The sequence below is a fragment of the Marmota flaviventris genome, chromosome 17, assembly GCF_047511675.1.
Source record: "Marmota flaviventris isolate mMarFla1 chromosome 17, mMarFla1.hap1, whole genome shotgun sequence".
NCBI lineage: Eukaryota > Metazoa > Chordata > Mammalia > Rodentia > Sciuridae > Marmota > Marmota flaviventris.
This window is the reverse complement of record NC_092514.1, coordinates 60,986,037-61,125,378: the sequence shown is the minus strand read 5'-3', so window position 1 is coordinate 61,125,378 and position 139,342 is coordinate 60,986,037. Positions and strand designations below refer to the sequence as shown.

The following is a 139,342-nucleotide window of genomic DNA, read 5'->3' as shown; positions in this document are numbered from 1 at the left end:
AAGGTGCTAAATTAAGACTAAACATGATTGATTGCTCGTTCTTATTGAGACCCACTCTTAGGTAAGGGCCTCAGGGGTGTGTCACCTGGACCCAAACACTCCACCACTCAGGACAAAGAGCAGAGTCACAGCTGAGAGGAGGAGTGGGTGCGACAGCCTCTGACCCTACCCAAGATTCCTAGGACAGAAGTCCTGATGCCTCCCAAGCAAATCAGTCCTGGCTCTATGGACAGTGGCCCACAGGTGGGGTTCTGGGGATGAGAGACATTGGAGGCAGAGTGACTAGATTCTCACTTAAGCTTCCTCCACCCCCCGGGGCTTGAGACTGTGATCACTCCTGCACCAGAGCTCAGCACCGGGATGGGCTGAGCTAAGCAGTCATCCACTACACATGTGGATTTCTCAGCAAGCCACTGTGATTCAGAGAGTTCCCAGAGCAGAGGGAAGACACGAACCCGCTCCTACAGTGGGTTTGGTGGCTCCACTTGAACACTAGAGGTTTCACTGATAAATAATAAGGCCTAGAATGTGGGGAGTCACAGACCGTGGCGGCTGGAAGGCCTCGGCTCCCATCACATCCCACCCCATCCAATGCCTGAGTGGCCTCCTCGACATCCCCACCAGCTAGTTACAAAGCCTCTACTTGAACGTCTCCCATGATAGGGAACTGGCTGCTTCTCATCTTTGGTCAGCTGTGATTTTGAATTCTGGAGATGTGCTGGGTCTCAGCCATAACTGCCTAAATAGAGTTTCTGGTGTGTATCTATTGCCTGCAAATTCCAAGCCAGGCGGTTGCCAGAAAGACTCCCCAGTGGACTTTGGTGAGGAGCTTGGTGGATCAGCCTATCTGAGCCTTTCTCTACGGATAGCCTGGCAGGCTCAGCAATTATTATCACTGAATGTTCTCAAAGTTTCCAAATGTGCAGAAGAGAGGCACAGTCTTGACACAGGAGGGACTCCTGACCCATGGGACACCTCACAAGAGCAAGACCAGTCCTTTCTGGCCACACAGGAACTTACTCCCCAGATATACCCCCTCACCCATTGGTACATCAGGACCATCTGGAAGACTTGATAGAACAGACGGCCAACTCAGGAAGCCTGGGTGGGGCTCAAGGATGAACCAACGGCTCCTGGCATCATGTGCTGCTAGCTGGAGATCCACACTTTTGGAACTGGCACCCTAAGTCTTCTCCTCTGTCCTTTTTCCCCTTCAAAGCTTCTAAGGAATGGGCTTTGGCCTACTTCAAAGAGTCTAGGGTTGAAGTCCTGACTGAGCCACCAGCTGAGAAAAACAAAAGCCACTCCCTCTGTAGAGGGTTGTGTCACATTGTCTAGAGACTCCACACAGGGCCTTGTAACTGCAAGTAGGGCGTCCTGGGGCCCAGGGAAGCCCTCTGTCCTAAGCTTTTTTTTTTTTTTTTTTTTTTTTTTTTTTTGCACGAGAACAAAGTGGCTTCCATCCATGTAAAAAAGGGTACTTTACTTAACATCTATAATTTGAAAGCTGTTTCTATGACTCTGACTCCAAATAGGCTTAGCCAGTTCCTCAGGGGCTGAGGACCTCTCATCAAGGCCCTTTTGCTGCAGTCCTATTTTTAACTCCCAGTCTCTGGTGTTAGCATCTCCCAGAACCACCCTCGTGAGCGAGCTTCATCCCCACTTCTATAGGAGCAGGAGCTGCAGAGGCCCAGGAAGACCATCAGCATGGGATTTAAAAAAAAGACTGAGACCAATAGGCTCCAACTCATTATGCTGCAGAAGTTTATTTGCAAAATTAAAATGAGATTGTCTGCCACATCTCTGAGCAGTCAGGAGGCAATAAAAGAGAGGAAAATGGAGCACTCTAGATACCCTAGAGAGAGGAGCCCAGATCTAGGTACAGCACCTGAGCCGCTAGGCTCAAAAGCCTGTCCACAGGCTCTGGCCTCCCTTCAGCCTCCTGCCCAGCTGGTGGGGGAAGGGAGGCGTCTTTAGCAGGACTGTTCAGCAGAGCCAGAGAAGCTGAGGTGGCTCCCATTTCCAGCCTGGCCAGCTGAGGAGGCACGGAAAGTGGGAGAAGTGGAAGAGCAGAGGTGGGCAGCAGGGGCTGGACCGCGGGGGCTGGAGGCTGGAGGCTGTAATCACCCACTGGTTGCAGGGAAGTCTATGGAGAGGAAAAACATATATATTTGAAACATTGGCATGAGACGTGAACAAAAGACAAAGGTAGGTAGACACTTTAGAATTTGAGAGCAAAAGAGAATTTTAGACCTGAGAGATGGCTCAAAACCTGGAAGGGGCATTGGCTTGCCTGGAGTCCCCAGGGGACCAGAAGCCAGAGCTCAGAGAATCTGAGAGCAGGACCAGGGTTGCCTCTCAGGCAGAGAGAAGGCAAGAAGCAGGCCAGATGTCAGCCACTCTCTTAACTTAAATAAGCTCCTAATTGTATTCCTTGTTGTTTACAGAGTGAGTTATCCATTACCCTTCCCGCGGGGCCACTGAAGAATTAAAACAGAAAAACAGGTGCACAGCCCTTAGAAACACTTTAAAATCCCTGTTACTTTAATATTTCTTCCAGAGAGAATGTATCTCAACCTAAGTGCCCTGAGCTCTGCCCTCTGTGGGAGTGACCAGCAGTGGGAGCCTGACGTGGTCAGCTTGACAGCTCTGGCACACCTTCCTGAAGGGCCAGGCAGGTGTGCACTCACCAGGCCTGCTGGGAGCACGTTGGTTCCCAAAGATGGGATCAGCAGTGCCACCCCAGCTGGCTTCCAGGGATGCCTTTAGGTAATTCCCAAGAAGAGGACTCTGTTACCACATCTGGTGTTGACACAGGCATCAGGGAGTGTACTTATAGTCCCCGTCTCCAGAAGGTACCAATACTTGTTGAGCTTGCCCTGAACCTGGGCCTGACATCCAGCAGCACCTGGTACTCCTAGTTCTGCACTCCAGGCCAGCCCAGGGCTCAGCCGCTGCTCCTTCATAATGCTGGAGAGGCTTTGCTCAGGGGCCAGCTCAGGGCCACAGGGGCCTCAGCTTCACACAGGAATTTGGCACATAGTCCTTCTGTGATACCAAAAAAAAAAGGAAGGGAAGCAGGTTTAAAGCCATGAATCCTGCCTTCAATTTCTGCAATAAGAGTATATCCCCCCCAAGACATTGACAGGACCAGAGAATAATCCAAGCCCTTCAGTTGTCTTTGGCTGTGAGAACTAACACCATGCCGTTGGTCTTCATCATAGAACTTTAAGGCAAGTTGGCAGAGCCTCCCTCGTCTGACTTAATATTTACTCATCTACTATCTACATCAATTAGAAAGTTCTCCCAAAGAGGATGAAGTCAAGGTACAAGCTGTGTCCCTGCTTGGGATTTCAGTGAGGCTTGTACTGAGTCCAGGGAACTGCTCAAGGGAAGTGGGAGCCGAGCCAAGTCTTTCCACACCACAAGGAACTCACCAGAATGTGCTGGGCCCCAAGCTCCACCCCAGGGTGCTCAGCATGCGTCTCAGCTCCAAGACCAACAACTGCAGGACTGCAGGCTCTACCTTCAGACTGAAGCACAGTGGGTCAAACAACCAGTCGGCTCAGTGGCCCAGAGTAGAAGCCAGGGTCCCGCCCTGCTCTGCAGCGTGGTCCTCACCAAGGCTTAGAACCACAGCTTCGCCTCCTTGCAGCTGGTCTCCACCATGGCTTCCTACTGGCACCACATCTGCCCAGCAGGTGGTACCTCGTCAGGTCCACAGTGGGCTCAGTGTGCCATTCAACCTGGAGCTTGTCCTCCAACTGACACCTCACCTGTGGGTGCAGGAGGTTGACCCACTCAGGGGCCCCACTGCCCTCTGCCCAAAGCCTCAGCTCCCACTCCCCGTCCACCCCAGCAATTGCTCTGTGCTCTCTGAGGAGGGGGCACTAACCACCCCAGTCCAGCAGCCTCCAGAATGCACCTTCATAGCTTCCATGGCTTACCCAGGAGGCCAGGCCCACTGAGCTCATATCCCAAGCAAAGGGAACCCTCATTGCTGCCCCCAACTCCTGTGGATTTCTCAACACATCACACAACAGTCTCACACCTGCCCCTGGTTCCTCTTGAGGCAAAGCAGCTCTTCCTCCAGGGACTCCAGTTGCTCCTCCAGGTCACACCGGCCAAGGGTGAGGTTGTCTAACTCCTTGCACAGCCCCAGATGGCAGCCTCCACTGGCTGGCACAGCGACTGCTCCATCTCATACTGTAAAAAGGCAGCTGCAGGGGTTAGAGTCAGAGAGTAGAAAGAGGCACCAGAATGCGGTACACAGCCATGATCCCTCCAGCCTTCCTTTTGCAATGTAATTGTGAGTTGGTTTTGCCCATGGAGTGTGCTCATAGCACAGAGAGCAACGGAATGTTCCTCACTCAACACTGAACACCTAAGTTGAACCAGGCAGAGTGGCCAGTACTGAGGATGGCATGATGGACACACAGCCAACACCTACCCTCCAGCTCACAGCCCAAAAGGGAGGCAGCAAAGGAACCAGGCAATTGCAATACTATGTGGCCACTGGAGACCCTCTTCTTCAAAGTCCCCTGATGAAAAGAGATGCCATCCCTGCCCTCCCTGCTTCACATTCTTAGAACAGAATGGAGAAGATGGTGCATTCTAAAGCACATCATAGACTCCAAAATCAGACAATTAGAGGGTGGCTTGGGCCGGGGGGTGCTTAATGCCCTTTGTTCTCTCCTGCTGTTGTTGGGTCTGGGTTTATTTCATCCTGATGCCAACTGCACCCCAAGAGAGAGAAAGCCAAGGTAGGCACCTGGCTCCTCACCGTCCCTGGCCTACCCCAACTCATTCAGTCCTGGAGTCATCTGCAGCCAACTTGGTATCATCTGTGTGCATGACCAGCCTTTGTTCTACTATTTGGGACACAGGATCTGGGGAAAGAAAGTAGACTCAGTTGTAATTCCCTGTTCCTTGAGCCATCTATGGCCAAGGTTCAAACTCCAACATCCCCTTGGACCACACAAACTCATAGCCATGTAAGAGAGAAACATTTGTGGTTCAGGAGGGAGAATATGCAGGAGGGTTCTTGACAAAAGATGAAGAAATAGAGTCAAGGGAACCAGGAGATGGAAGGTAGCAGCAAACTAAGCATAACCAAGACTTGATTTTATTTTGCTAGATGCTTAACCTGATATAAACAAGAACACCTGGAATCTAAGCCCAGAATAATGCACTGGCTTTGGAAGTTTTAGATAAAGTGAATCCATTTTTTAAAAATTTTTTATGCTAATTTGTAATATATAATAGCAGAATGCATTGCAATTCATATTACACATATAGAGCACAATTTTTCATATCTCTGGTCGTATACAAACTATATTCACATCATTCGTGTCTTCATACATGTTCTTAGATGGACCCATTTCTAAACAAGTTTCTTTCTTCCATTGCCCAACCTTCCTAAAGTTCTTCTCTGAATCTAGCCAGGTTTCTATGGCCCCTATTTTAGCATTCTTTGTCTTCCTGTCTCCAAAACTAAGATGTAGGCTCTCAGAAAGCACTGACTTGCTAATCAAAGGGAACAGCAGGTGTGCATGAGAGGCCTGTGCTCCTGAATGAATAAGATACCAGCTCAGAAGGACATTAGAAAGTATTCCTGAAGGCAGGTTGCTTTCATAAATTAGCACTGTCTTGTTAACTGTGGCTTAGGAATTGCACACCCTGAAACCAAGGCAAGTGTTTGGGCACCGAGCAGACAAACCCTGCATCCCATCCTTTGCACATTACCATTCGCCTTCACTCAAGAGGTGCTCTCAAGAGAGGCTCTTCCCACAATCCAAACACTTTCCAGCGGCAGCTACTTCTACTGCTGACCCAGGCCCTGAATACCCTGAACATCAAGTGCAAGGGACACAAAGATTTTTCTGTAAAAGATCATTGGATAAATATATTAGGCTTTGACCGAGACCCTTTGACAGTCTCTGTCACAGTGGCCCAACTCTACTGTCATAGCACAAAAGCAGCTATGAATGGTATATGCATGAATGACCATGGGTGCGTACCAATAAAACTCTACTTACAAAATCAGGTGGGAGGCTGGATTTGGCCCAGGTGGTCAGTCAGTCCAGTAGCTTGCTGATGCCGAATCTGCTACACAGCAAACCTCCCCTTCGACTGGAGCTCCTTCCGGTCTGGAGACAGGAGTAGTCCAGCATTTGCTTGACTCTTGGATCTTGCTCTCCAGCTCCACATCCTCCCCTGTGTGCCTTCTCAGGGAGCTGGCCAGGCAGTCGTTCAGGGACAGCATGGCTTCACCCTTGACCATTCAGGTTGCCTTCACAATAGTCCCACAGATTCCAAGGGTGCCTTGAGTGTTACAGATCCCCTGACAAGGGACAAGCAGGGTGGCAACTGTAGGGGCAGACAGAGGTTAGGAGAGTCCAGAGGACTGGACCCCACATGGATTCAGTTAGTGTGTGCCAGAGTGGCCTGAATGGGAGAGGCAGCCTTGACCTCTGAATCCTACCCACTGAGGAGGGAGCTGCAGCAGTCAGAAGTCATGGCGGTAAAGGCTGGACTCCTGCTTTGCCCATGATTGGGTTTGCTTGAAGATGAAGCCCTCTGTCTCCCATAGACCTTCAGTGGGTGTTAATGCAAAAATTAGCCTTTTTCCCATTAATATTCATGTCCATTATTATACAATCACTCTATTAGTAATTTCTGTCTCCTGTAGAGTTAATGATCTCACGAAAGAGATCTTAATCCAAACATGATGCTTCCTGTCACTGCAGGGTGCTAGAAAACAGAGGAAACAAGGTCTTCTCCCAGCTGCCTGTTTTCTGTGGTTAGGAATTCTTTCCCCTTCCATCAGCTTATGTCTCTAAAATTATCAAGAAGCAGAGACTCCGAGAATTTGCTAAGTCTCTCTCACGGCTGTGTTCTTTTTTTCTACCTCAGAATGTTCCCCATATGTGGAATCTGAAAAGTCTCCCTCATAGAAGTTGAGAGTAGAATAGTGGTTACCAGAGTCTGGGGGGACATGGGCCAGGGGTGGATGGGGAAAGGTTGATCAATGGGTACCAAGTGACAGACAGAAATAAGAAGCTGGGGTCTGCTGTCGCACAGGGAGGTGACTATAGATCACAAATGATGAACTGTGTATTTTAAAGACCTAGAAGAAAGGACTGTGAATGTTTCACCATAAAGAAAGGAGAAATGTCTGAGGAGATAGATAAGTTTACCCTGACTGAAGCATGACGGAATGTCTACATGTCTCAAAATATCACATAGCACCCCACAGATATGTGTAATTTTTTATGTTTTAATGTATCCACTTAAAATAAATTTAATTTAAATTTTAAAAATATATATTCCCATCATGGCAAAGTCTAAAATATGAGCCGATCAGGAACCTTGAAGAAAAGGGCGAGAATCATAATTAGTTTTTTTCAGTAGATATTTATGGAATGCCCAGTATGAGACAGACACCAAGGCCACCGCTGCTTGGTGGGGAGCAAGAAGTTAGATTTCAATAAGATGGAAAAGAAAGGAAATTATCTTGATCGTATAAAGGGAAGAAAAGAGGGTATATTTTTAAATGAGACTGAAGATTTCAATATGAAAGACAGCACATTGAGAGACTAGAAAAAAAAATTCATGGAGTAGGAAATTTTTTTAATGATGTCTTCCCTGAGGGATCGGAGGAAAGGATATCTCTCACAGAAAACAAAATGAGCAGAACCAAACATGTTTAGGAAATGGAAAGAGTCCAGTGTGTTGGTGTTCGCAGTGAAGACATATATCTATGTGAGCACTGGAAAGTTGCGCTATAGCCCAGGATGTGGGAAGATTTGGCCAGGGCCACCCCATAGATAGTCTTCAGGTAAAGCAGAGTCGGAAAAAGGGATCTGGCCCCAGAAGGAAAAAACAAAGCTAGGCAATGTAAAAGAAATAAAATTCCCCATTGACTGTGGTGCTTGAAAATTAAAACACTTTCCAATAACTCATGAGTCAAAGATGAAATCTAGTGAGGAAAAAAAATATTTTAGACGGAATTAAAAATGAAAATACCAACTTCAGCAATGGTAAAACAGAAAAGAATTTTGGAATTAGAGGGGAAAAAACTCGTTAATAAAACTAAAATAATTTGTGATTCCCAAGAAATACAATTCTGGTGCTGTGTATTGGTACCTATAAGCTAATTAAGGTGCCCTCTCTTCCCACTGACCTTGTCACCAGATTGGGGCCCTCCTCGCCTTGTTTACAGAAGACAACCTAGTTTTTGACATGTTCTTGCCTTTTCTTTGAAGTACACCTTCCTGAATTGCCCATTTCTTCAAAGACTATAGAACTAATTTTTTATTTTCTTAATCTTCAGGTGCATTCAGAGCCTCAGAAGCTTTATAGCCTCTATTTCTGAAATAAGCAGCCAATAGTCAGCTGTTCAATAAACCCTGAGAAAGAGCAGCTAGCTGGCTTCCAGTCTACACTAACAAAGATGCCACACTGACCCCATTCCTAGGCTGAATGAATTTATCAGAAGGGCCCTTGGGACATGTGGCCCTAAAACAGAATCTCCAAGCTGAAAAAGATCTCAATGTCCTCTCAAGTCTAGGACCTGTTGGGATTAAATCCCCTCTGATAACTGCCCTCCTGCTAATTGTCCACTCTGTCATTTTCCATGGTGGTCTATGCCCTCATTAGCCAACCCAGCCCCTGCGGTTCAGTTTCCCAGGCTTTGCACAAGACACTAAAATCCAGAGATAAACAACAGCCAGCTCTGCCTTAAGGGGCTCAGAACATAGGGCACTGTTAGAAAGTCCTTCACGCAGACACAAACCTACCTCCTTGTCACCTCTGTCTGCAAAAGTGATACAGTCAGTGAGGCCCATGTGGACACTTCCCGTAACTATTCTGTGTACAGATGCAGATGATATTTGCAAGGTGGGGTTTACCTTTTCCTGGTGATCTACTCCAAATGTCCTGTTTTCAAGAGCTGCTATGGCAAAACCCTTCTCAAGGCACAAGGATGGGAAGAGGGCACAGTGATGAATGAGGGTGAGTCTTGTCTTTCAAAAAGCTGAGATCAGGAGAGCTAGGCCACGTAACTCAGGGGAAGGAGAGTACACTGGTCCTTAGAGATGTAGGGGAGGCATCAAAGACACTAACTCGAAGATAGGGAAGAGTTAAATAGACAGAGACAGGGAGAGAGGTTTTTCTAGGGAAAAAAAAAATATGAGTACAAGCAAAAATTAAAAAGCAGAAAAGTGAGGTGCAGCCTCAGGAATGCAAGAATACAGCTGACTAGAGAGGACTCCCAAAGAAATGGGTTTGAATGACACAAAAAGGTAGGCTCAAAGAAGCCAAAGCCACATTTTTAACCCCTATAAAATTCAAATTTATGTTCATCTGTGCTAAAGACGTAGTAGTCTGCTTCCATTTTCATTAGTGTCTCCCCTGGCAACTCTCAAAGGGTAGCCTGCACTGAAATCACCTGGAGGACTTGCAAAAATGCAGTCTACCAGGCCCTGTGCCGAGTTCCTGATGCAAAAGGGTCAGGCCCAAGAGCCTGCATTTCTAACAATCTCCCAGATCACGCTGATGCTTCAGGATTTGGGGTCACACCTGGAGGACAGAACCCCCACTCCATAACAACAGATGAGCTCTACGGCAACTGTCATCCTGTGCAAATGAACTCCAGGTGGCAACACAGATCCAACGAGGCCGAGAGCAGCCTAAAGTTGAATTGCCGCATTTAAGATCAGCGTGCATGGCCCTCGGGATGGCAAGAAATAAGCAAGTCCTGCTTGTTTTCCTAGTTCCCTTTTCATCACTCAGATTTGTTTTATAAGAATATCTAAGAGGGAAGAAGAAAGGAGGGACAAGAAGGAAAACCCACACACTGTGTTTGTCAAGCTTGTGGGGACAGGCCAGTCAGGATCAGGAGCAATGTTTGTTTGTGGAGGACAGATAAAGGCCAAGTGAAGTAATATGTGACATCCATTGTGTGGTGGCTTCAGGTTTGGCACTCAACACACAGTGTTTCATCTAATTCTCTCTCTCTCTCTCTCTCTCTCTCTCTCTCTCTCTCTCTCTCTCTCACACACACACACACACACACGCACACACACACATGAAACTATGTACTCAAAGTAGATATACACAACCATATCTATCTACCTTCTATTCATCAACTTTTGCACCATGTAGTTTACACACAATTGTGTGTTTTGATTGCTAACAACCTTACTTGCAGGTTTCCACAAAGTGGTTGCAAATGTCCCATTGTGAAATAAGACAAAGCTCAGAGCAGCTAAGCAACCTATCTGAGCTCACAAAGCTGGAAAGAAAGTACAGTCCTTGAAACCTTAGCCCAGATCTGCCTTGTTCTTTTGGCTCTTCCAAGTGACCCCGAAGGGGACAGAGCATGGAGGTTGCTCTGAAAACCAAGCTAAGCTAGATACTAGCCATCCTGTGATATCCACTCAGTTCATTCAGCAAATCGACACTGAGTTCCTTCTCTGGGCCACATACTCATTAGAAGAGCCAAAATACAGTAGGGAACAACATTCCCTAAAGGTGTTTGGGAAGACAGGGAGGTCATCAAAGGAAAAGTTTAGGAAAATCACTCCAGCACGCACTCTGAACCCTGGGGTGGGAAGGCTGACGCCCCACTCTGCGGGCTCTCCAGCACACAACGGGGTGCCTTGGATTAATGTACTGGTGGGTGCGCAGGATGACCTTGGCACAGAACAGGAGAAAGCACCTTCAAGAATCCCAGAGGATGGGATGGAAACCAAAACCAGCCACCAGCAGTACTGCAAGAAAAAAGGGCAGGGAAGACAGGTGGTCCAAAAGAACTCCATGGGGCGAGGCAATTACTTGCATGGGGTTAAAAGAGAGAGAAACTAAAGGTGCCCTGAAGTCCCTTTGGGATCCTGGAACAACCATGTGCTTCAAGGGAGCTGGGAGGTCCAGGGAAAGATCTGCCGGGAGGGGAGATGCTGTGTTTGGAGGGTTGGAGATGAAGACCCGGGGCCAGGAGGGAGCAGCTGGGTTGCCTGGCCTCCAACTCCTGGAAGACAGGTCATGCTGGTTGGTTTGGCCCAAGGGCTCACACCTGAGCAGCAACAGTGATTCTCAATAGGACAGTCCATGCCCCAGAGGGGAGGTAATGTTTGGCATCTCCAAAACAGGTGGCAGGAAAGATATTTTAGTTAGAGGGAGTGTCACTTGAAAACAAGCATAACCTATATTCTAAATGAGCTGTCTTTTAGTCATGATAGGACTTTGGCCTTTATATTTTTTAAAGTTAAAACAACATTAAGCAAGACGATGACACATTTTTTTGTTGTTGTTGTTTTATTCCATGGGAAGACACAGTTGAGAATCACTGAATTCAATGAAAATGAGAAGATTAAAAAATGGTTCACCAATTTGAGCTCCTAGGATTCTTATAAGTGGCCGTGAGAGAGGACAAATTGGTCAGCACAAAGAAGGGAGGATGCTGGGAGGAGAAAGAGGAAGAGGAGGACCCAGTCTGCACTAGGTGTGAAGCATCATCATAGGAAACACACACAAAAAAAAAAAGAAAAAAAAAAAACCCTAAATGCAAAATTTTCCTCTTTGTGTAGGTCCAGAATTGTACCTGGGTTTTCCCAGAGTTCTCTGTGACTTCAGTGTCTACTCTCAGGGGCCTATAGCTAGCCACCTATCCTACTCACTGGGCTTTGTGGGGAATGACATTTGGAGCCCCCCCCCTCAAAAAAAAATGAGCATAAGGACCTGGTGAGGCCTGCCTCATGTTACCATGTGAAACCTGGAAAAAGACAGTACCAGCCCAGCTGCTGGTGGTACAGTACTGGTAAACTGAAGCTTCATGGGCTCAGCACTCAGTGGTCCCTAACTGGATCTAGTTCTCAGCCAAGGGTGCAAAAGTCTCAGAAGGAAAATGAATGTCACCTGAAAACAACCTGGATGCAGTTGTGGCCAAAGCAAAAACAGATGGCATACCTAGGGCTTTGCCGATCCAGGTCGTAAGGATAGGGTGGTGCTGGGAAGCCAGAGGGAGGAACATAATGTGCAGGTGGGAGAATCAGCCTGTGGGAAGAAAGAGACTTGGGATTGTTAACCAGGAGGGACCCTGAGCCCCCATGGCCCCATCACTTGGTGGGACCTGGCCACTCCTTAAGACGTGACTCCTGCGGTTTATTTGTTAGAAGGAAACCCACAGGAGCACCCTGGACATTCCTGTCCTCTGACAACTCAAAGAATGCTTTTTTAGTTTCAGGTAGACCACCTGGAGTGAGAACAGCCCCAATAATAATATCCAATGGGCACCTTCTGTATGCTGGGAATACTGTGTGCATTATCCCTCAACTATACTGAGAGAAAATGCAATTATTCTACTTTTAGAAGTGATAGAGGTCTCAAGAGAGTATAGTGACCTGGCCAACTTTACTCAGATAGTGTCACCAAGGCAGGATTTGAACCCAGTTCTGACTGAGTGTAGAGAACATTCTTTTCACCATGTACTTCTACCACAAAGAAGGACTCATTTTGCCTTGGCCTTGACACTGGGTGCATAGGTGAAGTGAGATCTGTGTTTCATTCCTCTGGACACACTCAGTGCTCCTGGACTAGCACAGAGTAGACGGCAGAACAGGCTCCCAGAAGTTGTTCCTCCATCTGCTCTTCGGTCATATCCTGCTGGGAACCACCTTGGCGTGTGCCAGAGCCACATCCCAGAGGCAGGAAGGTGCTCTCATGGTGACCGTGATTTTCACCACCAGCCCTTGCCAGGCAGCAGTCACCGATAGTGTACACATTGGTGTTAGCATCTCTGTAAGAAAATGACATCCAGAAAGTGAGCTGGGACCAAGACAACTGTCCTCAGGACCCAAGCTGGGCCTCCATGCCTATGAGACTGGGCAGGAATTCCATGCTTCTGTGAAAAGAGCCAACCGGAGTGAGAGAAAACTTGGCAAGTTGGCCCCGGCAGTTCTCAACATGACCTCCCTTTGACTAGATTGGAACTTTAAGTGGTGTGATTTTGCTCTTGGACAAAATACCAAGAGGCCTAAGATGCCAAAAGCATGGTAGGGACATGTTCGTTCTGAGCTGTTCTGAAAGAATGCAAGCTTGGCAATCAGCAGCACCTCCTTTCACCGGTCTGTAGAGATTCATGGGCAAAGTAAGTACACATCCAATGTCAGGGAAGGGCCAGAGGCTAAGACCCCTGCACCCAGAGAGTTCCTGGCAGTGACATGTCAGGGCCAGCAAGGAGGACCCAAGAACTTGAGGACCAGGATTCTGTATCTCACCACACATGCGGCCAGCACCAGGATAGCACTTAGTACAGGAAGGTGGCTTGTTGGGCACTTAATACAGGGACCCAGTTACATTTTAGGAGACCTGAAACACTAGAGTAGAACCAAAGTCCCAGAAGAGACACTGGGAAAAGCAATAGCTTTTATATATGTGTATGAAGTTTAAGGCTATAAGGATAAAGCAGGAAGTTGCTACTTGGAAGTATCTGCTATTCTTCGATTTAACAAAAATGCCTCCAGTAGGTCTGGTCTTTCTGGAAGAAAGACTAAGAAATGAGGGTGAGAGAACTCCTCCTACACTGGAGCTCAGACCTTCAGAATCAGCTCCCAGAGCTGGTTCCCCAGACCTGGGGAGGCCCATGCGTGGTAAGGCACAACTTGGACAAAGGGCACAGGAGACAGATATAGAGCAGGGGTGATAGGGGAGTCCACATGGAAGAGATAAAAGGAAGAGTTAAACAAAGGAAATCAAAAGATGCTTCAGAGATGGACAGGGCAAAAGGACAAAGGGCAGGTCTCTCACCAACCAGGCCCAGAGACCAAAGGATTCAATCCCAACAGTTCTACTTTTCTTCTCACCTGTATCTTTCCACATCCAGGAGCCCCAGCTCAGGGACCTGGCTATCATTTATGTAACATTCTGTCAACACAGGAGAGGTGAATGAGTTACCATGTGAGGATGCACAGGGAAGCTTATTCCCCATGCCAAGATCTGCAAGCATTTCAGTTATCTCTGAGGAATCGCCTGATAGCCAAGTCTGTGGCTCAGCCACGAGTTGCCTAGATCACATATGTACAGTCCCCACTCTCGGGAAGGTTCTGGTACATGTGGATCTCACCCTGCATCCAGGTATTGACATCCAGCAGTCCCTGGTACTCCAGATCAGCCGTGGTCTCGGCAAACAGCTCCCCCACAGGATGAGGCTCTTCTTCTGGGCCAGCTCAAGGCTGAAGAGAGTTGGCATCACACAGTTCTGCACACTGTCCTTCTGTAACAAGAAATGATGGAGTAAGAGACCCAAGAGCATCAAAATTCAGCAGTGAAAATCATAGCCAAACTCACCAGGCATGGGGACATTGAAAGAGGTCTCCGGAAAGCACTGTCCATACATCTGTAACTTTTCAAAACAAAACAAAACAAAAAAAATCTGGGCTGGGGATGTGGCTCAAGTGGTAGCGCGTTCGCCTAGCATGTGTGAGGCACTGGGTTCGAATCTCAGCACCACATAAAAATAAAATAAAGACATTGTGTCCACCTTAAAAAAAAAGAACATAAAAAAATCTAACTTAGGAAACCCATATCTGCAATATCTGGCAAAAAAGTGGCAGCTCGTAACATCTCATTGAGTGAGTGCCTGAACTTCACACTTTGTTCTAGAGGAAATGGGAAGTTGACTTCATAAGAACTGTTTCTGTGGGTCACACTGAAATCTCCACCAAGGAGAAAGAGAGCAGATCACTGAATTAATGTTGAAAGAACTCATGAATGAGACTTCTAATAGATGCTACCACCAGGCCTTGGTATGCTGAGGGTATGCCATGTGCTGAGGGTCATGGAGGACTTGTAGCAGGCTATGTTGGGCTTGGTGCTCCACCTCCAGAGCATTCCACATGCCTCTCAGCTCCAGGATCTCCGACTGGCAACACCACAGTTCCTCAGAGCAGGACACGGCCCCGCAGGCTGTTGCCCTCAGACTAAAGCCTGGGGGATCAAACAACAGATCAGCTTGTTGCCCCAGAACAGAGCCAGGGGCCTTCCCTGCTCTGCATCACCACCCGATATTGGAATCACTGCTCCACTTCCTGGCAGTTGGTCTCAACCCTAGCCTCATATTGGCACCACAGTATGCTGCTGTGATCCACAGTGGTCCTCCAACACCCTGCTCAGGTCCACAGAGAACTTGGTATCTAGTTCTATCTGGAACTTATCCTCCAGGTGACACCTCAGAGTATAAGCTTCCTGTAGGGACAGAAGGGACAAACACCCGAAGTGAGAAAGGGCTTTCGCAGGGCAGAGAGCCCCCAGGTTCCTCTACCAAGCTGAAGGAGGGGGACCCACACACATGCCAATGTCTTGCTCAGGGTCCAATGGAAGCACCCACTGGAGACCTTCTAATCCACAAGACAAGTTTGCCACATTGCAAAGAGGCCGTCTGGACGCTCGGAGCCACAACAACCTTTCTTTGTTTGTTTGCTTTTCTTGATGCCAACTGAGCCAGGCTCTAGTCTGAGAGCCACAGGACAGGGGATCTCCTTGCCTGCCCAGCTCCCTCCCCAGGCCATGGATGCACATTCACAGAGTGGCACCTGCTTGTGGTTGCTCTTGAGGCAGAACTGCTCCTCCTTCAGAGACTCCTGCTGGGCATCCTGCACATGCCCACCTCCCCCTACTGGTACGGGGAGCTCTCATTCTCCTGCCTTCTGTCTGTCACAGGAGATACGGGGTCAATGAGAATGCCTATGGGATCCCCTCTCCATTGCTTCTACCTTCACCACCTTGGATCTTCATTTGTCGACTTGATCAACATTCACTCTATTTGACCCTGCCGTTCAAGAGTTCATGGCCAGGACCAATATCATTGTGGCCTTTGACTAGGAGGGAAAGTGAGGCTCAGAAAGAGTAAGTGGTTGTCCCAAATTATATGCCTGGACAATAGTAAATGCACAGACTCAACCTTAGTGTTCTGACTTTAAATGCAGTATTTATTCTGCCAGATGAGAGACAGGAAAAAAAGTGACTCACAAGTCAGCTTCTGGACCTTCAAGTTGCTGCTTTGCCACTTGGAACATATCCCATTGATTTTTTTCCCCCTTTCTCATTCACTCTTTACAACTTATTTCCCCCTTTCTCATTCACTCATTTACACCAAGGAGCTCCTGTGAGTATTCTTCCCACTGATGGATTCGGCCAGAGATCAGTGACTTTGTCAACAACCTGTGTGCTGACAGTTTATTCTTTCTCTTTTTTAAATTTTTTATTGATTTTTTAATAAATGATAGTAGAATGCACTGAAATTAATATTACACATATAGAGCACAATTTTTGAGGTCTCTGGTTGTATATAAAGTATATTCATACCAATTCATGTCTTCATACATGTACTTTGGATAATGATGTCCATCACATTCCAACATCATTGCTAACCCCCTGCCCCCTCCCTTCCCCTCTCACCCCTCTGCCCTATCTAGAATTCATCTATTCCTCCCATGCTCCCCCTCCCTACCCCACTATGAGTCAGCCTCCTTATATCAGAGAAAAAATTCTGCATTTGTTTTTTTGAGATTAGCTAACTTCACTTAGCATTATATTCTCCAACTCCATCCATTTACCTGCAAATGCCATGATTTTATTCTCTTTTATTGCTGAGTAATATTCTATTGTATATATAGGCCACATTTTTCTTATCCATTCATCTACTGAAGGGCATCTAAGTTGGTTCCACAGTTCAGCTATTGTGAATTGTGCTGCTATAAACATTGAAATGGCTGTGTCCCTGTAGTATGCTATTTTTAAGTCCTTTGGGTATAGACCGAGAAGACGGATACCTGGGTCAAATGATGGTTCCATTCCCAGATTTCCAAGGAATCTCCATACTGCTTTCCATATTGACTGCACCAATTTGCAGTCTCACCAGCAATGTATGAGTGTGCTTTTTTCCCCACATCCTCGCCAAAATTTATTGTTGTTTGTCTTCATAATAGCTGCCATTCTGACAGGAGATGAAATCTTAGAGTAGTTTTGATTTGCATTTCTCTAATTGCTAGAGATGATGAACATTTTTTCATATATTTGTTGATTGATTGCATATCCTTTTCTGAGAAGTGTCTGTTCAGGTCCTTGGCTCATTTATTGATTGAGTTATTTGGGGGTTTTGGTGTTTAGCTTTTTGATTTCTTTATATACCCTATAGAGTAGTGCTCTGTTTGATGTGTGAGGGGTAAAAATTTGCTCCCAAGATGTAGGCTCTCTGTTCACATCACAGATTGCCAAAACAGACTGGTAGACCAATGGTACAGAATAGAGGACACAGAGACTAACCCACAAAATTACAATTATATTATATTAGACAAAGGTGCCAAAAAAATACATTGAAGAAAAGATAGTCTCTTCAACAAATGGTGCTGGGAAAACTGGAAATCCATATGCAACAAAATTAAATTAAACCTCTATTTCTCACCATGCACAAAACTCAACTCAAAGTGGATCAAGGACCTAGGAATTAAACCAGAGATCTTGTGTCTAATAGAAGAAAAAGTAGGCCCTAATCTTCATCATGTCAGATTAGTTCCCACCTTCCTTAATAAGACGCCTATAGCTCAAGAATTAAAATCAAGATTCAATAAATGGGCAAGAGAGAGAAATGAACTATAGTAGATGGGGTAGAGAGAGAAGATGGAAGGGGAGGGGAGGAGAAGGGGGATAGTAGAGGATAGGAAAGGCAGAATACAACATACACTAGTATGGCAGTATGTAAAAATGTGGATGTGTAACCGATGTGATTCTGCAATCTGTATACGGGGTAAAAATGGGAGTACATAATCTACTTGAATCAAATGTATGAAATATGATATGTCAAGAGCTTTGTAATGTTTTGAACAACTAATAATAAAAAATGCACAAAAAAAGAATCAATAAATGGGATGGATTCTGACAGTTTATTCTTTCACTGATTTGATTTCACTTCTTGTTAGAAAACAAAACTGCTTTATCTTCTAGATACAGGGGAGGAGGGGGTGATACAGGATTTAACCAATCTAGACTACGGCCTCCTCCTTTTGTTTTAATGCTTTCTTCTCTTCCATGCAATATAATGATCATTTCTAGGAACACGCTAAATTAAGTTGGGAAAGTAAGGAAGTTGACACTTAAATATTGACTCATTCATTCATCTAGTCAAAAACTATTTTTGAACACCTAGTGTAGACCAAGTACTATGACAGGCACTTGGAAATAGAGTGGAAGAGAGGAGTCACTTTGGGCTCCCTTCTTACTTGATTCTAAAACCATTGACAGCACGTCATTGTTAGTTTGTATAATCATGCTGACATCCTCTGCTTCTCTGCATAGGATCTAAGGGAAACCAAGAAGACAGTTTACATATAACATATGCTCTGGGCTCCAGATCTACCTGCGATGTCTACACTCATATCTCAAAAGAATCCTAAGTTTGTTGGGCTTTAAATGGCTTTTGCCTGCCGTGCCCTTGTATCTTCCTCAGACCCAGCACATCCCAGACTATTCCAAATCTCACCTTCAGCTGGATCTCTTCCTGGTCTGGAGGTAGGACTGGTACTCTAGGCACACACTAGACTCATGGTATTTGCTCAACTCTTGGATGTTGGTCCACACTCCGCTTTCTTCCTCTCCAGCTGGTACACCTTCTCCAGGAACCTGACTAAATGGTCATTCAGGAACTGCATGGTCTCCTCCTCATGGCCACTCGGGATCTTTCACTGTAGGTCCTATAGATTCTGATACCACTGGGAATGTTGCAGGACTCTGGGAAGGTCCATTAGTGTGGCAGCTGTGTGGCAGATAAGGCTGAGTAGGTCCATAGGGATCAGCCCCATAGGAACTCTGGTGACATGTGCCAGGGTGGCCAAGAGGCCCAGGGAAGCAGCCTCAGCATCTGCTCCAGGCTGGTCTCCCAACACCAGTGAAGGAGACAGTTCTTGCTCCAAGCATCATGGTGCTGCCCAAAGGAGAGGATGAGCTGATGCGGGAGGAAGTTATAGACTGGGCTGAGTCCGCACCAGAGCATCAGATCAGCTGGGAAGGTCAAGCCACCGAGTCTGAAAACCTCCTCCTTTCCCAGCCCTCTTGTATCCCACACCAAGTGGGTGTTGGCTCAAACCTTTGACCTCACTACCCTGATTATCTACTTACTATTGCACCTACATCCTGTCATTCAGCTACTAAGTTCTCTGTCAATAGTTCCTCGACTCATTAAAGGAATGCTGATGAATCTGAGGTGCCTCTTGGCTCTTTGAATATCAGGTTGGCTGTTGGTGGGGATGTCAGAAACTTTTTTATCACTTTCCAAGGGAGGAAAGCTCTTTTATCCATCAGATACTTTTTCCTTGACTGGGTATTCGCCTTGTTTGCTCTCTGTAGTTGTCTTTCAGACTCACATTGAGGAGAAATGCATCTTCGAAACCCATTCACTCAACACATATCTGGTAACATCCTACACACCAGGCTCTGTGCTAGGACTTGACCTATATAGTTGGCAAATCGTGACACAACTGATGCCACCAGGAAACGGGCATCACTTGGGTAGACACGGAGGGTTTCAAGAGTGTCTGAGATGCTCATCCGTGTGAGAGAGACTCTTTTCAGATGCCCATAGCTGGTCTGGACAAAGAAAGAGAAGCCCAAGAAGCCAGAAACAAACAAAATGAACAGTAATCTTTTTGGAATCTCTAGAAGAATGAGGCCCTCAAAGTCAAGGAGCACCAAATTATCAGCATCACTGTGGGCCCTCTTTATCCCTTGCTTCCTTAGTTCTAAAGTCAGTTATTAAGCACCCACCATATGCATTCAGGAATTGATCCATATTATTTGGTTCTTACTATCAGCCTGTAAGGTAGGCATTCTGATCTTAATTTTACCAAAAAAAAAAAAAAAAGTAAGCCATTGAGGACAGAGACTGTTAAGGTCTGTAAACAAGTCAGGATGGCGCCTGGCAAATGTTAGAGTCTGTAAACAAATGTGGATGGCGCCTGGCATTTTGCCAGAGGGAGTGGTTTGTGAGGTGGCGCCAGTGAGCCATTAAGTGTGGAGATTCCTTATTGGTTGACTGCTGTATCTAGTTTATGTTAATTAAGATAAGCTGTGTGGAATGTATAAATACCTCTGTTGTCCTACAATAAACGGCTCCCACTCTTGCTGTATCAATGTACACAAGTTGCTCGTCACCCCCCGGTTATTTTGCTGCAGCCAGACTGCAGCAAGAGACATGAGGTCATTTTCTAAAATCAACCCCATGATAAAGAGGCAATGCCTGTTCTCAGTATCAGCCTCTCTCAACTCCAAGACCTAGTCTTATTCTCTTTACCTTTGGTCACCACACTTCCTGCCCCCAAGGAGAACAACCAGAAGAATGAGAAGTTATGCAGCCAGAGATGTGATTGTAAATTAGCTCTCCTGTAAAGAAAAAAAAAATCCCCAACTTGTAGCATGTGCCAAATTCTGTGATGTAAATATCCCCACAATAGCCAAGTCACCAATATGATGTCTGTGGACCAGGAGTTGGGAAGAGGCGCATTAAATCAGTTCTCGTGAGTCAGTAGGAGCCAGCTCCCACATTCCACTTGATCCCACTTTCCAAATCCAAATTCATGACCCTGTGTTTCTTGCATGTTAATTTCTTTATCAAGTCTTCAGAAAAATCAAAGGTTGGTCACACTTCATGTCACATGCAATAGATGGATCCCTAGAAAAGAAGAAAAAAGTGTGGTCAGGGTGCGGTGCACCAAAGGGCACCATCTCACCGCTCACCCAGCTGCTCGGCTCCCCTTCCAGCCCCAAGGCCCCAGCTGGATCCCAGCTCTAAGGAAACTCAGGCAACCTCTGGACAGGGCCAAGCCTGCTGATTTGCTTGCACATCACTGGGATCAGCCCCTCTGTGCTAATGATGTGCCCTCCCCTCCATCACCTTCCATCCCTTCTCACTTATTGACATTGACCCTGAAAAGGTACAGACCCACATGAGACATTTAGCAAGACATTGGCACGGATAAGCCAGCCTGGGAGAGATGATTTTTGATAAGAAAAATGGTACTGGTTTGTGTTTCTTTTATACTGTGCTGGAATATTTCCCTACACTAGCTTTGTCAGCCTCTAGGGCAACATTTCTCAAAGTTGGGTTCTCTGGCCAGCAATAGCAACATCTGGGAACTTGTTAGAAATACACATTCTCAGATTCCCACCCCCAAACCTACTGAATCAAAAACTCGGAGGTTGAAGCCCAGCGAATCATGTTTGAAAAAGCTGTCCAGGAGATTCTGATGAATATGTTCAAATTTGGCAATCACTGCTCCACGAACAGGGAATGGTCCCAAACACATTGATTAGAAATATCTAGAGAAAACAGCATCCCCTCTTCTTCCCTCCCTGAAGAACTCACTGAGAAGAGCTTCTAACATTGGAATCCCCTGAGGAACTTCTAGAACTCTGATGCCCAGGCTATTCCCAGACCAACGACATCAGAAGCCCTATAGGTGGGTGAGACCCAGATATCAGTCTTTTCAAAGCTCTCTGGGTGGCTCCACGTGCAGCTGAGGTTGAGGAGCAGTGACTTCGAAGGGAAGAAAAGAGAGGATGGAAAGGGCCGTCCCTCCCTAATTCTTGCTAAACAGTGAGAAGCAGCACTTCATGAGCAGATTCTGGCTCAGTGGGTTTTATTTAAAGCATGGAGCTTTTATTTTTCTCTTGTGGCAAATGAAGATTATAAAATCTGCCCTGAGAGTTAGTTATTTGGAAAGAGTCCCATCCCAGAAAGCCATCATCAGTTGCTAATTAAACTCCTTTTAAGAAAACAGTAGAAGGCCACACAAGGTCTTATCTGCAGTTCTCAAATCCAAAATATTCTGAAAACCAAGTTTTCTCATTATTTGTTTGTCTTCAGATAATATTTATTTATCCCATTTAGTATACATAGCAATTCTTCAAGGTGGAATTAGTAACATGTTTGTTTGCAAGGTCTTCCCCACACCCATCTGAGGTCTGGATGGGAGCCCAGACATTGGGGCTCAGCAGGGAATCAGCCCTCTCACTACTGTTTGAGTGTGTTTTGCATGAATGCCAGGATCAGACTGTTGATTCTGGTGGGTGGTTGAGGTCTGTGAGGGGAGAGTCACACCCCTGTGGTATGTGAGGGCCCATCTAATATGTCAATCACTAGCAGAGGATGGGCATTCTCAGAGAGGAAAGAAAGAGGTCAAGAGCTCAACTCCTCGTTGGTGTAGACATCCAGGAGTCTAGCGTCTGGTTTGGGGCTCTTGGGAGCACAGAGGCTGGATGTGGTGCCCAGCATGCAGAGGGAAGCAGGAGCTAGGAGGAGAGGTTCTCAGACAAGGTCATTTTCCTCCCAGAACCATGAGTTAGGACAGGTCTGTGAGTCCCACAAGTCAAATCATCTAGACCCATGAGCTATACACCCCCTTTATCAGTTCTCAACCTGGAGTTGAGTTGCCTCCAAAGCACTACCCTCCATCTAGTGACAGGGAACCTGGGGTCCTTTGTCACCCTTGACCACTGGTGAGTGAGAGAAGACTCCCCAGCCCTGGCCATGGAACTTAATGACAGCCCCCAAGCCCAGGAGACCAGGCAGTAAGTCTGAATAATTTTGTCCCTTCTCCCCACCAGGAGTTATCTCCTTTCAGGGCTGACAAGGTATGACTAGGGCTTTGTTTTCATTAAAGCAGGCATTGCTATAAATGCTCTGCTCTGAGCACTACCATCACTAGCTGCATGTCCCAAAACAAGTAAGCTTGCTCTCTGTGCCCTAGCTCCCTATCTGAAGATGCAAGTTCTGGAACATGCACTTGAACATGGTGACACAACCCAAGTAAGAATTACACTGTATATTGCAACCCAGGGTATGCGTCTTTCCAGGGCAAGACCCAACTTCCACATAAAAATGCTTCTCCATTTTCCATTCTGTTTTGATACCCTCTCCCTGTCCCTCTCTTCCTCTCTTCAAAAGTCCGCTACAACGATTTCACAGACCAATACTGAGTCACAGCCATAATTTAAAGTGAGATGGACCAGATTCTCACTGCAACACAATGAAATGACCTGACGTCAGTAGACTCACACTCAAAATGCAACTTCATTTCATTTCTTGTCCAGGAACCAGAAGAAACGTGCAGTTTCCTAAGCACCAAAGGAAAGTGGCCCCACTGAGAAAATCCTTTGAAGATCCAAAAGTGAGAGTAGAAGTTGTGAGAAGCTGCGTCCTACATGAGTGATGAGCCATTTGTAAGGCGAGCTCCAGCTGCAGGTAAGTCTCCCACTCACCTGTGGTTGGTGATAGGACAGGTCTCCTGGCCATGTGCTCAGGATCTGCTGCTCCAGCCTCTGGGGGGTTTACAGAGCGGGCTCAAGGAAGAGCTGCTGCTTGGGGCGAGGGGTGCAGGCTACACAAGCACCGATGTTGGGGGCCAGGGAATGGCACAAGGTTGCAGGGCATGGCCTTGTGCAACACAGAAAGAGGCAGAGGCTGTCCAGCTGCTACCCTATGAGGTGGAAGCCCAGTTGCTGCAAGGAAGTAGACCTGGCCTCAATCTCAGTCCCCCAAGCCTCTTCCACAGCTGTCTGGCCAGAGGCAAATTTAAGTTCTCTGAGTCCCATATCTTCATCTGCAGTAATGGAGATGGTAATGTCAACCTCACAGATTGTCCAAGGGCTTAGGGGAAATAATACATGTGGGGCAGGTAACTTTTTGCAACAAGTGCTTGTTGGCACTGTCATTCTCTCTGTGCCTCAATTTCCTCACCTATACAATGGGACTGCTGGGGCAACATTGGTCTGGACTCACACGTATCCTTTCGGGTAGGACACGACACAAAACTGACTGGGACTGGTTGGAGCGCAGCGGAACCAAGTCAGAATTGTTGTTTTGTTTAACTTAAAACAATTCTAAAAATTTTAAAGTTAAAGAAAAGCGAAATTGCTCTCTATCATGTAGCAAGGATACAACGTGGGAATACCAAGTGCCCGGCACACCATCCATGTTCCAGTCACCCATATGCCTGCTTCCCCTCGCCCTGTTCCTGGTGCACCTCACTAGCTAAAGGAAAAGAACTAAAATTAAGGGTCAGGCATAGGGAGAACAGTGAGGCGCTGGGAGGGAGCCACCTCTCTGCTGCTACAGCTGGGCATCCCATGGCAGAGAGAGAAGGAGGAACTCAGTCCTGGGCAGAGCTCGGTGGATGCCTGACAGGACACGTGCAGGAGTCTTCTTCCTGAGACCCTGCTAACTGGGGAAGTTGGTTAGAGACCCCTGTGCAGCCTTTGCTAGGAGCAGGGACAAGGTCAACTGAGGGAGAAAAGGTTCTGCCTGGTGAGGAAAAGCACCCAAGCAAAAGCCCAAGAAGATCTGCCCTCTTCTTGGTCAACCCAACCTCCTTAAAGTGGCTTCTGCCACTGCCTGCTCAGTGTTCTTTTCCAAACACAGCAGCTCTTCCTTTAGGGACACGACTGAGCCTACCGCTCTTCCTGGTACAGAATTGCATCCTCCGGGACCTGGGTAGGCTGCTTCTATCAACGTCCACCAGCCAGCAGCACAGCCCCGGCTCACAATAGAGCTGCCAAAGCAGATGAGCAGCCAGCAGCTCTTGCTCTTCCCTGATCCGGGACACCTAGACATCAGCTTTGACTGGGGGGTTGCACAGGCTTGGGGACAGGGCTGCTCTATTGGCTCCTGTCTTTCAGATGGGTCCTAGTGCCAGGGCCAAAGGCTGGTAGCCACTGGGTACAGAATTCCTGTTTGCCCCAGGCTGCCTGGAGTGAGAAGCCCTCAAACAGATCTTCACAGAGGAGGGATTTTACAAGACCTAGAGCCTTGATCCTAGAAAGGTGGTTTGCAGATTTGATTCCAAGAGCCAAACACCCAGGTGTGAGAGTATTTCCACGCCCAGAGCTGTTACTCACCTGCTGCCACAGCAGGTACAGTACACAAGCTCCCCCCGTGAATCCTCACTTCTGCTGCCATAAAAACAACCCACTGGCAGTTACTCAGTTCCCCAAAGTAGTTCCCTGCCTCATAAAAGAGAGGGGTAAGTATCCTTAGACCCCCTGTTACTGGCCTCCATTGCTATAAGAAATGTCCCACCTTCTGTCCTTAACTATCTCTCATCAGGGAGCTCAGCTCTCTCCCTGAGACACCACCTGGAATCTCTCTAGTGGTATTGACTTTAAGGCAAGAGAGGCCCCTCTGCTGGCCCTCCATCAGAGGTAGAGTTCCCTGAGCACAGTGGCCTCTGGTCTTAGGTCAGGAATCCCTAGAGTCAGAACAATAAATAGGGGGAGGGTAGGTTATCAGAACTCAAGGACACTTAAAGAACCCACTCAGCCCCTCTGTGCTTCACAGACAAGAGAAGGGCTATGAATTTCTCAGGGGCACAGAGCATGTTAGTACAGAGCCAGGCCTGGAATCTGGGCTCCTAACTCTAGCACATTCTGTTGTGCCAGATAGTAACATTTTCAGCTTTGTAGGCCATGTGGCTTCTCTGTACTAGAGCAACTCAATTCCGCCATCATGGCACTGTGCAGACAAAGACAATTTAGAAACAAGGGGATGTGGATATATTCCAATAAAACTTGATTTATCAGAACAGGGAGCAGCTGGATTTGAACAGTGAGCTGTCATTTGATGTCCCCTGTGCTACACAGCACAATAAATGATAGCTAAAAATAGGATCCCTCACAGCACATGGGAGATGGTCAGCCTGCTCCAGAGCTGGAGGACAGGGCCAGAGGGAGGGTACCAGGAATCATCCAGGAGGCCTCCAGAATAGACACCAGGCCTCAGACACAGGGCCTACACTCTTCTAGGACATTTAGACCAAGACTGGAAGTCCCTCAGATGCCCTGAAGCAAAGCCAAGCTCCCCATGTGCCATTCCTGCTGCTATCGTTTCTGGAACTTGAGCTTCAGGGTGGCTACGAAAAGTGGTTCGGTTGCCACTGTCACTGAGAGAAATGAGAAGGGGGGGGGGGGGTGTCTGTCACCAAAGCGGATTTTCTTTAATCAACATTTATTGAGCATTTACAATAAACAGGGATCATATCCTAACAACTCGATGGAGCAGGTAGGATTCTCCCCATTTCTGCAGGGGAGAAAGCCAAGATACACAGAGACTCAGAGATCTGCCAAAACTCACACAGTGTGTGTGAGCAGCACAACCGGAATTCTAGCCAACGGTTTCTGAAGCCAAAGCCACTGATCTTTTCCATTGTGCCAAAGACGCTCATTCATGTGTTTGCTTACTTGTTATGGCCAAGGGAGACCACTATATATAGAGAAAAACCTCAACCGATTGTTCACGAAGATAGACATCTAATGATGCCGGGGACTTTCTATTTAGACAAATTGAGATCATTGCACTTAAATGTTAAAATTGATAGAACCCAAAAGGACAATTGTTTTATTATTAATAATCTTTCCAGTTATAGCCTGGAAGAGGCCTACTTTTTTAATCACACTGCAAACGTTTTTCTTAATATATAGTGGAGGAAAAACTTCATTTCATTCAATCCAGGGTCCATGAAACCACCCCGTCTTCCAGCCACTGTGCACGACTCCTGGGTCTTTCTCTCAGGAAGCATCACCCTCCTGCCAGACTTCCCTGATGGGTGATTCTGATCATAGCCCCTCACTGCCACCCCCAGAAAAGGGGACTTGCCCTAGGGTAGTGAGTGGCAGGGGCCAGGCCCAGACTCTTTAATGACCTTAAGGAAAGTTGTGTCTTTTAAGAGTACATCCTATCTTTCCCAGTCCCACAGGAAGATCCCTGATCCCTGTGGGAGTTTCTCCCAAACATCAAATATGCCAGAGTTTTCATTACCATGGCCCTGCCTACATTTCCCTATAAACCAGCCTTCATTAAATCCAAATGCTTTCATATGAGGACAGAGTTCCTCTGAGAATCCCCATTGGAACACTCCAGGAGGTCCTGGTAATAGTGGGGTATAAATATTTCCCAAAGTCTACACTCATAAGTTCTTTTCTCATTGGTAAGAGACAGCCTAGGCAGGAAGATGGCTCACTTGGAAGTGCCACCCAGGCATGGAGGGTGCTGGCCAGCCACTTCCAGCAGGGGGCACACTCCTGGCCTGGGGCTGTGGGGCTTAGTTTCACATAAAAAGGCTTAACAGGCATTTGGGGGGTGAGACAGGTCTTGGCAAGTTGTAGTAACACACAGGGGTGGAAACAGAAGCCAGTAGGATTGGACAATATATGCTAGGGAAAAAGGAACCTGAACAGGTTCCCCCAAAGGGTCCGGGGCCTGGACTCTTGGCCTATAACTCCTGTGCAGTTGTTCCTACTTAGCTCTTGGCCACAGCCTAAGGTCTGTGCTTCCACTGAGCCAAATGTACAAAGGATGCAGAGATTCTGAGTTTGGTGGTAGCTAGCTATTTTTTAAAGAGGACTACATTTCCAGGAATGAGTTTCAGCATCTAAAAATGTCTCCATTCTTAGGGAAATGAAGAAGGAAAAAGGGGAAATAATTATTAACCTGAAATCACAAATAACTACAGATACTTGGAGAAAGTATAAAGAGCCTAGAGAGACCTGCTAGGCCTGGCTTCCAAACACTTGGCTTCCATTTGCACCTGTTGGTTGTATATATGTGAGCACATCTTTCCTTCCCTCTGGGTCTCACACTCATTGTCTGTAAAATAGGAGAGGGTAGGCCAAATCATCTGGACGGCTCCTTCTGGTCTGACAGTCTAGACCAGCTCTATCCAACAGAACTTTCTGTGATGCCAGCAATATTCTATGCCCACATTGTCTTGCTTCCTTCCTCTTAGAACAATGCAGATTAGCCATGTGAGGCTAGTACAACTGAGGGACTGATCTTTTCCATTTTATTCAATTAAAATCAAATAGCTAAGTGTAGTTAGTGGCTACCATATTAGACGAACAGATGTAGGATTCTAGAATCCAACATTTAGCCTGTTCTATCTAATACACTTATCAAGCTAAGCACATTGTGGAAAAGGACTGTCGGTTTGCACGCAGTGATGAGGAGCCCCTCTTCCTTGGCATTGCATTGCATTGAAATTTTACCCACCCACCAGGAGCCACAGTTTGCTGAGCATTATATTAGTGTCTCCGCTGTGGGGTTAATGGCCTTGTCTGCCAGGCAGGCATGCGGGATCATGTCCAGAGGACCCCCAGGCAACTTGGGGATCCTACCCACTTTTCATCATTTCTTGGCAAGGCCAGAGGGCAGGTACATCTCAGCTCATTAGGAAGAGCTGTGTGTTTGGAAAGAAAGGTTCAGAAAGGTACTCATCGCTCTCCTTTCTCTGCCACGGCCAGTCCATTGCCAAGGCAGGTCCTTCACCACATCTCTCAAATTGAGCCCTTAATTTTCCACGGCCACCACCACTGCCTTAGCTGAGGGCCTGTTGGCTTCTCCTGTCGACCATCCATCAGCTCCCTGCCTGCCTCTCAGCCAGCCTGTCTCCACTCCATGCAAGACTTTCAAAGATCCTTCTCTGATCATGTCACCCCTGGGCTCAACCTCCCACTGCCTCCTGGAGGGTCAGGCTCTTCATGGGGTTCCTGAGCCCCACCCGCCAAAGTCCAATGCCTTCCTCTATTGGAGCTTTATCCCCATCAGTCTCTCACGCAGGAACCTGCTGCTGCAGCCCCTAGGCCACTCCAGGGACCCAGAGATGAAGGTCGCTCCCCTGCAGACCCCTCAAGCACCCCCTTGTCTTGTGTGTGTAGATCCCCTTCCCCCTCCACAGCCCATCTCAAACACTACCAGCTACAAGAAGCCCTTTGGGATCCCCACAGCCAATACTTTCTCCTAAACTTCGTTCGTGTTTCTTCTTTCTGGATAGGAATTTGGCACGTATCTCAGTAATTTAAAAAAAAAAAAAAAAGTACTACTGTGCAATTAGGCTGGGGTTTAAATCTTTGTCCCTGCATGTAGTCCTGTATATTATTATTCTCTTGGCCTCATTTCCCACCTCTAAAATAGATACGATGCTGACTTTACACGGCAGTCATGAAAATTACACAGTAATTTTTGTAGGATGCTCAACATGGTATTTGGAGACTTTTCTTAAGAGCTCAATAAGTGGTAGTGATCATTGTACCTGTTGTTGTTACTATTACTATGTGGCCCTTATTGAGGAATGCACTGGTCTTGGCGCCCCTTCTAATTATAAGTTGTCTGGATGGTAGGGATCATTTCATATTTGGGGATCCCTTGTACCCAGCTGTAGTTTGCAAATAGTGAGGACTCTGAATATGAATTGATTGAGCATCTCCGGAGCCTGCAGCTTTCAATTTGAGTCCTAGTTCTACCACTTAGCGTGACTTGGGGCAAGTCTCTTAACCTGTCTGGGTCTCTGGTTCCACATTTATAAAGTGGAGGAAATAATGGTACTTTATTCATAGATTGTTACCATTGATTAAAAGGACACTATTAACTAGGTATCTGGGGACCCATCACCTGGGTTAGCCAGCCTCTAATGCAGAATCTTCACCGAGTAGGCACTCATTGAAGATCCCGCAAATGAGTGAATGACCCCATTGTACCAGCTATAATGAGATTTAGGGGTGGGTTTATTACAATATTATTCTCAATTACAGTAGTTTGGCCTAGGTTCCTGGCATAATTTCTCCCTCTTCTCTTTATTCTTTTATTATTTGGCTCCGGACCGATTGCTTGATTTTAACAGATTCATGGCATGTGAGCCCTTTTAGCCAACACCTCTCAAGCCTCTATGGAAACAGTGAGGGCACAAAAATAAACACAGAATTTGGGCACATTCCTCTTGAGCCCAATTGAGCAGAAGTGGCTGTGAGTGACAAAGAGAAAAAGATGCACTTGCAGAGCCACTAAATGAGGCTTTATTTGCCAGTTAACTAAGATCGCATGCTCTTTGCAGCGACTTAGACAACCAGAAGCGTCACCAAACGGTACAGCTTGCCCCCAGAAATGGAGGAGGCAGTTTTGAAGCGTCGAGGGCAAGGGCGCCCCCTGTGGTATCAGGACACGTTGCGGATGGTCCGCTTTCAGGTCCTGCTCTGGGTCGTCCTCGCCTGCGGAGGCTGGCCCTGCTCCTCTGATGGCCACGAAATGGTGGTCCGGCTCAGCCTGAGAGGCACCAGGCCCCCCAGCTCCGGTCCTTCCAGGATCCACCGCGCTGAGAAACTTTAGTAGCGGCCTGGGGAGCAGGGCGAGCAGGGCACGCAGAAGGTGCGGGGCACCCCGACCGGGCGGGGCACACAGGGCGAGGGCGTGCAAGACTGGCCGGAGGGAGTGGAGCCCGGGTTACAGGGCAGCCTGCGGGAGAAAGCCACAGGAGATCAGGCTTAGCGGAGGGGCCAGCTCAGGAGCGAATCTTGTCGAATCTAGGCTACAGATGCTTCTCAAATGGGTCCACTGTACACCTTCTCCACCCAGCTTCCCTTGTCCCACCTCTGTCAACTTTTTCTCTGTTACCTCAATAACCTCCTAATTGATCCCCTCCACCCACTCTTGTTTCTGCTGACTGCTGTCAACTTAGTGGCCAGACGATCTCCTACAGACACCCACCTAATAATGCCCCTCCCCTGCCTAAGACCTTCAGTAGCTCCCATTTGTGCTTGGGGTGAATTCAGCTCTTTAATAGGACCTACCTGGTCCTGCTTCTGCCTCTCTCCCCAGCCTCACCTCATGACCCCCGTGCTCTCTAATCTGCAATGCTCTTACCTTCTGCCAGTTTCTTTGTGGTCCAGGCTGCTCAGGCCACAGGACTTTTGTGTCTTGTTGGCTCTTTCTGAAACACTCCTCCCTCTTCTCTCATCTAATCAACTTCTTCTGTTTCTTAAGAGCTCAACTCAACTGCCACGTCCTCGAAGCCTTCCGGCATCTCTCTGTGTCAAATCCCACAGGGGTACCCATACCTCCTTCCACGGTGATCAGTAACTATTCCATTATGGACTCCCCCACACACAAACCCCACACTAGGCAGTGAGGTCAGAAGCTGTGTACGTGTGCCCACCCTGCATACCTGGCATAGAGTCGGCCCTTAATGTGTTGAATAAGAAGAAATAATAAGTGAGTCTGGGATGAATACATGGCAAAAGGAAAGAGAATGATCTCAGAGACTGACAGGCTGGGGCTCAAAACCAAAAACAACACCCTGGATGTTGGGCAGAGACCAAACAGCTCAGAGGCCCAACAGGCAGCCTGAGGGCCACAGACAGCCTGAAGTTTTATAATTTGACTGGCATTCTACTTTTTCAATTTGTTGAAAAAATTTTAAATGTGGATATAACTTAGCATTTTAAAACACCCAAATTGTCAGCTTCCCTTGATGAATCAGAAAATCCATCAATACTAGGTTTGTTGAATTGACCCTGAGGGGACAGCACTGCTTTCCTTCGATGAGACAAGAGCTCCCTGGTTCCCACAATCCCAAATGACCTACATCACACATGTATGTGAATGGTCTCATCCTTGAAAATATCTGACTGTGCAACACTTGCCCAAAAGGAGAAGATTCTAGATGACAGGGCTGGAGGTATAGCTCAGTGACAGCGTTACCTAGCAGGCACTAAGTCCTGGATTTGATCACCCATACCACAAAAGAGGAGGAGGAGGAGGAGGAACAGATTCTGAATGACAGAGAGCAAGGCTAAATGTAAAGGAAAATGCTGCAATAGGAATCAGCCCACCAGGTGTTCAGAGCCCAGCTGACTCCTGCATCCAGACAGCCACCAAGTCCTGCTGATCCTGATTGCGCAGCATCTGGAATTAATGCCTCCGCTGCCCTGATCAGGCCCTCTCCATTGCTTACCTAGGCCACGGCCAGTGTCCCTGCCTGGTTCCTCATCAGTTCCTCCACAGCTCTCAGGGTGACTTTCCTGAAGAGCAGCTTTGAGCTCTCGTTGACTTGGCCAAGAAACATTTATTGAGCATCTACCATGAGCCAAGTTCAGGAAATGAAGATGCATCTTATTGTCTCTGCATTCTAGATGTTTGCCTTCTACTGGGGGAGATGAGCAGGTAAGCAAATTCCATATTAGGAAGGAAAGAAGGAAGGAAGGGAGAGAGGGAGAGAGAGAGACTGGCCTCCTGCTGAGCTATAAAATAACATCCCACACATACCAGCGTGGTCTTGTGGTTGTCCATGAATGGGCCCCAACTGCCATTAATCAATCAATTTCTGTCTGATTCCAGTCCTGATTCCCACTATAGCTCAATCATGTTAAGGGGACCTGTTGTCCCCTAACATCCTAAAATCTTCTCCCCACTGAGCTCTCCAGGGACTGTCTGCCTGTCCCTTTATCAGATGCAAACAATTTGAGAACAGATGCCTTGTCATCTATACAGCATCCTTCCTAGTACCTGGCACCTGGAAGTAGTTCGTCAACTTGGCATAGAGCAGAATGGTCCCATGAGCCGATTTCAAGACGGCAGCAGGAACACCATTGCCTGGCTCTCTTGGGAGCATGCCAGCTTCCCAATGTCTTCTTACACCTGACAGGGTTCTAAGCTGATGGTCTCTTAAGGATGGGTCTGGTTGCTTCCTATAACCTCTGCTGACCCTCACCCACATCCCTGTGGAGCCTCTCCAGGGCCTACGTACTTGCTGTCCTCGCTTTCCAGCAGGCCCCGGTAGGTGTTGATCTCACACTCCAGCCGAGCCTTGACATCCAGCAGCACCTTGTACTCCTGGTTCTGCCGCTCCAGGTCACAGCGGATGTCAGCCAGCTGGGACTCCACATTGGTGATCATACACTGCATCTGGCCCAGCTGCGAACTGTAGCGGGCCTCCGTCTCAGCCAGCGTATTTTCCAGAGAGCCCCTCTAAGGCAAAAGAAAAGATGTCATCATGAGGGGTGAGCTATTTTACGTGGCCTGGTTCAGAAAGAACCAAGAAGAACCAGGTTTCCCTTGGGTGTTGGTAATGATACCCCCCATCCAGGGAAGCCACTGCCAAAACTGAAGCCCAGAAAGGTCAAGTGAGGTTAGGTGACTGGTAAGTGATGGAACCCAAGTCATAAATCTGATTCTAAATCCCTTTTCCATCTAAAACTCCAGGCTGGCTTCAGGTTTTAGATTGGAGGTTCACCAAGTACCTCTCCTCTGCCATCAGTTAGGACAGTAGTTTTCAACCCTGGCTGCACTTAGAGTCACACGGGAGCCCTTTAGAAATATCTATGTGCAGGCTCTGTCTCCATCAATTCTCATGTTGGTCCAGAGAAGAACTAGATATGAGGACTATTGAAATCCCTGTGGTGATATTGAGAACCAGGGGTTTAAAAGAACATACTAAGCGGGAACAGGCCTTCCTAAGAAACAGTGTCAGACAGGGTCCGCCTAACCCAGATCTGATCTGGGACATGCCCCTTCTGTCTCTGAGCTGGATCTTGGAAGAAACCTTAGAAGTCAGCTGGGGGAGTGTCCGTGGTGGCTGAAATCTGGGTCTCCCCTTCCTCCTTCCTGCAAATCTGTACCTGTCTTTCTCAGCACTGCCCCCATCCAGGGCTGGCAGAGAAGCCCCCAGCAGCAGCACTCACCAGGCTGTGCTGGGCCTGCAGCTCAATCTCCAGCGTGTTCACTGTTCGTCTCAGATCAATGATGTCCGACTGGTAGTTCTGAAGCTGCTCTGAGCTCGTGGCCACCTGCTGGTTAAGCTCCTCCATCTGCAGGGGAGAGAGGAGCAAGCTAGGAGGAGCTTCCCGACACTGAGGAGCCCGGACGCCTGGGAGAGGTGCACCCACCTGCAGGTTGAACCACTCCTCCACGTCCCTGTGGTTGCTCTCCACCATGGTCTCGTACTGGCACCTCATCTCCTCCAGCATCCTGGTCAGGTCCACAGGGGGTGCAGCATCCACCTCGATGTTAAGACGGTCTCCAAGCTGGCATCGGAGGGTATTGACTTCCTGAAAAGGCACAAGACCCGGGGCAAGTGTGAAAAATCTCACAACCCAGGGAGACACGAACAGATCCAACAAAAGATGCCGAAGATCTCAGAGTTAGAGGGGCCCTCAGAGGACTGCCGTCCACCCTGCAGTATCTCAATGATCTTCCAGCTCCAGCTGTGCCCTTCCATGACACTTTCTGTCACTTTGGCAGAAGCCAAAAGCAGCAAAAGGGTTCATTTGATCCATTTTCCTAAAATGGGGAACCCAACCCATCCCTCTCCCATCACCCTCCCAGCCCTGTTCAGTTGGGATGGAGGGCAGCAGGAGCCAGACTCCACTTGGTTTAAGGCCCAAGTTAGGATGGGTACCTCCCCAGGCTTGGTTACCAATGAGAGAAAGTTGTCACTGAGGCTGCTGGAGTGAGTGATCTTGCCTCATTAGTGGCTTCTTGGTGTGGTTCCCAGCTGTCTGATTTAAGTGGAATGAGTCAGGCGCCCAAGGGTGCTCAGTGAGTACGTGGTGAGGGATTGTTACTTTACACTTAAGCCAAAGGAAACCCAGCCAGGACCCAGAGACACTCGTTCATTCAAATCTCAAGTCAAGAGGTTTCGAGTCAACCCAGGGAAGGAGGCATAAAGCACCCCAGCTCAGGTGGGCTTCGCAACACACAGGTGCCCAGGGCACACAGGTGCTTGCCCTCCGAGGGCCACCAAAGAGGAAGAAAGAGATTGTAGAGGGTTTTCCTACGGCTTGGGCTTAAGTATATTATATGAAAACAGAAGAGAAAAGAGGGAACAGGGTGGGGACAGGGAAAATAAGAAAACCATTGTAGTTCGACTCTCTCTCAGAAGAAATAGGGGCATCCCCAGGGGTCTAGCCTGGCAGAGAAAGAAAAGCCATTGATGTGAGTTCCAGAATATAACCTGACCCTGGCCAAACTACATCACTCTCCCTCTGGGATGTGGCTCTAAGGACATTCAGTAGTCACACTGTCCCAAGAATTGCAGCAAAATCGAGCTACGTTTCTGAGCAGCTACCAAGAGGCTGGTCTTTCATGTCCATGACCTGGGTCATATCTATGATCCATGTCATATCCATTAACTCCTCACAATAACCTTGTATGATCGTGTTAGCCCCGTTTTACTCATGAGGGAGCTCAGAAAGATGACATCATCTGTTAAAGTCACAGAAACAATGTGTGTCAGGCCTGGCAATTTCAACTCACATCTACCCAACCCAAACACCACGTTCTTCCCACTCTTCCTCCCCACCTCAGCTCGACTCTGGCCTCACCTCCTCGTGGTTCTTCTTGAGGCAGAGCAGCTCCTCCTTCAGGGACTCCACCTGGGCCTCCAGGTCAGCCTTGCACAGGGTCAGCTCGTCCAGGATTCTGCGCAGGCCGTTGATGTCAGCCTCCACCAGCTGCCGCAGGGACAGCTCCGTCTCGTACCTGCACACAGTTGGGGGGTCAGCAGCTGAAGGGTGGAACTGCATACAGAACTCGGGCCAGGCCTCGAACAGCTAGCACTTTCCAGCCTTCTGTGAAGCTAATAGAAAGCCACCCCGAGAGGGCTCAGGAAGAGGGGCAGCACTCCCCGGGCCAAACTCACTTGGTCCTGAAGTCATCAGCAGCCAGCTTGGCATTGTCGATGTGCACAACCATCCTGGCGTTCTCCGCCTTGGTGCACAGAACCTGTGGGCCACACAGAGGGGTTAGTGCAGGATGAGAAGAAAGAAAAAGAACCCAAAGAGCAGAAGCAGAGACAAGACTCAGCAGCCCTTGGCCATCCCCGAGGAAGTCCCTCTACTCTGGAACTCTGGGGAAAATTTAGTGAGTTTCTTGTCCTTGAGATTTACTTTTTAAATAAATCATCTGGATCTTTATTAACCCAAATGCCCCATTTCAGATGGGAAATATGGAAGGAAAGAATCTCATTCTGTAGGAGCTCATTCTCCTGAGAGTTAGAAGGATCCTTGATATTTACTGAAAGACCAATCTGTGCCAGGGACTATTGCAAGCATTTGACCTGCATTGTCTCATTGAATCCTCTTCACAACCCCATTAGATAAGGAGCACTGTTATCCCCATCTTACAGATGAGGAAACTGAGTCCTGGAGAAAGGAAGAGACCTCTCAAAGTCATGCAATGAGTCAATGGTAAAGCTAAGACTAGATTCCAGTCTCTTCCCACATTAAGGGCTCTGTCTGAGTGCATAAATGATGAGATAATCTTATGCCCTAGGGAGGTCTCTTTTCCCCCGAACATAGCTTGCTAAATTAAAGCGATTGAAATCTGGAGTGCCGGCTATTCAGGACGCCTCCCCAGCGAGTCTGTTCGCCACTTGACCTCACCTTCTGCTGGAGTTCCTCGATGATCTTGAAATAAGACTGATAGTCAGGACACAGGGTGAGCACCTGGGACTGGCAGGCCTCTTGGATCTTGCTCTCGAGGCTGGCGTTCTCCCTCTCCAGCTGACGCACCTTCTCCAGGTAGCTGGCCAGGCGGTCATTCAGGGCCTGCATGATCTCCTTCTCATTGCTGTTGAAGGAGCCCTCATAGTACCAGCCATAGGTACCCATGGAGCTGGAGATGCCACTGGCCGGCCAGCAGCTGCTGGGCCTGCAGGAGCTGGGCAGGAAGGACTTGGAGAGGCAGCTGGCTGGCCGGTAGTTGGGAGGCATGCAGATGGAAGGCAGGCTCTGCATGGGCTGGCACACATACCCCAGGCACAGCTCGGGCCTGCAGCTCATGCTGTTGGAGCAGACGGAGGAAGGCCGAGGGCAGCCCTTGACAGAAGCTGGCGAGGTATTGGTGACACAGCAGTTGGATGTCATGTTGGGGAGGCCCTTCCTCCTCGGCTGCAGCTGCCCTGATGTCTACAGGAGAACCTCCTACTCGAACCTCTTTTATACCCTTGGAGTGAGGGGGCTCACGCTAGAAAGTCGTCCTGGGGGATGTTGATGTTACACTCGGCCCCAGAGGAAGCTGCTAATTAATTTGTAATCTGGTTTCCAATAAGGACTTCCTGTCCTCATAAAAGACACCAAACTTGTCATTTGGCTAAAGCAGGACTCTGGGCTCCTATCATTGATAACCAGGGGAAAGCTTCAGGACACAATCTTCAAAGAATCCGCTCCAGGCCTGGGCCCTCATTAACAGGGTGTGGCAGCCAGGGACAGCCAGAGCCAGGCCCTGTGTCACCATTGGCCTTGCCCGGTGCGCCCCCACCTGTACCTGCCCTGAGGAAGTCTGCAGGGCTGTGGAGAGGCAGCTGCCCCTTCTAATGAGAGCATTCCCTGTGGGAAGAGGCCTGGCCCCTTAATGAGGAAATGTGTGGGTGACAGAAGTTGCACCGATACCGGCAGAGGCATAAGTCCAGGGACACAGGAAAGTGTGTGACCCTCTGAGGCTTTCAAACATGTATCAGCTCCCACTAAGGGGAAGAAAATACTATCAAGGAAGGAGAGAATGAACTTCAGACTCATTAAGAAAGCCTAAGAATCCAGGACATCTTTTCACTGGAGACAGGGAGGGGTGGGGAAAAGCAGGTCAATATTATGACCAGGAGGCAGATGCTCTCCCCTGACCATGTCCCTCTACTCAGTGATCACGGTGCCCTGTACAGAGTTACCAAGCATTTGAATCCAGACTGTTGAACAGACTGAGGTCAAACAGGTTGGAACCAGCTCTGCTTTTACTTTCTTCGAGGGCTCCCTTCAGGACCCCAGAGAACAGAAGCAGTGGGAATCAGCCCCTTTGAGAAGGGACACTCTGCAGCCCTGAGATGAGCCAAGCCAGAAGACCAGGAGCAGGTGTCCCAGTTAACAGGGACCTTGGGCATCCCTGTAAGGCAACTTGCTGTACCAGCGGTTTTCCATCTTCTGTAGACCCCAGGAGCTCACAGAACACATGTTTAATATGTGTGTGTTGTAGAGCTGCAGCTTTTATCCACTCTCTTCCCGATATCGTGTTGGGGTATGAGTATTCTTTTTCATATATTCCAGACATGTTGGTCAAAGGGCCAGACAGCCCTTTCATTGCTGAAGAAAAGTCAAAATAGAGAAGCCGCCTTCTAGCTTGTTCTGTGGCTTTGAGAAAGTCAATGTGCCTCCCTGGGCCTCAGTTTCTTTATGCAAATGGAGACGGTTTGATTGAATAATCTCAGCTTAATTTCCTATAACAAGCATAACCCCACTACCCTTGTCTGAATGAACTGTTTAGAGAAGCCAGTGGTGTCAGACAGAAGGAGGTGGGATGGCAATGTCAAGTACATGGGATGAGACCTCAGGCCACGCTTCCAAATCATAACCAGTGATATTGAATGTATACCACTGCCAGGCTCTGTGCTGGGTTCTTGACATTCATGTGCCCTCAAAAAAATAATATAAATATTCCTATAATTAAGTGTAACAGTAGTTCTCAAAGTAAAGTCCTCAGGTTAGCAGTATCTACATCACTCAGGAACATACTAGAAATGCAATTTTTCAAGATCACTCTAGACCTCTTGAATCAGAAACTTGAAGAATAAGATCCAGCAACCTCTACCCAACAAGACCTCTATGTAGTTTTGGTAATCACTGAGGTAGTGAAGCATATGTATCTTAACAGCAGCCACCAGAATTCCTCTTGCAGAAGCAAAGAGTCTTTACTTTAAAAAATACCTTTATGTTGATAATTTCTTGGGGTAGGTGGAACCCCCACATGCCATGATTTGGCAGCAAGATATCAGATGGAGAAAGGAGAGAAGAATTTGAAGTTCCTGGGGGGCAATCATGGAAGGGAAGGATGAGGAGAAGAGAAAAACAGGAGTTAGGTGTAGAGAGAGCCATCAGGGAGGGAGAGAGAAAATGTCACCGTTTGACCTCACAGTCCCCAGGAAATCTTCAGCAAACTCCACTCCGTTCAAATGCTTGGCATTATGAAGGATGGACCAAAAAAAAAAAAAAAAAAAAGCAAACAATTGAAACAGTAAAAGAGAGAAATGAGACAGAAACAACACAGAATCCAAAACTATATTTTTAAAAATAATTATCTCAGAGATGGGTGTAACAGTTATATACAGGAAACCAGAACTGGATGCTATAAAAGAAGAATAGAGAACAAAAAGTTTCTTTGGAAATAAAAATATGATAACTTAAACTTATAATTCATTTTAAATATTTGTTATTAGAGGAAAAAAATAATTGAGGAATACCCCCAAACTGTCTTAGAGATCAGAACTGATAGTGCTAAGGTCTAGGTCAAGCCTATACTCCAAGTTGAATTGCTAAAATCCCTTCCTCCTGAAGGAGCTCTGTACATTATCATCACCTGGAGAACCTTCAAAAATTCCAATATTGGGCCGTATGATAGAACAACTAAGTCAAAATTTCTGGGGAACAGAGCAGGTATGGGTTTTGTTTTGTTTTGTCTTGTCAGGCTTTCTAGGTCATCCCAGTGTGCAGACAAGGCTGAGAACATCTGGATAAATAGAAACAGTATTATAATTAAAAAGCACAAGCAAATAAAGTAAGTAATAATTAGAGGCAGGATTACATGTAATCTGGTTAACGCCATCTGGAAGGGAACTATTATAAGCTTGGAAGGGACTTGTGCCATGAAGAGTGCTATAAAGAGGAGGAATGGAACATACAAAACAGAATTCACTAGAGCCATGTGCTCAAGAGAGCATCTGATACTGCTGACCATGACTTCCCCACGACTGGTCAGAGTTGGAATTAAATAATAAATTATATAACCATATATTCACTTTAGCTAGCCTGCTTTGTCCTGGGCATCACTGCCTTGAAGGAAACCTAAGAAATGAAATCCCAGATAGGGGAAAGTATATGTCACTCTCAGAGAAATCCAGGCATCCAAGAGTCAATGTTAACTAGTTTGCAGGTGCCCATCACATGCTCAGCAAAGTATTAGGGACTTTACAACACAGTAAGTGTCACCTTTGCACTTTTCCCAAGAGGAAACTGGTACTCAGAAAAGGGACTGTGACCTGCTAGCATTCCTTTATGCAGTTAGTGGTAGGGCTGAGATTTGAACCCACATCAACCTGACTCCATGTTCTTGGCCCAGATTTTCTTTATGCTTATTTCACGGCCTCCTCCTACCACTGAGGTGGAAAGGAAAGAAGTAGTAAGCAGGTGTCCTTCTTGTCCCATCTCAACCTCTCTCCCACATAGACCAACCCTGCCCCTGGTCCTAACCAATGCCTGGCACACATTAGTGGTCTGTAAGGGTTTGTTGGCTGAAGTGAACGATTCTGAGACCACCACTCGCCATGGGCACCTGACCCTCAGCAAAATCTGCTGAAGGGTTCCAAGGTGACTGGAACTTGAGTGGAGGTTCAGGTTGCCATGAGCTACGTGGTGGAGACCAAAGGCCCAGGCCCTCCTGTACACCGGGATAGGAAGGGACAGAATCTACGGTGAAATCAGGTTGAAACATACAGACATCCTGACCTGGCAGGCCTGGGCCTGCATGGGTCAGGCAGCATTTACCAACTTGTCAGAGCCCTCCTAACATCACTGAAGTCCCCCAGCAAGAGCCTTTGGCATCTTGGAGAGCAGAGGGCTGACTCAGGACAACCTTCCCTCCTTTCTAGCTTAGAAAGTGCTGCCTTGACCCTGTCCCTTTCCCTCTGGGACTGCTAGAACTCAGTACTTGCTTGATCTGTTTGGGGAGGACATTCTGAACACAGTAAGAGCACTCCGTCTTAGATGCCTGGTGTTAGCACAAAGAGACCAGGCCCAACACAAATTTCACAAATCAGCTGAAAGTCTTTATTCAGGAATGGAGTCATGGTTCTGGTGGACCCACTCCCCTGGTGGAAAATGAGCCACTGAACAAAGAAGGGGACTGGGCTTATATAGGTTATACTGAGAGGTGACTTAATTAATGACAGAGCGTGTCTAACGGAGGGTCCAGGGTCAGCAGTCAGTGGGCCAGATGAAGGGTCTGTCATCAGCAGTCAGTGGACCAGATAGAGGGTCTGGGGTCAGTGGTCAGTACTTATCTCTTTCCCTCTGGGGTCTCATTGCACTGTCATTGAGAAAGGATTTGCTCTGGGAAGGGTCAATACGTTGGCTCCTTCCTAGAGACTGCCAGTCTAGGCTTGGATGGTTATTTCCTCCCCAGGGCTTGTCTTGTCACTGGGAAAGAGTGCATTGGGAAAGGATCAGTGCTATCAAGGTATGGCTGTCTTTTTCACTCCCTTTTCTGAGGCCTCCATATTTGAGGGTTTGACATTTTCCATATCTAATACCTGGAGCTCTCTTGCCCATGCACCTGGTCACAGGACTTGTCAGATGCTGAGATCCCACAAGAGGAAGCATGAGTCTCCCAAGGGCAAGAACTTCTGAGCTGTAGCAGGCTCTGAGACACTGGCAGGCCCACTCTCTGTCTTCTGAACATGATGGGAAGTAGAATATTAAGGAGGTTTACCCATCTAGAAAGGCTTTATGAAAGGCTGCAAGGAAAGAAGGTGTTTGTACCCTTTAAAGTACCACGAGTGTGTGGTACTATATCATTGCTTTTATGAGGAGCCACAGACATGAGGCTAATTAAGTGGCCTGAAATGCTTTCTATCTCACTGATCTCTTAGCTTACAGGGTGGCCACGGATGCTAAGAGGCATAGCAGGCGAGGTCTGGTAAACCTGTCACCGCACTGGAATCTTGGGAAAAGGTCTTCATCAGAGAAGTCAAGCGGAACATCTCACCATGGCCTCTACCCTTCCTGATCAGGGGCCCAAGGACCCTGTCATCCCCAGGGTCACTCTTGGTCAAGCATTCTGGTATTCATCTACCTAGTGGTTATCCCTGGATTCAGCAGGAACACAAACGAACACAGAAATGATATGAATCGGGAATCCACAGCCAGAGCAAAGGAGCTTTATTGTTCCACCAATAGAAACCTTGTATTGCATTTCAGAACCTACTGGAACACACCAGAAAGAAAGCCCAACCCAATACACCAGAAAGAAAGTCTCTGTTCCCTGAGAACAGAGATGCTGGCGCCCATTGAAATGATGAGGAGTTAAGGCCTTGGGGGCAGCCAGCCTTACTGGCAGGCTCTGAGAAACTCGAAGGCATGTATTTGCAGTGAGCCCTCTCAGGGCCTGGACCTGGGCTCTGTGTGCAGAGAGGGGATTGGGCTGTAAGAGTTAGGATTGAATAAGGGCCATGTCCAAGTGACAATGACCTTGGCCTTCTGGGTCAGAAGTTCTCAGAACCGACCCCCTGGGCAGGGCACGCAAACAGGGCGGGGGCTGCAGGTCGTGCGGGCTATGCCTGGACCACAGGAGGCTGCAGGAAGGCAGGGGAAGCTTGACTTGGAGGATGAGCAGTCAGAGGCACACGGGTTGCAGGGGAGCCTAGGAGACAGAAAGAGTCAGGTAACTTGGATCTTCCAGTTGCTGTTTTCAGGGTCTCCTAGCTAATCCCAGAATATGCAAACTGGAAGGCATCTTAAAAACCACCTAATCCTGTCCTCTCATCTTACCAAAGGGGAAATGAGACCCAGAGAGGAAAGGGGCCCAGCTACAATCATATGGTGACATTGTAGCGTGACCAGAGGTAAAACCCAGGACTCCCGACTCTGAGTGTTGTGCTCCTCCCAGGCACCATGTTATCTCCCCAAAACTTTGGAGACGGCATTCAGAAGACAAGAGAACACACGGTGGCACTCACTTGCTGTCCTCGCTCTCCAGCAGGCCCCGGTACGTGTTGATCTCGCACTCCAGCCGGGCCCGGACGTCCAGCAGCACCTGGTACTCCTGGTTCTGACGCTCCAGGTCAGCCCGGATCTCGGCCAGCTGGGACTCCACGTTGCTGATCATGCACTGCATCTGGGACAGCTGGGAGCTGTAGCGGGCCTCTGTCTCTGCCAAGGTGGAGTCCAAAGCATCTCTCTGGGAGGTCAAGGGTTATGGAAGGAGGAACAAATTTAGAGGCCAGAGAAAGTACAAGTGAGACCTCAAAATCCAAGAGTGGAAGCTGAGAGAATTATTTGAGCCAGGATGAACCACCATCAGACATCTCATTTGAGATGAGCCAACCAGTCCCCGTAGCCTGCAGATCCAGATTATCTCCTGATTAATAGCATCTCTGAGTAACTGATAATATGTCAAGATGGATGTGATTACACAAATAGAGGAGCTACTGCCTGGACCTACGGCTTGCTCCAGGCCTCTTGTCCCATACCACTGGGGCATTTATGATTGGCGCCTGGCCCTCATTCTTCTCCTCTGCAAGAGAAGCCTGTTGCTCAATAACTTGAACCCCTGGAGCCTGCCAATGTGATCAGAGCATGGAGCAGCAGGGCTATGGGCTTCCAGGCCTCATCCAGAATCCCTCCCCCACCTGCAGGCTCACCATGCTCTGCTGGGCCTGCAGTTCGATCTCCAAGGAGTTGACCGTGCGTCTCAGCTCAATGATCTCTGCCTGACAGGACTGCAGCTGCTCTGAGCTGGACACCACCTGCTGGTTCAGCTCCTCTGTCTGAAACATACATACACACAGGACCTGGTTAGGAGCCTTTTGGGGACTCAGCTTCAAAGGTCTCCAGAGGCCACATAGAATCATCAGTCAAGAAGGACCTTCCAAATCACCCAGTCCGACACATTCCTTTTATCCATGCTATTTAGAGGACAGCCGCATGCCCAAGGTCGCACAGTGAGGTTAGAACAGAACTGAGACACCCACATTCAGGTTTCTTGACTCCCAACCTCACAGCCACTTCTGTGTGGCCTGTTGCACTGATTGTTTCCAGGTACCTACCTGGGTGTCAAACCAGTCTTCAGCATCCCGGCGGTTATTCTCCACCAGAGTCTCATACTGGCACCTCATCTCATCCAGAACACGGTTCAGGTCCACAGGTGGAGCAGCATCCACCTCGACATTGAGCCGGTCGCCAAGCTGGCAGCGCAGTGAGTTCACTTCCTGTGGCACAGACAAGAGTCAGCACTAACTTTCCCAGTTGGCTGCCTCCCCCATGCTCACTCCTCCCCCATGCTCAACTTCTCCCCCACACCCAGATGTCCCCCCATGCTCATCTCCTTCCCATGCTCACCTCCTCCCCATGCTCACCTCCTCCCCCATGCTCACCTTCCCCCCATGCTTGCCTCTTCCCCATGCTCACCTCCTCGTGGTTCTTCTTGAGGCAGAGCAGTTCCTCTTTCAGGGACTCCACCTGTGCCTCCAGGTCAGCCTTGCACAAGGTCAGATCATCCAAGATCCTGCGCAGGCCATTGATGTCAGCCTCCACCAGTTGCCGAAGGGACACTTCTGTCTCATACCTGCAGGCATAGAACAGGGCATCTGTAGCTCCAATTTTTTTTTGCTTTCAAAGTCAGGCGCCACCATACACTGCCCTGGTGCTATGAGACCTGCTTTTGTGTCTTGGTGACTGAATGCAGTTAAAACCCTGAGTCTAGGCATCACCCAGGTCCAAGTCTACCAGCGCCTATCAAGGGTGGGCAGGTCCACTTACTTGGTCCTGAAGTCGTCAGCAGCCAGCTTGGCGTTGTCAATCTGCACCACCAGCCGGGCATTCTCTGCCTTGCTGCAAAGAGTCTGGGGATAGAAAGGAGCAACTTCAGTACAAGAAAGGACCTTCTGCTAGTGGGACCCCCCAAGGCAGGCAGAGGGGTGGGGAGGGGTCCTCTGGACAGAAACAGTTGTCCATCCTGGACTCCTAGCAGCGGAGCTCCTTGAGGGTTCGTGGAAGGCAATAGGGACTGGACTGTGGACCTCCCAATGCAGCGGGTCTGTGGTATGTAGCCCAGGGCTAGAGAGAAGGGCAGGGGCGTGCTTAACGAGGCTCTTCCCTGCCTTCCTGTCTTCCTGTCTCCCAGGCCTGCTGGGGACCCAAAGCAGGCCATTGCCCACAGTGTACCCGTGATTCTCTGGCCATAGATTGTCCCTCTCAGAATCCAGCTGTGACTCTCAAGGGATGAAGACAAGGCAAGAAGGAAACTTTTCTGACAGGTATTTTCTTCCCTGAGTTACTTATGGGAAACCTGATCTACACTCAACGCATCAGGTTCAATCCCTTCATCTTAAAATGAATGAAGAAATTAAAAATCAGAGAAATGGACAATGGTGCCAAAGGTCACACATCAGTTAATTCATACACTCTGTGTTCATCATGACCCAGAGAGCACTAATGGCCATCTGGGTCAATTAACCAGCCAAAGCCTGGTTAATTGACAGTGTTCTCCTCTGTATAATGGGCTAATGATACCTCCCTCTGTAATTACTGGTAGAAACATGCTTCTTAACCTCCTAGGTGCCCTAGGGCCACCATCACACATGTTCTGGCTGCCAGTCTGAGTCTAATGCCACCAGGCTCCTGGGTAGCCACTGCCACACGGAACCTCTCACCTTCTTCTGGAGCTCCTCGATGGTCCGGAAGTAGGACTGGTAGTCGGGGCACATGTAGGGAACCTGCTGCTCACACCACTCCCGAATGCGGCTCTCCAGGCTGGCGTTCTCCTGCTCCAACTGGCGCACCTTCTCCAGGTAGCTGGCCAGCCGGTCGTTCAGGGACTGCATGGTCTCCTTCTCGTTGCCAGTGAGGATTCCCTCCCCAAACCAGCCCCCACCCATGCTGTAGCTGGCGGCAAAGCCTCCAGTGGTGAGGCAGAGAGCAGGGAGGCCACCAGAAGCCCTGGAGCTGCTTCTGCCCAGCCCAGCTGTGCACACAGAGAAACTTCGGGCCCCCCGGGAGAGACTCGGGAGTTTGCAAGAGCTGCTGGAATAGATCGTGGATACACGACTGGAGCCCCCTCCGGTCCCTCCTGGGCTCTTGAGGGATCCCGAGGAGAAACTGGCCTTGAGGCATTTGGAAGCCATGGCCACAGGAGCCCGGATGCAAGTGGTAGATCCCTAAGACCAGACACCCCGATGTGAAGAAGCAGCTCCGCAGCCGGGATTTATACCTCCGCCCCAGTGGGTGTTGGTTGGCCCTTACAAAGTGTTTTCTCCTCATTAAAGTTAATACCACTTTCTATTGAAACCCCTCATTAACCTGTTATTTAGCCTTCCGTGAATATTTCCCGGCCTTGTAAAATAGGAGTCCCGTTGAACTGGTGGCTACACGGAGACTCACCCCCACCATCCCATGTCCCTGGGAAGACCAAGGCTCCGTCAGTTCTTCAAAGGGACCTGTCATCAGAGCCCAGACCTCAGCCTCCTCGTTAAACAGGCGTGGGAGTCCAGCCACCGCCTTCACCTCTATAGCTTTGTCTCCTTTTATGGGCTGGCTCCGATGAAGAGCAGGCCTGCAAACTGCAGGAAGATAAGGGAGAAATAGAGGGCTCTTAAACTGGCCCAGAATATCTGGCCAGGGTCACCAACTCCTGTTTCCCCAGGGCTCTTCTGGTTTTCATTTAATGTAAGGACAACTGGTCACCCTCCATTCAGTAGAACCTTGGTGGATGCAGCCCTACTCCCTCCCTGGCCAGGCTACATAGCTCAGTTCCAGACTAGAATACAAGCCATCAGGCATCTGTCCATGACGCCAACCAGAGCCTTGGCTAGAAGGGCTTGTCTTCCTTGGTCCTAGGTAGAAAATGAAGGTTTTACTTCTGGTTGCCTGAATGGAGGGAATTCAGCTCCTTGAATTCCAGACCCCCATAGCAAGCACCAAGAACCTGGCCTTGCCGTTTTCTCTCTCTGTACGACTTGGCTGAGCCAATACCTAAAAAGCTTGACAAAGGATCTAGTAAGGCCAGCCTCCCGAGCCAGTGAGGCCTGAAAGAGAGGAGAGGGGCAGCAGATCTGGGGATGAGGCCTCGTCAGATGACCCTGTGGGACTTGTCTTCTGAACTGCACTGAGGATTGGGGCCTGCTTACTCTTCTAGGGACACTGATCATGTTCCCATCAAGAAAACAACCATGGCTGAGCACCAGCGGTGAGCCAGGCACCAGCACTTCCCTGCACAGGGTCTCACGGAAGCCCCAGAATTGCTCTGCAAGCCCGAGCTTCTCATCCCCACCCTGAAGCTGAAGAAATCAAGACTCAGGGATGGTAAGAGCTTGCTTTGTGCCCCTGGATGCTCATTGGAACCCCATCCTGGGCTGGAGGTGATGGAGTCTGTGGAGAACAGGAAGGAGACAATTGGGGTGGGTTCCACATGGGGAAGCTGCTCACCCTGAGCTGTCCCAGAGAAGCAGCTCATGATGGTTACATCTGAATTTGTGGGTTCAACTAACTTCACTTCTTTGGATGTCCTTCTGTTTTCTCTTTTGGAAACTGGGGAGAGAATAACAGAACCTGCTCCCTAGCGTTGCCGGGAGGAGTAAATGAGTTTGAAGCATCTTCAAGAGCACCTGCCTGTGATCAGTGCTCATTAGTGACAGCTGCTATGATGGCCGGTCCCCACCTAAATACAGTCTTGCACTGAGACCAGTGATGCCAAGCAGCTGTCACTAGGGAACATGGACAGGCTCTGAGCACACAGGCCACTCTCCTATGGCCTAGGTACCTAGGTTTGGGGCCCTCAGATATGGACTTCCCATGAGTCACCATGCCTTTCCCACACTCAGACACAATCCTGGGGTCCCATTAGCTGCCTCAGCCTGTCCCCACTGGAGGGCCATGCCTCGGGGCAAATGACAGAGCTGACCTGAGAGCCTGGCTGAGCCTCCTCAGATGTTGGGGTTCCCCAGCTAAGTGGGAATAGGACTTACCCACCCTGCTAAGCCACAGCCTCCTGCTCTGGGTGGCAGGCTCTGAGCTGGCACTAGCCATCCTGGAGCCACAAAGCCCAGAGAAGTCACAGCACAGCCTCAGGGATCACATGGGTCCCCAGGCAGGGGTCCATAACTGTCCTCCCAGAGGGTGATCTCAAGTGCTCTTCAGCACAGCACTGTTAATAACAAAGCTGATGGGACCAGCCATGGTGTGCTGAGTGCTCAGAACCTACCAGGCCCTGTGCTCAGCTCTCTCCATACATTCTCTCTCTCAGTCCTCACAACGTCATGAGGTCAGCATAGCCCATGGCCCCATTTAATAGATGAGTAAACTGAGGCTTGGAATGTTTCCGGAACCTGCCCAAGCTCACACAGCTGATGAGCAACAGAGTCGGCAGAACCAGCATTTGTTGGAGGTGTGCTATCTCCTTGAAGCCCACACACATCTTTCAACACAGCTGTGGATAGAGGGACGCCAACTTCCACAGGAGAACCCAATGGTCAGAACAGTGACTGGTTTACCCAAAATCTACACAGGCTTTCCAGGAAGACTAAAGCCCAGGCTTTCTGACTCCAGGCCTCAGACCTGCCCCACGCCTCTGGGGGCTCAGCCCCAGTCATCCCTTCTCCCTGGGGCCCGCTGCCTGCTCCAGCCTTGCAGCACCCCGCCACCCTCAATGCTGAGCTCCCCTGGCAGTGGCTGGTGTAGTTCCCTTGGCTGTCCATTAACTGCCATCCTCTGTTTGTGTTTCAGCCCCAGCTGCCCAGGGACACTGGGAAGGGAAGGACCTGGGGACTGACCTTGTACTTTTTTTGAAGCCTCTGATATGTCAAGCCCAGAGCTAGACTCCTAGGTGTCTCAGAAAGAATGAGCAAACAAATGAATGATTTGCCCAGGGGGAATTGTGTCTGGAGAGGAAAGGAGTGGAGAAAGGAGGTGACAGAAGAGGGAAAGAGAAGATTCAAATAGGGAGCGGGTAGAAAAACACAGGTGGTCTTATTACTCCTACTCTCACACCCAGGAGGCTGAGACTCCAAGCCAGAGAGGGACCCGGCATCTGTGTCATCAGCAGATTGTACAAAAATGACCAATTGTATGGCAGAGAGCAAAAGCCATCGGCCCCAGGGAGACAATTTAATGCTAAAGACTTGGCTAAAAATTCTTGATAAGATTTTTTTTTTAGATAATTTTGTTAAAAACATGTAAGGAATATTTCTAAAGATATGACATATTCTGTATATTCTGGTCTACTTCCATTCTTTGTTAGCATTTCTTTTTCCCCCTCCTCTTTTTTATTTAGTTAAGTGCTGACATGTAAAAAGCTTTAAGTGAATTGAACATCCACTTTCGTATCACTGCTCATTACAAACCCTCAAACCCCAAAATAGTCATAGTTTTTAGAAATAGCAAAATCCATGAGAATTCTGGAGTTGACAATGTGACAGATGAATCCATCACATAAGATGCTCACTGCCTCACAGGACCTGAGGTCCTGGGGACTTTTCTTGCCATTTGGGAGACAGTCAACATGAACAACAATACCAACTACCATTGGCCATGTATTACAACTCATGGAATTGCCTCTTGTACAGTTTCCAGTGGTGTTCCAGAACTACTTCCTTTAAGAAGTAAATCCAGAAACAGAGAAGTCTGCAGCTATGCACCAAATGCATTCAGGTTTTCCTAAAGCTGTCCTCTACCACAGACGTACCCCCATGCACTTAAGAACTGTGCCCAGGGCTGGCAACTAGAGCAGGAGCCTCATCATGCTGCCCCAGGGGACCTGAGGGACACCTGATAAGTCACTTCTTCCTTTTGGGCCTGATCTTCTCATCCACACATAGATCATAACCTGCATAGGTTAAGGTTTACTTGTTCAACAAACATTTCTGAACCTTACTATTTACCAGGCATATGTGACTCTCAAAAGGAGCCCCTGTGTTCTCAAGGTGAGAACTGCCCTGTGATTATCAACCTTATGCTGCAAAATATTCACACGTTCATGGCTGTCTAATATGGAAGATGCTGTGCTTTCCAGCTTTCTGTTGAGTTCCCAGGTGAGTTATCCCAGGCAGGTTCCTATCTTCCTTTATTCATTCAGCAAACATTCAGCCATATTCACTTTGCAGGCCCAGGGTATGCAAAGATCCGTGAGATAAATACCTGCTCCCTTAGATGTCACAGTGTAACTAGTTATGAAATAAACCATGTGGTGTGATCATCTCTGATGATAGAGATGTGAGAAATGTGTCCCAGGTTGAAACTACTGAGATTTGGACAATGAATTTTGTCCAGAGGGGAACAGACAAAATTGAAGAATGTATTGGAGACCATCAGATGGGCACAGTGAAGAAGGTAACTCCTGTCGTCCCAGGCTCAGGCAGGCACAGAGCCTCATGGGGGTTGAGGGGGCACAGTTCATAGAAGTTCAGTTCATAGATGGCCCACTCCACAGCTCTGTGCCTGTGAGGCAGAGCCTGGTAGCTGGAGGGCGTGGCAGGGGAAAGCCACTCAGTTCTTGAACATCAAGGAAGAAGAGCGCCCTTGGCCTTCTTTTTGAAAGCACAAAATAATCATCTAGAACCTTTTATCAACAAGAACTAATGTTGTTTAGCAAGTATCCTAATACGTTTCCCTCCAGGATCTTTGCACTCTGCTTGAATGGGCTCATGCTGTCCCAGAACATGCTGTAGGGACATAGGAATAACTATGTCCTAAAATACCCTTTAGGCCTCCTTCTTCCTTTTTCTACACATCCTTGAATCTAATTCAGCCTTCCCCAGGTACCCCATTCTCAGCGGTGTCTCCCTATCTGGAGAACTTGAAACCTGCCCCGCTCCAGCTCCTGCCATCCCTGGTGCTGATTCTGGGAGGGTAGGGTGGGGGTCCCCACATCGGCATGGAACCCCATGGGAAATGTGCCTGTCGTCCACTATTGGTCCAGCTGCTACCACCACCCACTTCTGCCTCGCTGAGCCCTGACATCCATCAGCACGGATGTCTGTGAGTGAGGCGCTCCATGTATTGCCTCCCAATCGATTCGCTGAAGCATGAGTGTGTGTGAACAAGGAAGATGACCAGACATTGTATCTAGAACATCCAAAAAAAAAAAAATCAACCACCTGAAAATCAAGGTGAAATTTCATAAAATGTAATATGGATATTATCTCTCTCTTGATGTCCTGGAAAAGCTATGATAGAAGAGTCAAAAGACCTAAAAAGGACTGCCAATCACTATGTGACTTTGGATGGGTCAGTGCCTATTCAGCCACCGTGGTGAAATCTCGTCTGCACATTGGTAGTGACGTCAGTGAGAACTCAGTTAAAGGTGTGCGTGAAGTTGAGAGTAAGAGCAGTTCCTTAGTTGATGCAGGTGGCTCTGGAGAATTTAATAAAACTCTAGGCAATGGGGCATCAGTAAAGCTCCCACAAACTCACAGAGCCGTTTGTGTGTGTGTGATGAGCCTGTGAATATTCTCTATAAACTGTAGAGTGCTCATAAAAAGAAAAGCTTTGTATGGTACAAGATGTTTGCAGCATGATTGCCTGTCAGGTCATAACCCCATGTGGTCTGTCTGCTCCAACATGGTAGCAAAGCAGTGTGATCTGTTTTCTAAACAGAAGACTCAGTCCATCTCCTGAGACTCAGGCCAGAGCCTAGAATGCAGACCTCAAGCCCCAAAGCAAGGATGGAGCAGAGAGGGAGGCAAGACAGGAGTGAAAACCATGTGGATAGGTCGTCTGCCCAAAGCTGAGTGGGGCCTCTAAAGCAGAGGCCTTCAAGTTCACTGTCCAGCTCTGAGGATGCTACTGACAGCACCGCCCACCCCTGCATCCTGCCACATGCCCAGCAATAAGCTTGGCACACCCTGTTCCCCACTAAGCCCAGAACTCTTCATTTTTATTGACACCAACACGGGTAGCTACCACATTGGGGCACTGTACATACAATATCCCACCAGAGCCTCTCAACAGATCCATTTCACTCTGAGATCCTAGAGAAGTCACAGGATGTGACTGGGCACACGCTGCAGGGCAGTACAGCCAGGAGCAGTGCACGGGACTTTCTGTACATCTCCCGACATTTTTGCCATACCTCTGGCTTGTCCAGCAAGAGGGTTTGTGTTTAGCACCAAAGACCTGGTGACACAGGCACAGCCAGTTCTTCTCATGGACATCTCAGCCCCAAGTAAGAGCTCAGAAGCAGAGTCAGTGTTGCTGGGTAATGACCAGGTCTCTGACAAACTGTGTGACCTGGAGCAGGTCACTGCCCTCTATAGGTCTGTATTCTCAATTGAAGAATGAGGCAGGGGACAAAGGGACAGCATGGGACCCTCAGACTTCTCACAGACCATGCTACTCCGATCCACAGGATGTCCAGGGCCTGGCCTGCTCGGGCCCACACCAGACCCACACAGCTTAGCCTGTAGAATCCAGGCACTCTGTTCCATCTCAAGGTCTGCCTGTCCCCTCCCCACACTCCGTATCTGAGCACCTGCACCCCACTGTCCCCACCACCCTTCCCTCCCCATGCCACGTGTGCCCTCTGCCTTCACCTCCCAGCTCCTCCTCGTTCCCTTTCCTGGTGTGGTTGACTCAGCCTGGCCGCCTGGAGTTTGGTCCTTTCTGGTTGGTCCTAGCACTTCCCTCTCCTGAACTGTCCCCAGCGTGGGGCAGCAGGATGGTAGGATCTGGGCAAGGCGGGAGAACTGGAAAAGAAGTGAGGAAGTCTCACCCGATCCAGGCAGAGCTTCCAAGAGAACTGATCTGGGAGCCTTTGCCTTTCCCCAGACTGCCCTCAAGGGCATGCCAATGGGCAGAGCCGAGCAGGGAGCTGTGGCCAGCACCTGTCCACATGGGATCAGTGCCTGTTCTCGTGGACCAGGCCTGAGGATCCCTGTTATCAAGTATTTTGAATCACTGTCACTTCCAACCCCTCAGAGCCAGAGTAGACAGATCTGAAACCAAACCCCACAACTTTCCTGCAATCCCTGCTCGAATACCCCTGCTATCCAACCACAGGAGAATCAACAGAAGCAGCCAGGGTCAAGTGTGCTGAGTAAGAGACCACACTTTATTAGGGATGCTTCCAGGGGAACCTGGTTACACATGATGCCAAAAGCACAGTTAAGACCAGACGCACGACACAAGAAGAATTTTGGTAGAAAAGCCTGCTAAGCAGAGTAGCCCCCCATCTAGGGGACTGAGGGGTCATTTAGCAGCCAGGAGCCAGAGGGGGCTTCCTGGGGGGCCGAGCCTGATCACAGCGGGCGGGGCAGCATATGCTCCCTGGAGGAGATGACTTTCCCATCCCTTATCTCCTCGGTGATGGTGCGGATCTGGGTGCTGATCTGAGGACCCGCCGGGGTGCAGGGTATGGTTGGGGCGCAGGGAACACAAGGAACTCTCATGGCAGGCTTGCAATCCGTGGCACAAGGGTGAGGAGGAAGCCTGTGGAAATAACGTCATGCAGGGTTCACTTGATATTGGGGCTTTGGGCTGAGAATGCTGTGAAACAAATTTAGGGGATCAAGTGAGATGGGTGGGTAATAACAAAGATAGGTCTCAGACTATTTCAGTTCCTCTGAAATCCCTAAGCGTGGAAAGATAAAACTGCAGGAAAGACTAGAAATTCCCAAGCAAAAACAATGGTTCGAGAAGCAGGGTGAGTGCTGGGTTGGTGCATCCTCTGGGCATTACCAAAGCCCAGGGCAAGAAGGACCCTCCAGTGGATTTGGTTCCATCCCCTTCATCTTTGCAACAACCACTTCAGGGTCTGATGCCTCCCACTTGGCCCTTTCCCCACCCCAGCCCTTGGGACCCATGGGCCACTCACTTGCAGTCTTCTCCCTCCAGCAGGCCCCGGTAGGTATTGATCTCACACTCCAGCCGAGCCTTGACATCCAGCAGCACCTTGTACTCCTGGTTCTGCCGCTCCAGGTCACAGCGGATGTCGGCCAGCTGGGACTCCACATTGGTGATCATACACTGCATCTGGCCCAGCTGCGAACTGTAGCGGGCCTCTGTCTCCGCCAGGGTGGATTCCAAGGAATTTCGCTGCATTGGGAAAGAGGAAGAGCTACCAAGGGGAAGGTATCCCACCCAGACACCCACAGCCCTGGGATATCTGCACATGGTTTGTGATCAGGCCCCAGGATAGCCCACATGCTGAGGCTGGTGGGCCAGGGAGCCTGCCATGAACTGTGACGTCACTCAGGCAGATGCCACCCACCATGCTATGCTGGGCCTGCAGCTCAATCTCCAGGGCGTTGACCATGCGTCTCAGCTCAATGATCTCGGTCTGACAGGTCTGAAGCTGCTCTGAGCTGGACACCACCTGCTGGTTCAGCTCCTCAGTCTGCAACACACGAGAAGATGCAGGCATGGTCAGACGAGGTAAAGCTAATTTAAAGAGGGCCCACATCCCAGGAGCTGCCCCAGGCGCACCTGGGTGTTGAACCAGGCCTCTACATCTCTGTGGTTATTCTCCACCAGGGCCTCATATTGGCATCTCATATCATCCAGTATCTTGTTGAGATCCACAGGTGGGGCGGCATCCACCTCCACGTTCAGTCGGTCCCCAAGTTGGCAACGGAGTGCATTGACTTCCTGCAGAGAGAAAGCAAGACGTCTCAGGCCGTAAGAAGGATGCTGGCTTAGCGATTCAACTGACCTCCCCTCTCTGCCAGCTGTGTAGCATTGGACAGGATGCTTAACTGGGTCTCCCTGTGGACATACACCTACTTCCTCCTGGGGATTTGGGAGATTTAGGTGAGATGGTATAAACGCCAGGCAAATAGAATTGTCATCAGGCACCATAACCTAATTGGAGATTAGTGTCATGGGCAGAGTAAGGACTTTGTGACTTAACCTCTTTGTGCCTCAGTCTTCTCACATGTAAAGTGGAGCTTGTATTGCTGAGTCACTCTTGGGATTACTATGAGGATGATGTGTTAGTGTTTCATCTAGTTTCTGACACACAATAAGCTCAAGGGCTGGCAGAGATTCCCTCAGCTGGATGGGACACTTTGGGGATGAGGTGGCACCAGCCTCACCTCCTCGTGGTTCTTCTTGAGGCAGAGCAGCTCTTCCTTCAGGGACTCCACCTGAATCTCCAGGTCAGCCTTGCACAGGGTCAGCTCGTCCAGGAGCCTGCGCAGGCCGTTGATGTCAGCCTCCACCAGCTGCCGCAGGGACAGCTCGGTCTCGTACCTGCAGACATAACCCTGCTGAGCATGCTGCAAGGGAAGTCACACATAGGCAGGGGACCATGCCCTGCTGCCCAGCTGCAGTGACTGATTTGGGGTCAGTAGCATGGTGGTCCTTTGCCTCAGGAGATATTAGTGCCACCTTTTCCCATTTTCTACTCCAGCTGGTGTTATTCCACCCTACAAGTTCCCAAAAGCAGGGGACAGAGATGAGGCGGCAGCAGCAGAGCAAACCTCCCCTGGTCAAGCCACTCACTTGGTCCGGAAGTCATCAGCAGCCAGCTTGGCATTGTCGATCTGCATGACTAGCTGGGCATTCTCCACCTTGGTCAGCAGGATCTGGGGAACAGAAGGCTTCCCATGAACTGGGGAAGGCCCAGCAGTGGGGAGGCAGGTAACCTGGCTCACAGAGGCCATGCCTCTAAGTATGGGCAGCACCTCATGCTTCCTGAGCCCGGACCCCAGGCATGAAGGAACCATTGGCCCCAGGAGGGGCATTATAAGGACATCAGTCCTGGCATCTATAGCCTCTTGGTGGCACAGTGTGATATACCAGGGTGAGGCAGACTTGAGTTCAAGTTCTGTACCAACATGCTCAGGCTGTATGATGCTGGGCAAGTTACTAAACCCTTCAAAATTCAACCTCCTTATCTATTCAATGAGTCAAGTAATACTCATCTCTCCAAGATCAGGAATAAATAAATCAGCGGATATGAAATTGTCAGGCACAGTTCTATACCCAGTAGGGGCTCAGTACGTGCTCCTTCTCTCCCTGTAACTGAGCCACTGAGGAATGGCTGGCAACAGGGTACAAACCAGAGACCTGTGGAGAATCCTGGGTCCTCCAGGAAACCAGGGTCCTAGAGAGATAAGCTTGTCTGTCTTTCCAGGAAAATTCCCTGTTTATTCCCTAAGCGAAAGTCCCACCTGGGAAGGTCTTGGAATGAGACAGGACCCTCCCAGCAGCAGGGCTGCTCAGCTGGAGGGAGATCAGGTCCCCAGTACCTTCTGCTGGAGATCCTCAATGGTCTTGAAGTAGGACTGGTAGTCCGGGCAGATGTACGGGATCTGACACTCGTACCACTCGCGGATGCGGCTCTCCAGCTCCGCGTTCTCCCTCTCCAGCTGGCGCACCTTCTCCAGGTAGTTGGCCAGGCGGTCGTTCAGGAACTGCATGGTCTCCTTCTCGCTGCCGTTGAAGGAGCCCTCACAGAACCAGCCCCCGGTCCCAGCAAAGCCAGAGGACAGGTAGGAGCCAGGCAAACAGCTCCCCAGGCCAGGGAGGCCCATTCTGAAGGAAGAGATGGATCCCGAAGCACCAGGAAGACCGGGGACCCGGCAGGACCCCAGGGAGCGGATGGAGGACACCCGAGAAAGGCCACCTGCTGTGCCACAGAGGCCCTTCACAGACCCAGAGGAAAAGGTCGGGGTGCAGATCTGGGCAGCCATTGGTGCCAGCAGAGAAAGGTTGCAGTTTAGCGCTGAGCTCGGGTTCTGGACTCCCGAGGCCTGTCTGGCTGTTTATATACACTCTCTATGGGGTGTTGGCATGTTACACTTCTTTTGCTCTTGGGAAAGCCTTTTCCTAACCCAGAAAGCTAATTGCATTAGAATGTGATTTTCACGACCCATCCAGAATTCCTTGCCTTGTAAAAAAAAAAAAAAAAAAAAATTGTTCATTTGGTTTGCTAAGTCAGGACTCTCCTCCGTTGTCATTTCCTAGCCGATTGAATTTTATTGCCTCTTCAAAGAGTCGTTGCACCAGATCCCATAAACTGGGAGTGGCCTCAGACATGACATTGGAGACCTGACTTCCCTATCTGCCTTCCCCTGAGGAGCCCCATATGTCACCACTCATGCTCCCACCCTGCTCATCTGGGTCTGGGCCACCAGGAATGAAAAGGGAGGGAAGGGACTAAAATCCATGGCACCTCCCGTCATATGCAAGCTGAGAGCTCCTTCTTTATACCTCATCACAATCCTGGGGGGCGGCTGATGTTTTCTTCATTTTACCAGTGTGGAAACCGAGGCTCACAAATGTTTAAAAAAGCTTGCTCAGGGGGAGTCGGGATGTGAGTGGCAGAGCTTGGATCTGAAACCAAGACTCCTGACACCCAATCCTGTGCCCCATCCCCTACTGCCCCACAACTCAGATCCAGTCTGGATACACAGAATTTAGAGACAGGAGACTGAGGTTCAAATCCTGGCTCCATTTGATTATTTGCCCTGTGACAGCGGGTATGCCACTTCTCTGGGATCCTTAATGTCCTCATAAGAATAATAGAGATCACTGTCCTGTCTGCCCACTTCACATAAATGCAAGGAGGATCAAACAACACAGAAGTAAAAGTATTTCAATGAGCATGAAGTTTCCTCAAAGACTAGGAATGGAACTTCCATGGGATCTGGCTATACCTCTCCTCAGTACTTATCCCAAAGAATTAAAATCAGCATACTGCAGTCACATAGGCATACCCCTGTTTATAGTAGCCCAATTCACAATAGCCAAGATATTAAACCAGCCTAAATGTCCATCAACCTATGAAGGATAAAGGAAATGTGGTCTATATTTACAATGGAGTCTTTTTCTGCCATAAAGAATAATGAAATTATGTCATTTGCTGGGAAATGAATGGAACTTGAGAGCATTTTGTTAAACGAGATAAGACAAACTCAGAAAGTCAAGGGTCATCTGTTTTCTCTTATATGTGGAAACTGGAAAGAAAAAAAGATGGGAAAGGAGGAGGGGAGTTTATGAAAACCAAAGGGAGACCAATGGAGCAGAAGAAGGGGACCAGCCATAGGGAGGGGAAGAGGGAAAAGGAAATACTGGGGAACGAAACCGACCAAATTATATTGTCATATTGGGTGCAGAGACAAATATGTAACAACAAATCCCAATGTAAAAACAATTAGCCAACAAAAAATAACAAATGAATAAACAGGAGTAAAAGTTTTTAAAAAGCCATTGGTACTTTGGAAGCGTTGGTCCAGCTGGGACGGTCTTTGATGACACTCTATGGCATGGCAGCAAAGAGCCCAGGTACGAACACTCTGAGGGTCCTGCTAGGGGCTGCGGAGGTCTGCCTGCCTGCCAGGTAGCATTGTGGCTGTGAGGGAAGGGTGAACCCCACAATCAAGCCCTTCGACAGTCCATAAACTCATCATCATAGAGTCTCTGCACTGTGGGGTCCTCATGTTTGGATCCATGGGTGGGACTTGAACCACCAGAGGCCAGTTTCCTTTGTGGCCCTCAGTTCTCTGAACCCAGTCAACTCAGACCCTCCCGGCCTCTGAACAGGTTGTGGAGATGGTCAGGGGCAAGTTCTGTGAACAGAGAAGGAATAAAAAGAATAAAGACCAGATATTGCCAGAGTTCCAACACGCCAAAAGAGAAGACTCTGAGAATGAAGCACCAAAGATAAACCCCGTCCTTCCATCTGGAAAGGTGGACTTTCCCAGGGTGTAGGGAACCTGCTTGTTCTTCACAGACTCGGTTTGCAAGGCTGGCGTTTATGGAAGCATTTATGTGCTTCTGAAGTTGTAATTTGCCAACCTCTTAAAGTGCTTTATAAGCTTCTCTCTGAAATTACTCAAGGAGGATTGACTATGGTGAACATGCCTCGCCCGGTGAAGTGGACACTACCACAAGATGCCCAAGAGTAGCTGGTGGTGGTCGCCCCAGGGAGACCTGCAGCTCCTCCTGGGAGCGGGAGCAGAGACACCAGCCCCCCAGAGCCCCAGCTGCCTCAGCAACTGCTTCCTGGCAGCTGCCCCATCTCCCCAGCTCTCCCAGCAGAGCCTAGGATGACCCTGTCACATCCTCAACATTGTCAACTCTGTTCTCCGGATGACTCCATGTTGTATAGTGCTGTAAGCATCGTCAGCTGGATGGCAGTATTCCTGGCCCCCACCACCCAATACCAGCAGCAACTCTTTGCCCCACTTATGACAGCCAAAAATTTCTACAGACATTGCCAATATCCCCTGGGAAGTACAGGGTGGCAAAATGGCCCCCAGTTGAGAACCACTGGACTCTCAGAACAGAGTTTGGTCTGCCCCAAACTCCTCTAATCCCCCCGCCCCGGCTTTGTTTTCTAGAACAACTAGCACAGATTCTGCTGTCTCCTTGGGCCCACCCAGACTGCTCCTGAATACTCTGGAGCCCCAATCTGTCTCATTTGTGATACAGAGCACTTGTCCCGCAAAATGGACCTCGAGGGCAGCCCTTACAGTTCTTACAGTTCTTCTCTCTTGGGGTCTCCGGCTGGTGGGCCTCTGAAATTAACATTTCATTTTCTACATTTTTCTAATCCGTGCACTATGATTCAGACTTCCTCTTAGGGCAACTGAATAAGCAGGTACTTCATGCCCCAATTTCTTGTCATTCTTACCTGTGTGTCAGGTGGGCCACCAGGGGCAAAAGAGATGTCCCCAGGGATGTGGGGAGAGCAAGCCACTCTCCCGGAACAGGTGTCAAGCAAATCAAAAGAAATAGTCTTTCAGCCACCCTCAGTCCCCCTGCCTTATCTCTATGATAAGCTGCATTGTCACCTCTCGGAGGGGACGTGCAGGAGGAAGTCCTCTGCCCTCTCCCACCCCAGCAATCTGGACCTCCACGGGAGAGAGTGGGGCCCATAGGAACAAATGTCCCACCTACATTTGAGGAAAGAACCAGACACCACATCTCCTAGGACAGCCCTAGGGGACCACCCCTCTCCCTTGGTGACCCAGCCCTTAAGAACAGCCAGTGTCCAGGGTAGAGTAAGCCAGGGGTGCCCATTCACCAGGCTTTACCCAAAAAGAGGATCCTTCTCTGAGACCTTTCTTTCTAACATCCATCAAAAACTGCACTGGCTAAGGGTTAGGAGATCTGGTGTCCAGGCCCCAGCTCTGCCCTGACTCCCTCTGTTCTGGGCATCAGAGCCCCAGTCTGAACAAGGAAGGGTCTGGGAAATGAGCTGAGTCCCATCCATCTCAGACCTAATAGGATTTTGTGCCCATGGAGAATCTGTCACCCTCCACCCACCCACCCCCAGCCCATCCCCTCTCTGTCACTGATCTAGGGGTTAAAGAGGGTTTAAGGAGTTTCCAGCACAGGACAGGACTGAGTTGGCTTTTGTTTGTTTTTTACAAAACATCCATGGACCTCAAGGTCTCTCTTTGCCTCCAGCATCACATGCTATAGGGACAATGAAACTCCCCCGTGGTCTTCCTGGCCATGGGAAGAAGCAGCGTCTGTTCACCTCTCAGGGCAGCTCCTGAGAAGAGCCCCTTCAGAAGCGCAATGTCACTGAACACTGAACAGACATCCCAGCATGTCCAGGAGGTTGCAATGACATGTCTGGCCAAGTGAGCCAGAGACTTCACTTTGCAGAGGTAAGCACTCAAAACACAGGGCTGGACAGCAGGGGCAAGGCCTAGAACCTGGACTCAGCCACACCTGGGTCCTGTGATCCTCAGTCCTCCCAAGAGGCAGATGAAGCTCATGCCACAGTCACAGGATTGCGAGAACAGGACTGTGTTTGAAAAACTGGAAATCATTTCACAGATTAAAGGGAACTGTTCTGAGAACCCATGTAGTCTGAGCTGCAGTGGGATGCTATTTCCAAAACACAAAGCACTTGCTCTCGTTTAAAGAGACTGATTTTTTCAGCCTAATCCAAGAAAAGACAGCTCCTCAGAGAGGCAGTAACTAGGAGATGCAGCAGTCCAGAAATGCAGCAGTCCCCTTGGCCAGTGAGTGACATGGCCTGTAACCCTTCTTCTAGAAATTTCCAAAAGCCCCATTGCTCTCTGTCCACCATGAGCCCAGCGTTAGGAAGCAGGAGGAGGAGAGAATGCTGCTCTAGGAACAGAAAAGACCATGGCTTTTCCCAGGCCCATCTCAAAAGGCCAACAAGTCCAAGATTAACTGCTAAGTCTGTGGCTACTTCTTTGTTGAAAAGGGGTCTCCACTCTCAGGCAAGCTTCTTCCTGAAAACCAAGGTTCTGCATGGATGAAGACGGAACATGTCACCTCTTCTGCCCAGCTCTGAGCAGTCCCTTTGATGCAGAGGGCCCAGGGCATGGCCTGTTATAATCTATCCAAGGAAGAAATGAGTGTTCTGAGCAGGGTCTGCTTTCCATGCTTCCCTGGCCTTTGATCAGAATGTGTCGGCCTCCACCACCTCCACAGAACCCCAAAAACAGCACAAGAAGCAGTCCAGACAGTAGTCCGGGGGCAGCCAGGTCACCTACCAATGGACACCAAGATCATTCCTGGGTTCATCTTTCTGACTTTCTCATCTTCCTGTTACAACTTTGAAGGCCACACACAGGTCCTAGAGAATTTCCTACCACATGGAGCACCTAAGAAATGCTGATCCCAGGTCCTAACTTCTTCAGACCCTCCAGACCCACCCAGAACATTGGGGACCCCCCAGCTGATTCCCCCACACACAACTGCTCCTTCCTTATAACAAAGAATGGGTTCAAAGCTCCTGGGATTCTGGGTCCCTCTCCTAAAAAAGCCCTTTTACTGCATATTCTGTGTCAAATAGCTACCTCCATAGCCAAACCTGCTGCCAGCTCCTGTCAGGTCCTAGTTCAGACATGCCACAACAGGTACACGAAGTTGAAAAAAGTATTATGGGAAGAACGAAGGCTTACAATTAAGACATTTCTAACTACCCACATAAGTTTCCCAAAGAATCCAGGAAAGGTCTCACTCAGTTTTGACAGTGAAAGCTGCAGGGCCATTATAGTCCTTGTAAGGATATTGGTTGCCAGGTCCGGCCAATAAAAACACATGCGATATTTGAGGCACACTTAAACTAAGAAGTTATTTATTGTCTCTGCAATGCCCGTTTACCTGAGCATCCGATGTCGTGTGTGGCAGCCCTGTTTCAGAGAGTGGGCCAAGCCAGATGCAGCTGCTTCTCCCCGCCCCCCACACTTCCCCCTTGAGTTCTGTCACCATGACAGGTTGAGATTGGGGACAGGTATATCAGGCTTCCCTTGGGAAATCCTGCCTTTGGGTTCCCTGATATCCTGGTCTCAGCAGCTGCCATTTTTGCCTTTCCGGGCCCAGTGAGCCGTACATACTCAGAGGTAAGGGGCTAAGAAGTTGTCCTCCCTCAGGGCCTGGCCACCTCAGTGACATTCCATCTTGATCCCAGCTGCCTTCTGCAGGGTGACTCAGACCTTCCTAGGCAGGATTTTACAAGTCTCTCTTGGCTTCTTTTCCCACTCCCCCCGGGTGCCCCCAACCCCCACCCACCCCATACTGTGGACCAGGCCTAACCAGGCTCAGGACAGTCCAAACACACAGGGAGTGACAAAGGAGGACTTCCCCTCACTGCCTCGCTGCCCCTCCACCAGGATCTCCAAGAGAGATGGTGGAGAATGGCCTGGGTCCAGAAAAGTGGATCCTCCCAAAACTCTGGAGCCCCACGAAGCTGGTGGGCATCCAACCCTGGGGGCTGCTGTCCTAGCATGGTCCCAAGTCCCCACTAGGTCCCTCACACCCTGATTAGGCCTAGAGGCTCCCACCGAGGGCCAAGAAATGCTCTAGAAATCTCATGTCCCCAAAAATATTTTCTCTCTCCCTGGAGAGAGATGTGCCTCCAGCTATTGCCCAGGGCTTCGACATTCTGCTTCAAAGTGTTCTTGCCATGATAGTGCCCAGAAAGCCACCCTGTCCCAGTCTGAAGCCATACCTCTCCAGTCCTCCTGCAGCCACACTCTGCCTTTACATTCCAGGACCCACTGCCCTGGGGGCCAGCTCCTCCTGGACAGCCGCATTGGCTGACTGCTCCCATCCGGAAGAGTCCAGGGCCTCTCACGGAGATCCAGAGTTCCTAACTCCCGCACCCAGCTTTTATGGTCTGGAGAATTCCAGGGCTTCCCTTCTCTCCCTGATGTGCCTATAGAACCTGTGATTTGTGGGAGATGGACAGCCAGGCCCATTGGTAACTGGTACCTCAATGTCCTGCGTCCCCTTAATTCAAGTATCACTTAGCTGAACCATAAAGAGAATTCCCCAAACACCCTTTTTGATTGGATTCTGTAGTCTGCTTTTACAGGGCCTGGTGTGCAGTGGATCTAACGTCCTTCCTGCTAACAACAGCGTGTCTGAGGCGGGCCGTGGGCTCCAGGCTGTCATTAACCGCGCTGTACACTGGGGGTTTTACTTTCAAGCTTCTCTAAGATGCTTGGATGAAAAAAGCCACAGGTTTATTATGACTGCTTATAAAAATGGACCAGAGAATGAATGCCAAACCTTGCCAACTCCCCCAATGCCCACTCCCAACAGGTGCCTGGATGAGCCTCAGCGGCCTCCCTCACCCACCTGTCCCCTCTCAAATTTCATGGGTGAAGGGAATGTGTCCAGTTCCCCCAGATCCTCCCCAGAAGCTGCTCAAAGGGATGCACCCCACATGCCCTGCTCCACCCTAGCCACCAAGATTCCCAGGAATACCATGGAAAAGGGTATAGATCCCCAGGGAGCCCCTGAGACACAGGGACCCAGGCAGGGAGGAAGGAAGGGCCTAGCAGTGACATGGGGGACACTGGAACAGTACCTCCTTGCAAGCACATGAAAGACAATACAAAAAGAAAAAGAAATGGAGACAGACTCAACAGATCAGCCAGGATTTATTAAACAACGGAGGAGGGGCACATTTTCAAGAGGGAAAATGGTGGTGGGCCACAACGAGGGTCTGGTCCTCATAAAAGGAGTTTTGGTGGTGGGCTTATTTAGAGCAGGGCAGGAGGGAAGGTAGGGGAACACTTGTGACCTTACCCCTTACCGGTCCTCTGGGCCTAATGTCCGTTTCCTTCACTCCCCACACCTCAGCAACTATAGCCCTGCGTGACATGGCCTCCTGGTCTTCCTGCAGGTTTCCCTTGGGTTCGGTGAGAGTCCATTCCCTTACCAGAAAGGCCCGGGCACTCACACGGTTTACGGAGTCTTTATAGACCCTCAAAGCTGTCAGCCAAAACAGAGGGGCAACAGGCACCAAAGGGGTCTCAGGCCTGGAACCCTGCCCTCAGCCACACCCTGCTCTCCAAGTGCCTAGCTGCCCTGCCCAACTCTGGGGACAGACACGGGGCCTCCTGTTGGAACCAGGCCTAGTGAGGACCAGGTCTAGGGCCCCGGATCCTCCACCCTGGGTCCCAGCTTTCTGGCCTGAGTCTGCCCTCTGCAGGGCCAGGGCAGAACAGACAACCCCATGGGAAGGACAGAAGTGCACTGGCCCATTAAACCACAGTGGGGCGGAGCCTCACGGACAGGGAGGCACCATTTGCTCAAGGTGGGGGAGGAGCCAGGAGCCCCAGAAGCAGCCCAGCGTTTAACCACAGGTGGTGGCACCACCTTGGTACCACACCTGCTGTGTGTCCAACTCTTCCCTCCTAAACATGACCTAGCACTTAGATGCTTGGACACCAGGGGAACATCCCCTGGCTGATCAGACTCCTGGAACTGAACACGTGACCCTAGACAATGGGCCCAGCACCGTCTCACATTGGAACCTGGGATCCCAACTCGTGCACTAGGTAGGTCCATGAACCAGTCTGGGCCTCAGTCTTTCTGTGTGTGAAATGGACACGATGGTGCCAAACTCGTGGGATCCTCTTAAAGATGCGAAATCAATCCTGAGGAGCTCTGCGGGGCGAACAGTCTAGGGGCATGTCGCTCCCCTTTGCCCCGATCCTCTCCATCCTGGCATCTCATGCATTGTTGTGCCCTCATCCACGCTCGCTGACACAGACGTGAGTCAGCAGCCCATGGGACAAGGCTGTTCACTCATACCTGCACCACTGGGAGGCAGTGCTGTGAACCTGGGGTGGCCTTTGTACCTAGGACAACCCCTGGGGAGTGGCAGTATTGACCCAGCAAGTATGACCCATCTGTCCTTCCTCAAATGGCTGCCCCATGAGGGTGACTAAGGGGAGAGATTAAGTCCTAGACAGACAGGCAGGATTTCCCGTGTCCTGCCTCTCCTGCCTCCTAGACCAGAGCTGGGCCAGCCGCCACCTTCGCCCAGGCCAGGATAACTCCTGAGATGGCTTTGACCTTTGGACCAAGGCCTGCTCTTAGCCTGCCTCACCCAGCTTCCCCAGGACCCTGATGGCCACAGAAGTCCTCAGATGGATCCAACCTCTCAGCATCCTCCCTCAGGCCTGTGAGAAAGGCCCCCAGGCCACAGTCCCACCAGACCTAGCGTCCAGCTCATGCCATTTCTCCACATGAACAGCTACCCTCACACCCAGTGTGCTCCCAACGCCAGCTCAGGAAGAGGGTGGGGCTACCCTAAGTAGTCTCAGCCTGGGTCCTCGGTCTGTTCCAGGACCAGCGAGGACTGGGAACAGAACCCCAGGCTGCCTTGGACATGCCACTGGTGGCTCAGCTTTGAGGACACAGACTCCTCTGTTTGGGGCAGGCGCTCCTTCTCTTGGTGCCCTCAGTAGATGCGCTTGCTCACCTCTTCTATTTCCTGTAGCCTCTGTTTGTTCATTCCCTAGTTCCTCCATACAATGCCTTTATTCAGCTCCTAAAACATGCTAGGAATGAGGATATAGATGACCCTTGAGATCGTCCCTGCCCTGCAGGAATTCACAGGTTAACAAAGCGAACCAGAAAGGAAACGACCAGAGGTATTGTTTATTGAGCACTTACTCTGTGCCAGGGACTGTTCTAAGTGCTTGCCCTTAATAACCTATTGGGGAAGTAGCACTTAGCAGGAAAATTCATACTTTGTCCAGGGTTACAAATGGAGCAAGCGGCAGAGCTGGGATACAAACTAGGTCGGGTGGCTGCAGAACCTCAAACCTCTTCCCATCATTGATCCGATGGCCATCAGCACAGGGGGCCTTGCTGGGAGGTGTGGGAAAGGCCAGAAAAGACCTCCCACCCTCTGGCCTAAAACTCCATGATAAAATTCAAAGGACACCTGAGAAGTAGTTTCCCAGTTCCTTTGTACATCTCTTCCTTTAACAAGCACTGGCTGAGCCCCTGTCTCCAGCAGGCTGCTCGAATTCATGATGAGGAGACAGCTCCGTCACCCACTGTGGACGTGGGGGCCAGTGGCTATGGGCATGTGAGCACCCAAGTGTGCCCCACGGCAGCTGGATGCCGTGGAGGAGGGTGTCCATCTCTGTCTGAATCTGAAATAAAAACCTAGCGGTCTCCAATAAAATAAAGACAGGATGTGGAGAGGAAGAGGAGGAAGGAGGAAGCTTAGATCAGACTGAGGACACTGGAACAAGGGTCCCCAACATCCAGCCTGTGGCTGCTTCAACAAGAGTAGTTTTTCGGGGGGCACAATTTGGGGTGTGCTGGGGAGGTTGGTGCCAGAGCCAGGGCTGGAGGGAGGGAGGAGGGGGCCAGGGAAGCAAGCCAGGCCTTGGGGGCATCTTGAGCAGGAAGAAGACTTTGAGTTTCAAACAGTCACCCTGACTGCAGTATGGAGCCTGGAGAAAGGGGAAGGTCAAACCCGAGGCAGGGAAGCCAGAAAGGGGGTTGTGGCTACATGTCCAGTGCGCCGGGACCCGGAAGGGTGTCATAGCCAAAACATCCATGGGAGGGACTGTGGAGGGTGTGAGGGGGCCTGCTGGCTTCTGCTGGGGTTTGCAGGTCCCTGGAGTAGGAGCCAGAAAGGGACAGAGATGGGAGGGTGACAGGGGTATCCTGGACATGTGGATTTTAGGAGGCAATGTCCCCCACACATTTGGGCAGGTGGATCTGAAGCTGAGCGGGGCCTCGGTGGAGATCCAGGCTTGGGGGTCATTAGAACATGTGGGTAATTGGACTCATCCAGGGTGGCCCAAGGGGAAAGTGAAAAGAGAAAAAAACATCTATGACAGAATCCAGGGGACAAGTCAGCATGCAAGGAGCCAGCACAGCCAGGGGAGGCTGTGACTCTGAGTCAGACACCCAGAGGGGCAGGACAGAGCAGAGCACAGAGAGTGGCAGGGGAGGTCAGCGCAGGCTGAGCCCCTCCGTGAGTGGTGGGTCCTGAGCTGGTTCCCTGAGTGGTCTGGAGTTGCAGGACCTCGGAGAGGACAGCAGGCCTAGGTGACTCCAGCCAAAATAAAGCCATTTGCCTGAAAGGAGGTTCTGTGCAGGAAGCAGGGAGGCAGCAGGCTGGGATCCCTGTCCCAGGCCTCCTCCTCCCCAAACCACCGCATGACTGGGCCCCTTGGGACATACCCAGAGCCTTCTCTACCTTCCCCCAACATTTCCCCATCCCCCAACTCTACCCTAACCCGTTTGCCGCCTCCACAGCAGGCTATCCACAGGTTTGGGGGCTCCTGCCCACCTGGGTGCGTTCCATTTGTCCACGTTTGCTGGACACCACTCTCTGGGAGCTACCTTCCGTGTTTGCCATCATTGCACCTGTGAGCTCAGGGGCCCACATGCCTCATGTCCTTCTCAGATGGGAGGCTCCTGCCCCTGACAGGGTCTGGGTTAGCTGCTCAGCCCAACCCTACCCAACTCCCCTGTGGCCCCAGATCAGGGCCCTCGCAGGGATTACCTTCAAAAAACCAGATCAGAATCAAAAGTGCATTTGCAAAAAGCCAGGAAACTTTATTGAATCATCTCTTCTTTTTAGTAGAGAAGTTGAGAAAGGAAAGAACAGGCAGTACAGGGTGGGGGCTGGGGGTGGGGAGGAAGCCAACAGGGAGAGAAGAGCAGGGAGTGTCCACCCGCAGGGAGTGTCCGGTGTGGGGCAGCGGGGGGTCCTGGGAGGAGGGACTGGCCTCCAATCCTGCAGTCCCCCGCTCTCCTGTGGGGACCCATCAGGTTTCTCCTCCAGTGGTTGCTGCAGGCAGAGGGAGGGGGTGCCGGGCAGAATTAAGACCTCCGGGCAGTATTGGAGTCTGAAAAGACACGGCGACTGGAGGCTGGGGTAGGACTGGTAGTGCTGCCATTTACTGAAAGACAAAGGAAACAGGAGAGACTTAGTATGGAGATGACCCACAGACCAGGGTCACCAAGAAGGTTCACAAACTCCTAGGCAGGAGGTGTTTGATAAGGACTTTGATAATTGCCCCCAGTGGTGATTTTTTTTCCCAGACAGCCCAGTAGCTCTATGGGACAAGTCATCTATTTGGGAAAATAAATTAGGTGAGTAACCGACCACTTCCTCTCCAGCTCCACCCCCTCCCTGAACTCATGAGTGAGCACTGCCTCCCCTTGGTCCCCAATAATCAGGAGCCTTATTCCAGCTCCCCACGATGCTGTCTCCTTACCTCCAGAGGCAGGGGGGCCTGTCATCCTGCAAGGGAGAAGAAAGAGACCGCCATAAACAGAGGATAACCCAGGTCAGGCGCCTACCTGTCCCTCTGATGGAGTGGCTCAGATCATCATTTGGAGCCCTGAGTTCACTTGTGTCCTAGCAGTGTCCCCAGCCCAGGGAGCAGTAGGATCAGGTGTCCACGAGGCCTACCTGCTTCTCTGACTCTCTTATCTCTCCATTTGTCTGCCTGAGAGCTCTCCAAAGGAAATATTATTGTCCCCAAGATTCAGAATGTTTTCCAGAAGCTTTGGCCTCCCTCTGGTTCACTCAGCACCCTCACCCCCACCTCCACCTGCCCCCTGAGCCCGCAGGGATGGCTTGGTCTCTGCTAATGGTCTGATGGCACTTAGATCACTATCCAAATAGCTTTGTTGGGCTGGGCTCATCCAAGCTAAAGTTTTCCCGTATCAGATGTTCCCTCCACGTCCCTAGTCCTGCCTGTCCAATTGAAGGCCTGAATTAGAATGTTCAAAAGTACTGACTGGCAGCCAATGGAGGAAAGGCCCCTTGTCTGATTGGAGAGAAGAGGGGAGTCCTGGTACCCTCTAGGCTCCTTAAGCTCAGACAGGAGCAATCCCCTCTCTGCCAAGAGAGAGTCGGTCTCTAAAGCCCCGACTGCTCTGACATCAGGGATCCTGCAGCAACTTTCCCAAGACAGCAGCTGCCGAGGGACCTACCTGGAGTCCTGGCCCTCGAGCAGGCTGCGGTAGGTGGCGATCTCCTGCTCCAGCCGCGTCTTGATGTCCAGCAGCATCTTGTACTCCTGGTTCTGGCACTCCATCTCGCTGCGGAGATCACTCAGCTGGGCCTCGATGCTGCTGATGAGGCCCTGGATCTGCTGCAGCTGCAGGGCGTAGCGGCACTCCGTCTCGGCCAAGGTGCTCTCTAGCCCAGCTTTCTGGTGGAGAAAAAAAAAAAAAAGTGTTATGGGAGGAAAGCCAGACTGAAGGGAGAATTGGAGGTGGTGGTTGCTGGCCAGGGGCAGGACAGGTACCATGCTCAGCTGAGACTGCAGCTCGATCTCTAGACCCTGCAGTGTACGCCTGAGTTCTGTGATCTCTGTCTTGCTGGTCTGGATCATGGCGGCGTTGGAGGACACCTCCTTGTTCAGCTCTGCACTCTGAAAGTCAAGCAGGAAGAAAGGGATGCAGGAGCCCACCTATGTGCTCCTGACCAAGAGGCCATGTCCACCTGGCACTGCCTGGTGACCTGGGGGGTAGGAGGGCTAATACCTTGCTCTGGAACCATTCCTCGGCATCCCGACGGTTCTTCTCTGCCATGGCCTCATACTGTTCCCTCATCTCTGCCAGCACACGGGTCAGGTCAATGCCAGGGGTGGCGTCCATCTCCACGTTGACCTTGCCTACCACCTGGTTGCTGAACTCCTTCATCTCCTATGATGAAGGGAAAGGAAGATGTGTGGAGCTCCTCTTCCTCCCCCTCCTTGCTCTGAGAGCTGATGGAATGTTCTAGAAAGTGCTTCCAGGTGCCACAGTGAAGGGCTATGTCCTACTGCAGCAGAGGGCTGCCTTTGTCTCACTGGGATGGAGGCTTGGCATCCCCCCTCACCTCCTCGTGGTTCTTCTTCATGTAGGCCAGCTCCTCGTTCAGGCTTTCAATCTGCATCTCCAGGTCAGTCTTGGACAGGGTCAGCTCGTCCAGCACCCTGCGCAGGCCGTTGATGTCGGCCTCCACGCTCTGGCGCAGGGCCAGCTCATTCTCATACCTGAAATATTAAAACAATTCTTTTAAAACGAGACATAAATGATCTTAGACCCGCCCTTTTCCCTGGGCCGGACTCTACTCCCCCTCCAAGGCCTTCACCCCCAGATGTTCCAGGGTCCTCAGTCAGCTCAGCATTTGTCTAAAATAAGAGACAGCCGGGAACGAGAGAGGGAAATCAACTCACTTGAGCCTGAAGTCGTCAGCAGCCAGCCTGGCATTGTCAATCTCCAGGACGACCCTGTTGTTATCAATGGTGGCTGCCAGGATCTGCAAAATACAGAAGGTCACCTTTGGAGGGTCCACACACTTAGGGAGCAAAACAAGGGCAGTACTCTGCCTCTTCGCTGTCTTTGAGCTGAGACAAGACACTTCTCTCTGGGCCTCAGTTTCTCCTCTATAAAGGGAGGGGTGAGGCCAGCTCCCTTCTGTCATAGTAGTATTCCCTGTCTGATCATGATGGGGGAGATCTGTCCCCCTGAGCACATCATCAGGTAGTCATGTCCTGACAGTCTCAGACCTGCCACCTCCCTGGCCACTGTCTTGAGAGCCTCCTACTTAAGGTCAGAAGGGATTCAGTGTGCTCCATGTATCGCCTAGTAATGACCCTGAAGCTGGATTCCCAGCTGAGGATAGGGTCAATCAAGCAACTATTCCCATCCCTCAGAATTTCTTGCTCTTTATACGCCAAAGCACTTCCAGCCCACCCCACATAGTTGGGGCTCAGCCCAGGCTGGTGGATTTTTGTTCCGACAAGCTGGTGTCACAGAGTGATGAACAGGCCTCACGCCACCACTTCCTAAGCCTCTGCCTCTTTCCCACCACTTTGTGGTTGCCAATTGACAACAGGAGTTTAAACAGGATCACTCCAAAATAAACAATTATTCCCAGAACGACGAACGAACATGTCTCCTTTTCTTTGTTGATTTTAGTCATTCAGAGTAGCTTTTAAAGCTGACATGTTTCCAGAGAACTCAATGAGTTAGGATTACAGAGATCCAGTCACTAACAACATAACTGTTTGAGAAGCCATAAAAAAAAAAATGTTGACATGAGTAACAACATCAAGAAACATGAATCATGGGAGAAAATGCGTTTAAGAAGTCATGGCGTGAGAAAGCCCACCAGGAGTAGAGACTGTCGATGGTGAAGAACTAGAATCTTCCTCTACAAGGAGGGTGTGAATTCCATCCACACCCAGACCCCGAGGGACTCTGTGTCCTGACCTCCAAGGGTCTGCTCTGTCCCAGGCAACCTTGGCATCAAGGCCTCACCTTCTCCCTGAGCTCCTCGATGGTCTTGTAGTAGTGGCTGTAGTCACGTTCCGGACTGGCAGGGCTCTGCTTCTGGTACCAGTCTCGGATCTTCACCTCCAGGTCAGCGTTGGCCTCCTCCAGGGCCCGCACCTTGTCCAGGTAGGAGGCCAGGCGGTCGTTGAGGTTCTGCATGGTGATCTTCTCATTGCCAGACAGGAGGCCGCCATCGCCACCACCGAAGTCACCAAAGCCACCACCAAAGCCACCTCCAAAACCTCCACCAAAGCCACTTCCATAACCACCTCCAAAGCCACTACCAGCTCCGCCACCAAAGCCACAGCTCATGCCGCCCCCATAGCTTCCAGCGGATCCCCCAGAGACGAATCGAGTAGAACAGGTGGAGATATTGCGGCCCCCTCCCAGTTGGCAAGAGCCGCCTCCGAAACCACCGCCATAGCTAGTGGAGGAGCTCTGCAGGCGACAGCTCATGGTGGGAGCAAGATTGAGAGCAGGTGCAGACAGGAGCTTGGTGTGGCCTGAGCCCAGGACGATGGCTCTTCCCTGGTGCGGGTGCCTTTTATGCACCCTACGTGGAGGTGGGTCCTCCTCTCTCCTCCCTTCCCCACCCTCTGACTTAGTGCCAACTGCACTTCGATTCCCACAGGACCCGTTGCCTCTGCTCTCCGGGGTGGGTTGCACATTTTGGGGTGGCTTTTTTTTTAATCCTTAACACAAAAGGGATGATTCAGCGGGAACGGTGTTCTGCTTGAGACTACCCCTTGACAACCGAATTCTACCTCACCTGTCCTGTAAGACGCTCACTCTGCAGGCTGTCAGCCCCACCCAGTGTTAGAATGGGCATTGAGTGGCTGCCGATGGCCCCGTGCTGTGGAAGGTCACCGCAGCCCTCAGCCTCCCTTCTTCCTAGTGCTCAAACTTCTGAATGAAATATTCTGAATCCTCCTTAGCACTTTGTCTATACCCGTGCTCCCAGCAACTCTGATGGCAAACTTTGTTGGTCTCATAGAATCGACTGCCTCGAATGTATTTAGGTTGACTAAGAAATGCCGCAAAGACCATCAGAAAAAGTGGCTCTGACAAGAGGCCTTTGAGGACCTCAGGGATCAAAAAGAGGTGAGGAAACTGAGGCACTGAAAGAGGAAGGGATCCCGCACGTTGTAATAGCCGATGTCCTTGGAGCCCTTACCACACGTAAGCACGGAGCTGAGTGCTTTACACTCAGTAAGCAGGAGGTGGGTCCTATATTCCCCCCTTTTATAAAAAAAAAAAAAGCTTTGAGGGTAGGATCAGAAGTGACCCCCAAATCTTGTTCTGCCTAACACTAAGACTTATTTTTAGGTATATTTTTCCTACGGTAAAGTATATAAATCATTAGCGTCGAGCTTGATTCATTTTTGCCTACGCATGTCCTGTGCAAGCACCACCCAGAACTTTCCAGCCCTTCATAAATCTCCTTGTACCTTTTCCCAGTTGTTACCCATACCCCACCCCTAAGGTAACCACTCTTCTTCCCACTTCTGTTACCAGAGATCAGTTCACAAGTTCTCAGCCAGGGGCTATTCTGCTCCCCAGGGGACACTTGACAATGTCTAGGGGCATTTTGTTTGTCACACTAGGGGAATGTTACTTAGAATGGGTGGTCGGGGTAGAAGCCAGGGATGCTGCTAAATATCCTACAACGCACCTGAAAATCCCCACAGCAAAGAATTATTTGGCCAAAAAGGTCAATAGAGTCAGGGTTGACCAGCCTGGGTTGACTCTCCCATTATAGTAACTGCCTTGGAGGCACAGCCAAATCCAGAAATAAGGTCTTCTCATTCCAGAGCAGGGCCCTCTCACATGACATCTTTCTCAGTTTGTGTTTGACTAAGAGGCCACATAGGAAGATGTGACCCACGGCCTAGGGCCAGGGTCTCTTCTGGGACCCAGGATGTGGCTTAAACACTCAGAGACACTTAGTAACATCCCAGAAAGGAGCTTCACCGTTCAGGCCAGAAGAACAGGACTTGGGGTGGCTTCTCAGAGCCCAGAATAGAAGTTTCCAGGGCTGAAAAAGAGAAGCCTGGGACCAGGGGCCATGGTCGCCATGGATGGCCTCCCAGGAACAGCCACAAGGGTCTGTTCAGAACCAGACCAAGGACTGGGGTGTGGTGGCTCAGGCATGAGGCTACCCTGGAGCCCCCTTCTCTGGCTCAGCAAGACCAGAAAAGAGAGATCTGGGTCTTGCCTTTTGTGTTCTGGGATATGGGAGCAGGCCTGCGTTCACCCAGGGGGCAGCTGGCAGTGCTAGGGAGAGAGGGTGGGTAGGCTGGGGTGCTCCAGCACCATGCTGAGTCAGGATTCGGGCTGACCCTCACCCTGCCAGCCCTCCTGCTTCAAGCTGATGGCTCAGCTCTCTGCAAAGGTGTGATTCAGCCCCGAGAAAGAACCCTGGCTCTCTCAGTAGAGGATCAAAACTGACAAGAAGGAGATTAATGGAACCTGCCAGGCCTGGGGTGACAATACCCCAATCCTCCCTGGGCGGACAAACAGGTTAGGGCCAACGCCTCTCTGGGTTACAATGCCACAGATCCTCCAAAACCCAGCAGAACAAACACGGGGGGTGGCCATGGCATGCCTCCACTCCAGGGTCAGGGCACAGCCCCACCCTCCCGAGCAGGGACTCCCTCTCCCCACCCCGCACCTAATGGAAGCAATGCTTAAGCTCTGTGCTCTGCCTTTTGGGAGAGTGACACCAAATCCAGTCCTCTCCCCAATGACATTTCATGGGAAAACTACATTCATGCCCATGCTTAACACATTGTCCTTTACCCGCAGTGATAGGAGCAGGTTTTATTAGCCCCTTGTTTTTAGATGAGACATCTGGGGTTCAGAGATGGCAAGTCCCTTGTCCAAGATTACAATGAAGTCAGTCAAAATGTAAATCTGTTCTCTCTCTCTCTCTCTCTCTCTCTCTCTCTCTCTCTCTCTCTCCTCTCTCTCTCCACCTCTCCCTTCCTAATGGTATCTTGGTAGCCTGGCCATGAACTCAGATTGATCAACCCCTGTGTATTTCTGTGATATTATGATATATAATAAAATAGGTATATCAGTTGGTCTTCATCCTGAGTCTCTGGCACAGAGCTCCTAAACCTAATATCACCCCTATCACTCCTAATAATTCCCTGAGTGATAGGGGTGCTGGAGCATCATTTGTTTTACTATTTGGTCTTCAGCCCTAATCTCTGACACAGAGCCCCTAAACCCTTGGTTCTCACAAGGTGTATACCAGTGGTCTCCTGGAGAGGCAGCTGTTCGCTAGAATTACTTTCAGCCCCACCCGCCCTCCATCATTCAGGAAGGGAGGGGTGCCAGAGATGAAGTTAATAATTGATCCTGCCTTCATGATGAAATCCCTAAGCTAGGGTTCAGAGAGTTCCCAGCCTAATGAACAAGAAGCAGGAGGGTGGCAGGCCCCAACACTGTGGGGACAGAAGTTCCTATACCTGAGACCCTTCCAAACCTCACCTATGTATCCTTTCCTCTGGCTTCCTTTAAAGCAACCTTTATAATAAATTGGCAAGAGTGAGCACACTGTTTTCCTAGGTTCTGTAAGCTATCCTACCAAATAATCAAACCCAAGAAAGAGGTCCTGGGGACCTGTGACATGCAGCCCAAATTGGACTGAAGCGATGAGCAACCTGGGAACCAACTACTTGCAATTAGCATCTGAAGCAAGGAGTAGTCTTTGTGGGATGGAGCCCCCAACCTGTGGGGTCCACACTAACTCTGGTTACTGTCAGAATTGAACTGCCTTGAGGGACACCTCATTGTTGTCAGAAAATTGCTAGATGTGGGGAAAACCCACACGCTGGGTCACAGGAGTGTTCTGTGTTAAGGGCGAAGTAAGAGGAGCAGGAAAAGCAGTTTGATTTTGCTACATTCACCTTCCATACATGTTCAAAGATAATAGAAAGGGCACAAGCCAACATTCATGGAACGCTATGATCAACCCTGTGTGTGCATGATCTAATTTCAAAGCAACTCTATTTATCGTCTCCTTCGTGCAGATGAGGAAACTGAAGCCCAGAGACATTAAATACACGGCTCAAACTTGAAAGCTCATTTGAGTCAAAGCAAGATTCGAACCTCTGACTCCGTGGTCTGCATCGTAACTACTGCCTGTAAACCACGCTCAGGCCAGTGCTCCCACCATCCCCACCCAAGCCAGGGCATCCTCTGCTGCCTTTTCCATTCTCCAGCCTCGACAGCACCCAAAGCCTGGCCAGTGGGTGGTCCTGCTTCCCAAATACCTGGGTCCTTAACTCTGCCGCCAGCTCCAGCTCAACGTGGGCCTTACTGGTATCTGAGTTGCCATCAGTACTTTGCCTTCCCAAGTCTCTGGCTCTCAAAGATATGCCCATACTTGCCAGGTTGTTCATCTGAACCCTGTCCCCCAGCTCATAATGCAGAGACTCTCATTTGGGGCAGGCTCCTCCCTCCCTCTCTCCCTGAACTCAAAGGTCTAGAACCCAGTATGCCTGACCCACTTCCCAAATGGTCTTGAGGCTCCCCACAGGGGAGAGGCCTCTACTGAAAGGCAGCCCCTCCACAGGCAGGCCTTCTGGGCAGCACCCTCTCCTCAAAAACACCTGCTTGGCACAGAGCTACTTGGAAGTCATTTCAGACCAGCCTTAATGCCGTAGGCCCTTGCAGGTCTACCGTACCCAACTCTTAAATCCCTTTTACATCACCTGAGCTTCCCAAAAAAAAAGAGCAAGATCAGCAAAGATGAGGTGAACCTGAGTTTCAATCCTTCATCGGACACTGATTTGCTATGTGACCTTGAGAAAGTTACTCAACCTTTCAGTGCCTCCACAGCCACAACTGAAAAATGGGGATTAGATGAGTTAGTATTTGATGCCTCTCAAATACCTGAGATTCAGGAGGCACTGGGCAGGTGGAGGGTTGCTCCATCTCACCTCCCTGTTACAATGAGGAAACACAAGCTCATTGTTATTAGATGACCAGAGAATCCTCTGAGCCTCCACCCTGACAGAAGGCTTTGCCTCCTTCCTTCTGTGGTCCCCACAGCTACTGTGGCACCCACAGTCACCAGACAAATGACAGTACATTCCTATTTTATTTCTCCCACTCTGTTAGGTTCCCTGAGGACAGGATCTTGGTCAAACGCACCCCCAAATACTACCCCTGGCATAGGGGAGCCCTTGATGAGTGTCCAGGAAGCTGTTTGGGGGACTGTTTGTCTAGTGGGTGTAGGTGAGAAGAAATGACAAACAGAAGTGGCATCCAAGGGGTCACCCCAGCTCCAAATCTCAGGAGACGAGCTCTCTTGCTGCCAGCTGCCTGCACAGGTGACCACCAGGTGGGCACATGCCTAAGTTACTAGAGTATGTCCTGCCATCTGGCTGGAAAATGCAAAGGAGAAGAGAGTTCATGTCTCATTTCAACACACATGGATTCAGCACCCGCTCCAAGGACTCGGCAAGAACAGTGCCTGCGGTGACACACCTCACAGTCCAGGTTACTCCCTGAGGTTCCAGGGCACAAGTGGTCTCATAGAGAGCTTAACGGTCATCTTGTCTGGCAAGACTCTTCAATTTACAGATGGGGAAACTGAGGTCCAAAGAGGGGCAGGGTCCAGCTGAGGTCCCCAGGGAGACAGTGGCAGGCCTGCCCCATGCCTGTTCTGGGAAGCCCCGCCTGAGCAGAGACACACCCAGGGCTCTAATCTCTAGTCCCAAAGCTGCCCTCTTTCTGTGGGGAAGGGAGGGGGCATCGCCTGCTGCCTGCTTTCCAGATTGGCTGGAACCCAAGCCTGGCCTCAGCCCAGGGCAGGCAGAAGGTGTGCCATGTCCTCTCAGAGACTATTTAAGGGCTCCACAGGGAGTAGGCCATCCCTGGATACAGGCATTTCACTCCAGGTCAGGCTGGGGACAGGATTTGGCAGGTTCCAAGGACCTCTTTGATAATTCCTCTAGGGGTCTCAGGAGAGCAGAAACAGGCACTCCAGGGAGATGAAAACAGCTTCCCCTCAGACCCCCAATTCAGGGTCCGGTTCTGAGAGAAGGCACGTTGACGGCCCACAGGCTGAGTCCTCCCTAGCCTCGCTGCATCTTTTGCAGAGGTTGTTATTTTTGCAAACTGAAGGGGGAGAATATGCTTGCTGGCCGCTCAGAGGGCTGAGACCTGCCCAAGAGTCCAAAGGCTCATGAGGCAGAGCAGCTACCAAGTCCCCAGCTTCTACCACCTGGGACCATAGAAGGCTTGGAACAGAGCCTCACTCTTCCCTGGACATGAGGGACATTGCAGCTGATGTCTGGAGCTTCAGCATGAGCTTAAACCACATCATGGGAGGCAAAAATGAGATGTGAGGGCAGCATTTGAACAGGATGCTCCAGAGGTTATGAATGGGTTTCAGGCCAGGAGCAGTGGCGCACGCCTATAATCCTCGTGGCTCCGGAGGCTAAGGCAGGAGGATCACGAGTTCAAAGCCAGCCTCAGCAAGGCCCTAAACAATTCAGGGAGATTCTGTTTCTAAATAAAAATAAGGGCTGGGATGTACCTGAGTGGTTAAGAACCCCTGGGTTTAATCCCTGTACCCAAAGGGAAAAAAAAATAGAATGGCTTTCAGATCAGCACACCTTCTAAAGAAAGTTCTTGCAGCTTCTGCCACTTGATGACATCAAGGGAAAGAAAAGGTTCTGGAATCAGAGACATGTCCCAGACCCAGTTTTGCCATTTCTCATTTGTGGCCCTCATTCAAGTTGCTTAACTTCCCCCAAGCCTCAGTTTCCTCTCTTCTGAAACTATGCTGAAGGTTGACATCCCCCTCCCAGGGTCATAGGAGAACTAATGAGATGCCATTGTGAAAAGCCCGCCCGGGGCCTGGCTTACTGTGAACACTCTTGCCTCCCTCCAGCCTCCACGCTCTCAGAAGGCACATTCCCCTTCCAACTGTCCCAGAGAGAGTTGGAACCACCTTGACTCTCTTCTACTAAACTTTCTGGGGCAGCACCTTTGCCCAGAAAATTGCATGGTGACCCTCTGGGAGGGCTGGGTTCTTTCCCCAAAAGATCAGATTTTCCAAAGAGGCCCCTCCCACCTGCTCCTTCCAGCAGGACTAGGGAACCGGTTCTCCTTTCCCATCCCCAGTCCTCGCCCCAGGGCCTGACCCAGCCCAGCTGAGACACCCAGACTTCTCTGCCCCCCCCCCCCTTCCTGCTGTCTCTTTAGGGCTATGAATCCTGGAGCTCAGAGAAACCAGCCCCAGACCAGAAGCAAGAACCAGACATGCGTGGACCCTGCTGTTTTATCAGGCCTCAGGAGTCTGGGGACAAGAGAGAGTGTGGGATTTGATGTTGTTTCAGGCTTAAGCTTGGGAGATCTGGCATCTTCCCCTCTGGGCACTTTAAGTGCCCTTCAGAAGGAGGTGTAGGTTTGGAGGGACACAAGGGCCAGCTTGTTACAGGGTGGCAGACAGAAAGAGCCAACCTAGAGGTCAAGTGTGCCTGGCTAGAAAAGACGGGAAGTCTGAGAAGCACATACGGAAAAGCAGAAGCCAGGAGAAGATCCTGCAAGAGACGGTGAAGGGCCATGGCCCAGGGTCCTAGAGCAAGCACTGGTCCTAGAGTCATAAAGATGTGAGGCTCAGTCCAGCCCTGTCATTGACCGTCCTTCCATGAAGCCACTGGGCAAATCCTTCATCTCTCCAAATTCAGGGTCCTCTACTCCAGTGGTGAGTACTCTGTGGGACACGTGGGCGAGCGTGCATAGCACAGTACCAGCCATACAATGCAGAACAATACGCTCAACCTGTCGCTTGGCAAATAATTACTAGACATGTCAAGTTCTGTACTAGATGCACCAAACTGCTCTGAGGGAACCCGACACCCGCACTTCCCCGGTGCCCCATGGAAGAGCAAGTCTCCTGAGCTGCACTGTGGTTCTAGCCTCTAGAACCCTGGGTTCCTCAAAGAACGAATTACATATGAGCGGGCAAGGAAGAGGTCAACAGGATAGAGATATCAGCATATGGGGACCCTGGACCTCCCTGGAGGCCAGAGGCCAACCCAGACCCCCACCAAGAAAAACTGGACACACTACCAAGAAATACTTGCAAATGGAAAAGTAGTTCTTTATTGCAGGAATAAACTCGATACAATGAGCTTGTTACCCCAAACAGTTGTTTCTTGCACTCCTTGCCAGGAAGGAGGTGCAGAGCATTAGACAGGGGAGAGAACATGCAAAGCCCCAAACTAGGAAATGAAGGGACATACATCAGCCAGTTGCTTTCTGAAGGTAGGGACCGGAGTTTGATTTCCAGCCCCCTCTCGCTTTCCAGTCCCCAACTCAGCCTGGGAAGGGGAGCTTGATAGCAAGGAACGTTGCTCTCCTGCTGGGTGCTTAGACTTCTCTCTTTCGGGAGGAAACCACCTTTCCATCCACTGACTCCTCTACCTTGATGTGGAAACTGCTGCTGCCACCACCTCCCAGGGAGGCTGCAGAAAGAAGGAGCAAGTTTTAGCATGAAGGAACCTGCCCTCTCTCTCCAAAGGTGGCCAGGACCCAGGCTAAGCTGTGGGAAAACTGGACAGCACCCCTGCAAATGGCCACTGGCCAATCCTGTCCGAGCTGCCAGGAGGTCTGGCATTGAATTATTCATCAAAGACATGAGAAACGGCAATGGCAGGTATGCCAGCTCTGAGCAATAATGCAGGATTTTTAAGCTGCCAGTGAACAGGAGAAATCGTGGGCATCTCACCATCCATGCAGAAAGGCTGGGTCTGGGGGAGAGAGCAGCCCTGGATAAAGCCTGCTCAGCCTGGAGTGGTCTCAGTAAATCCCCAACCTCCACCCTACCTGGGACCAGTCAAGGGTCCCACTGGGAAAGGTGTGCATCCTGGGATGGGAGTTCCCTGCCCCACTGGGTGTTTGGTCCCTTTTTCTGTCCTCCCCATTCCAAGGGCAACAGTGGCTTCAATAGCTCCAGTCCCCACCCTGCACCTACCTTCCCTGATGCCAACGCCCGCCATCCTGAAGGAGAGGGGAAGCAGATGTAAGCAGAGGGTAAAACTCCTGCTCTCCCCAAGAGAAGCTGCTGGGGACGGCTAAGTGGTCCTCTCCAGCCCCCTCCCACCTTCTCTAGAGCCTGAGACATCCTTACATCCTTTAGACCTGCCACCCACAAGCTAGAACCCTCTGATCTATAGTAATAACCCATCTACTTCACACAGAGAATGGAACAAGCATTAAATCTTAGAGACCGCTAGCACCACCTCCATCATTTACAGGAGAAGCACAGGTCCAGATAGGTAGCATGACATGCCCAAGGTCACAGCCAGAGACCAGAGCAGAGTCCAGACCTTTTTCTCCTAGTTCAGTTCTTTTTTCACTGTATCATACAGCTGCCTTGGGATACCCTGTTGTCCTCTTAGGATGACCCTGCATCACAGCCCTCCTCCCGCCATGCCCAAACCCCTACTTAGCATCCTGGCCCTCAAGCAAGCTGCGGTAGGTAGCGATCTCCTGCTCCAGCCGAGTCTTGATGTCCAGCAACATGTTGTACTCCTGGCTCTGAGCCTCCATCTCACAGCGGAGCTCACTTAGCTGGGCCTCCAGGCCACTGATGAGCCCCTGGATCTGCTGTAGCTGTGTGGCATAGCGGCACTCGATCTCCGCCAATGAGTTCTCCAGTCCGGCTTTCTGATGGAGCAACAGATCCATAGACACATTGGAACCCACCAAGGGCGTGGGGGCAGAGGAATGGAAGGGAATGCAGGCAGCCACCTCCAAGGGGGCTTGAGAACTTCAGGGCTTCACCAGCCATGGAGGATGGGAGGATCTGACACTGAGGGCTCAGAGTGAGATGAGATGCGGGTGGCCCTACCATGCTGAGCTGGGACTGCAGCTCGATCTCCAGCCCCTGCATGGTGCGCCTCAACTCCGTGATCTCCGTCTTGCTGGTCTGGATCATTTCAGTGTTGGAGGCCACCTCCTTGTTCAGCTCCTCGGTCTATGGGTCAAACACAAGAAATGTCAGCCCCAGGGGCCTCCTCGGAGACCTGGGGAGTGGGGAGCTGGGAAGGGGCAGGGCAGGGAGGCCAGGCCCACCTTGCTGAAGAACCAGGCCTCAGCATCCCGGCGGTTCTTCTCCGCCATGGCCTCGTACTGCTCCCTCATCTCAGACAGCATGCGCGTCAGGTCCACACCGGGTGCTGCGTCCATCTCCACGTTGACCTGCCCGGCCAGCTGGCTGCTGAACTCCTTCATCTCCTGTGGGTGGGGGAAGCCCAGTAGAGACAAAGGGCAGAAGAGAGAGTCAAGAGTCTGGGGTCCTGATGGGGCAATCTGGGCTCTGTCCCTAATTCAAGATGTGACCATGACATGCCACCCCCTCTGTTTCCCATTGCAACAAAAAAAGGTTTGATGCCATGGACCCCTGAGCTCTGAGGACCTCTTTCCTGCTCTAGGTCCTACCGAGGGAGGACTGGAGAGACTAGGATCTTTATTTGAGTTCCTGAAACAAACCAAGACAGTAGTTCGTGGCTGGCCAGAACACCAGAGAACAGTGACTTTTTCTGTCCCTGGAAACATTTTTTTTGCGGGAAGGGTGCATTTCTGAACCACTAAACCCTCAGCCAGCTCTGGGGAGGCGCAGCAGCCCTGCTCTGCCTCCCACCAGCCAAAGCCTCCAGCCGCTCTCACCTCCTCATGGTTCTTCTTCAGGTAGGCCAGCTCCTCGTTCAGGCTTTCAATCTGCATCTCCAGGTCAGTCCTGGCCAGGGTCAGCTCGTCCAGCACCTTGCGCAGGCCGTTGATGTCGGCCTCCACGCTCTGGCGCAGGGCCAGCTCATTCTCATACCTGGAAAGAGAAAGGGAGCCCAAAGTCAGGGAACGTGAGGGGCCTGGGCTGCTGAGGCAGGGGAAGAGGAAGGCCCAGCCCAGGGGAGCAATGCAGGGAGGGGAGAGGGTGATGGGAACGCACTTGAGTCTGAAGTCGTCTGCAGCCAGCCTGGCATTGTCAATCTCCAGGATGACCCGGGAGTTGTCGATGGTGGCAGCCAGGATCTGCAGGGGGCCAAGTTGTTTCTCAGGGCTGCTGATGTCCCACCTTGCACGCAAGGTAGGACCCCTCACCAACACCCTCCCCTCCAACACCACCAGTGGAAACCTGTAGAACCCAGGGAACAGACAGAGTCAGGCCTCATCTCCAGTGCCTTTGCCCCCTCCCTGGGACCCCTCCCTGTCCCCAAGGAGGGAAGATCAAGGAATCCCTATGAGAATTGGCTGGCCAGGTTCAAGCTAGAGAGGGGTGTGGTCGGCTCCCTCAACAGCCCTCTCAGGGATCTGTCTGCAGCCTCCTGGGGCATAGCTCATGGTCTCTGCCTCCTGTACCCCTTGACAGAGCTATAGGTTGACCAAGTATTATGGCCAGTGAGAACCTGAAGAGTGGCTAAGAAAAGCATTTTACAGATGAGGAAATTGGTCCCAGGGAGTGAAAGAGAAGGTAGGGGATGGCAGAGCCTATCATGAGTTCCCAGTTCTCCTAAGTCCTGAAGGTGCTTTTGGCACTAAAGGTGGTCCTTAAAACGTGAGGCTGGACGTCCTGGCATTTAGAGATCATAAGGTTATACTACAACACCATCTCTGCCAAGAAGGTAGAAGAACACTTTTCATGCAAACCCTGCAAGGTGTCTGGGACAGGGAAGGTGAGTTGCTCTTTATAATCGCCCCCACCTGTGTCCCATTTGCCCTAACATGATTCCCAAGATCCTTCCCTCCCTGCAAACTGCCAAGTGTAGCAATGTGTACCAGCATCTGCACCTGGAAAGCAGGTGCTTCTCAAGTATGCCAAGGTTACGCTGCAGACAGTCATTGCCTGGGCAGGAGAGGATCTCCCCAGCCAGCAGTTACACTGAGTCAGAGACGTGCACAGGCCACCAGCCACCTGCTCCCCTCTCTTTGACATCTGAAGACTTACTTTGTCCCGGATCTCTTCAATGGTCTTGAAGTAATGGCTATAGTCACGTTCCGGACTGGCAGGGCTCTGCTTCTGGTACCAGTCTCGGATCTTCACCTCCAGGTCGGTGTTGGCCTCCTCCAGGGCGCGCACCTTGTCCAGGTAGGAGGCCAGGCGGTCGTTGAGGTTCTGCATGGTGATCTTCTCATTGCCAGAGAGGAGGCCACCATCGCCACCACCAAAGTCACCAAAGCCACCACCGAAACCCCCACCAAAGCCACCGCCAAAACCCCCACCAAAGCCACCACCAAAACCCCCACCAAAACCACTACCAGCCCCTCCACCAAAGCCACAGCTCATGCCACTCCCATATCCCCCTCCTGACCCCGAGGAGACAAACCTGGCCGAAGAGGCCGAGATACTACGGCTTCCACCGCCACCATAGAGACTCCCTCCACCAAAGCCCCCTCCCCCAACCCGGAGGGAGCCCCCTCGAGTCGAGCCACCCCCGAAGGTGGAGGAAGAAGTTTGCAGCAACGTGGTGGCCATGGCTGGGCAGCAGTGCTGGTGAGCTCTCCGCAGGCAGAAAGGCACAGGCAGGAGGTGCGGGCTGGGCTGGACCTGGAGCGCAGTGCCCGTGGCCCCCAGCCTGGGCTCCTTATATACCCCTCGGAGGGTGCTGTGGGCCTGTCTCCTCCCCCAGAGCGAAGCCAACTCCTCTGCCTTCCTGACAAACACAGCTGCCTGCGCACCTCCACAGGGCTCGTGTACAGTTTTTCTTTCTTTCTTTTTTTTCAATGCAACAAAAGAGATGATTCAGAAGTAATGGTGTTTTGCCCCGCGGCCACAGTTTTAACACTTGGATTACAGGTTCACTCTCTCCACCCCAGGAGAAAGAGCGGCAGAGAGCAAACTCTCAGCACGTTTCAGCTCCCACAGCCTCTGCCCATCCCGTTAGAGCAGGGAAGCTGCTGTGCCCTCAGCTAAACTTTGTTGCCCTGGCCCAGGGTGGACAGCACCCCACTCCAAGTCACCACTCCGTGTTCTCTCATTCAAAGACTATGTGCATGAGCCTGCAGGACACAGGGAGCCCAGGCCCCTGAGGATGGGAATGTAGGACTCAGGGGACAGACTAAAGACAGGAGAGGGAGACATGAGTTAAGTTCTGGCTGAGGTGACCAGGGGGGTGAGCATCTGTCCCTGGTGCTGCAAACGGACTTTTTTTCTTCCCACCTCTGCTCCCCTGGATGCCCATGCCTGCTTCTCCAAAACCCCCAGCTTCCAGCCCCATGTCCCTGGCTAGCTCACAAAGGCCCAGCAGGCTCAGAGCTGACAAGGGGCTGATTGATAATCCAGCCACCTGCCAAATTCGCATGTCACTGAACCTTTGCTTGCTCCCAGACGGGACGCGTTGGGGCAAACCTCCGCAGATAAGGTTGGGGCAAGTTCCAAGAAGCCCCTGCCTTCTCCAGGGAGAGGCATGTCGCTGCTTAACAGGGTCAGATTAACCCCCATTTGTCCTGTCAATTGCTGCAGGCTCAAGAGAGATGAAGCCAGAAAACTCTGCACGCCTGAGCATTGTGGAGAAGGAAGGGTGGGGAGGCCTGGCGAGCAGGTGGAAGGCACCAGAGACCTCGAAGATCAAGGCTTCACTTTACACAGAAGGTCAGTCGAGCAATCAGGAGACACATTTCCTCAGCCCGCCAGCTCCAGGTCACCACTTTCCAAGGACACTGGTACCTGTGGATAGCATCACTTAGATGTATGACCTGCCCCCCCTTGGCCTACAGAATGTAGAGATGAGCTAGACTAAGCTGAAGAACAGGGAGGAAGATTTCTGGGCTGGGGTGGCCGCACCCAAGAACAGACAGGGTTCTGAGGTCCTGAGGTCTAGATTCAAATCCTGCACCTATCAATGATGAAGATGAAACTCTAGACATGTTCTTTTTATGGCACTGGGCACTGGCAGCTAACACTTCCAGGGAAGCACTAAGACCCAAGAGCCCCAGCCTGTCTCCCCTGGCTCTCATCATTTGAGTAAGAGTGGTGACTGCACATCCAGCACCTGGGACTCCCCCATACCCTCACCAGGAGGGCCTTTGTCCGTGGGCATCAAATCTTACCTTGTGAGCCTATCATGCTCCAAGCTTAGCAGCATCACCCACCTGCGCCAGTTCCAACTGAGCAACAAAAGTGGATCTTAGTTCTGCTGTAATAACGTAATCCACTGCTACCATATACTTCATGATTTAAAAAGCACTTTTGTATCCACTGTCCCCTTTAATCCATCCCCACACACAGAGGATGACCCCTGCCCAAGTTTAAAAGGGATAAAAATTGGCCCTCTGAGAGGTGAAGCAATTTGTGCAAGATGGCACAGCTAGCAAGGGTCTCCACTGGAACCCAGATAGGTCCTCGGACCCCTCCTGAAGCAGGGCACAGGAAAAGAACACCCTCCCTCAGACTCCAATTCCTGCATCTGAGCTGGGTTGAAGGGACCACTGCGGGTCTGGGTGGATGGGGTGGACTCCTCCTGACCCAGCTTCACACAGGAACCCAGGCCGCCAAGTTCTGGCCCAGACAGGGTAGTATTGTCTCATGGGTGGGAGGATATTGCCTTTTCCTCCGAAAGAAAAATAATCAAGGCCAGATCAGCCAGAGCTCATTAAAGCTTCTGCAGACATGGCGGCCCCTGCAATTAACCCAGAACAATTACTCGGCCGTTGCCCCAGGGTAAGGGAGTCTGCACCCCAGCCAGCTCCCCTTCTGCACCCCGATTCTTCTCCAGCAGCCCCTCATAAGGCTTTCCCTTCTTTCTCCAGCCCAGGCCAGGGGAGGAAGCTGGCTCCTTGCTGTCCTGGTTGCAAATCCTTAATTTCAGTCCAAACAGCGACTGCAATCAAGGTCTGGGCGGGGCCCCTAGGGCCTCCTCATTAGCGCCAGGCAGGATGGCCTTGCCAGGATTGCTCCCTGGCTCTGACCCAGGCTGCTGTGTGCCAGTTTCTGTCCTTTGCCCACTGTAGCCAGACAGGCGTCCCTGAAGCTGGACAGTCCCTCCTTGAAATGGGGCCATGCAGCTCAGTGTAAAGACCCTGGCTGGCTTCCACCTCTGGGCATGACTCAGCTTCTGGGACTGGTTCCTGATTTTAAATGAAGCTATTAACACTGACCCCAGCCACAGGGCCCTAGTGAACATTTAAGAGCACATAGGAAGGAGGTTCCCATAAACGTTAGATCCTACTCACACAACTCCTGTTCCCCAGGGTTGTGCCAGGGATAGAACACACGACCTGGGGGCTAAAGACTCACCTTTGAGTTTCTCCTTTCCCAATTTCCAGGCATGTGGTGTTGGATAAGATGCCTTACCCTGAGCCTCAGTCTACCAATCAGGAAAATGGAAATAATTCCAGCCCAGCCGGCCCTACAGAGCTAGACCAAGATGATTGACAGGAAACGCTTTAAGTGCTGGAGCAGTCATGATGAACAGCAGTGAGGGGAAAGACCCCAGCGCCCTCTGTCTCCTGACCCAGGTCTCCTCAGGTGCAGCTCCCAGACTGAGACAGAAGAGTTTTCCTGCCCTGCCCCTCACCCCGAGAACACAAAGGAAGGCTTCATTTCCAACACCCAGACCTGGACCCAGTCACCAGCTGGCCGCACCTGTGTGCGCCCAGACCCCGCCCCAAGCCACATTCCAGGGGCCCCTGGGCAGAGTGAGGGTTTCAGCTGGGACAACAAGGGAGGCTTTCATGGGCAGGGACCAGAATCTCTGCACAGTCCCAGCCTGGGGATGTGGCCAGGCCTCTGCCTCCTGCTCCAAACCTTCCTGAGACATTAAATGGGAGAAGGGGCTGGAGGGGCCTGGAGGTCAGAGAGGACAGCCCAGAGAGGGCAGAAGGGCTGCCCCGGGGCTGCACAATGCCAAGGAAGAACTGGACTCTGGGGCACATGGTCAAACTAGGGGGCCTCTCTGAGATCTGCAAGGAAATGGAGGCGTTAACACCCCCTTCGGGATCCACGTGAGGTTTGGCGGTGTCCCGGGCACAGGGCAGCGAGGATAGCATCAGTTTTCCTATAGAAGTAGGATGCAGGTGTGAGGTGGGTCCCTTGCCCCCACCTCCACAGGTCAGCCTTCTGTCATGGAGAGCTCATCGGGAAGCCCTCCGCCCAGGGGAAGTGGGACTGATTTGTGGGCCTCTGATTGCCTTGACTTGGCCTCAGTTCTTGACAGCTGAGCTGTAAACCACAGGGGCAGGACCATACCCACCCAAGGGCAGAGCCATACCAGGAAGCTGGGACTTGGTGCCTTTGCTGGTCCCTGGCAGGCCCCAGGCAAGCCAGGTTGGGGGTCTGTATGGGAGGTCTGGGTCACAGCCGGGTCCCATTCCAGTCTCTGGGCCCAGGCATGAGCTAGTGGGTGTAAGGGGATTATGCAGGGTTGCCCCAGGAAGGATAAATGTGTTAGTGCAGGAACAAAAGCACACAGGGATAGGGACAACCTCTCCAGCCAGCGGAATATTTAACCCCAAAGCCCCAGTTTAGGTTAGGAGAAATGTGTTGGGAGGAACCACCCCAGAGGATCCCAGTCCAGAGCCTTCATATGGAGCAAGACTGGCACAAATGATGTCAACTTTAAGAGACCACCTGGGCAGGAGTGACGCCACGCACTAAGTATCAGGAAGCATATATTCTAATTCTGGCTGTGGCATAAATATACTTGTTATGTGACCTTGAACAAGTTACTCAACTATCTGAGCCAGTTTCCTGATATATAAAATGCAGCTCATACTTTTAAGATTGTTTTGATTTCATGGCACATGGTAGATGTTCAATAAATATTCATTTCTTTCTCTCTCTCTCTCTCTCACACACACACACACACACACACACACACACACACAACACTCATTCTCCCCAACCCCCAAGAGAGTACAACAGAAAGAACTCAATCTGGAACCACAGTTTCAAACCCCACCTTTGCCATTATTAGAGCAGTTACCATGCAACAAACCCCTTCGCCTCTCTAAACCTTAGTTTACCCCTCTATAGAATAGAAGAAATGCTTAAAGACATGCAAACAGGAATTATCACCACAGCAAAAGGACCTGAGCGCCCTTGCCCTCCCTTCCCTTTCCTGGGACAGAGTGGACTTTGTTTCAAATAAAACCTAAACAGGGCCAAAGCCTGCCCCATCTCTCCATGGGCTGAAATAACAACCACACATCCTTCCTCCCTGGGGCCATAAAGTTTTATTGGCAGGTCGGGGATAGAGCCAGGGTAAGGTCCCTTCCCTCCCCTGTCCCTGCCCAGGGGCCTCTCTCTGCAGGAGGACAGGAGCCCAGGAGCCTTCGCACTCAGACATTGAGCTGGTTGGGCAGATTGTTGTAGTGGGCGTCCTGGCCCTCAAGCAGGCTGCGGTAGGTGGCGATCTCTTGCTCCAGCCGAGACTTGATGTCCATGAGCTGCTGGTACTCCAGGTTCTGTCGCTCGATGTCAGCCCGCACGTCACCCAGCTGGGCTTCGATGCTGCTGATCCTCGCCTGGATCTGCGCCAGCCGGGCTCCGTAGCGGGCCTCGGTCTCTGCCAGTGTGCCTTCCAGGGCGGCTTTCTGAGAGGAGAGAGAGGGGATGTGTCTCAGCAGAGACAGCTCCCAGAGAGGACACGGGTACAGCCACCAGCCAGGCCACCCCAGACTTCAAGGGCACAAGTGTGTGTCCTACAGGGCAGAGACACGTACCATGCTGAGCTGTGACTGTAGCTCAATCTCGAGACCCTGGAGGGTACGTCGCAGGTCCGTGACCTCACTCTCACTCATCTTGAGCTGTTCTGAGTGGCCAGCAACCTCCCGGTTCAGCTCCTCAGTCTGAAGACAGGGAGGGGAGGAATAAGGACTGAGGCAGACCTTTGGGAGGGGGACACCAAGCCCTCTGTCCTCGCCACCCCATCCCTCAAAGCGCACCTGCTCCCCCTCCCTGCTTACCCGACTTGTGAACCAGGCTTCAGCGTCTTTCCGGTTCTTCTCAGCCATGACCTCATATTGGCTTCTCATGTCATTCAGGATCTTGGCTAGGTCGATGCCTGGAGTGGAATCCACCTCTACATTGACCTGGCCACCCACCTGGCCCCTCAGGGCACTGATTTCCTGGAAATATACAGCAGAGGTGGGCATGTCAGGGCACCGAGCCCACTGGGCCTGGGCCAAATCACTTCTTCACCCCCAAAGCACGTTGGTTTTCAGGTACAATCCTAGAAGCCAGCACTGGGGAGGACACTGGGTGATCACCATCCCTTTGCTAGAACCCTGGCAGCCATAATCACCACCCACGACCATGCTGAGGGTAGCCACAGTCAGAGGGTACAGGATCAATTATTCTCAGCCTTGGGACCTGGGGTAAGATGGACAGATAGCCAGTTTGACTCACCTCCTCGTGGTTCTTCTTGAGGTAGGCCAGTTCCTCCTTCAGGCCCTCAATCTGCATCTCCAGGTCAGTCCTGGCCAGGGTCAGCTCATCCAGCACCCTGCGCAGGCCGTTGATGTCGGCCTCCACACTCAGGCGCAGGGCCTGCTCTGTCTCAAACCTTTCAAAGAAAAATAGTGGCAGTCAGGCCACAGTTGACTCTGCACCTCAGAGGACTTCCCCAGTTCCCCAGGGTTCAGGAGTCTATAGAGGGCTTGCTTTAGGCCAACTAGGGTGGGTGAAGTCCAATGGCACTGAGCCCTACAGAGGACTAGGACTGCTCCCTGCCACCAAACACACACACACCCCCTGCTATCCTGGTTTCTGCTCTCCAGGGAATTAAGACTCACTTGGTTCGGAAGTCATCTGCAGCCAGACGGGCATTGTCAATCTGCAGGACAATCTTCGAGTTCTCAATGGTGGCACCAAGAATCTGGAAGGCAGAAGGTGCCATTATGGCATACCTACCCTGCCCACCCACTTTCTTCCCAGAGAAGTGGGAAGAAAATGAGTATGTCCCCACTCTCTAGAGACCAATACCCAGCCACCCATCCCTGCTGCCCATTTGCCTGCTCTCTGGGAGGCCTTGGAATCAGTTCATCTCCAGGAGCTGAGGCAGGAGACACACTACAAGGAAGGGTGGGTGGGGAGAGGTGGGCAGGGAAGCAAGCCTGGGGAGCACATCTCTATGAGTCCTATGCCCAGTGACTTCTAAATGGGCTGAAGGGGGGACTATAAGTCAGATGCAGAGAAGCAAGTTGTTTGAAACCCACTCAAGGACAGGTTGCCTTCAGGAAAAAGGATCCTATTTGTTGAGCATCTATTACGTGCCAGGCACTTTGTGCCTCACTCTTTATAACCTCTAAACCAGGTCAGTGGGCACTCCTACTTTACAGAAGTGGAAATCCTCCAAGTTCCCCTTTCATCTGAAGACTCTTGTGACCTGAGAGGCATATTCACATCTTCCAGCACAGCACCAATTACAGTGCTCTGGCTCAGTGTTTTTCAAAGTGGTTATAGCTCAGTAGTCAGGGTCACCAGGAGGTAACTTGCCATTTTTTAGTGAAACTGAACAAAATATAAAAATCAGAGGGGATCACCCAAAGTAGGGTAAGAATTGGTTCAAGAAGCTTTTGCCTTCTGTGGGAGGAGGCAGGAGTAAAGGAAAAGAAGAGAAGATAAGAGGTACTGGGTAAATAGTAAACTGTATTTCTCATTGTATGTCAAACAATTTGAAAACTGGGAACTGCACTGTTTTAGCTGGCTGTTAACTCCTCCAGCTCTCCCACACCTGTGGATCCAGGTCCAGGCCCTCAACACCCAGCTCCAGGCTAAGTTCATGGTTGAAACTGGGAAAAGTTCTGGGAGCTGCAGGATGGGAGATCAAATATTGGGGGACTATTAAATGACACATTTCTTCAGGATGGAACTTTTCCCTTTGGGTGGAGACCAAGGCCTACTTTGGAGTTCCCCATAAGAGCCTGTGGCTCAGACCCACAGGGAGCTGCCTCTGTACCTAGTCCTCCAGGGCAGAGGTTTACACAAGCAAAGGCCCAAGGCCTCCGACTACCTCCCTCCTTTCCGGGGACCCAGGGCTCTCCAATTCTTCCTAGAGTTCCTTCCTCTTAGGCCTGGGTGGCCCCTGGGAGGGAGAAGAGTGGGAGGAGACCAAATCCTAAACATGAGGAAAACCAGACCTGCTGGGTGATAGAAGAGGAATGCAGGGGGCCCCACACCCCACACAGGGGTCGCAGGGGCAGGTGTGGCTCCAGTGGACCAGATCCCCCCAGGTCAAACTCGTGAGCTCCCTATGCCGCTACAGCCCCTGGCAGAACCCCTGGACAGCCTTTACCATCTTCTCTCACTCTGTGGACCCCCTTTCCCTGGACTGCAGACACGCCCTTCCTTCTCCTGGAGTCCCAACGGGGTCCTTGCGCTTCTACGGGTCCCACCCACTTTCCCTCCCCCTCCCTCCATCGGCCTCCACTTCCTCTGGTCTCCCGCCCGCCTTCTCTCTGCCCCACCCCACGGGCCCTCCCGCGTCCTAACGGGCTCGCTCTCGCCTACGCCTCGCCTCGCCCAGGCTGCCGGGCAGGGTTTCCACGTCGCCGGCCGCCCCACCGCGGCAGGTGCACCTCTGGCGGCCGGGCCGCCACCCACCTTGTCCCGCAGGTCATCGATGGTCTTGAAGTAGTGGCTGTAGTCGCGGGAGGGCCCGGGCCCCTGCTTCTGGTACCAGTCGCGGATCTTCACCTCCAGCTCGCCGTTGGCCTGCTCCAGGGCGCGCACCTTGTCCAGGTAGGAGGCCAGGCGGTCGTTGAGGTTCTGCATGGTCACCTTCTCGTTGCCCGCCAACAACCCGTCGGACCCGGCCAGGACGCCACCATAGCCGCCACCATAGCCCCCGGCGGAGGACGAGGACACGAAGCGGGCAGAGGACACGGATACGCCACGGCCACCTGAGCCCCCGTGGATGCTAGGCGCGCGGAAGGCGCCCCCAGCCCCAAAACGCACAGAGCCGCCGCCCAAGCCCCCGAAGGAAGAGGTGGCTGAGGACTGGCGGTAGCTGTAGGAAGTCATGGCGAGGCAGACGACAGGAGCGACACTGGCCTGAGAAGCTGCGGACTGCAAGGGGAGTGGCGAGGCCCTCACCTGGCGCCTTTTATGCCCCAGGCGGGTGGGGGAGGGGGACGGTGTCGGGGCGGATATCTGAGCCCCGAGGAATTTGCAGACTCCTGAGTGCAAATATGGGCCCTCTCCTCATTGGTCAACTCCCAGCGGCTCTGCACCAACTCTCCTCCCAGGAACCGAGGCCCGGACCCTCCCCGCCGCTGCCCCACCCCAACCCACTCTGAAGCCCTGGCTGCGCACGCCTCTGCTCTGGCTCTTTGCTGTGGATATTTAGCTCTGTCCTGAACGAGCTTAGACAGCACCGACCCCATAATTCACTTGTGACCCCGAATTCACTTATGACGCTCACTTACTCTTTAAGGTCCTCAGAATTAGGAAACCCCCCCCATAAGTCACCCAAAGAGCCCCTTTAGAATCATGCTAAGAGCCCCTTATGATCATAATCCACGTCCCCACCCCCCAGCCCCCTCAAAGTACTTGCACCAGATTCCTGCACCCCACTGGAAACTACAGCCTCCAGAACCCTTCCCCTAGGATGGCTTCACCCCAATACCCTCTTCATCCCCTCGGACAAAGGCAGTTTCTAGATGGGGTGCCCTGAGCGGCAGGCTTCCTAGCTGCTGGAGGCACAGCTGCCCCACCCTGCTTTAGCCATACAAAGCCCAAAGGTGACAATAGGCACCAGGGAAAACAGCTGCAGGGAGTGCTGCTGGCAGCCTGACTGCCTCCTTCACAATCACAAGCTCAAAGGGACACCCACCTGGGGCTTGCACACTCTGAGACTCAACACCAAACCCACTGGGAAGGCTCCCTCCCCTCTAGCCCCCAAAGCATGTCTCCATTTAACCATGCATTTATTAGGCTATTTACTAAGGTCCCTCCTCCCGGAGGAATCCCAACCTAGGGGAGGCAGTTAGTCCACCCATGGGGCATTTAACATTTGCCACCGAAAAAATAGGATGGGATCACTGCCCTCCTTGAGCATCCCTGAGGAGGTATTAAGAGATGCATGCTGAGTCCAGGTACCTACAGCATCCTCCTAGTGCACAGGTGAATGAATGAATGAGCTGGAGAAGAAACCCCCAAGCTCCCACCAGTCAGTCTTGATAATAGAGGAAGGAGCCCTGCTCACCGCTCAGAGCCTGGGTCCTGCTGTTCCTGCTGTTCGTTCCCTTCACATTTCTTGGTCTCCTCAAAGGGCCAGACCCCTTGCCAGATGCTGTAGGGAATTGCAATAGCCTTACCCAATTACTGCCCCCCTGACCTCACCTGTCCTCAGAATCATCCCCATCATTCCTCCTCATCTCTGTCACAGCTGTCTCCCATCTCAGACAAAAGCCCTGTGCCCCATGAGAGGGTGTTATGGAGATGGGCCAGTCCCTGCCTGTCTCCTGGCCTCAGTTTCCACCCCCACCCCACCCCCATGAAATGAGGGGCATACCATCTCAGTCCTACTCTCTGCATATTATCACCTGGTCCCCTGTGACTAAAAGAAGACTTGTTCCCAGCCTCTGAAACCTAAGTCCCCAGCAAACTGCCTTCTATCCAGCAACAGGAAAGGAAACTGCTCACACACACAGACTCAACCCCAGAGCAGCCCTCAGCCACTCAGGAGGCCCAGCTTGAGGCTGTTTCAACTAGTGAATCAGTTGCAGAAGGACCCAAACTGGGACCAGGGAACCCAAGGCCAGCCTTGAAAGCAGGGTGTGTCTGGTCCTCCACAAAGCTGGTAGCCACCAGGGCTGGTCTGCCATGAGTTATTCTCCTTATCTGGCCCTGAGGAGGTAGCCTGCTCCTTGTGAGGGGAAGGGGGGTGATTGGCCAGATAGTTGCTCTGCACACTAAGCCTCAGCGGCATCTCTTTTTCTGGCTTGATAGTAGGGTCTGGAAAGGGACTTTGTATCAGGAAACAAAGAACAGACCCAACAGTTCTGCCCCCAAGATTAGAGTGTTCTGAACTCCAGAGGAACTTAGAGTCCCAGCCCCCTACCCCAGGGGCATACCATAAGGACAATCAGCTGTAGGGTAGTTTACAAAGCCATTTCAGACCTCCTTGGATCCTCACAACACCCCAGGGGAAAGGTTACTCTTCTCCCACTTTACAGCTGAGGAAAGGGGCTGGAGAGGGGCAGTGACTTGCCAGGGGTCCACGGCCAGGAGTATCAGATTCTGGCTTCCAGCCTCTTGACCCTCAGCCCCGTTGCCTGGAATTTGAGTGTGACAGGGTCTTTGCCTTCCCTTCCAAGGAATTCTTAGCCCCCAAACAATTCCTTAGGGTCTCTTCCCCCAAAATCTTCTCATGCCAGATCCAAGGGCAGTCAGCCCCATACTGGCCAGGGAGAGTACACTGCTCTCTCCTTCTCTATGGCCACAAAGAATGCCTAACTGTGAGCTATGTGGCTTTGGACTTCTCTGACCTATCAGGAACTCAGAAGAACCAGCTGCTTTCCCACCAGCAAAAGTAGAACTGAGGATTCCAGGTGCTGCTCCCATTCAGACAGCTCTTGCCTGGTGTCTTTGTTCTACCTCTGGCTTTGGGAGGGAAGAACCTGGCCAAAGGACCTTCCTTCCAAAGCCCTAGTCTCCAGGCTAGAGGCTCGAGTCTGCAGAACAGAGGCATGATAGGATCAGCTTGAAGGAATTCCAGAGAGGATCAAGCTCAGGCTTCCCCAGAGCCCCGGCATCATGAGATTCAGGGGGGGCTGGGATCCCTGTTCAGTAAAAGTAGAAACTGCACACTCTGACTTCCCTTTAAAAGTTTCACGATGGGGGCTGGGGATGTGGCTCAAGCGGCAATGCGTTCACCTGGCATGCGCACGGCGCTGGGTTCGATCCTCAGCACCACATACAAATAAAATAAAGATGTTGTGTCCACCGAAAACTAAAAAATAAGTATTAAAAAATTCTCTCCAGTACCGGAGGCCTGATGGTGATGGTTCCTATTTCACAGGATTGTTTGAAAATAAATGTGGTGGTACTTGTAAAGGGTTTAATCACAGTGCCTGGAAAATAATAAGCATTCAAGTAACCCCATCATCATCATTATGATGATGTTATTAGTGTTAAGTAGTGTGTGGTTATTATAGTTACGACTACAAGTTTGACTAACATTTCCCCACTGTACCGGAGTGTAGAATCTTTTGTCTGGTGATACCTATTAATAGCCCACAAGTGAGAGGAAATGCTGATCCCGTCAGGGATGCTCAAGAGGTAGAATAAGTTGCCTGCGGTCATAAGGCTGACTGAGGCAGAACTGAGATTAGTTTCCCAACCAACGCTGAATCTGAGGCAGAGGTGCTCTCTGCATCTCTACCTGGACATATGCTAGAAGTTTCTTACAGTTAGCAAGTGTGGATAGTTCCCAGGGGGACTAGGTTAAGGGTGGGGGAGTTTTCATCATCCTTCAGGAAATGGGATAGTGGATGGAGACCACTGGAAAGAAGCCAGGCTGAGAGTCATGGGCCACGAGTAGAATGTGATGGTGACAGTGACTATGGTAATGATGACACTGGTTGACCCTAACCAGTTTCTCCTGGAGCAAGCAGTATACTAAACACTTCTTATATATTATCTCAACTAATCCAGTAACTCAAGTATTATCCTCAGTCAAGAAAACTGAGGCTCAAGGGTTAATAACTTGACCAAAGTCACTCCAGCAGGTAGTGGACCTAGGAGTCAAACACACATCTGTAACTCCCTGAAGACACAGTCCCCACCACTACTGCTTTTTCTCTTTTCACAGCACGGAAGTCCAAGTACCTTCCTCCATTGACCTGGAAAAAAAGTGATCTAGTTGGGGAAGGTGAATTGTCACCTGCCAAGGACCTAACTTGTCTTTCCTGCTCCGGTACAGTTATTGGGTCAGTCAGTGGGCTGACCATTCAAGCACAGTTTCTTTAAAGTTCAGCCCAGCACAAGAGAGAGGCATGTATATAAGCAGAGCCAAATTATAAGCTAGAGGAAAGAAAGCTTAAGTGTGTGGAATACTTCCTGACTGTACCTGACATGTTAATTAGTAACCCCTAACCTAGATGCCCTCTCTCTCCCAGGGACCATCAGCAGGAGGCCCTGAAGGTAACTTCTCACCCTGTCCATCCAAGCAACAGGTACCAAGCCCCTTTTCCCATGCCAGGCATGTTGCTGGGTGCTGGGAGATAGTTGCACACTTTACCTGTCGCTAAAAGGCTGACAGTCTGTCAGGAGATATAGAGACTCTTGGTGAAATGGAGTAGGTTGAATACCCACATTAACTTTTGCTCTTTCCTAAAACCCTGCTAAGATGACAGTAATATCTAAAGAGAATAAGAGATAGCAGAAGATGAGAAAGTCCACAAAACTCTTAAAGCTCAAAACTCAAACTCAAAATGATAGCATAGCCAGGCATGGTGGTGCACACCTGTAGTCCCAGCGGCTCTAGAGGCTGAGACAGGAGGATCACAAGTTCAAAGCCAGCCTCGGCCAAAGCAAGGCGCTAAACAACTCAGTGAGACCCTGTCTCCAGATAAAATACAAACAGGGTTGGGGATGTCCCTCAGTGGCCAAGTGGCCCTGAGTTCAATCCTTGGCACGCGCGCGCACACACACACACACACACAAATGGTAGCATCGCAAGTGATATAAGGTGAGACCTAGGGTTTACAGGAAGAGGAAAGGGCAGGAAGCTGGTGAGAAAAAGCAGGTACTCTTTCTCAGCACACACCAGAGAAGCTCCGGAATTGGGGGCAGCAGGTACCTTGAGAGAAGTGGAAGACTGGACGGTGACAGGGCTGACTGAAGTCCCTATAAACAGCACCAGGGCTCTCTCCCAGCCACCCAAGGCAGCCAGGGGACTACCTCTCCCCAGTTCAGGAGCAAATGGGAGATTTACTTTTCCCAAGTACATTGATAAAGTTACAGTTCAGTAATATAGAGGGTTGGGGAAGCCGCTGGTAATGAAGCCCCTCAAATGCGCTGAGTGGAATGAGCTATAGAAGCCACCTCCCACAAGCCGCCAGCTGTGCCCCTCATATGACCTCAGAGAACACTTTGCAGTGTATTCAGGAAGACACATAAAAGGATGTTCTTTGAAGCATTGTTTGCCAAGGTGGGAAGACAGAAATGATTCCCAGTGGGAGGTGGTGGGGGTTAAGTAAACACCATAACATCCACCCTGTGGAGGAGGAGAAGCGAAAATCAAACACAGTGAGTAATCTCAGCATATAGTGACATGGAAAATCCTAAGGACCAGTCATTGGGTACAATAAAGGCAGTGGGAGTGTATTCATATAATATGGAAGTTCACATGGGCATACGATTAAAAGATGCCTTTTTTCCACAGATGCTTTACGAACATGTATGTAAATGGCTTGGGAAGGAAGAAAATGTGCCGACTGACAAGATTTCCTCAGGAGGAAGGGGCAGGTATGATGGCACACGCCTGTAATCACTGTGACTCCAGAGGCTGATACAGGAGGATCACAAGTTCAAGACCAGCCTCCGCAACTTTAACAAGACCTTGGCTCAAAATTTTTTAAAAAAATAAGTGAATGAAAAGGGCTGGGAATGTAGCTTAGTGGTAGAGCACCCCTGGGTTCATTCCCCAGTACCCCAAAAATAAATAAATAAATATTTTCCTTGGGAGAGCTGATCGAAGGGCAGTAGTCCAGGGGAACCTCAGCTTGATCGGTATGGTTTTACTTTTTGCAAGAATGTATTTATGCATTATTTGTTAATTAAAAGTAAATAACTTCTTATGAAACACTACATGATCAGCATTTAGAACTGGCTGAATCCAGGCACAGTGGTGCATGCCTATAATCCCAGCTGCTTGGGAGGCTGAGGCATCCTAAGAAGGATCTTGTGTTTAAAGCCAGTCTCAGTAAAAAGCCAGGCAGGCACTAAGCAACTCAGTGAGACCCTGTCTCTAATAACATACAAAATAGGACTGGGAATGGAGCTCAGTGGCCCCTGAGTTCAATCCGTGGTACCCCCCCAGAAAAAAAAAATAGTAAACTAGAACTGGCTGAATTCAATAGTAATACTCTCTTCTTCCCTTCTACATGCACCCCTGACATCCCTGTCTCTGCTCATCCATGCCATGCTCCAACTCCACCTGGGAAAGGAGAAAGTCAGTTTTGGAAACAGGAGGAATAGCTGTAGGGAGAGGAGAGACCTTCCCAGCCCTGGGTTGTTGGAGCTGGTTTTATCCGGGAAGAAAAAGTGGCAGAACTTTCCAAGAGCAATTTTAAGGAGAGCTCTTCAGGCCCAGGTGACTTAGACTTGGGGGAGACTCCCTACCTCTCTGGCTTCTGGAACATCTGCAGTGAGGTCCTCACCCCAGCGCGGCCCTCCTGGGTGGTGCATCTGGACCTGTAGGCCAGAGCTGGTAGCAGGGAGAGTGAACCCTATGTGGTGCTGTACCCAGAAGCCACCTTGTCCGCACCTGTGAACTGTTCCTTGGAGGACTTTCTGAAATAACTGGAGGATCTTCAGGGGTCTTCTGGAGCAGGTAGCCACGTCCTGGGCCTTCAAGTAGAACCATTGAACTAGGAGCATTTTAGGCCTCAAACCATTAACATAATGGAGAGTGAGGATGTGGGGAATTCTGTCTGCTGATTCTTGCCTGAGCATGGGGAGCTGGTCTCAGGGAGGGTGCAACCCTTGAGCAAGAAGGTAAAAGGCAGAGGGGCAAAGAGAACAGAGTTCTGGAGGACAGGACAATTGGGGGCCCACTTGGGGAAACAGGTGGACAATATGGGAGGGAGGCAGGGAGGTCAGTGGGCTCAGCCTAGAACTGGACTTGGACCGGAAGACAATGGAAAGTCATTTTAATCAGGGAGGTGACATGGCCAAATCCACATTTTGGAAATTACCATGGATTTCCAGTAGCCAGTGAATCGGTGGGACAAGGGAAACCAGCAGGACCAGGAACAAGGAGACCCGTTTAGGTCGGTTTAGGTCCTTGGTGGCGCCAGGAGGGTCTGAAGGTAGCCACAGAGGCAGGGTGGAAAGTAAAGGGCAGTGACCAGAAATACCCCTCTGGCTTGAGGACAGATTGGAGTGATGAGAGGGACAAGGGAGAGCCCTGCTCCATGCCCCATCCTGAGGCCCCCCACATGAGCAAGACCCCTGTAACCCCACACTGACAGGGACCTTGGCCTCCCCTTAGGAGCCCCACTCATTCCCAAACTCAGAAAAATCCAATTTACTGGTTTGAACAGACTGGAGGCTGGAGAGGGCCGCCTGGCCAGGGCAGAGCTGGCCAGGCTGTGAGCAGCTCAAGGCTGGACACCTCAGTCCCTTCCCACAAGCCAAGCAGGAACCCTGGAGAGAGGGCAGGGCCGGCGGGCTGAGTCAGGATGGCCCCAGTGTTCCTCTGCACGTCCTCAGAGGAGGAAAAACCAGCCTGACCAGAATCAGGGTGAACTGTGGGGGAGGGGAGAGTGGACTCCTATGGGGAACCGTCCCTGGGCAGGCCTGGGGGAGGAGCAGGAGCTGAGGCTCCCCTCGGGTGCCACATTCCACACCTTGGGAAGACTCAGGCACCTCTCCGCCTGGCTGGCCCTAGCCAGGGTGTTCTCTACCTTTGCTCTCCCCTCGTCTATGTGGGGCCCATTTGGAGCCCCTGCCCTTCGGGAGGCCAAGCCCATGTTCCCTGGACTGAGATATAGAGAGTGCCAGACCTGGGACAGAGAGAAAGAGGAGTGTCCCCTGGCTGCCCTGATTGCCTGGAGCCCAGGAGAGGAACCTGAATGTTCTTCTTCCCCACTGCTGCCCTCCCTCCCACCAGGATCCTGGGGTGACAGGTCTGCGCTGCCTCCCCAAGGGACTCTACCCTCAAGATCTTTGCATTTCAAAGCTTATCTGATTCTATAAAATCTGAACTGGAGACGAGGGCGTCAGTGTTCTTACTAATGTCACCTGGGAAGGTTCATCCTGTCCAGGAGATTCCATGGCCTTCCTCCAAAGCAGGGGTGGGTCTGACCACCTGGAACTTTAGCAGCACAATTTCTCAAAACACTTACTAGAGTTTGGAGGCAGCACCGCTGACCTCAGGCGGGGCGCGGCCTGCAGCACCCTCCTCACCACCTGCCTCCTTCCTTACCTGGATGGCCATAGGAGCTGTTCCTCTCAACTCCTGGTTCCCCTCAGCTTGGGCATCCCCTTCCCTGTCCCTCTTAGCCTGGGACATACACACGCATCACAGCTCGGTCCCCCAGATTGGCTCCCCAGTTAGGCTCCTAACTTTGCTGCTCTATCCAGGCCCAGGGCTGACCCTGCTCTAGTTAAGGACTATTTTCCTAAACAGAGGAAGAAAGGGGAGAAGCCCTTGTTAAAAATTTATGAACAAATAATTACAGACCCATTTCTATGTGCCCAGGACTTTCTAGACCCATTTCCATGAAGGAGTGAGGGGACCAGGGGTATGGCAGAGCAGGGAAGCCGGGAAGTGCCCAGTGGGGAGGCCTCTCTGAACAGGTGACCAGGGACAAAGACCTGAATGAGGTAAGGGGCCTCTGGGTCCCTGGGGAGGAGTGTGGCAGGCTGAGGGTGCAGCAAAGGCAGAGTCCCTGAGGAGGAAGGAGCCTGAGTGTTGGAGGAACACCTTGCCACAGGTCTCAGGATGGAGGGGTGACAGGTGGGGTACGGAGGGTGGGCCCAGAGAAGGGTCACCAAAGTAGGAGCCCTACTAAGTCTCACTAAGGAGCTGGGGTTTATTCTGAGAGTAAGGGAGCTTTGAGCAGAGAGCGTGGGGACCCCCAGCTGCTCTCTGGGGAATGGACAAGGGTAGACGCTGGCGAGGGAGACTGCCGGAGGCTCATTCTGGGGAGCAGCAGAGGCCGGGTCTCAGGGGCCTGCTGTGGATGACACGCTGAGGGCAGAGCCACTGGGTCCACAGCCAGATTCTTAAAGGATGCCAGGGAAGGAGGTTAATCTCTAGGGCCCCTAGTTTGAGGCCTGTGTGGCATTCACACTGCAGGCGGGGGACTGGCCTGAGGTCCTGGCTTATCCAATGACCTTCTAGGAAGACAGTGGTCACCACTAGGGTCCTCCAGGACCTGTTTTGAAAGGAGTCTTGGCAAAATTAAGTTCTGCTTTCCAAGTACCTTCTCTCTCCCAGCACCAATGCCCATGGAAAAAGAGAAAAGACTGGGATGGTGGCTTTGTTCACCCAGGCCCTAAGGTCCTGGAGTCCTCGGTCAGGGATAGGGAACAGGGAGGTGACTTCTGTCTAGAACTTGCATTTTCCAATTTTTCAACAAAGCAACAATGATTGGGTATCACCTCTGCAATCAGAGTGAGGGCAGTGTTTATATATTTTTTTTAAATTCTGACTCACCCTGAGCTCCACTGGCTTCAAGATAACAAGTGGGGCCTTGTCGCCTGGGGGAGGGGTGGTCAACTTGGCTGATTTTCTATAGGAGTGGGGGGCAGGGGAGAAGGGACATTACTAAAAGCAACTGGAGGGACCTTCAGAGCTTCTGAGGACAATGCCAAGTCCCAGAGCCTGCTGGCCTCTCCTGGCTGAAGCCGGCTGCAAGGTAAACACTGTCAGGCAGAAAAGTGGCCACCAGGAGCTGGGAACATCAGGCATCCCCAGGTCTGGGACCTGAGGGAGGAGATACTTCTCCCAGACAAAAGGCAGCTGATGCCCAATGCTGTGACAGGGGCCTAGCATCTAGGAGGGCACTTCCATTGGTGGACAGTCATTTGGAAGGAAACACACCTGCAACAGAGCATTATCAGAGGACAAAGGACGAAGCCTCACAGACTCCCTGGGCACCCCACTTCCATTCTCGGCAGGACCTACCCGATGCCAATCCTGGCCCTCGTCAGGGTGCCCAAGCAGCAGCCCAAGCTACCAGCCCCACCAGCACCAGAGATCAGCCAAGGTGTGTGGCAGGAAGCATCTTCTGCCTTCCCCTGTTCAGTCTGACCCAGACCCTGACCCTGTTCAGTGGAATGCACTGGAGGTTGGGAGGGGGCCTCTGGGGCCTCCACTGGGATTAGGGCTGGCGCCTGGGGGCAGGAGAACAGCTGCTAAAGATAAAGCACAGCTCAGCAACCCCCTACCATACACACACACCCCAAACACACACCTTCCCACGAGGAGATCCACCCCTGGGGGTTCAGAAGGCTGGGTTTGTGCTCAGAGAAAGGAAGCAGGGAGCTTCAGGTGAATGCTGAACAATCCATGCCTGCCATGCTATTTTCCACGTCCTTATTTTGGACTTGATCGTTGAGAAATGTATTAAGCATCTTTTATAAGCCCAGCAAGATGAATTGGACGAGACCCCTACACTAGTAGAATGGGAGTGTAGGAACCTCCGTGTCCAGAGATGCCCAGCCTCACCCACACAGCCCTAAGCAGAGCAGTGGGCACTAAGCACCCCTACCTCAGGCCCAGCTCGCCAAAGCGCGCACACGCGCACATGCACACATACACACGTTCACACACACTGACACACATATGTTCATACACATATGTTCACACACATACCCACACATGCTCACATTTACACCCTGAAACACAGTCCTTGTATACTCTCACACATGTGACACATGTATACACACATGCTCACACACCTGCTAACATACACGCCCTCTCCCTCACTCACACATGTATACACACTCCTTCCCAGAAAGCAGCTCTCACTGACTTTACATACCCAATTGTTTTGGGGGTTTTGTTTTGTTGTTGTTGTTGTTTTGGTTTGGTTTTGTTTTTTGTTTTTGTTTTTTGGTACCAGGGATTGAACTCAGGGGCACTCAACCACTGAGCCACATCCCCAGCCCTAGTTTGTATTTTATTTACAGACAGGGTCTCACTGAGTTGCTTAGCGTCTCGCTTGTTTTGCTGAGGCTGGCTTTGAACTTGCATTTCTCCTGTCTCAGCCTCCCAAGCCACTGGGATTACAGGCGCCCGGCTACATTCCCAGTTTTCTATTTTGCTTCACCCTAGTGTATTAGCCCAATTCTGTTTATAGGCCAGAGACAGGAGACTCCGCCCCACAGGCCCCAGGCCTGCCGCTGGTTTCCTACTGAGCCCAGACCAGCGAGCAGGCTCTGGATCCAGGCTCCCTGCCCCCAGGGGATGATCGGAGATCAGGGGAGAGAAACAGACAAACACTCCGGGTTTCTGACCAGAGCAGGTGGCAGGCCAGGGTCAGAGAAGGAGCTGGAAGGAGGGCTGCCCCCTGAGCCTGGGTGAGCAGGGGGGACTTGCTGGAGAGGGGACTCTGAGCAGTTCTGGTGAGCTTCAATAAGTGGTGTAGGGAGTGACAGCAGTGAGGTGACAGATGGTGGGACATTTCAGCAACCAAGAGGGATCCTGTAAACACAGGCCAGATGTGCTGCTCCCTCATTATCCTCCTGACTCTGCTCAAGGGTGTGGCCCACATGAGCTTGTTGAAACTGTCCAAGCTCCCCCATGCTGGGGACTGTCATCATTCCCATTTCACTGATGAAGAAACTAAGGGTGACTTGCTTAATTTAGTAAAGGTGCAGAACAGGAATTTGACCCCAGAAGGTCTGGCCCTGCACAGTGAGGCCCAACCACCATGCCAAAGGAGAATAGAGAGGGCAGGGGCTGCAGAGCTGGCCGGAATCAGACAGCAAAGGTCCACACAGACCAGGACACCAGATTTGGAATTTTTTTTTTTTTCTTGCAGAAGCCAAGGATTTTTTTTAGCCAGGAGGTGACACATGCAAAGTGTCAGATGAGTCGATGGCCAGGTGTAGGGTGGCCTGAAGCTGGGAACACAAGGGCTGTGGCCCAGCTGGTTGTCCCAATGCCACTTCATTCTCTCTCTGCCCCGCACCTCTCCACACACCCCACCCCTGAAATCCTAGTCTTATCACTTCAGGAACAAAGGACTATGGCCACTGGGCCTTCACAGCTGACTTGCTGCAGCACCAGGCTCATCAGCATTGTTCAAACCACTTCCTGCTCACAGACTGTCAGTAGCTAGCTGTTCCCTACAGCCGTGCTCCGTACACCCCCTGGCACAAATGCACCAAGGAGAGGAGCTTGTTTTAAATGCTGGTGCCTGGGGATTCAACCCAGGGCCTTGTACATGCAAAGCAAGCACTCTACCAACTGAGCTATACCCCAGCCCCCCTTTTATTTTTTTAAAGTACAAATTTTTAATAAATTCTCAGGCAATTCTTGGCTCACTAAAGTTTGAGAACCACTGGCTCCCGAGCATGAGGTTCACTGAACCCCTCTGTTCAAAACAGATAGGACATATGAAAAAGACACAAGATCAAATACCAGAGAAAGACCCCGTTAGCATGGTCAAAACTTGGAATGTGAAGCAAAAGACACAGTTCCAGATCCAGTTTTGCTGCTCTCTATCTGGATGACCTTGGGCTCCATGGAAGCCATGTCATATTGTCAAGAACTGTAAGAATCTGAGATTTCACTCTTTTTGCATGCTAACAAGTTGTCCTGGTTTGTTTTTTTGATGCTATAGATTGAACCCAGGTGACTGTGCATACTAGACAATGCTTTATCACTGAGCCATATTCCCAGCCCCCTGCCACAGTTGCTTGTGGCAGAAGACACAAGACCCCTGGGTCAGAGACAAAGAACTCTATTACTCACTGCACAGAAGGCAGCTTAAGCTTCCTGATTGCATTGAGTCTTCTTGCCCCCCAAGTACCAAAACTTGGAGGACAAAACCAGGTAGAAGCTACATATACAATGAGTTTTACATCTCATCTGAGGATCCCTAAGCTTTAGAAAAACCCAACTTTTGTATTGGACCTCAAACAAACCTTTCTGATCTTTGCTCCACAGAGAAATACCATCTTTATTATACAGTTCAGTTAAAGGAGGTCGGGGAGGGAACTGTCTCTTCTCCAGAAGGAAATACTATCTCTATCTTCCAAATCAGTTTGCTACTAAAACATCTTTGAAAAGATAGACCAGAACTGTCAGTGCCTCTGGTTGAAATATATGTGAACTGCAGGAGATCCATGGCAAATTGGCTCTCAACACAAATGGGGATGTCAATATTTATCTCGCATGGAGATTGTAAGCTTTAGATCTGGAAATGTGAGTGAAAGTTCCTGGAAATATGAGGGATCATTACAATGGAGATAAGACCAGGAGGCAAATAACTAGAGTCAAAGTTGGAAAGTGATAAACAGAGAGTCTCTTACAGCACAACTTGTGAGAACAACAAAGAGGAAAATACAACCCTTATCTTGACAAAGGCTAAGATTCTTAAGACATATAAAGAGTTCCCACAAATAGTCCAGTGCGGTGGTGCACACCTATAATCCCAGCAACTCAGGAGGCTGAGGGTGGCAAGTTCAAGGGCAGCCTGGGCAACTTAATGAGATCCCATCTCAAAGAAAAAAAAAATAGAAAGGGTTAGGATTGTAGCTTGGTGGTAGAACACCTCTGTGTTCAATCCTCAGTACTAAAAGAAAAAAGAGTTCCTGTAAACAACTAAGAGACCAACAACCCTGGAGGAACAGGGCAAGAAATGTGAGCATATAGTTCCCCAGAAGTTAAACATGAAATGTTTGATTTCACTCACAGGAAGAGAAATGCAAATTTAGATTACCATGAAACCTTCTTTTTCACACACCAGATTGGTAAAGATGAGAAGGATTGGTAATGGATTGATTAATTGGTAATTTATTAATTTACTAATTAACAAATTAATTAGTATTTGTTGCAAATGTGGAGACCTGTACATATGACCCATTGCCAGTCGTGGTAAAATCAGCATGAATAGTAATTCCCACTAGGAATCAAGTTTTTGAATGTATTTCTTTGAACCAACAGCTTCTCCCACGGGTGTGTTTACCTTTCAGACATACTTTTGCGGATGTGTAAAATGCGTGATGTACTAGGATGTCCACCGTAGTGTTATTTATAACAGAAAAGACTGGAAATGTCTAAATAACTGTTATATGATACCCACATACAATAGGATACTTACTATGTGGTCATCGAAAAGAATGGGGCAGCTCTAAATGGCACTGATAGGAAAGATGGCAAAGTGTTTTATTAAATAAAATGGCAGAGCAACTTATATAGCCAACTACCATTTTTCTCTTTGCTCCAGGGAAGCACATACATGTCTGTAATTTTAAAGTGTCTTTAGAGTCACCTAAAAGGAATAGCAAAGGATACTTCAGGGGGAGCGGGGAACCTAGATTCAAAGGATGTCCAAAGACTGATGATTTATTTGCTTTATAGTCTGGAATTTTAAAATTCTGTTCTTCCTTATGCATGTAGTACCTCTAACATGTGTGTGTGTGCATTCGTGTGTGTGTGTTTGTGTGTGTGTATGTGTGTAAAATATACAAATTTTGAATGTTCAGATCTGCCAAGAAGCTGGGGCAGGGCTAGGACCCCAGCCTGGGCTCAGAAGGACCTCACAGCCTCAGCCCCTCTGGATCTGGTGACTGCAGGTGGCTTCCCCGAGTAGTACCCTGTGTGGCCTGAAGCCAGGTCAGGAGCATCATTAGTTCCCTCACTCACTCCCGTGCCAGGCCCTGTGTAGGGTGCAGAACAGAGAGAAGAACTAGGCCCAGGGCCAGCCCCCAGCAAGCTTCCCACAGAGCAGGAGACAGAGGGTAGAGAGAGATCTGCACAAACAACTACAAAACTGAGGCTAAGCAGGGTAGCAAGCAATTAAGATTAATAAGTGACCATGCGGCAAGGCAGTGACGAGCTTGGCCCTTGAAATGAGCCACACCTGCGTTTGAAAGCCACTCAGCCCGGCCCAATTATTTAACACCTCTGAGCCCCCGTTCCCTCCCCTATAGCAGGCGGGTGATAATCATAGCAGGCATAGCATGGGCGCGGAGCATAGACTTTGGAACCAGGGTGTTCTGGGTGTGATTCACAGAGGCACCCTTGATTTTTAAAGCCCACGCAAGATCAGGACTTCAACTTGCAGAGCCTAGGTTACCTTATCTCTGAAACAGGGCTAATAAAACCAACCTCAGAGAGTTTGTGGGAAATAAATGAAAAATCACGTATAAAGCACAGTGCCTGGCACACTGTGAAGCTAGAGACCCGTTTCCAGACCCAGTTTTGCTGCTTTCTATTCAGATGACCCTCAATAACTGATAGCTGCGGTTGCCAACTTGAGGAGTAAATAGCATGTGCCCATCATCCCTACACAAGACGGCCAGTCAGCAGGCAGAGATTCTTATAAAAGCCCCTGCTGCTGCTCCCCATGTGGCAAGGAGGAGAACAGGGGAAGTCATCCTTCCTAAGAGCTGGAAGGGGGAGGGGAGGGTATTCCTGGCATAAAGAAAGCAATCAGAAATGACCTAGCATCCAAAAAAAAAATAATAATATATATATATATATATATATGGCGCTTGGCACGGTGGTGCATGCCTATAATCCCAGCAGCTCTGGAGGCTGGGGCAGGACGATCACGAGTTCAAGGCCAGCCTCAGCAATTTATCGAGGCCCTAAACAACTTAACAAGACCCTGTCTCAAAATATTTTTAAAATGGGCCAGGGATGTGGCCCAGTGTTTAAGCACCATGGGTTCAATCCCTGGTGTCCCCCTGCCCGCAAAAAGAAAAAGAAGAAAAAAAAAGAAAGAAAGAAAACATGGGGAGTTTAGGAGCTCAGGGTGTCTGGGACGTAAAACTGAGGTGAGTCAGAGGCCTTGAGGTTGGGGAAGACCAAGGAGGAAAGTACTGCTGACTCTGAGACTGTCAGCACTGGGGCCCTAGGGTAGGGGGACATGGCAATTGAAGGACACATCCTGAGGGGACCTGACTAGTACCTGGAGAAGGAGGGATAGAGGTAAGAGGAAGGAACACTGAACGGTGACACTGAGCAGCCAGCAGGCCAGCCTCAGCCCCGCCACCCTCAGGGCCAACATTTGCTGGCCAAGCTGGAAACCAGTTGTGCTAGAAACGGAGCAACCTCCTGGCTGTGTCGAGGTAGGCTTTCCAGCCCTGTTCCCCCAAACCACACCTTCCTGCAGCCACACTCAGGACCTGCCATGTCCCTGTACCCCTTCCTCTACTTGGGCTGTCCCCTCCACCTGCAGTGCCACAAAGCTGCCTCATGTCCAGTACCACCTACACAATAAAGATCTGCCAGAGATAAGCGGGTCCTACTCCCTGAAATCTGTGAATATGTCATAAAGGGACTTTGCAGATGGGATTAAATTAAAGGTCCCGAGACAGGAAGTCGATTATCCCAGGTTACCCAGTGGAGTCCAGTGCAATCCCAGAGTCCTTACAAGAGGAAGGCAAGACGGTCAAGGTCGGAGGGAAGAGATGTGGCCATGGAAACGGAGATTGGGTGATGCACTTTGAAGTAGAAAGGGGGTCAAGGAATGCAAGAAGGTGGAAAAAGCAAGGAAGTGGATTCTCCCCTCAGAGCCTCCCAAAGGAACATATTTCTGTGGACCCCTTGATTTTAGCCCTAAGACCCATTTTGGATTTCTAGCCTCCTGAATTTTACAATAGTGTGTACTGTTTCAGGCCACTGAGTTTGTGGTGCCTTGTTACAGCAGCAACAGGAAACTAATACACAACCTCTTCCCTAAGGCCTCTTCATCTCTAGCCCCCTTCCCCACTCAATGGCCTTCCTCCTCTGAGCCCCTCTTGTGCAATACCTGAACCATTCCTGGGTGCTGTCCCTTCCCAGTGCCCACCCCTGTCCACACTTTCAGAAATAGTGCCTTCTCCACGGCCCAGATACCCCTGTGTGCCCTGACAGGCCAAGGGGTGGCTGAAAGTCTGTGTGGAAGAACAGCTGCAATGCGCCTGGTGCTCATGCGGACACTGCCTGGTCTGTGTGTGTTAGGAGGTGACCCCATGGGGGCTGGCTGGGAGCTTTCTCCTCCACCTCCAGCAGACAAGCAGAAAGAAAGGGCTTGGCACTGGGGTGGGGAGGAACAGGAGAGGAAAGCAGCCAGACCTCGCCCCAGCCCCCACGGGGACTCCACTCCCCACATTGAGAGTTCCCAGCACACTTCTTCTATGTCCACCCCCCAACTCCTAGTTGCACAGAGCACGGCAGGGCCTAGCAGGTGGGTGGGGCTGGCAGGGTGCCACACCCTTTCACAACTGCCTCCCTGCCTGGTATGTACGCCTGTGCCTGGTGCTGCCAGGCCAGTGGCCTCCCCACTCCTTCCCCATCCCACCAGGCTGAGCTGGTGAGTGAGTGATTCATCCCACATCGATCCTACCCGGCCCCGTCCCTGACCTCGCCAGACCCTGGACCCTCTCAACTCCATCTCAGCACAGCAGAGACTCCCTGTATCCTGAGTATTGCCGGCCCCCATGCTTTGCATTCCAGGGTCTGATGTCCCAGCCACCATCTCCAGGGAGCAGCTGTGCAGAGCACACATTGACAACATGGCAACCCCAGATCAGACCTCCTGTACCCTGTCTCTTTATATCCATTAAATCCATCCTTACTGCAACCTTCCAAGGGAGATGATTGCCACCACCCGTTTACCAAAGAGGAAACTGAGACTCAGAGAGGTTAAGTGACATGCCTAAGGCCACATGGCTCTGACTCCAGAGCCTCCTGCCTTCCCCTACAGCACACCTGTGCCTCCTCCCTGAGCCAAACTAAGGGAAGCTGCAAGTTATGCAGGGGAAAGAGCTGGATTAGAAGTCCAGCTGACTGATCTTGGACAAACCCCACAGCTTCTCTGAAACAGAGAGGTCAGAGGCCCAGCATCTGAGCCTGGGAGAGAAGCAGTGGTATCCACTTTGGAGCTAGCCCTGTCTAGCCAGGGCAGGCTGCTGGCCACAAGCAGGATCTTTTTAAGCGCCCCCAGGCCACTGCCCTACCCAACCTGCAAGGCTTACACCAAACTAGGCTTTGTAAATGCTTCCTCTTCCCTCTGAGCCTCTGAAATTGGGTGAGGCGAACAGAGCAGGATCATTGTCCCTGATTCGAACTGAGAAACAGCTGCAGAGAGGCTGAGAGTCTTTCCCAAGGCCAGCAGCTGATAATAAACAGGGCCCTTTGTCCCCTGCCTTGGCGCCCTCCCTAAGCCTGGGCAGGGCTAGACCGGGCCAAACAACTCAGCTCCACAGCGCCCCCTGGAGGCCACATTGCGACTCGCCACTCGGCCACTGGCGGACTCATTCCTCCTAGCGGATTCCATTCTACACCCTGGGCCTAGCCCAATGCTGAATGGAGAGGAACTGTCTGTCTGAGTGAGACTGGGCACAAAGCAGACCCTACACTCCAGACTGCTCCCTGGCCACCCGACAGCGGCAAAGGGGCATTGAGCTAAGAGTGGTACAAGAGGAAGAGCCCCCGGGAAGGCTAGTTGTCCTAAGATCAGGATTCTCCATGTGTAATCTGAGCATATGTCTTCCCCTCTCCGGTCCACAAGGGCGTAGAGGAAGTGATCTCTTTGAGAGAAAAGAGCTCCCCTCCCAGCTGTGAAATTGTAGTTTATCTGACACTTAAATTTTTGACCTACAAAATGGCCACAAGGGGTCGCTGCAGCCACAGCTGTGCAGAAACCAGTGAGAACTGTTACCCCGCCACCGGGTCAGCCCAGCCTCCTGTCTATGAGTGCCAGGCTACTAGAATTACAAATGTTTAAACACCTCCCGGAATATAACTGTCCCATCACCTCGTGGTCCTACTAAGGGTGGAATTGAATGGGACCCTGGGGAGACAGCTGTGGACACCCAGGCAAAATAGAAGGATATACCCAGTAAGATCTGGAAACATCCTTAAGACCCCCACATGGGCTAGGATGGGGTGTCTGGAAGATATCCCACCAGCCTTGAAATTTGGCACAAGGTGCTCAGATCCAGACTCTGTCCATCCTCCAACTGTCTATACGCCCTTAGGTCCCAAACCTCTCTGAACCTGTCTTCTCCAGAACCAACTAATGGGAGAAGGCATTCTGGAGTAAAGTTCTGGTCTGGGGGACCTCTTCCAAGCCCTCCCCTCTGCCAGCAACACCTTTCACACATAGGAAATATGCACGTGGGCAGGAGGGCCACAGCACCTCGGAGTAACCTCCAAGATCATTCCAGAAATTTGACATCAGAAGGCTCCACAGCCTGAACCCAGGAACCCTCATGGGTCCACCTCCCCCACATGGCTTTTAAAAGCTCTTATCTCCAGGCCTTTGCTTATACATCCCACCACCCATTCCCCCTCCACCAGCACTTTCCTTTTTCCCTACCCCTTGTGCTTGTGCTTCTTTTAAGCTTTTCTCTCCCTGGTCTTCCTGCAAGTCCAGACTGTGGCCCCTGCTTGAGCTCCCTAGCCTGTGGGAGCCCTGAGCTCACTGGAAGTGTTTTTGTTCACCTATGTGTCCCCAGGTAGGTGATTCAGCCCGTGGAGACAGGCACCATGGAATCAGTATTTGTCAACTGCATACGTGACCTGGGAACAGGGTAAGGGCCCTGTGTGGGTCACACTGTGAGTCAGAGTATGGGTTCCATGGTGGGTGAGTGTGGGCTACTGGTGAGAGCAGCTTTGAAGACAGCCCCTCTCCTCTTCCTTCTCCCTAGCTCCACAAGACTGAATCCATCTCATTTTATAGGCTGTGAATATTCCCTGTTCCTTTCCCTAAAGACTTCCCGGGATTACCAAATTTTTCCTCTGAAAATTCGCAGGTATCTCAAGTGCAAACCAAGAATAGAAAGGAAGAGAAGAGAGCCACAGGAAGAGCAAAGAGGAATTTGTTTTGTTTGCATGTGGACCTACGAGAAAACCAGAGTGGCTCTCCCCTGTGGCAGAGGCAGCCATGACATCAGAGAGAGATTTGAGTGACCCACGAGGAGGAGAGAACTTGGGAAATAAAGTTTTGATGTTGTTGTTTAAGACTGATGAGTTTTAGAAATCAGGAGGGCCACAGGGTCCTCAGCCCTGTCCCTGTTCCTTTATCAGTTACACTTACACAGTGCATTCAACAGGCACTGACCTCTGCCTCTCCACAGAGAAGTGACTCATTGAGAAGTTCTTTCAGCTTGATCCTGCTACCCACACCACTGTCACCTGAGAATAGAGGTTGGGTTAGTTCTTCTCAGTTAAGGGGACAAGGCTTTTCTAAACTTGGAGGTGCCTAGCCAGGTCAGGTATTGCAAAAACACCTGCTTTGAAGCTACACCAGTCTCAGTTATAAGCTAAACCACTTATAAACTGTGTGACCTCAGACAAATTATTGAACCTAAGACTCGGGGTCCTGAGACAGTAAGATCTTCCTCCAATTGTTATTGCAAATGAAGTTATATATTCAATGTGACTGGGCTATAGCAGAAGCTCAACCAATAGGAGTCATTATGTCCTGCATCTTGATGATTAGCAGTACAGTCCTTGCTGCACACATTGGTAAGGAGAATGCACCCACCTCAGAAGCACAATGTGCCCGATTGTGAAGACATCAGAGAAAATGGGGTGATGAATGGACACAGGCATTTGTTGGGACAATGACAAGGCTCTGGCCTAATCAGTTACTGCAGGGAGAAGAGATGCTGGGATCTGGGAGGTGGGGATAGAGAGTGGAACTCTCCCCACCATTCCCAGGCTCAGCTTCTGCAGTCACAACTAGGAGCATAACTATGTCCCCTTGTCTTATTTTGCTCTCAGGAACTCTAAGAGCACATGTGTCCATCTTCAGTCGGGACCCTCACCGTCCTAGAAGTTCCCCGCCCAGCTGGGGAAGGTGGATCCGTGGAAGGGCAACCTGACCACCCTGGAAGCATCCATTAAAGATCTCCACATTTTCCATCCTGGATTCCACAGCACATCTCATGGTCAAATCAGTCTGGGAATTGCTGGATACCATCAACTCCTCTTGGAAACTCATAATACACTTTAAGAAAACAAAGGCTTTTTAAAGTCCTGTAAATAAAAAAGCACGTTGGCTTGTTTACTTCCATGGTTCTCATTGGATTTGATGTCAAGAGTTTTGTTTGTTTACGGTTATTTTCTATTTATTAACACCCCAGAGAACATGCACTGGAAAATCCAGAGGCCCCAAAAATTCTGCAAGGGGCTTCAGCTAAGACTCTTATGAAAGGGGCCCTTTGAGCTAACTCCCTCTTGCCTGCTTTTTTGTACCTTGAACATGAGTGTTCGCTAAGGATTTTGATTTTTCTTTGTTTTCTTTGTATTTACCCAAGGTTTCCATTAGGAGTGACAAAAGTCCCTTTGGAAAATTCCTCTGTGTGTTAGTCATGCTGAGGGGAATGGAGAGAAGGAATTTGATTTTATTCATGTTTGGGCCTGAGAGAAGGGAGAACATCATGGCCCTGGGGCTAAGAGCGCTGACAACAGCACAGATGGCGGAGACCCCATAAACAGAAAATTCTGAGAGTCTATGCATCATGGATTTTCCATGGCTGAGAAAGTCAGTGGAGACCACCCATCCAGTGCCCTCATTCCTTCATTACTCTGCCATTTTGTTCCACCCACACTGAGGATCTCCAATGAGGAAACTGAGGCCCAGAGACAAGAAATAACTGGGATGAGGACTCTCAGCTCATGTGTGACCACTTGCTTCCCAAGAAGAGAATTTCCAGAGCTTTCCTGCTCATAGGAGGTGTTCACCTCTGCACTCAGTAGGTGCCCTGTGATTTTTAGACAGCGTGCCATGGAGAGGTTGGATTTGGGTTACAAATCACACCAGACTCACCATTAGCTGAGTTGCATCAGGGTTCCAGGCCCGATTCCCATCTGCACAGTTGGTGACTGGGGGAAATAAAGTTGGTGATATCTGTACAGACTCACCACTGTCCTGGACAGAAGAGGCCTGGCTGCAGTGGTGAGGAGACTGGGGAGGGGGCAAGGAAGGTGATGATGATGATAAGGGGGGCGGGGAGCTTGGTTGTCATCCAAAGAGAATGTTCTCTGGGAAGAATGGAGGCACTTTGGGTTGGGCAAAGGGAAGGGTTGCAAGGGATGATGGGGGTAGGCAAGATGGTGGAATGAGATGGACATCATTACCCTAGGTACATGTATGATTGCACAAATGGTGCATCTCTACACCATGTACAACCAGAGAATTGAAATTTTGTGCTCCACTTGTGTGCAATGAATTGAAATGCATTCTGCTGTCGTGTACAACTAAGTAGAACAAATAAAAATAATAATCATTAAAAGAGAGAGAGAGAGAGAGCAGGAAGGGGACCCAGCTCAGGCATGGGGTACTCATGGCAATGGGGTGTGAAGGGTGTACCCAGAGCTGTTGAAGCAGTGGCATGACCCTGCCCTGGTGGTTCCTCAGAGAAAGTGGGGTGCTGGGAATTTAATATATGATGCCCCCAACTCCAGTGTGGCTTCTGTGTGTCAGGACAGAGACCCCTTGCCTCCTCTCTGGAGGCATCTTCCTCTAGGGGAGGATCCAGAGCAAAGATGGAGTTACACAAACTGTGGGAGCTCTTGCCCAGTAGGGCCCCGCTCCCCGACCCCAGGGCTACACAGAGTGTAGGAAGGACTCAGGCTTGGCTGCAGCCCTCGGGTACCATTGAAGCTCCTCAGCATGGCTGCCTAACCAAGTGCTCCATGACTTTCCCTCCCCTGTCCCCCCACCTTGCCCTTGCCAGCCCCTTTTTCTCGGTATGATAGCCCCAGGAAACGAGTTCCAGTTCCTCTGTTGTGTTTCCTCATTGTCACCTCTAGGCCTCAGGGATGTGGAGCCTCCTGCCCAGACCTCTAACCTCACCCAACACCCACCAGCACACCAGCCCCACCAAATATCACCTGGGTCAATCCACCCATCCTTCAGGTGGAATGTCACCTGACCTCCAAGGCTGGGTTAGGCCTTCTTGCTCTGTGCTCCAAGTCTCTGGACTTCCCCAGAAAGGAATTCCGCACACGGTACTGCAGTTGCTGTTACTCATTGGTGTCCCCCATAAGACTCTATGGGAGCAGAGCCTGAGTCTCTCTGCCAGGGTCATAGTCATGGCCTGGCACGGAGCAGGCCCTGCAGAAGCATATGTTCAGTGAAAGACCAACAACTTGATAAAAGTAGAAGGAGGCTCCACTTGAGGCTTCTGATGAGCAGGGAGGAGAAACCGACCTGCCTCCCACCCCACCCCACCTTGGGACTTCAAATTTGACTCTCTCTCATGGGTTTGGGGATGTCTTGCTTCACTTCCCTGAGGTCTCCCTGTCTTGACAAAAGCGCCTCTGACGACATCCACTGCGCCTCAGTCGCGCTGGGTGGAACAGAGGAAAGGGTTCGTATTTGGCTAGGTTTGGCCAGAGTTCAGGGGAGACTGGCATGTCCCTGAGACTGAGGTGCTACTGGGTTTATTTCCTTGAACTCTCCTTGGGAAAAGAGCATCAGAGCCTGAGGCCAAGAGAGCAGCAGCCTCAACAAGGGCGGAGACTCTGGAGATCAAAGCCCTCAAGATTTACTAGTGACAGAATACTACGATGTTGGAGCCAAGAGGATTTTCAGGGACCCTCCAGCTGTCGCTCCCATTCCTCTGCTATTTGCCCATTCACCCACTCTTCCCCTCCGAAATGCAGATCCAGGGTCTTCTAGGGACGGGGGAAACGGAGGTCTCAGGAAATGATCCGTCTGTGCAAGGTCACCAGCCTTATTCTCAGCACTCTGTACAGTCATTCCTTCCCACATAAGGTAATGTTGGCAAGCTTCTATTTCTAGGAGTTGCCTGCTTCCGTGTTCACTAGAGACTCAATAATTGCTTGAGACCACAAAGGGCAGGGAGAAGAACATCAGCTCTGGAAATAGGCCAAATGCAACTGAGAATGGGCTTGATCACTTATAAGCTACATGACCTTGGACAAGTTACTTAACCTCTCAGAGCTACAGTTTCCTCATCTGTAAAATGAGCATAATAATCCCAGGTTTAGTGGGTCAGGCTTCCTAGATTCAAATCCTGGCTCCTCTGCTTAAGGGCTACGTGATCTTTTTGGCAAGTCAAAAAGACACTGAACAAGTTTCCTCATGTACACAATGAAAATATGAACAGCACCATGAAGTTACTGTAAAGACTAAATAAAGGAATATATGTAATTGGCACAGCACCTGGCACATAGTAAGTGCTCAATGAATGTGAAGGTTTGTTAATTCTTGCCCCTTTCTCTTGTAGACTGTTGTTCTTAGTCACTCGGCTCCTCTGAAAAAGAATCTCCATCTGGTATCTGTGCCTTCCTCATAAAGAAGCCATCAATGAACCTTCTAGAAGGAGCACAGGTGCATGGCAGGCTCCCCCAGCCAAACACATCACATAAGCCTGCAAGCTGGGAGCTAACGTTCTGAGGAAGTAGGCGCCCCATGCAAAACATTCTAGCAGGAATGACCACAGAGACATCCAGCTTCTAGAAGCAGCCATGCTGGAAGTGATAGCATCAAGTGGGACTTGTTCCTGCAGACGGCACCGAGGGTGGGCCTCCTGCCATGCTGTGCAGCCTTCAAGCCTTGTTCTCCGGGAGAGCTTCCCAAAGAACCTAAGACTTGCCTAACAATTTTAGTAAACCGGCTTCAGAGCCTGGATGCTAATCTTTCTTTGCAAGTAAAACTCCAAATGGTTAAAGGATTTGGCAGCAGGAGTGATTGCTGATGAGACCTCGAAGGCATCTCTTCTTGAGTGTCTAACAGAGGTAAGTTCATCACATCCAAAGCTGATGAATTTACATCTATTAGACACACAACCACCTCCACTCCCAGCCTTCCAATATCAGTGATGACATCTCTTCTCCTCCAGTTGCTCAGACAAGACTCGGAGACCTCCTTGACCCTCTCTGTCTTCTACAATGTGCAGTCCTCCAAGAAGTCTTGATGGCTCTTCCTTCAGATTATGGCCAGAATCTGATCCTCACCACTCTGAACACCCAGGTCTCACTCTGGACTTCCTCCCTCTGATTATAATTGGGGCTTCTACATGTAGCCCCTTGGCCTCTTCTCAAACAGTGTGTCACTCCTCTGCTCCAAAACCCATTTGTTGGTCATGATCATCAATGCCAGACGCTGTAACAACCTCAAAATCTCACTGGCTTCACATCACAAACATGTGTGCCTTGGTCATAAATGTCAATGGCTGACGTGGTTGTTCCTGGTTGGACGGCTCTCCAGAAAGTCCTCTTCCAAGCAGTGAGTGAGTTCAAACCTCCAGGCTCCTTGTATCTTCAAGTATCCGCCATCTTGGAGCCATCTGCCTCTAGCTGTGCTTCGTGGTTCCCCGAGTGTAAAGCCAGGCTCCTCAGAGTGCCCTGTGTAATCTAGCCCACCCCTTTCCTCCCTGACCTCATCTTCCAGCACTGAGTTTTTCTCTCACTGTGCTCTGGCAACATTGGCCTCACTCTTTACTCTTCTTTGAACATGCCAAATGGTTCTCACCTTACACACCTCCCTGATCTGGAGTGATGGACCACGTACCTGCTTAACTGCCTCCCTCACTCGGTCAAGTCAATGCTTATGTGACTTAGTGATCCTGACCTTGGCCAACCCATTGAGTCAAAATCAAATTTGACTCTCTCTCATGGGTTTGGGGATTTCTTGCTTCACCCCCATCCCACCACAGCACTCAAGTCCCCTTACTACTCCCAACACATATCACATATCACCTTCAAAGACATTATTTATTTATTTACTACATTTATTGTTTTTTTTCCCCTCCTCTTACCTACAGTGTAAGTTCTATACAGGCAAGATCTTTTCCTCTTCTGTTCACCTAGAAGAGTATCTGACAATTAAGGTACTTAATAAATAATTATCCAATAAAGGTTGTTGAATGACTGATATGAGAATCAGATTGGTTATCTGGCCTGATGGAAGGCAAAATATGGGATGGGGGTGCCTAACTAGAAGAATAAATAGACCCAACTCTTCATCAAGTCAGCTTAGGAACCAAAGTCCTCAAAATATGGGATAAGAATTCCAAAGGGCAAGAAGTAAAATCAAAGAATTAATAAATAGGATGTATTAAACTAAAAAGCTTCTTCATAGCAAAGGAAATAATCAAGAACATGAAGAGAGAGCCTACAGAATGGGAGAAAATCTTTACCACCTGCATCTCAGAGCATTAATCTCCAGGATATATAAAGAACTCAAAAAAAAAAACCCTAACACAGAAAAATCAAGTAACTCAATTAATAAATGGGCAAGGGAACTGAACAGACACTTCACAGAAGAAATACAAATGGTCAACAAATATATGAAAACATGTTCAACATCTCTAGCAATTAGAGAAATGCAAATTAAAACTACACTGAGGGGCTGGGGCTGTAGCTCAGTGGTAAAGTGCTTGCCTCACATGTATGAGGCACTGGGTTTAATCCTCAGCACCACATAAAAATAAATAAAGATACTGTGTGTTCATCTACAACTAAAAAAAATTAAAAAAAAAACTACACTGAGATTTCATCTCACTCCAGTCAGAATGGCAATTATCAAGAATACAAATAACAATAAATGTGGGCAGGGATGTGGGGATAAAGGTACACTCATATGTTTCTGGTGGGACTGCAAATTGGTGTAACCACTCTGGAAAGCAGTGTAGAGATTGCTCAGAAAACTTGGAATTGAGGAGTTATCTCACTCCTCGGCATATACCCAAAGGACTTAAAATGAGAATACTATAGTGATGCGGCCACGTCAAATGTTTATAACAGCTCAATTCACAACAGCTAAGCTGTGGAACCAACCTAGGTGCCCTTCAACAGATGAATGGACAAAGAAAAAGTGGTACATATACAAAAAGGAATATTATTAAGCCATAAAAAGAATAAAATTATGGCATTTGCCAGTAAATGGATGGAACTGGAGACTATGCTAAGTGAAAGAAGCCAATCCCAAAAAACGGAAAGACTAAATGTTCTTTCTGATATGCAGATGCTAACACACAATAAGGGAGGGGGAGAATAGAAGTTCATTGGATTAGACAAAGGGGAAAGAGGGGAAGGTAGGGGGGATGGGAATAGGAAAGATAGTAAAATGAACTGGACATAACTTTCCTAAGTTTATGTATGAACACATGACCAGTTTAACTCCACATCATGTACAACCACAAGAATGGAAAGTTATACTCCATGTATGTATAATATGTCAAAATACATTCTACTGTCATGTATAACTAAAAAGAACAAATAATTTTTTTAAATGGGAGGGGTATTTTGGCGGGGAGAAGTATTAGGAATTGAACCCAGAGCCTCACACATGGTAGGCAAGCACTCTCCCACTGATTCATATACCTAACCCTTTTGCTTTTTTATTTTATTTTGAGGCAATGTCTTGCTAAGTTACTCAGACTGGACTTGAACTTGTGATACTCCTCCCTCAGCCTCCCAAGTAGCTGGGATTATGAACATGTTCCACTACTGCCTGGATTGAATGCCTTATAATAAACACACACACACACACACACACACACACACACACACATTTATTTATTTATTTATTCAAAGGATTCTAGAAATCCATGGTATACTAATAAAATAGGAGTTGGCTAGTTTCTTCTAACTATTGGAGACCTTGGAGAAAGACTAATATGCTTTGAAGTCTAATTTTTGACTCTGTGGGCAGTCAGAAGACCAGGGATTTTCGACAATTAGACAAGAAGATCTATTTCTTGCAGTTGCAAAGCTGAAGCAGCTTATACACTCAGAATTCAATTCTCTGAGTTACAACATCAATTGAAACCCCAATCTTGCCAAGCGTCTCATATAAAATTTAGGTCATCAATCAGGAAAGAGGGGCCCCCACAGAATTGGAACAAGAATATATTAGAGAGTTTAATTCAGCTACAAATTATCTCCATGTGCTCTTCTACCTCCTCTACCTCCCTTTATTGCCTCCAAATGATAAATAAGCTAGATACTATATACCTGGGATAGTGGTCAATTACAAAGCCAAAGCTTGGAGAAAAAGGCTTCCACACCAGAGAAAATTCAAGATGTTGCTAATCTATATCAGTAGAAATGTGAAGCCGGGAATTAATGTGAATTTTTTACCCAGCTAAAATAACCAAGATGGAGGCCTTCAGCAGACACTGGAAGTTCAACTGCTGGCTTGTTATCTAGGAGTAGATCTCAATGTTGACTCTGTTGGGTAACAGAAATTGAACTCAATGGTGTGCTATTCAAAATAAAGCTGTTTCCAGAAAATGCTTGTTGTAATAAAGAGGAAGGAATCTGACCACTTAGGAGGACCAGCATGTTAGAGTGGAATTGTCACGTGGAATCCATTCTCTCATCCCCCGACTGTGAGTCCAGAGGACACAGTCTATATTCTGGCTATTTAGAAATACACAAAAAGGGGAAATGGAGCATCTTTCAAAAGCTGAGGTGGAGCACTAGAGAAAGGGTCACAAACTCACTGCTGAAGCATCTTGCTGGAGCTGCCTTAGACCCAGAGACACCATTCTCCTCCCACTTCCATAAACCTCAGGATCTTACATCTTCTGGGCTCCTGTGCCCTTAGTGCCTTAAGTGTTCCCTCCCAATACCCACCCCCAAAGATCTGAGCTACCCTGTGGCAAGTTGTTGTTTCCCAAAGACGGCCACATCAACGTGTTCCATTGCACATGCTGTTCTTCCACATGACATTGACATGCCTTCATCTGTATATGTCTATGTATATTTTCTCCTCAAGATAGTGTCTGTATGTGAGGGAAATGGGGTCTGTATTGGTTTTCTATTTTTGCCTAACAGATCACTGTGAACTTAGCAATTTTAAACAGTTCTTCTATTATTATCTGACATGTCAGCCGGTGTGACTGGGTTCTCTACGCCGAGTATCAAAAAGCTTAAGTCAAGGTAAGGTCCCATCTGGAGACTCTGAGGGACAATCTGTTCCAAACGCTAGTTCTTGAACAACTTTGGTTCCTTGTAGCTGCAGAACTGTGGTTTTTATTGTGCTCAGCAAGAAACCATCCCCATTGCTTGCCACACGGCCCCCTGCCTCTTCGACCAGCATTGAAATTTCATGCTTCAAAATTCTGACTTCTTCTATGATCATCCTGAGAAAATTCCCTGCTGTTAAAGGGCCCGTATGTTAAGTCAGGCCCACAGATAGTTTCTTTCTTAAGGTCAACACATTTGAGATCTTAATTACCAAAATACCTTCACAGTACCAAATAGGTTAGTGTTTAATAACTATAAGGAAGTGTGTATATACCTGAGCCAGGAGTTTTGGGGGATTATCTGAGAATTCACCTACCATAAGGTTTATGTTCCTTGGCCCCTCAATCTAGTCAGGCCTGTGACTACACCAAAAGTAACATGGGTGGCTTCCAAGTTCAGGTGATAAAGCAAAACAGCTTCTTCTTCACTCTTTCTCATTTAGGACATATGTCTTGGGACCACAGATCCATTATGGAAGGAGTTCAGCTACTGTGAAGCTGCCCTCCTGGAGGGATAGCATTGAGAGACTCTGCAGAGAGCGAGAATGAGGCCTGAGGAGCCCCACGGGGGACCTGAGAATAAGCAGGTGCACCAACTCTGCTCACAGACTCTTGACTCTGGTCCCAGCCTGTGAGCCACAGGGACACCAAGGGGAGCCGAGACCAGCTGTCTCTGCCAAGCCCTGTCAAGATTGTAGATACTTATGCAAAATTTTGTTCCTCTCTATGAAAAGGAATTTTGACCATCAGGCCCAATCAGAATCCTTGGACAATCTTATGGAATGTTTTTTAACTAGGAGCACCATATTTATGCTTATATTTTTTCACCATCGGTGAAATCTTCCAAAGCATAAGCCAAATTATTTTTGTCTTGTTTCCCTCCACAACCAACACATGACCTTCTAATGGACCATGGTAGATTGTTTGCCAAAAATGGCCTTAATCATTACCCTCCCTACATCCATGCCCTTCTCCATGTGACCTTGTAGCTCCTTACCTCAAGAGAAGTCTATTGTGCCTGCTCTTCTTGAATCTGGACTAGGTTACAGCTTACAATAAAAGTGACTGCCCTACCCTAAGCCTCAAGAGGTCTTGCATGCTTCTTCTCATTGTCTTGTAACACTGGCTCAGGCTACCTGCATGGAGGGTGACAGTCACATGGCTCATTCATCCCCATTGCCCCTATCAGCTTCCAGCAACCCTAGAGGTAGAGCCACTTAACGGCCTGACCGTTGATCACAAATGCATAAAGGAAAATGGGACAGCCCAGTCTAAATCTCCAAAAGCAAAATCATGAGCCAAATAAATGGTTATTTTAAGCCACTAAAATGCATGTTGCCTGGTAGTAAACAAAAGTTAACCTACACTTTTTAAGAATGGATTGAAATGCACCTCCATTCCTAGCTAATCCTAATACACCAACGAGTCAAAGTCCAAGTTTGATTTGCAGTAGGAAAGCTTTATTTGGAAGTCAGGATCAGGAAGGGAGTGGGGTCACCCCCAGGCTACCACAGAGGAGGGGAGGTGTCCTCAACCCTGAGATCATCAAAGCCCAGCAGGGGAGAGAGAGAATGGAGAGCCAGAGGCACAATGAACAGTCCCAAATGGACACTGGGGCTTGTGGCCAACGAGTCCTGAGGTCAAGATGTAGTGAGCAGGCTTCATCCAGGGTCTGTCCCTCTGAAGGACGGTCAGCTGTGGCTGGGCAGAGAAAGTTGACTAGGGCTCTAGTATCGCATCTGGTGTTCTGTGGAGAGATGGAAACAAGAAGAGAGGACTTCAAACAGGGGCTTGGAGGAAGTTGAGGGAACTGCAAGCAAGGAGCCTGTAGCTCAAAAAGCCAGAGAACCCTGAGATGGAAGGACCAAGGGGTCACCCAATCTGTGGTCCCATCTAATTCTGAATCTCTGCTGCAGCAACCCTGGCAGATTCTCTCCATCTCTGAGGCTGGGCACCACCCCACACCCCTGTTAGCAAACTCTGGATATTGAAGCAAAAATCACCCTGGCCTCACACCTAGATGTCCATCCATGGCCCTGCAGTGCCACTGGACACACACAAAAAAAACACCAGATACACTACAGGGAACAGTTGCCAGGTGCTGTAAGGCTTCTCTGAGCTAAACATTCCAAGTCATGTTGGCCAGCCTTTTACCACAATTTCATATTAAATCTTTACTTGAAAAAAATTCAATGTGTAGGAGTAGAGAAATTTTCCCCGACTTGACACCACCTCACCTGCATGACATTCTTAAATTTAGATTATCACATTCATTAATGCTCCTTTTAGCAATTGCATTGGGTTAATGTTTGTAGAGATGACCACTGACTCCAACCCCTGAATCTCCTTTCCATTTGAATCATTGCTGATCCAGGTCTCCCCTCCCTCATTGTGGTAGAAAGTCCTGACTGTGGAGCTTCACAGAGCTGAGTGGCTCACTTGCCAAATTTGTGACCTTGAGTAAATTACTTGCTCTCTCTAAGCCTCATTTTCCTTAAAATAAGGATAATAATAGGGAATACTGGAAAATATATATGATAATGCACAATTTTCAACCCATCTCCTTACTCCCATCTCTATTACTGAGACTCTGGCCATACGTAGATTTGATCCTAACCTAGTTCAATGATAAATTCAGAACAAGGATAGGTCTATAGCACCTCAACAAAGATCCCCCTAAAATCTAGTTCTGTTCAGAACATGTACTCCCCAGAGAGGTTCAAAGGTACACAAAAAGGAGTGACTGCCTAGCATACACAAGGCCCCGAGTTCAATCCCCAGCACCGCCCACAACCTAAAATTATCCCTTACCTTGTGTGTCATCACAGTCACCAGATTTTGAGGAGGAAGACTGGGACTGGGATGGTCTTCCACTTCCTCCCCTGGATCCACTTCCTCCTCCAGAACTACTTCCTCCACCATAGCTACCTCCAATTCCTCCTCCAGAGCTACTTCCTCCTCCATAGCTACCTCCAATTCCTCCTCCAGAGCTACTTCCTCCTCCATAGCTGCCCCCACTTCCTCCCTTGGACCCACTTCCTCCACCATGGCCACCTCCACTTCCTCCTCCAGAACTACTCCCTCCACCATAGCTGCCTCCACTTCCTCCTCCATGGCTGCCTCCACTTCCTCCTCCAGAACTACTCCCTCCACCATAGCTGCCTCCACTTCCTCCTCCATGGCTGCCTCCACTTCCTCCTCCATAGCTGCCTCCACTGCCTCCACCATAACTGCCTCCACTGCCTCCTCCATAGCTGCCTCCACTGCCTCCTCCATAGCTGCCTCCACTTCCTCCTCCGTAGCTGCCTCCACTTCCTCCTCCATAGCTGCCTCCACTTCCTCTTTGTCTTCCTTTACCACTTCCAAAGCCAATTCGTCCAGCTCCAGATGATTCACTGAGAAAGAAAAGAGAGATAAAATGAGTAGGCCCCACATACATATGGAAAGATAGACCTGGCCAGCAACTCAAGATACTGAAGCAAGAGGATTGCAAGTTCAAAGTCAGCCTCAGCAATTTAGCGAGGCCCTAAGCAACTTAGTGAGACCCTTCCTCAAAATAAATTTTTTTTAATTAAAAGGGCTAAGGATGTGTCTCAGTGTTTAAGTGTCTCTGAGTTCAATCCCCAGTACAAAAAAAATAAATAAATACACCTGGACAGTCAAGACCCAAATGTGAATCCTATTAATTTTTCCTTTCTGTGAGAAAGAGACGGAGCTGGCACAACAGCTGGGAGGAAAGATCCTCCAAATAGGATAATAGTACTGTCCCCCTCCTCAGAGCATAAGGCAACCCCTTCTTTCATTGTCACCATCCTTGTTCCTAAAGCCCAAGTATCCTGAAGTCGCCCCCACAGAATGAAGAAACCCTCAGCCCCTCAGATCTTTGCATACAAGAACTTCCCTAGCCGCCTCTATCCAGTGGAATGAAAGTAGTATCAGAGGCCCAGATAGTCCTGGGGCTTCTACAGAATCCAGGGGACCTACAAGTCTTCCTGGCCGCCTTCAAGGAGATTGCGATAGGTTGAAATTTCCTGCTCCAGCCTCATCTTGACGCTGAGCAGAATGCTGTATTCCTGATTCTGACACTCAAGTTCTGCCCGGATCTCGGCAAGCTGGTTCTCCACGTTACTGATTTGCTCCTGGATCTGCTGCAGCTGGCCACAGTAGCGGTTCTTGGTGTCTTCCAAGGACTTCTCCAGGGCAGATTTCTAGGAAGCAAGAGGAGGCTCGAGGAGAGTGCACACATCGTATCTCCTCTCCATCCCACTCCTGGGGATCATGCAAAACTGTCCTGTGCCCCAGCCTAGCACAGAGTTTACAGCAGGACACCAACCATGCTGAGCTGAGCCTGCAGCTCGATCTCCAACTCCTGGACACTGTGCCGGAGCTGGTTCACCTCCTTTGTGTTGGTCTCAATCTCTTGGCTACTATTTGTCACCTCCTGTTCAAGATGGCTCATCTGCAAACCCAAAGACTCAGTTAGGACCAGGCAGGGCTAAGAGCCTCAGTAGTCAAGATTCTGCCTCACCCAGCAGGATCTTCACATCCAAGACCAAGGCTGAGCCAAAGGGAAAGACAGGTTGTTCTGAGTTCTGGGTCCCTCTAGTCAGAGTTGTCCAGTTCTCACCACATGATATTCCTTCTCAGCAAGGCTTCAAAGTCCTTCATACTATGTCCCCAAGTCACCTTTCTAATCTTATTTCCTCCTACCTTTCAAACACACACACACACACACCACAGACCATGGCTACGTATGTTAATTCCTATGCTAAGCTTTGGAGACCCAGGGAGGAAGGGAGCCATCAGAGAACTCAGTGCCAAATGGGAGACAAGCTGTATCCCTCTAATAGAATCTGTGTCCCGCAGCAATACAGTCCATTGTCTATGCTCTGCTTTCATTCATGCACACTAATAAACTCTGAGTTTCTCAGAAACAATCTTACTTGTTTCGTCTCTGAAACATCAGCACTTCCTGTAAAATTTGGCACCGAGAAGCTACTCTGCAATTGGGTCTGTGTGCAGTGATTGAAGATAATGAATGACATCCACTGGAAGGTGGATGGATGACAGCTGCATGGAGAGTTGGAAAGATAAGAGGATGGGGGGATGGGAGAAGGGAGCCATGGGTGGGGGAGTGGAGGGGTCTATGGATGGTGGGGTAGAAGTTTGAACAGCTAACCCACTCTGCTCACCTGGGTCTCATATTGTTGCTCAATTTCCTTACGGTTCTTTGAAATGAGCTGCTCATATTCCTGGCGCATGTTGTTGAGGGTTTGGGTGAGATCGATGCCAGGAGCAACGTTTATTTCCACGTTGACGTCCCCACCATTCTGCCCGGTCAGCTGTGACATCTCCTGCCAGGGAAGAAGGAGAAATGAGGTCAGCAGGTGGGATTCCTTCCACCACTTTTCAGCTCTCTCCTGCTCTTCTCCTCGGAATGCCCAAAAGGGACATGATGGTGAAGTCAAAGCCCAGCCACTACCGTGGGTAGTGCTAAGGAGGGAGTTGGGAGTGTCCTCATCAAGAGTGAGGGAGGCAGTATCTCTCAGACAATCCTCCAAAGCCCCTCCTGTGGTCCCAATTAAGCCATAGCAGCAGGAACCTACATCCTGATGATTCTTCTTGAGGGAGGACAGCTCCTCCTGCAGAGAGTCGAGCTGCATCTCCAGGTCAGACTTCTCCATGTTCAGACCCTCCAGCACCTTCTGCAGCCCATTGATGTCAGCATCCACCCCTTGCCGCACGGTCTGCTCCATCTCAAACCTGCAGACCAGTCAGGAGTATGATCAAGAGGACACCAGGCCCTAGAGGGACCTCCAGAGTACCAGAGAGGGAGGAAGAATTGATGACAAGGAGAGGGGAAAAGAGGACAGGACTCACTTCATCCTGTAGTCATCCAGTGTCATGCGCGTGTTGTCAATGTCCAGGAGAGTTTTGTTGGTGCCCACTGTCAGGTGCACAATCTTTAAAAAGAGAAGATGGCATGAAACCTTGCTGCCTTGCTATGACTCACTAGTGGAAGAGAAAGCGGCCAGACAAAGGCACAGGAGGGGAGAATCCCATCCTAGAAGATGTTCAAGAGGCAAGGGAGTTTCCAACAGCTGGTACATGGCACAGACCCCTCACGCCCTTCAGCAAACGTGTTCAGCGTGGCCTTCATTCATTCATTCATTCATTCATTCAGCAAACATTGAAAGATCTACTGCACCGGCTGCAAGTTGGCTTTAGAAATCAATGACTCTCCCTAAGGAGCCCACCACCAACTACAAAGTCCAAAGTGTCCTAAAAGAGTTCAAGGAAAGGAAGCATGGCTGTGGCTATGGGAAACCAAGAAAGACTTTAGAAAGGAGAAGGCGGGCTGGGGATGTGGCTCAAGCGGTAGCGCGCTCGCCTGGCATGCGTATGGCCCGGGGTTCGATCCTCAGCACCACATACAAACAAAGATGTTGTGTCCACCGAAAACTAAAAAATAAATATTAAAAAAATTCTCTCTCTCTCTCTCTCTCTCTCTCTCTCTCTCTCTCTCTCTCTCTCTTTAAAAAAAAAGGAGAAGGCAACTGAATTAGAACCTGAAGATTGGGTAAGACTGCACATGAATAAATAGATGGAAGAGGTTTGGGATAGGAAAAAACAGCATGTGCATTGCTTGGTGCAGATGCATGAAGGTATAAAAGTAAGCAGATAAAAGTAAGGTCTAAAAGGTCAAAGGAATGGGTGAGAACAGTGGAGAACCAAACTGTGATCTCCCAGGGGGCAGAGGCTGTCTGATACGTTACTATATCAGCCCATTGCAACACTGAGAGTAGTCGCTCACTGAATTGAGAGGATGAATAAATATGGACATAGTATATGGACATATGGATGGATGGTTGGATAGATGGGTTCCATCCCCAGAATTCAAGATCCTTTCTATCACTTGAACAACTAGCATGTGTAGCTGAGTTCCATAAAACCTGAGAACATAGAAAGAGACAGAAGGGAGGGATAGTAACGACTCAAGACTAGGCCAGAAGAAGACTCCACATCCAGTCTCAGCCTTGTCTGTGAATCCAGGCCTCTCTCTTGCTCTTCCCAAACTCTGAAACTTGAAGAAGTGGAGACAAGAATCCAGAGCACAGGCCAGCATCCCAGCCCAGGGGGCCTGTCAGAAACCAAACACAGTTTGTTTCTGATGTAAGTTTAATGCTTCCAAAAGATGGGTGCCTGGCTATGGTCTAAGCTTCAAGTCTAGCATCTTAACCTTTTGAGAAGATCAAGTGAGGAAAGAGGGATCAGAGATCGTTTCCTGCTCCTACCTGGTTCTTGAGATCGTTGATGGTGTCATAATAAGGAGAGTAGTCCTTCTGGAAGACCCTGGGCCCCTGATTCCTGTACCATTCCTGGATCTTCTTTTCCAGGGTAGCATTTTCATCCTCTAGTGACCGCACCTTATCCAAATAGGAGGCCAGCCGCGAATTGAGGTACTGCATGGTGGTCTTCTCATCCGTAGTCAGAATGCCACCATCGCCGCCTCCAGCACCGCCACCAAAGCCACCTCCAAAGCCCCCAGACCCACCATAGCCACCTCCAAAGCCCCCAGAGCCACCAAAGCCTCCTCCGGCACCTCCACCAAAACCTCTGGAACCTCCTCCAAAGCTACTGATAGAGCTCCCAGCGCTGAAGCCACCCCCAGATACTCCACCATAGCTGGAGCCAAATCCACCACCACCTCCTCTCCCACAGGCCCCTGAGATCCGCCCACCATAGCTACTGGAAGAGCTGAATCGGCCCCCTCCTCCACCGCCCCCCGAGGAGCTGAAGCGACTGAAGGAGGAACGCATGCTGCCCCCGCTGCCCCCGCCGCCCCCGCAGCTGCCCCGGCTCCAGAAGGACGAAGAGAGCTGTCTGCAACTCATGGCACTGCCTGGAGCTCGTGGGGAGGAAGCCGTCGCAGGAGTACGGCTGGTACAGAGCTGTCCCCAGGGCCACTTACTTATACTACCAACCGAAGGTGGCACCCCTGGGTGTGCCCTCCGTCTGTGCCAGCCTCCCCCCAACAGACTCAGAGGAGGTCTGGGATTCGGGAGCAGCCCCACTGCCCCAGGCTCAGCGTCCCTCGGTGACTGCCTGTCGGCGACCCAGCCTCTCTCCATTGTGTGGGGTAATTTGGTGATATTAGGCTGTCAAGGGCACCATAAATCAGCTCTGCTGCCAAGGGGGTGACCTATTTCCTAGAGTCGTGTCTGGCTGACCCTGACAGCGGGTCTGAGACTTAGCCCCTCTGGGATAGAAGCTCCTTGGTGTGGAGTCATCTCCCCCGTGGATGACTGTCATGTTCTGCAGCCCTCCTCCACTTCCACTGGTGCCCACTGGGGACTGAGCTGGGAATGGGGTACAAGCTTGATCATAGAGGGTGGGGGAGGCATGGCCCTGTCCAATGTGAGCAGGAAGCTCAGCTTCTGCCCTCGTGAGTCCTCAAGGTTGACAGGAAAGACAGAGTTCTGACCTCAGGAGACTCCAGTTTGCTGAAGGGACAAGTGGCTAACAGATGGAGAGAGGCACCGAGCAATGTGTCTGCCAGGGCCCTCCAGAAGAAAGTGCAGCCTTCACATTGAGGCCTGGGAGAGGAAAGTGTTGCTCACGCTCGCTGACCTTTGAGCAGTAAAACCAGTGGCCCGACTGTCCGGGTCCTTTTGCAGGGCCCAGCCCTGGGGATGGAATTTGACCTTGGATTCTGAACCCTGGGAAGAACAGGATACAAAGATGCTAGCTAACCTTGCTTCTAGAAGAAACTCAGACACTCATTCTGGTCACCAAAGCCAGAAGAGAGTGGTAAAGAAGGCTGCGGGCCACTGTGCCGGACCACCCGAGTTCCATCCTGACTCCCTCTTGGGTGACTTTGATTAGTTATTTAACCACACTGTGCCTCAGTCCCCTCCTCTACAATAATAATTGTACTAATAATCTGCCCATTTCCCAGAAGGGCACATGAGAAACTCTCAAGAAATAGTAAACTGTCTCTGATTATTGGCAACTCTGCCCTCCCCTGATCCTTAGCCATGGGTTTCACCTCTCCCTTGTCCCCTGCTCCTTCTGCACAGCCGCCAGGATGACCTTTCCAACCCATTTCTGACTCTGTCACTCTCCTGACTTCCCTTTGCCCCAAGACATGGCCCATGTTCCTGGCACTCAAGGCCCATCTCCAATCTTTCCATTCCTTCCCCATCTCTCCCGGCCCCCAACTCCCTACCAAACCACAGTGTTCCGCAAATGCCCTTCAGAACTCAGAGAATGCACCCCACTTGCAGTTTCCTCCAAGTGAAATGTCCCTTACATCTCCTCTATGCAAAAAAAAAAAAAAAAAAAAAACCTCGAACTCCATACTGCTTTCCATAATGGTTGCACCAATTTGCAGCCCCACCAGTAATGTATGAGCGCACCTTTTCCCCCGGATCCTCGCCAACACTTATTGTTGCTTGTACTTGATTGTTTGTTGCCATTCTGACTGGAGTGAGATGAAATCTCAGAGTAGTTTTGATTTGCATTTCTCTAATTGCTAGAGATATTGAACATTTTTTCATATATTTGTTGATCAGTTGTATTTGTTCTTTGAAGCGTCTGTTCTTAGCCCATTTATTGATTGAGTTATTTGATTTGTGTGTGTGTGTGTGTGTGTGTGTGTGTGTGTGTTAAGTTTTTGAGCTCTTCATATATCCTGGAAATGTATGCTCTCTCTGAGGTGCATGTCCCATTATGTAGGCTCTCTCTTCACATGATTGATTGTTTCCTTTGCTGAGAAGATTTTTAGTTTGAATCCATCACATTTATTGATTCTTGATTTTACTTCATACTCCATTTATGTATAATGTGCCAAAGTGCATTCTACTGTCATGTGTAACTAGTTAGAGCAAATTTTAAAAATGTAAAATGAAAGAAAAAAAGCAAACAACAACTCCAGTTCACCTTCAACCACCCCCTTGTGTGCCTCCTCCTCCATGAAGGCTTTCTGAGCTCTCCCATTCTGGGTCACTTTGTCCTTCATACTATGTCCCCATGGCACCTCCCCCAGAAGGCAGGGCTCCCTTCAGCCTGTGCCTGCTCATCTTGAACTTACCCCAGTGTCTAACACCATGTCTGGTCCAAGTAGGATCCCAACATACATGGGATGAAGGAAAGATAACTGATTGTTCCAGAGAGCTGCTGAGAGCTGAAAGAGAGCTCAAAACCAGACAGACGAGGAGGGTTTCCTTTATAAATGTATTTGCTGAAATTAAAGTTGAACTAATTTACTTGTTCAACAAGTATGTAAATGGGCGATACAAAATTCATTAACTGAGGAATAAAAAAGTAAGTAGGAAGAACAGAGAATATAGAGGCATAATCCATGTGTGAATTGGGGAACGCCTAATGTGTGGGAAACTCATAGACCAAGATTAGTGGGGAGTGCATTGATTCCCTTTCTACTTCCTTCCCGCCACCCTCAGTATTGGGGACTGAACCCAGGGTCACGCCACCACTGAGCTACATACTCATGCATCCTCAGTTTTGTTTTGTTTTTTATTTTTTATTCTGAGACAGGGTCTCACGATGTTGTTGAGGCTGGCCTCGAACTTGGGATCCCCCTGTCTGAGCCTCTCAAGAAGCTGGGATTCCAGGTGTGCAGCACCATAGCAGGTCCCGACTACTTTCTACACCTTTCTCCAGGTTCCTGTCAGGCTCCACTGGGAAGCCCAAGATCTTCCTGCAATGTGGTCTGAGGCCTGGAAAGCCCCTCGCCCTGCTGGGAGCAGGACCTGGATCACCTTCTGCTGCTTTCCTACCACTTCCCCCTCCCCGTGCTGATGCCCTCACTAATTGGGATGTAAACCCCAGGCCCTGGGGACTGAGCAGAGGTTGGCAGCTGGAGGACAGCCCGCAGGGCCGTGCTTCAGCAACCCCACTCTGTTCTAGTTAAGTGCGTTCTTTGGGGGCATCCTGCCTGACTGACCGGAAGCTCTAAGCTGCGACACTGCTGCCCAGATGGCTCTGGTGACAGATGGCGCCTTTCCAGCCCTCGTGCTAAACGAACCAATGCCTCAGTTGCCCCCTCTACTTCCCACCCTCCAGCCCTGCCCTCAAGCCTCACTCAGCCCAGACAGCGGGCTCTGCCCTCAGAATCCCACCCCAGCTGCCCAAGAGGTTGAGCTGCTCATGGGGATCACAGCAGCTGGCCCTGTCCCACCCCCATCACCAGGGGCCAGTCAGGGAGGACTTGACCGTCCATCTACTCCAGCTCAGCCATCCAATCTGGCCCTCCCTGAATGTTGAACCTATCTGGCCAGTTCTCTGCCTGGATTGAGGGGTCCTTAGTCACTACCCTCCCTCCTGTGAGTACGAGAAGGCACAGGCCTTTCCTCCACATTGGGCTATCCCTGCATGTTGGCCCCAGGGCCTCTGCCCTCACTGCCTGGTCCTTCCCGTGGTGCCTCTAGGAATAGTGTAGTGAGGAGAGCAGCAACTCCCCAGCCAGAGAGGTACCACTTGCCAGTGCCCGCTCCCTACGCCCCATGGCCTTGGCCTCTGTTTCCTCACGGGGAAGGCCCTTCCTGGTGAGCTGTCAGTGGGCATAAACATACTGCAGGTGGGGTGGAGGGGTCTCTGGATGAAGCCCCACTACTACCCGTGAGCCGGCAGCCTCACCACATCCTCCTCCTCCTCCTCCTCCTCCTCCTATCTGCCCTCTTCCCACATCCGTGTTCCTCCCCATCCTGCCTCCCCTGAACCTCAGGCTCTGCTTCCAATACAAAGAGGAGCTGGCCGTGCCGGATCTCATCTGCAGTCCAGGTAGGAGCTCCTGCTGCTGTTGCAATTTGGTACCATCTTTTCCCTTCTCTGCCTGGCATAGGGAACGGACCGGGCAAAGTGGGGCCAGAGATGAGCAGGCCCACAGCCTTACCCAATGAGTGACCCTGTGACATGCTCATGCTTTTATCCTCCCAGGGTTCAAGATCTGCCCTCCAAGCCCCACCTCCTGGGGGAACCCTCCAAAGAGTGAACAAGGGATGGAGCCCACATAACTCAGGGGCCCCCGGCATCTGAGTCCCATTGAGAATGAGCACTGCTCTCTGCAGCTCAGGTGCAAGACTGCAGCTTGGGACCACAGTGTCAGCACCCCAAGTACAGCTGCAGCCCTCAGAAGGTGTGTGGAGCAGAGATGAGGGACCGTGAGGACCCAGAGAGGCAGACAGAAGGCCAGAGAGGGAACCAAACATTGATGGCATCTGCAAGGATCCTCCTTTGAGGGTATGGGGACTGGAGGAAGAACAAGAACAGGCTTGCTCCTGCCATATAGAAGCCCAGCTCCTTGCCTGTATCCACCTGCCCCCCTCTCTGTGCATGCACACACACTTGCTCCCCACCACCGTCTGTCATTGAGCTCCAGGTGGAGCCCAGGGAAGGCCCTGAGTCATCACGAGATGAGCACAGGCATGAGTCATGGCTCCTCTCCTGGTGCTTGGGCCCACCCTCCCTGAGCTGCCGTCACTGCCCACTGGCGCCGGGCTGGAAGTGTCTGCACTTACCTGTCTATCAACGCTGATTCTTTCTCATACAATAGTCACCTGCCACCACCCCACCTAGAGAGACCCTCACCAGACCAAAGTGGCTTGAGTCTAAAACCAGATTCTTCCACTGATTTGGAGAAAGTGGCTTCCCCTCTCTGAACCAGTTTTCTCACTGGATTCATCCTTTATCCAGCATCATCTCGCACCAGGCACTGTAATGAGAGCTGAGGAAAAAGTGATGAAGAATTCCCCCAATCTTCCTGGACAGTTACAGGACAAAACAGACCTCCCCCCAAAATCATTGTCCAATTCAAAACTGACATGAGCACTATTAATGGAAAATTGGGGCACACATTATAAGGGATGTGGCATGGTTTCGGGGGATCAGAGACAGTCTTCTTGAGAGACAATTGAGTAGGAATGACCCAGAAGAAAGAAAAAGAGAGGAGGGGAGGGCAAAAGTATATGCAAATGTCCTGAGGTGGGAAGGAGCTATGAGACCTCAAGGGCAGAAGCCCAGTGTGGCTAAAGGGCAATGGGTTAGATCAAGCCAAGGATTTTGGAACAAAAAAAGAGTTCTGATCTCATGATAAACTGCTGGCCTGAGTCCAGCACCCAGTGGGACATTTTCCTATCTACTCTGACATCCCCTGGACCATCTGGATAGACTTGGGTTCTTGCTGTCTTGCTTATTATTACTCCATTCCTCTGTTGGACCTCCATTAAGATCAAGAACCTATGCCAGATGAGGGCCGTGGAAGATACAGAAATATTGGAGGATCATGGTGACTTGGTCACTTTTGGTGTATGTGACTTGGAGCAGGCCAGTCTCCTGAAGATGAAGAGGTTGTAGGAATGATCTCAGCGGCTCTCTTAGCACTGCCCTATTCTGCCTTCTGCCAAGGTAGAGAGACAATCACTCCTCCCAGATTACATTAGAAGGATATGGAGCCAGAGGAGTCATCTGACCCGCCCGGGACTCTGTAGCAAGCCCTCCTGCCTCCACTAGACGGTGCTATCGAGTCACTTTTCTTGTCTTATTCTGATGGCCAGACAGGGCCCAGATCCTGAGTTGGATGGGCAGCCTGCAGGCCCTATGGACAAGAGCACTAATCACAAGCAGGACTCAAATGTTGGCTCTACCCGGTCCACTGGATTATGGAGATGGGAACCCCAGAGGAGAGGGGAGTCCATGTGAGATACCAGGACAGCTGCCATGTCTGCCCTCTTCCTCTCAGGCCTGAGAGTACAGGAGGAGACCACCACCCTAAGCCCACTGTCTGACTTCCTCCCTTCCCAGTTCAGAGCCTGCTTCCAGCCAGGTGGCCTGTGGCGCCATCTTTGCCCTGAAGTCCACACTTCCTGGGTATTCCCTTCAAACAGCAATGGCAACACTCAAGCACACTCAAGCCCACCCCACCACACTCAGGTCTCAGAAATCTCACCTTCCCCTATTTCTCTAAAGCAGACCTCCTTGGAGAGTGAAGACTTTCATATGGCACCCCTAGAAAGCATGGGATTCCTGTACCGCCCAGAGTGTTCTAGGCTTTGGTCCCCACTGGTGATTATTGCTATGCTTTTCTCTCTGTCCAAGCTCATGTGAGTTCTCAAATGTAGACCACTCCCCAGAGTCCATGCTCCATTTGAGTAGGAGGCTCATTGCCCAGCATCCCTAGGGGTATCATAAAGCCCCCCTCCATTAAGGTTGTATCACTCCAAGGCCTGAAACCCCATCCATCCCAGTCTCTGAGGAAGCTCCCCACAGCCTTCCTCCTCCCTCAGTTGTCCCATGTTCCTCCTTCAGCCCCAGGACAGCCCGCCCTTCCCCAAAGGATCGCCCCAGTTCAACCCTTCTTGATGCCAGAACTCAGGTAAAAAGACATCCCAGAGTTTCAGGAACACAAAGCAGTCTTCTCTCTCCTGACGCATCGGTCTGGACAAGAGAAGCCAACATAACTTCATTCCTTTTGCCAATAACTCACCCTCTTACGCTACCATGTATAGAGTGATGGCCATGTGCCAGACGCGATGCCAACCTCGCTGCCACCATGAGATCATTTAATCTTCCATCAGCCTTCTGTAGCAAAGGTGTGTGTTCCCCACTTTGTGAAAAGGAATGTGGGTTCAGCGTCTTGCCCAGACTCTTTTATCCTGAGCAGCATAGGAGCCCAGACTCCAATGCAAGATGTCTGATTCCAAAGCACAGGTTTTTTTTTTAGTCCCCTCTCCCAAACTTAGGCCTTTCTCCAGTCCCACCCAATTCTTGACTCCCCCTAAAAGTTTCCTTCACAAGGCCAAATGAATGAGCTGTTGAAATGACACAGGACCAGTCAGGGCTTTCCTAGCCTGGGGCAGTGAGCCCTGCCCACTCCAGGAATCTCCACCAATCACTCAGGTCAGGTTGCTCCCCTTCCCAGTTTCCAACCCCCCTCCAAGAAGCGAAAGATGCTCCCCTGCCTACCACCCTAGCTCTCAACTGTGCATTTTTTTCACTGGATTGTCTACCAACCCCAAGAAGCCAGGTTCACCCTCTCCATTGCGTAAGTGAAGACACTGAGGCTCAGACTCTACTAGGTCACAGAGCTAATTCAGAACCCAGTCAGGGTTAGAGACCAGTCAGGCCATTCCTAAAGCCTCCAAAGATGTCCTCATCACAAATGGATAGTCACCACCTGGTATCACACAGCCAGGCTTCAGCCTGTACGGTGCCAGGTGCTGCGCTAGAGGCGCATGCTCACAAACCAATCCTGAGTCACAAGGAGCCCACAAGGTATAAATTATATTTGTTGTTTGTTTGTGTTTGGGTATTAGGGATTGGCCCCAGAGATGCTTAAACACTGAGCCACAACCCTAGCCTCTTTTATTTTTTATTTTAAGACAGGGTCTTGCTAAGTTGCTTAGGACCTTGCTAAATGGCTGAGGCTGGCTTTGAGTTTGTGATCCTCCGGCCTCAGCTTCCTGAGCCGCTGGGATGACAGGCATGCGCCACTCATCCACATATGTAAAAGGAAATAAAGTACTACCTTTATTTCCTTTTACAGATGTGGAAACTGAGGCTTCAAGGTGGTAATTAACTTGACCTAGGTCAACTAAGTATTGGCAGGATTAGACCTGGTCCTGGAGGATTCATTCCAGAGCAAGGAGATAAACCCCTCAGTAGAGCTTAAGTCTTTATCTTGGGTTCATGGGCCTCTATTGAGGAGCTTTGGGGAACCCAGAACCCCATAAACTGTAGGCAAATGTTTGTGCTTCTCTGAAGTTGTGGTATAGGGAAAATATCTGTAGTTTCTAATATATTCTCAAGAGAATCCTCAATCACAAAAAAATGCTAAGAATCCTTGACCACGCACAGTGCCCAGCACCTAAAAGCACCAGATATCTGGTAGATAAATGAACAAATGAAAGACTGAATGTCCCCCTGTGCCCTGGGAGATTACCACATATGACCTGGTACACACATCTATCACTATCTTCTGAGATGGTGAAAGCCATTCTGGGACCTGAGCCCAGTCCACCCCCAGGCCCTTTCTCCCAGTCCCAGAGGCCACAGCCAGGTGCTAGGACGGGTTCCAAAGAAATGCTTCCCCTGCCTTCTTCCCACCCCCACTCCCAACAATGACCAGGCAAAGGCAGGAATTATGCAACTCAGATAAAGAAGCTTTATTGATTGCCAGGAGGGGTCAGGGGTAAAGTGTGTTGTGACGTGTTTGGAGGGCAGGAGAAGGCATCTTCAGGTGGATCTGTGTCCACACGGGGGGGGGCTTCCTAGGCCTGAGCCGTGCTGAGCAGCCTCAGTTCTTGGTGCGAAGGACCTGCTCGTGGGTGGACACCACCTTGCCATCGTGCACATCCATGACCTTGGTGCGGATCTGACGACTGGAGGAGGTCACTGAGGAAGAAGGAGATAGGGCATTAGCAGAGGTGAAGAGGCAGTGGACAAATCAGGAGTGGAGAGGCCAAGAAGTTGGGACTTACATGAACTATCTCCCTACTGCCCTCTCCCCTGATCATTCATTCACTCACTGCTGTTGACTAAGCACTGATACCATCCAATCGTTTCAGACTAGGGTTCCTTAAGGTCATTGACAGAGTCTGTGTCCTCAGATTGAAGCTCCCTAATAATTCAGACCCAGCTAGTTCAGTCCAAATAGACCCCAATGGACTGGTTTTGGATGGAAGGAGACTTGTTTGCTGTCCATGGTGCTGACCACATAACCATGGGGTCTGCCTGGACATAGGGTGGGAGAATTATAAGATAGGAGTCAAGGCTGCTAGCCCTAAGAGGGTTAGAAAATGACCTCTTCTACCCAAATGGATTCTTAACAGATACTGGGTAAGAATACTATAGCTCCACCCTTTGAGAAGCTCTTAATCTATGCCCTAGACCTGCTCGGGGACCTGGAGTGGTCTTGAGCCCAGGTTTGATGAAAAGGAAGGTCTTACCATCTCTGGATGACTGAGAGCCAGAAGAGAACTGGGAGGAGGAGAGGCTGTGAAGACAAAGGAGAAAGACCATTAGACACTGTGCGGGGTGGTAGTGAACTATAGGGGCGCGAACTAGGGGAAGGGCTGGGCACTCACTGGGCATCCTCGCCCTCCAGCAGGCGGCGGTAGGTGGCGATCTCCTGCTCCAGCCGCGTCTTCACGTCCAGCAGGATCTTGTACTCCTGATTCTGCTGCTCCATCTCGCAGCGCAGCTGTGCCAGCTGCTCCTCCACGCTGCCAATCATCTCCTGGATCTGGGCCAGCTGCATGCAGTAGCGGCCTTTGGTCTCCTCCAGGCTGTTCTCCAGGGATGCTTTCTGTGAGGAAGGGAAAGAGGATCAGGGATCATTGAGGATGGCCATTCCCTCTCTGTCATCTTGTGCCCACCCCATGCCTGCAGCATTCCTACCATGCTGAGCTGGGACTGCAGTTCGATCTCCAGGTTCTGTACGGTGCGCCGGAGCTCGGAGATCTCGCTCTTGCCGCTCTGCACCAGCTCGCTGTTGGTGGCCACTTCGCGGTTCAGCTCCTCTGTCTGCAGAAAAGAGAACAATATTCGCACCAGAAGGCCTCAGAAGGCTGGAGGTCTGGGTCCCTTCCTCTCCAAATGACACCCACCTTGGTGAAGAACCATTCCTCGGCATCCTTGCGGTTCTTCTCCGCCATCTTCTCGTACTGGTCGCGCATCTCGTTCAGGATACGGCTCAGGTCCACACCAGGGGCTGCGTCCATCTCCACATTGACATCTCCGCCCACCTGGCCTCTCATAGAATTCATCTCCTGAAAAACCAGAGAAGAGTTCACAGTCAGAAGCCTCATGACAGCTGCTGATTGGGGATCTCTAGTCCCAGGTCACCTGAACCTTGCCCTCCCATCATCTCAATTCCATCTCTTCTCTCCAGCCATTCCCTAAAGCTGGATTTTCCATTCAGCTCCCACCTCTTCATGGTTCTTCTTGAGGTAGGCCAGCTCCTCCTTCAGGCTCTCGATCTGCATCTCCAGGTCAGCTCTGGCCAGGGTCAGCTCATCCAGCACCCTGCGCAGGCCGTTGATGTCGGCCTCCACGCTCACACGCAGGTTCATCTCTGTCTCATACCTAGAATGACCCAAAAGAAAAGGAATGAGGTACCCATCCTGGTCACACTGAGAGCTTTGTTCTCTTTCCCTGCAGCTTCTTCCCAGAGCTGGCACCCGGTGGGTGGTTTGGGAAGCCAATCTTAGACACAGTGCCCATTGATTGCTCAGATCTGAAAATTCCTGGGATCCTGGGAATAAGACAGTTCATTATGCTGCAGAATTCGGGGAGGGAGGTGCTTCTAACTTCAGTCAACAAATAAGACTCAGAGCTTCCAAATATAATTATCTGCTGCACTTCAGGGGTAGGTGGGAAAGAGGGAGTTCCTTCCTCTCCCTGAAACCGTGC

General features: G+C 50.3%; 8 protein-coding genes across 8 annotated transcripts in view; all 8 read right to left on the bottom strand.

The window, feature by feature from the left end:
* Positions 1-30,195: 30,195 nt before the first annotated feature.
* Positions 30,196-36,732, bottom strand: Krt32 (keratin 32). The gene is made up of 7 exons (XM_027947214.2): positions 36,250-36,732; positions 35,508-35,590; positions 35,191-35,347; positions 33,754-33,915; positions 33,550-33,675; positions 32,616-32,836; positions 30,196-30,325 (listed from the first exon to the last, which is right to left on the bottom strand). The coding sequence occupies exons 1-7, from the start codon at positions 36,730-36,732 to the stop codon at positions 30,196-30,198; spliced, it is 1,362 nt and encodes a 453-aa protein (XP_027803015.2).
* Positions 36,733-42,117: 5,385 nt separating this feature from the next.
* On the bottom strand, positions 42,118-45,746 carry Krt35 (keratin 35). The gene is made up of 7 exons (XM_027947198.2): positions 45,276-45,746; positions 44,383-44,465; positions 44,032-44,188; positions 43,671-43,832; positions 43,266-43,391; positions 42,582-42,802; positions 42,118-42,265 (listed from the first exon to the last, which is right to left on the bottom strand). The coding sequence occupies exons 1-7, from the start codon at positions 45,744-45,746 to the stop codon at positions 42,118-42,120; spliced, it is 1,368 nt and encodes a 455-aa protein (XP_027802999.1).
* A 7,104-nt stretch (positions 45,747-52,850) lies between these two features.
* Positions 52,851-56,246, bottom strand: LOC114101987 (keratin, type I cuticular Ha6). The gene is made up of 7 exons (XM_027947196.2): positions 55,803-56,246; positions 55,054-55,136; positions 54,645-54,801; positions 54,037-54,198; positions 53,822-53,947; positions 53,426-53,646; positions 52,851-53,040 (listed from the first exon to the last, which is right to left on the bottom strand). The coding sequence occupies exons 1-7, from the start codon at positions 56,244-56,246 to the stop codon at positions 52,851-52,853; spliced, it is 1,383 nt and encodes a 460-aa protein (XP_027802997.2).
* A 12,510-nt stretch (positions 56,247-68,756) lies between these two features.
* Krt13 (keratin 13) lies at positions 68,757-71,550 on the bottom strand. The gene is made up of 6 exons (XM_027947261.2): positions 71,080-71,550; positions 69,993-70,075; positions 69,653-69,809; positions 69,316-69,477; positions 69,078-69,203; positions 68,757-68,981 (listed from the first exon to the last, which is right to left on the bottom strand). Exons 1-6 carry the CDS (start codon positions 71,548-71,550, stop codon positions 68,757-68,759), a joined length of 1,224 nt encoding a protein of 407 aa, XP_027803062.1.
* A 7,938-nt stretch (positions 71,551-79,488) lies between these two features.
* Positions 79,489-83,593, bottom strand: Krt15 (keratin 15). Its single transcript, XM_027947256.1, has 8 exons — positions 83,066-83,593; positions 82,070-82,152; positions 81,790-81,946; positions 81,196-81,357; positions 80,972-81,097; positions 80,567-80,787; positions 80,093-80,118; positions 79,489-79,583 (listed from the first exon to the last, which is right to left on the bottom strand). Exons 1-8 carry the CDS (start codon positions 83,591-83,593, stop codon positions 79,489-79,491), a joined length of 1,398 nt encoding a protein of 465 aa, XP_027803057.1.
* Positions 83,594-88,395: 4,802 nt separating this feature from the next.
* LOC139701294 (keratin, type I cytoskeletal 19) lies at positions 88,396-92,080 on the bottom strand. Its single transcript, XM_027947257.2, has 6 exons — positions 91,661-92,080; positions 89,851-89,933; positions 89,465-89,621; positions 89,023-89,184; positions 88,780-88,905; positions 88,396-88,650 (listed from the first exon to the last, which is right to left on the bottom strand). The coding sequence occupies exons 1-6, from the start codon at positions 92,078-92,080 to the stop codon at positions 88,396-88,398; spliced, it is 1,203 nt and encodes a 400-aa protein (XP_027803058.1).
* Positions 92,081-122,484: 30,404 nt separating this feature from the next.
* Krt9 (keratin 9) lies at positions 122,485-128,808 on the bottom strand. The gene is made up of 8 exons (XM_027947056.2): positions 128,209-128,808; positions 126,794-126,876; positions 126,520-126,676; positions 126,106-126,267; positions 125,247-125,372; positions 124,898-125,121; positions 123,725-124,308; positions 122,485-122,660 (listed from the first exon to the last, which is right to left on the bottom strand). The coding sequence occupies exons 1-8, from the start codon at positions 128,806-128,808 to the stop codon at positions 122,641-122,643; spliced, it is 1,956 nt and encodes a 651-aa protein (XP_027802857.2). The 3' UTR covers positions 122,485-122,640.
* An 8,262-nt stretch (positions 128,809-137,070) lies between these two features.
* The window catches only part of LOC114101985 (keratin, type I cytoskeletal 14), a 4,266-nt gene continuing 1,994 nt past the window's right edge, over positions 137,071-139,342 (bottom strand). Inside the window, exons 3-8 of the mRNA XM_027947193.2 lie at positions 138,859-139,015; positions 138,538-138,699; positions 138,329-138,454; positions 138,016-138,236; positions 137,878-137,924; positions 137,071-137,323 (exon numbers count right to left, since the gene is read on the bottom strand). Coding sequence (XP_027802994.2) covers positions 137,226-137,323; positions 137,878-137,924; positions 138,016-138,236; positions 138,329-138,454; positions 138,538-138,699; positions 138,859-139,015 — 811 coding nt within the window. The 3' untranslated portion in view covers positions 137,071-137,225. The remainder of the gene's footprint in view (positions 137,324-137,877; positions 137,925-138,015; positions 138,237-138,328; positions 138,455-138,537; positions 138,700-138,858; positions 139,016-139,342) is intronic.

Excerpts from the sequence above, each read along its gene's own strand:
- Krt32 (XM_027947214.2), bottom strand. The coding sequence starts at position 36,732 with ATGACATCCAACTGCTGTGTCACCAATACCTCGCCAGCTTCTGTCAAG. Across the intron at positions 35,591-36,249 it reads TCGAGGAACTCCAGCAGAAG|GTTCTGTGCACCAAGGCGGA; the intron begins GTGAGGTCAAGT and ends TGTGGCCCACAG. Across the intron at positions 33,916-35,190 it reads TCAAGAAGAACCACGAGGAG|GAAGTCAATACCCTCCGATG; the intron begins GTGAGGCCAGAG and ends GTGCCTTTTCAG.
- Krt15 (XM_027947256.1), bottom strand. The coding sequence starts at position 83,593 with ATGGCCACCACGTTGCTGCAAACTTCTTCCTCCACCTTCGGGGGTGGC. Across the intron at positions 81,098-81,195 it reads AGGCCTGGTTCTTCAGCAAG|ACCGAGGAGCTGAACAAGGA; the intron begins GTGGGCCTGGCC and ends TTTGACCCATAG. Across the intron at positions 80,788-80,971 it reads TGCAGTCCCAGCTCAGCATG|AAAGCCGGACTGGAGAACTC; the intron begins GTAGGGCCACCC and ends TTGCTCCATCAG.
- Krt13 (XM_027947261.2), bottom strand. The coding sequence starts at position 71,550 with ATGAGCTGTCGCCTGCAGAGCTCCTCCACTAGCTATGGCGGTGGTTTC. Across the intron at positions 69,478-69,652 it reads TGAAGAAGAACCACGAGGAG|GAGATGAAGGAGTTCAGCAA; the intron begins GTGAGGGGGGAT and ends CCTTCATCATAG. Across the intron at positions 69,204-69,315 it reads AGGAATGGTTCCAGAGCAAG|AGTGCAGAGCTGAACAAGGA; the intron begins GTATTAGCCCTC and ends CTTGACTTTCAG.
- Krt9 (XM_027947056.2), bottom strand. The coding sequence starts at position 128,808 with ATGAGTTGCAGACAGCTCTCTTCGTCCTTCTGGAGCCGGGGCAGCTGC. Across the intron at positions 125,373-126,105 it reads AGCAACAATATGAGACCCAG|ATGAGCCATCTTGAACAGGA; the intron begins GTGAGCAGAGTG and ends TTGGGTTTGCAG. Across the intron at positions 125,122-125,246 it reads TGCAGGCTCAGCTCAGCATG|AAATCTGCCCTGGAGAAGTC; the intron begins GTTGGTGTCCTG and ends CTTGCTTCCTAG.
- LOC139701294 (XM_027947257.2), bottom strand. The coding sequence starts at position 92,080 with ATGACTTCCTACAGCTACCGCCAGTCCTCAGCCACCTCTTCCTTCGGG. Across the intron at positions 89,622-89,850 it reads GCAGATGACTTCCGAACCAA|GTTTGAGACAGAGCAGGCCC; the intron begins GTGAGTCTTAAT and ends TTTCTTTGAAAG. Across the intron at positions 88,906-89,022 it reads AAGCCTGGTTCACAAGTCGG|ACTGAGGAGCTGAACCGGGA; the intron begins GTAAGCAGGGAG and ends CCCTGTCTTCAG.
- LOC114101987 (XM_027947196.2), bottom strand. The coding sequence starts at position 56,246 with ATGGCTGCCCAGATCTGCACCCCGACCTTTTCCTCTGGGTCTGTGAAG. Across the intron at positions 55,137-55,802 it reads TTGAGGATCTCCAGCAGAAG|ATCCTGCTGACCAAGGTGGA; the intron begins GTACTGGGGACC and ends TCTGTTCCCCAG. Across the intron at positions 54,199-54,644 it reads TCAAGAAGAACCACGAGGAG|GAAGTCAATGCACTCCGTTG; the intron begins GTGAGGCTGGTG and ends TTCTCTCTGCAG.
- Krt35 (XM_027947198.2), bottom strand. The coding sequence starts at position 45,746 with ATGGCTTCCAAATGCCTCAAGGCCAGTTTCTCCTCGGGATCCCTCAAG. Across the intron at positions 43,833-44,031 it reads TCAAGAAGAACCACGAGGAG|GAAGTGAACTCACTGCGCTG; the intron begins GTGAGCATGGGG and ends TCTGTGCCACAG. Across the intron at positions 42,803-43,265 it reads TGCAGGCCCAGCAGAGCATG|AGAGATGCTTTGGACTCCAC; the intron begins GTGAGCCTGCAG and ends TTGACCTCCCAG.